This window comes from Photinus pyralis, unplaced genomic scaffold (assembly GCF_008802855.1).
Source record: "Photinus pyralis isolate 1611_PpyrPB1 unplaced genomic scaffold, Ppyr1.3 Ppyr1.4_LG3a, whole genome shotgun sequence".
Taxonomy (NCBI): Eukaryota; Metazoa; Arthropoda; class Insecta; order Coleoptera; family Lampyridae; genus Photinus; species Photinus pyralis.
Genome location: NW_022170509.1, coordinates 6,226,597 through 6,370,775, shown reverse-complemented (window position 1 = coordinate 6,370,775; position 144,179 = coordinate 6,226,597). Strand labels below are relative to the sequence as shown.

The 144,179-nt window shown below is 36.5% G+C and overlaps 3 protein-coding genes across 20 annotated transcripts; 2 read left to right on the top strand and 1 right to left on the bottom strand.

Annotated features, from left to right (window-relative positions):
* The first annotated feature begins 1,133 nt into the window (after nt 1–1,133).
* LOC116165463 (beta-arrestin-1) lies at nt 1,134–8,038 on the top strand. Its single transcript, XM_031479923.1, is given in 8 exon segments — nt 1,134–1,292; nt 1,343–1,373; nt 1,429–1,489; nt 4,497–4,690; nt 4,742–4,932; nt 5,061–5,342; nt 5,397–5,540; nt 5,635–8,038. Coding segments are annotated over 8 exon segments (1,308 nt in total). The 5' UTR covers nt 1,134–1,257; the 3' UTR covers nt 6,005–8,038.
* Nucleotides 5,917–11,282, top strand: LOC116165464 (zinc finger protein 706-like). Of its 3 annotated transcripts, none has more exons than XM_031479924.1 (3): nt 5,917–6,054; nt 10,626–10,783; nt 10,836–11,282. In XM_031479924.1, the coding sequence occupies exons 1-3, from the start codon at nt 5,997–5,999 to the stop codon at nt 10,923–10,925; spliced, it is 306 nt and encodes a 101-aa protein (XP_031335784.1). In that variant the 5' UTR covers nt 5,917–5,996; the 3' UTR covers nt 10,926–11,282. The 3 variants fall into 3 exon arrangements, with proteins under 3 accessions (XP_031335784.1, XP_031335786.1, XP_031335785.1); XM_031479926.1 differs by lacking the exon at nt 5,917–6,054 and adding an exon at nt 10,190–10,574; XM_031479925.1 differs by lacking the exon at nt 5,917–6,054 and adding an exon at nt 10,193–10,536 and having other exon boundaries at nt 10,836–11,047.
* Nucleotides 11,283–29,573: 18,291 nt separating this feature from the next.
* LOC116166288 (sodium channel protein para) lies at nt 29,574–91,538 on the bottom strand. 16 transcript variants are annotated; one of them, XM_031481199.1, is made up of 30 exons: nt 91,112–91,538; nt 53,586–53,759; nt 52,811–52,843; nt 51,188–51,343; nt 49,798–50,003; nt 49,618–49,746; nt 48,944–49,035; nt 48,679–48,891; nt 48,427–48,629; nt 48,210–48,374; nt 47,896–48,162; nt 47,220–47,478; nt 46,973–47,169; nt 43,932–44,025; nt 43,789–43,857; nt 42,974–43,251; nt 42,754–42,927; nt 42,543–42,705; nt 42,311–42,498; nt 41,640–41,874; nt 41,026–41,157; nt 40,729–40,977; nt 40,248–40,681; nt 39,954–40,199; nt 39,713–39,907; nt 39,526–39,666; nt 39,369–39,476; nt 39,049–39,319; nt 38,692–38,996; nt 29,574–33,386 (listed from the first exon to the last, which is right to left on the bottom strand). In XM_031481199.1, exons 2-30 carry the CDS (start codon nt 53,727–53,729, stop codon nt 32,592–32,594), a joined length of 6,141 nt encoding a protein of 2,046 aa, XP_031337059.1. In that variant the 5' UTR covers nt 53,730–53,759; nt 91,112–91,538; the 3' UTR covers nt 29,574–32,591. The 16 variants fall into 16 exon arrangements, with proteins under 16 accessions (XP_031337059.1, XP_031337063.1, XP_031337065.1 ...); XM_031481203.1 differs by having other exon boundaries at nt 47,220–47,460; nt 91,112–91,537; XM_031481205.1 differs by having other exon boundaries at nt 41,670–41,874; nt 47,220–47,460; nt 91,112–91,537.
* Nucleotides 91,539–144,179: the final 52,641 nt, after the last annotated feature.

Here is a 144,179-nt window from a genome sequence, read left to right as displayed (position 1 = left end):
TTTTGCGGTTTGTGGATTTTTTTTGACGCGCTCTCGATTCGATAACGGAATTTTCGTGTGCCGTCGTTAGATTGGGGTGTCTTTGAGTAGGAATTTCTTGTTCATTCAAAAAACCTAATCACTAAAAATGTGTTCCTAATTTCATTTCATATTTTCCTGCATCCCTCCCTCCACCTTTGACATTGTTCCTAGAAGCGGTAATTATTTAGCAAAAATAATTACAACGTCTTAGCAAAACTTGGAATTGAAAAGTGTCAGCATTTTCTACGAAATCGAAGTAAAGGCGAAAAACTTTAACAAAATAAACGTCGAGTGACGTCTAATCTAATTTAAATATTCCTGCCGCGTCAGTGCAGCGGTGTTCATTTCTGCGAGATTGAATTTTTTCCCTTATTACTCAACCTGCAACTTAATTACGCAAGTCTTACGCCAAACCCATCTTTGACGTATTTAATTTTTGCTTCGCAAAAAAAACCACATTTCCACGTAAACTCGATTTAAAATTACATTAAAGATGGGCGGGGAAATTGGTAAGATTGGCGATGAGTTTCCTCGGAGAGCAAAGTTTTCTAGTACTAATTCCCTATCCCTTCGTATACGTAATGTGCCCGTCTTCACTTGCAGGCGGTGCAGAAATGCTTTGGTTTTGATCGAGCACTACCACTTTCCGCCCCTACTTCTGCAAGTATTAACACATCATCCACGTATATGTCCCTCAATAGAAAAGCTATCATCTTCAGTAAACTCTCGCTCCCTTGCTAATTCTTTTATCCTTAACCTTCGTCCAAAATTGCAAATTCGTTCGAGGCGTTTATTTTCGCCAGGGTAAAATAATTGAAAGTATCCATAAACATCAAATTCTGCCCCAACAGCTTTATTGCTTCGCCTCTATTAAGAAACACGAGGAAATTGACGGTAAAATCGAGAGAGTATTGATTGTCGAGTAATAAAATTAGTTTTAACGGAAACGTTAACAGTGTTTGTGAACTAAGGCAAACCGTCTTAAATTGATTTTAACCTAATAAAGTGCCCTTTAAAATTGGCATCGAAGCAAGTTAACGTTAATTAGAGCATTTTCAAACCGTTCAAAGCCCTCTTGTGGTCTTTTCACACGAGCTGAAACTAGCAAAATTGAACGCCGTGTTTGATGGGGTGACTTTCTTTTCAGAATTTATAATTGCTTCGTGGGGCACTTAGTGCCTTCACATACGTAGTCAGAATACGACAGAATTCATCCTGGCACTTTCAAATTCAGATATGGACGATGCGAGCGGTAGGCGGCAGGCTACTAGGTTTGTTTGTCTAGCTCTCAAAAATAATTATTTAGCCGTTATGTTTTCAGGGTATTTAAAAAGAGTTCTCCAAATGGAAAGGTAATTTAGCTGCCTCCTTTTCATTCCATTTTAACTCATTCGAGTTTTTTTACAGATAACGGTTTATCTAGGAAAAAGAGACTTTGTAGATCATATATCACATGTGGACCCTATTGGTAAGTGCTTCTAATTTATAGCTTCTACAAATTCTCCGCTTGTAAACTAATCAATAGATAGTGTAACTTTAGATGCATGCCAGTACACTCAGCAAACATAGTTTCATAATACAAAGAAGCAAACTTGACGTTAAATTTAGCAACAATCTTCGGTTAGATCGAAACTCGCGCTCGCCGTTTTTTTTTTGTTCAGTGATTGGTGTTATTGCTCGTATTGTAGATTTCGCTCCCGTTTTAACGTTACAAAAGGTAGTGGATAAGTATCATTGTTCGCTGTCGCAGTATTTCCCTTACTGCATTCTGGAACAACGGCCTAAGCTACGAAGTTAAAGCAAAAAGCGCATTTCCACATTCACACTCTGAAAGCCAAATATATTTTATTTATTTTTATTTTATTTAATTTTCTTTTGAGTGGGCGGGGTTTCAGCCAAGGCTGCTCTACCAACCCAACCCACTATACATTTACAAATATCCATGCCCGAACCCGGATTCGAACCAGGGACCCTAGCACTACAGTCCAGCTTTAACTGAACTGCGCCACACGGCCCGGCCAAATTTGTTTTCAGCTACAAACGGTTATTTTTTCTTTCCCCTTCCCCCCAGTTTTAAAATTTTGGAAGAAACTGGAACTGTAATGTGTTAATAACCTCCATGCCACTCAGAAAAGCGTGCTGATCGGTAGACAAGTCAATTTCATGTATTGTACGAACGTTTTTTGGGCATTTATCTCCAATTTGATTTTATGAGTTGCACAAGCGGTTAAACTTTCAGCAAAAGGTCCCACAAGTAAGACACGAAGCTTTCGGCTGAAATTTAAGTCTGCGCATTCGTAATAATTTTCTTGCGCGGTTTAATCTGTGGATGCGAAGTCTATTTTTTGATGTGTTTAATTTATTTTTCTAGAAAGTACAGACCTTCCCTTAAAATTTTCAGAAAAATGCGTCAGTAAGTAAGAAAGTTGGGTCAGCGCATTGGTAATTAATTTTTTTAACACACGCACATAATATTGAAGGGCTGTCAACAGAGCCAGTTTGATTTTTCTTTGCATTTAACAATTTCGTTAATAATCAAGATGTTGGGCCTCGCTGACCCAAAATGATCGTTAAAACTGAGCAAACTTCATGTTTGAGGTACTTAATCGATGGGTTTAACTCATCAAGTATGTACACAATAAATTTCGTGAAATTCTCTCCATTTCAGTTGGCCGACTAAGAATTGCAGTGGAATTTTTTTTTCGTATTTTCAAAAAACTAGTAACTATATAGTCTCACATTCGTGATTTTTATGTTCAAAAACCCACAGAAACCAAATTTCGTCGGAATCAAAAATTTTTTTGCACTTCCAATTAGGGACGCGGCCTTCGTGGTAGGAATTTTAAACATTTTTTTGCAAAGTCGGAAAGGACATACCCCAAAATTTTCGTGGTTGAGGTGCCATAGCTATAAGCTATCGAATGCAAAAAGAACGAACTAAATATCTTGAAAACTGTAGGACTAGTTACGCTTCGGACGGACGGACGGATGGAGAAAGTGGCCATCGTATCGCCTTCTAACATGAGTTGGAAAATGCGCTAATAACTGAATTTGTTGCTCAAATTAATATCATTACGTAAAATTATTTTGTATATTAAATTGTACAACAATTTATAAACATCCGAATTTGTTGGTAATTATAAACACTGAAAAGATATTGAATCCATACTCATAAACTGCTTTTTGATTTCTTAATTTACGTAAACAATTTGTTGCTTAAATTATCATTACGTAAAATTGTTTTGTATATTAAAGTCGGCAACAATTTATATTATATAACTGAATTTGTTGCTAATTATAAACACTGAAAGATACTGAATCCACACTCTTAAATTGCAGTTTTGATTTCTTAATATACAGGGTGGCCAAATAAGAATGCGAGGTGCTGTATCTGGGAACCTGTCCATCGTAGAGCCTTGCGGTAAAAAAATTTATTACTAAAACGGCCACGAGAAAAACCTGAAAAATATTTTTAAGTTTCTGCAATGGCCGCTAGATCTGGATGCTGTTTTCGCGAGCTTGTTTAGGCATCATTTAGCTACTTTTTCATGAAAAAAAAATCGAACCAATGCATTTAATTTTTTGGAGAAAATTAACCATTTCTGTCGGAATGTCGAAATAAGCCCTCAAGCGGTGATATGTGAAACTAACAAAACTTCAAATAGTATAATATTTGTAGCTGAAGAATAGCTCTTTTGAACTAACCCGAGTTTGTTTAAATCGGCTCGGCCGTTTCGAAGATACAGGGTGTTCTTTACGGAAACCTTTGAATACCCCCCACCACTTCATTTTTAGAGATACAGGAAAAATTGTCAACCAAAAGAGGTTCAGATTATCGTCAACTTCAAAGCCGGACATTTTTTTGTTAGGTTAATTTAGCGGAATTCACAGAAACATCACTTTTTTAGATTTCAGATTGCAGTTACGCCCCCTAGCGGCCATTGCAGAAACTTAAAAATATTTTCCAGGTTTTTCTCGTGGCCGTTTTAGTAATCTTGTTTGGCCACCCTCTACATAAACAATTTGTCGCTTAAATTATCATTACGTAAAATTGTTTTGTATATTAAAGTCAACAACAACAATTTATGAATAGCTGAATTTGTTGCTAATTGTGAACAACGAAAAAAGACGGCGGAAGATCACACCTGTTTTAGTTTTTTTAAGTTTAAGTTGCTCAAATAATAAATTGGTAAAATTGTTTTAAAAAATTAATTTTTTATTAATTTTTCGAGTACGAAAAGTAAATCTAGTGCCCATGTAAAAATTCGATTTGCGCACGTGATTTAATCTTGGGATTGCACATGTGCAATCCAACTTGAATGAAAATTGACATGGATTTAAAGATATATGCCACTCGCACGAGTGGTACGGTTTTACTAGCAATTTGAAATGTAGATTTTTTAAACCCCTGAATGAACTATGTTTGCTGGAAATGCAGTTTATAAAAGTAGGTGAAAAATGTCTTTCTCCTTCAGATGGTGTCGTACTGATCGATCCCGAATATGTGAAGGACCGCAAGGTTTTTGGTCACGTATTGGCGGCATTTCGATACGGTAGAGAAGATTTAGATGTATTGGGTCTTACGTTTAGAAAAGATTTATATTTGGCTTTCGAGCAAATTTTCCCACAGGAGAATGTGGTTAATAAAAGGCTTTTAACTAGACTGCAGGTAACGTTCCGGACGATTATAAAAGTTGTACAATAAAACGTTAATAAGTAGGAACGGTTAATTAAGAAATTGGGACCAAACGCCTACCCGTTTTATTTTGAATTACCGCCACATTGTCCTGCATCGGTCACATTACAGCCTGCTCCAGGAGATACAGGTAAACCTTGCGGTGTCGATTATGAACTTAAAGCGTTTGTGGGCGAATCCCAAGATGACAAACCTCATAAAAGAAATTCAGTAAGGTGGGTATCAATTACATAGAAGGGGCCTACGTATAAGATTTGAATATACTTGACTGCAACATCCCTAAAATTTTATGCGTGGGCCACCGATTGAAATAATTAATCTTTCTGAGCATCTCAAATTTTAGATTAGCTATTCGTAAAATAATGTATGCACCAAGTAAGCAAGGCGAGCAGCCGTCCACCGAAGTTAGTAAAGATTTTATGATGAGCCCGAACAAATTGCATTTAGAAACATCGTTAGACAAAGAGCTTTACCATCACGGTGAGAATATCGCCGTGAATGTTCACATAGCGAATAATTCGAATCGAACAGTTAAAAAAATTAAAGTGTCCGTTCGGCAGTTTGCGGATATTTGTTTATTCTCGACTGCACAATATAAGTGTACTGTAGCTGAAGCGGAGAGCGAGTAAGTTGGCGCACCTGTTACGTTTTTGCGAAGCTTTAAATCGTATTTATTTAGAGATGGTTGTCCGATCGGTCCAGGGTTCACATTAAGTAAAGTTTTTACGCTTACACCTCTTTTGGCAAATAATAAAGATAAATGGGGCCTAGCACTAGATGGGCAACTTAAACATGAAGATACCAATTTAGCGTCGAGTACTTTGTAAGTATGTCCTTTGTGAGATTCAGTCCCAACAGCTACACCCCTTCATTATTCTGTTACGTTCGTAATTTAGTCTTGCATTGTGTGAATTTAGGGTAGCAGATCCGACACAGCGTGAGAATTTGGGTATTATAGTGCAGTATAAAGTCAAAGTAAAGCTCTGCTTGGGCGCGTTGGGTGGAGATTTGGTAGCAGAATTGCCATTTATTCTTATGCATCCGAAACCTGAAGAGGAGATTACTTCTTTGGGCATGGCGTCACCATCACATCGAGGTAATAAGGAGATGGGCGACGTTCCCGTCGATACAAATCTCATACAGTTAGACGCGTAAGTATTTAATGGTTTACGTTGTGATACTAACCTCAAATTTAGTGACATAGAGAGCGCTCAAGATCACGACGATGATATCATATTTGAAGATTTTGCAAGATTACGCTTAAAAGGTGGTGAGACGGATGCCTGAAATCGGGCTTGATTTACACAACAGCTTACAACCATTTACAATACCTACAGGTATGTTAACTAATAATAGATGTATTTCCCCCCAAATGTTGTGCCCTAGTCATCGGCTATTGCTGAGATGCAAATTAACTGTAGCTCTTTAAACTACTTTCATTCAAGGAATGTCGGTTGATGTTTTTTAATTGTTTTCTTAGATCGATGTAAAATTAATGTTTTATGTATGACTTCATGTTTTTTCTCGTTTATCGGTTGATAATTGTGACTATTGATTTGAACAATGGTTGTTTTATTTTGCGGGACGCTATGTTCACATTTTACTGTCTTGCTCCGATTCAGAAATCTATGAAATATTTAAATGTGGTGTTCAAAGAGGGCGCCATTCACTGTTTAACTTCTGAGCAGTTTCAAAGAAGATGTAAACTAATGGTAAAATGTGAACTTCAGAGCGCACCTCCTTCATATAAATGTCACTATAAAAATTCGAAATTAATTATGTAAATACATTTTTATACAATTACCGATCAGCTAAATTTATATTCAATAACTTTTGATATTATTTGCAGCTATACATTTTGATATTACTTATACCTTTCATGTTTATTCGCACATTGCGGTCAATAATAATATCGTCAAAAACATTTTAACAAATAATTGTGGAAGTATTCAGAGTCGCCTGGGTCATTGAAGCGTGCATACTCAGTTATTGTAATAAGCAAAAGGCGCGAACGGTTTAAATAATAATGCACACAAATATTGCACAATTCATTTTTCTTAGCGTTAGGAGGTAAAATTCGACTTGCATTAAAAAAAAACACTCCTTTGAACATTTGCGAAGACTGTCGAAAATTTCTGTGATTTTGTAACCGAGAGACAGCTATCGAATATATCCACATCTTATTTGTTTTTTTTTACTCGATCGTACAATTGCAAAACAATTGTAATCGATTAAATTAAGAAATCTACATATTCAATTATAAGGCAACATTTGTAAATAAAAACGAAATTGATAAAAGTTGGTTTTGTACAATTTCTGGCCTAAGTAACAATTTTGGGTAAGCAAATAAGTTAGGTACTAATTCTTTGTGTCTAATGAAACCTTCTTACAGTATTGAGTTGGTTGCCAGGTTTATTATCGTTAAGTCTAGGACACATACCAAATGTACTTCGCTTAGTTTCTTTACTTCTTGTTGTCCAAGCATAAATTAACGTACTATAATTTATACATGTAGCTATTTTTTGTAATTTTTCCTAATACTGTGTAGGGTGAAAATGACGAATCTAGTTTCTAGTTAATTTTTTACATTTGTACGTTTTTAAGTGATGCAGTCTATAGTTACCGAATCAATGTTCTAAGTATTGTTGTGAGAATACTTAAAATCTCTAGTCCTTTTACAATAAACTGGGAAGTAAGATAATCATTACGGCTGCTTGAATCAAATGTGGCGTTTTAACAAACTAATTTAATGCAAATATTCGATTTATATGATTTTTTTAATATACAGTAATATAAATATTTTGTACATACCTAATATTAGTTGGTACTATTTTATTATGTTTAATAATATGTGTCGTACTATACAGTAGTTTTAAGTTTTCATATTTAATATATTTTCTGATAAACGATACGAAGGATAGGGGGTATAAGTTATTTAAAAGGAACAGCTCTACCGTGTTTGTGTTTAATGTACAGTTATGTATTGAATATTAACACAACTTGTCGTACTAACTACAGTTAATTAATGCGAAATTAGTGAACTAAACGGTACTTTATGTCTTCAAATTTGTTTCATACTAAGGAAGCTAGCATGAAGTAAGTAAAAGTGTGATAAATTTATAGGTCTCCATGCTACGCTTCCCTAAGTGGCCGTCAACAATTCAAAGTGATCACTATTTCTGAAGTAATTCACTAATTAACAATTTGTGCTTTTATCGTTACGAGATAGAATCACTCTGAAATCCGTGTTTGGGAAATTGTGTAAAGCTGTACGGAGTTGTACACATTAAAAACAGTAATAAACGTTTTCTGTTTCTCTAATTACGTTTTCTTTACTGTTGTAATCCCATCAATGTGTGAGAGCAGCACTTGAGCAACAATAGTGAAAGAAACCTAGAACATGTTTTTAATCTTTCAACAAGATTACAATTCTACTCGGCTGTATGTGGAACGACTTCGACAGATACAGTGTGACCAGCGTTATGCTTCTTAATCGCCAGACTCCAGATACTCAATTTTAGAGGCTGAGTGGATCCTAGGACGTGAACGCGCCAAAGATGATCTGGCCCTGGCGAGATAAGAGTCGAACCTGACTTTGCTGTCTAGTTCTCTAACTCCTCTGTTCGTCTAATATACACTGTGTCCAATGTTTACTATGGGGATCTCCGAAACCACAGAAGATATTGGAGAAAAATTGCGCAATAAATAATTATTTTTTTAAATTGTGTTCTATGGCATCAACTGCATGGGTATTAGCATTGTATATTTATTAGGTATTAGCCGTTAGTGTTTATAGTTTTAAGACAATCTACTTTCTTTAATAAATCCAATCAATTTTCAAACACTATTTCCATCGTTTCCTTTAAATTCTTAAATTTTTATGTACTCTACATGCAAGTAACATATGAGAGACATTTATTGGCTAATTACATTCCATGTACAAGAGTGGAGGGGCTCCTAAAAATAAATGGCTTGATGTTATATTATTATGTCCTAGCCGTAATCTTGTGAGGGCAACTTGTTCACAAGGTATTTTCCTCGTATTTACGCCTACTTTGATTTTACTGAAAAAGGATTCATCTGCAAACCATTGTGGCAGCCTCCACTTTAACATCATCCACACACACCACTTGCCAGTCTATTTCTTTGGAGAAAGGTGCTTCTCTAACCGCGCTATTTGCCCACTCATTGCCTCTTTTTCCACAATGGCTAGGACACCATTTCTTCTCTAATCCTTATGCTCTTTCAGGCGTCGGATGTGGGTTTCTTATCTTGTATGCAATTCCTCCATTTTTTTGTAAAATGTACATGAGGGCAGGATACTGCATAAAACTAATTTCTCATGTTAAATCTCTATCTGCCTACTTACCGTGCACCACCCGGTATGTGTGTTGTTATTTGCTCCGAAGCAGAAGCCAGAGTCAAGCGTATGATTTCCATTAAAAGATTTTTTGGTTTGTTTTTCTTTGCTTTATTAAGGGTAGTTTTGTATTGTTCGTCCATCCATCCGTCCGTGGGCGCTATAACTTTCACTCAAGTTTTGAAATATTTTTTTCTGTTGGGATACCACCTAATAGTGGGACCGCATACAAATATAAAAAAAATTAATTTAAATGTTTTAGTAAATAAGACTGTTGGCAGTGCGCATGCGCAAAATCAAATGGTTAGTGTTACATTTGCTTTTATGCCTCTGCCTCTGAATCTAATTGCATTTAAATGCTTTTGTAAATAGGAAAGTTGGCACTGCGCATGTGCAAAGCAATCGTTTGAAAACTTTGTTTCACTTGTATTCGTAGTGTAATATAAATATAGTTTCATTTAAATATCTTCATAAATAAACAAGTTAGGATTGCACAAGCAAAACAAAAACGATACGCGCGTTGACTAAGGGGGTCGTTTCGAATTTGTGCAATTTCGTAAGTGGTGGCGTCATTGACTTAACGCCTCTCCAAAATAATGGCGTCCTGGCGTGTTTCATCTACGTCTTTCCGAAATGATGGCGCCCTTGCGTCGATAATAAGGCGTTTCCTTGAGTTCGTGGGCGTCTTCGCGCCGTTTAAGCAATGTTTTTGGCGTCTTCACCATTGAGGGGCCGGCCGATCCGAGTGCTGAGCGTCTTCGCTTCTATGGGCTTTAGAGCCTTTGCGCCGACTAAGCGCGTCGTTCCCAATTTGTACAATTTCGCAAGTTTTGGTGAGCTTGCTCGCGTGTTTGACTTAACGTCTCCGAAATAATGGCGCCCTGGCGGCGATAAGGCGTCTTGAGTCCGTGTCTTCTATGAGGCGTCGCTCCGAAATAATACGCGTCTTTCCATCCATTAAGCGCGTTTGTTTGGCAACTTTGGCTCCGCGCTTGCTGACGTCGCTCTAAAATGATGGCGTCCCGATTTCTCCGATATGGCACAAGAGATTTTATTCACTTACTCCGACCCTGTATAAAGTAATGTTAGTAATTTATATATTTCATCATTGGCAGTAGTGCGCACCGGTACAATGAACGCAGTGAAGATCGCTGATTTAGCTACTACTTCCCTCATCTTCTTCAAATTTTGACACGAAAAGTATTTCTCCTCTTTAATTTTATTAAATGACCCTTTTTTTAAATTTTGTTTTGTCCAGTATTAGTACATTGAGAGTAGTTTAGTTACCCAAAGTGATATAAATTAAAATTTGTGAGCGAACCTAAGGAAACGGGTCGGATAACGGAAGTGCCAAGTGAAGTGTTTTTTATTAACATCTGGTGTCTTAGAACGGTTAAAACCTTAGTGTTAGGAGCCGAAAATACTTAAATGAACTAATAAATAAATATTTAAATAAGTGGTAACATTATTTATGTCATAAATTGTGATATTTTTCTAGTAAACCTAACGTGCTTTTTATAGGTTATGAACTTGATGTTTTTTTTATAGAGGTACTTGAAACGATGGCAAGAGGTCAACAAAAACTGCAGTCTCAAGCTAAAGCGCAAGAAAAATTAGCCAAACAAAAAAAGCAGCAGGGTCATAATGCGAACACACAAAAAAAGGCGGCACAAGCAGCCCTTGTTTTTGTGTGCACCGTTTGCAAGGTGAGTATTTAACCTGTGGTACGAGGTGAAGCTAATGTTATACTATCCGTAGGCCCAAATGCCAGATCCCAAGACCTATAAGCAACATTTTCAAAACAAACATCCAAAGAGTGACCTTCCGAGCGAACTTCAAGATGTATAAGTCAAGTGCACTTTTTAAACAAAATGATCCACGGTTGTGTTCCATCCACTGTGTTGGACATACATTTGTTATTTCTAATCAAAGCCGATTTAATATTTCCTTTAAACGTCTTGGTTACAAATGGTAGTGTTATTTCTGTTCTTCATTAACTCGCTGCATCACAATGATATAAATAAATTAATTTTATTTCTATATCCTACATTGTAATGCACAAAGTTTACTTCTTGTTATTTCTTTCTAATGGCAGTTTATGCAAACTTAGTATTATGCATTTTTTCTACATTACAATTAACTTAATATTTGTTGCAATATTATTTAATTGTATTTGTTGATGAAATTAAACAATTGTTTTACATACATTTTTAGTATTTGTGTAATCAACACTTTTACTTGGGAGTGGAAAAGGAGGCAATGAGGGGCACTGTAGCATTGCACAGGAAACAAACCGGGAACACCTTACTATTCTCAAAGAAGAATGTTTGCCAAAAGTGGGCCATAAACCTCTGCTCTCTCAAACCTGGAAAAGAACAGCGTACTTTTTCAGGCAGTTAGCGTGGATTGAAGGCTTGACGAGTGCATTTGTAAAGACAGCACCCAGACATCGCAAGTCACTGTTACATAAAGGAAGTCATACAACCAACCATATTTAAATACTTAACACAAATGAATTGAAGTTCAAGTACAATTACTAGTTGCTCATTGAACAATTTCACTCATGCACACACACATTCTAAACGCACACCATATGATGTTTGAAGTATTTATATTGAAATTTTGAAGCTCATTAAATTTAAAATGATTGAAATAAGTAAATGGAGTTTTTATAACACGAAGGCTTTCATTTTTTCCGCGCGTTTTACGGGGGGCCCTGCAATTTTAAAAAATATATCGTTCTGACATCTAACGTTAGTTTTCTGAACTGAAGTCAAGTGCAGAAAATTACCGTTTGGTGCAGTTTTCTATCATGGGGTGGCGACACTGTGCGAATATCATGCAACCTTAGACTCTTTCCTTCTCTAAGCATGCAACATTATGATGGTGCGCTGTATTTATTGGTAACAAGTGGCGCAATGTTCAAGAAAATAACGTGAGATGTCACAACAATATATTTTATGAAGTGGCGTCTACCTGCCTGTACAAAAATTTACGAAACACATAAACTACAGCATGTATAATTGGTTGCTGTGCATTCTACGCACCAAAATTAATAAGAAAAAGTGTTTTCCCGAGAAATTTTGGTGTAGTCGATTTTTGGTAAAAAAGGAAGGTTATACACTGCCTTTTTTTGAGCCCCGAAAAAAAAATTGTCTCAGATCGACCCGGAAAAAATTTTTTCTTATAGAATGTGGCCTGTAGAATCCATAATTTCAAACAGTTCCAAGATTGGGCTACTAGTTCAAAAGTTACAGCCCTTTGAATTTTCTTTCGAAATTGGTTTCTAGTCTATAACTTTTGATTGAGAAGTCTGATCGAAAAAGTACGAATTGTTTTGGATTCTACGCACCAAAATTAATAAGAAAAAGTGTTTTCCCGAGAAATTTTGGTGTAGTCGATTTTTGGTAAAAAAGGAAGGTTATACACTGCCTTTTTTTGAGCCCCGAAAAAAAAAATTGTCTCAGATCGACCCGGAAAAAAAATTTCTTATAGAATGTGGCCTGTAGAATCCATAATTTCAAACAGTTCCAAGATTGGGCTACTAGTTCAAAAGTTACAGCCCTTTGAATTTTTCTTCGAAATTGGTTTCTAGTCTATAACTTTTGATTGAGAAGTCTGATCGAAAAAGTACGAATTGTTTTGGATTCTACGCACCAAAATTAATAAGAAAAAGTCTTTTCCCGAGAAATTTTGGTGTAGTCGATTTTTGGTAAAAAAGGAAGGTTTATACACTGCCTTTTTTTGAGGCCCGAAAAAAAAAATTGTCTCAGATCGACCCGGAAAAAAATTTTCTTATAGAATGTGGCCTGTAGAATCCATAATTTCAAACAGTTCCCAGATTGGGCTACTAGTTCAAAAGTTACAACCCTTTGAATTTTTTTTCGAAATTGGTTTCTAGTCTATAACTTTTGATTGAGAAGTCTGATCGAAAAAGTACGAATTGTTTTGGATTTTACGCACCAAAATTAATAAGAAAAAGTGTTATCACGCGAAATTTTGGTGCAGTCGATTTTTGGTAAAAAAGGAAGGTTATACACTTTTTTTTACACCTTTTTTTGAGGCCCGAAAAAAAAAATTGTCTCAGATCGACCCGGAAAAGAAATTTTCTTATAGAATGTGGCCTGTAGAATCCATAATTTCAAACAGTTCCAAGATTGGGCTACTAGTTCAAAAGTTACAGCCTTTTGAATTTTCTTCCGAAATTGGTTTCTAGTCCATAACTTTTCATTGAGAAGTCTAATCGAAAAAATACGAATCGTTTTGGATTCTACGCACCAAAATTAATAAGAAAAAGTGTTTTCCCGAGAAATTTTGGAGTAGTCGATTTTTGGTAAAAAATACCCAAAGTATTCAAATACTATGCGAAGTATTCGAATACTTTTCAAAGTATTCAAAAACCTTGCGAAGTATTCGAATACTTTACAAAGTATCCAAATACTTTGCGAAGTATTCGAATACTAAATATTTGTGAAAGTATTTGAGTTAGAAATACAAATACAGCTTCCATAAAAGTATTTAATTACAAAGTATTTGAATACTTTAAAGGATTTGAATACTAAAAAGTATTTACAAAATCGAATACTGCCCAGCTCTGTACCCTTAAGCACACGAGGAATTTTCTTTGGAAAGAATTTTCAAGCTTAGTCGTTTTCCTGGCTCCGTTAACTTAGCACCACCATTTCAAATTTTTACTAAAGACAGATTGCGCTAGAATGGCTCCGTTAACTTGCACCACCATTTCAAATTTTTGACTAAAGACAGATTGCGCTAGAATCTCTAGCTAGCGCCACTTTGAGTTCAGCTAGCGCTATTATAGATTTTGCAGAAAAGCCCTTGACTTTCGGGGGGTGCTATGTTAACGCCAGCACCACCATTGCGTCCGATCATTTCCAAAAGCAAGCGCTGTGTTCGTCAGACCTAGCGCCAGCTAGCGCCACAAATTTTAGAGCTGTCATCACCGTCCACTAGTGTGGGGGGAGGGGGCACCACCATTTTGTCTTTTCGGGTAAAAATTTGATGTTTTCTGTTCTGTAGACCTAGCGCTCAAGTTAACCTAGCGCAATTATAAATCCTAGCGAGTTTATAATTTTGCGGTGTCTGTCCGTCTGTCCGTTAGCACGATATCTTGATAACGATAACGAATTGACCGTTTACGATGAAATTCTGTAGATGGATTCTTTATCAAATTTGTAGATCGGAGTTCGTGAATTGGCAATGTAGACCAAAAAATAAAGTAGGCACTTTTGACATCTCTGTGAGTTATGAACCGAATTGTATGAAATTCAATATGCGTACAGCTTTAGCCATATAAAACGCAAGTCCAAAAGTTGAGCCTAATCGATCAACATTCACAGTGCTCTTTTCGCATCTCGACCATTTACAAACCGGATTGAAAACTTTCTTATTTATGGAAGCATTTAAAAGAAATTTGATACATAGCCACTTGGAATAAAAGTAAATTTAACGTCAGTTTCAAAATTTGGTTATGTGCATGATGTGTGGTGCCAATTTTCTTATTTATGGAAGCAATTAAATGAAATTTCATACATATATACACTTTAAATTAAAGCAAAACTAACACCAAGTTCAAAATTTGGTTTTGCACATGCTGTAGCCATACCCAGGAGCTCGTTTTCTATATTTATTTACACGTCGATGCGAAAAGGGCACTGTGAATGTTGATAGATTAGGCTCAATTTTTGGAATTGCGTGTTATATAGCTTAAGCTATACGAATATTGAATTTTATGCAATTCGGTTCAAAACTCACGCAGATGTCAAAAGGGCCTTACTTATCTTTTGGGATACATTACCAATTCATGAACTTCGATCTACAAATTTGATAAAGAATCCAACTACAACATTTCATCGTAATCGGTCCATTCGTTATCGAACTATTGTGATAACGGACAGACACCGCATCTGGGATGGTCAAGCTCTTTACCTTTTTTAAACCCGAATGTGCAAATCTGTTCCTCTTAGGGTCGGAAATAATAATCAAATTATTTCAATTTGAAATCCTTTACTTTTTGGATTGATCGTTCTGTTTAAAGTAAAAAGTTCCAATAAAAATACTAAAATTTGTATATAAAGTAGCAAGATTGTAACCCTTCATTTCGAAGTAAACTGACGGTGAGGTATGCAGGTACAAACTTACTTAAATCCTTTATGAATGCGCAAAAGTTGTAAATTATTTGTCACATTAAGGGTTTACAGGCGCGTCAATTGTGTGAATGTTGGTAAATATGTATTGTTAAAAAAACACCTTTAGATAGTAGTCGACGTGACGTACATAGGTATATAATTTATCGAGACAATTCAACTCATGTATAAAAAATCGCATAAGCCGCAGTGCAATTGTCACTTTGACAGCGCCAAAAGTTACCTGCAACTTTTCCAGCGACAAATGCATTAGTGGTTTTTTCACTATTCATTTTCGAACCAATTATCGCATTATCCTTTCCCATATGACTAGTTTGACGTCTGTCAATAATTAATTAGTTTGGTGAATTTCTTGTTCGTTAAATTGTCCTGCCGAATTACACTCGAGGTTTGTATTTAAACCGAGTTGTTGCAATTCAAATCTGTTTCCTTTTAGCAATTGAACTCGAAAAACTGTCAACCTAAAAATGCTCCACCTGCGGTGTCGCATTTTTATTAGTTGACAGTTTTTCTCGTCTAATTGCTAGGCAACAGATTTTCATTACCTTAACAACCCAAATTTACTCGGGAAAATACAAACCTCTTGTGCAATTATAAGTGAGTAAATACACAAGAGCTTGATTTTTAATTGCATAATTTTATTTTTACACGAAAGTTTTGTTGCAACGGAAAAAACTCGAAACCAAAAGTGTGATCGCGACAGTTTTAGCTGGAGCGATTTTATTAATATTATGCTTTTGATCGAGAGTTTTTTCCAGGAGGCAACAAAATTTGAGTGAATTAAAAATAAAATTATCCTGACCAAGGTCGAGTGTATTTTAGGGAGATTAATAAAAGACAGTAAATTTTACAACCACTACATATTTTACGTATTCCTACACGCATTTTTATCGCTGTAAAAAGCTACCTAGCATTTAATCAGATAAAAAAATCATCTGATTGGTTAGAATTTGAAACAATCACCTAGCTGATTGGTCGTATATTAATGGAGTGTATTAATCATATAAAATACATATGCCTTATTTGCACCATAAAAATTAGTTAGGTACGGAAATTACACATAAGTATATAAGAACTGCTTCTTTGTTTTTTAGCAGAATTAACAAATATGCTGAATTTTCAAATTTTGCACTGCGCTGTGTTCTAAACGATTTAGCTCGCAATACTGTGGTAGTGAAATTAATACTGTGACTTACAAAAAGAATTGTTTAGTGAGTAGAGCACAAAACAGAAAAATTTCACAAGAAACAGTACCTAATATGGAAATTTTAAAATTAAAAATTCATAATATAGTACGGTGCAATTTTTCGACAAAACGGCTTAACCTAAACATCAAAAGTAAAAGTTTCCCATTAACTGCAAATTGTTCTATACAGTCCACATATTGTTTGGTAAAAAGTTACACCAGTTGGTAAATTAGTAGTTTTTGGTGTTTTTCTTAAATATTTAGAAAACTATGGGGTTTGGCGAGAAAAGTACCATATCCAAAATAATTTACATTAAATTGTGAATAAAAATGGTGTTGTGTATAATCTTGCTCAAGTCAACGATTCCAGAGTTACGGAGGGTGTAAAAGTAGGAATTTTTCGTATTTTTTCGATTTTCTGGAAAAATGAAATCATGTTTGAAGTAAAGAACACTGAAGATCTGGCTTGTTTTCGTTACCAGTGTTACTTGCAAGCTATTTCAAAGCATCCTATACATTCACTGTTCAAGTTGGCTGCGCTTCTCCCCACTTCAGCAGCTACCAGGTAGAACATTCATTTAGAACTTACCATCAGGTGCAGCAGTGGCTGCATGAGAAGAAGAACCCGATGAAGTGGGAATGCAAGATTGTCGAACACCTGAGAGCAATAACAACACATCCTGCAACTCCCCAGGAATTACTGTTCCTCATAGTGGAAGTCTCTTGAAAAAATGACCCCCTTGAGAAGGTGGTAAGGTTATCGTTCCTTCAAGGACTTATCAGTAACATACCACCGGTCACTAAAGCGCAATTTGTTTTAACCGGTTTTAACAAAAAAAATAGTTTCCTTAGTGATAATCTCATATTTTTTCCAAAAGAATCTAAAAAAAAAGATGAAAAATTTCTACTGTTACACCCTCCGTAACTATGGAATGGTTCAATTTAACAAGATTATATATGAGGCCATTTTTGTTCGCAATTTACTGTAGATTATTTATTTTATTTCGCGCTAAATAGTATAGTTTTTTAAATATTTAAGAAAAACTTACTACTAATTTTCCAACATTTACTTTTATCAAAGTGGCTATGTGTCAAATTTCATTTAAATCCCTCCATAAATAAGAAAGTTGGCACTGCGCATGCGCAAAATCAAATTTTGAAACTAGCGTTATATTTGCTTTTATTCCAAGTGGTTATGTATCAAATTTCATTTAAATCCTTCATAAATAAAAAAGTTTGCAATTCGGTTTATAAATGGTCGAAATGCGAAAAGAGCATTGTGAATGTTGATCGATTAGGCTCAATTTTTGGAATTGCGTTTTATATGGCTAAAGCTATACGCATATTGAATTTCATGCAATTCGGTTCATAACTCACGGAGATGTCAAAAGGGCCTTCCTTATTTTTTGGGTTACATTGCCAGTTCACGAACTCCGATCTACAAATTTGATAAAGAATCTCGTAAAGAATTCACCTACAAAATTTTATCGTCATCGCTCCATTCGTTATCGAGATATCGTGCTAACGGACGGACAGACGGACAGACACCGCAAAATTATAAACTCGCTAGGAGCTCGTTAATAAATGATAATTTTCTTCCATGGGGATCGTGGTCCCCATTACACTGACTGGCCGCGTTACCTGCACGTTGTATGGCAATACTTAAATTTGTCGTAAGTAAGTGGTAGCTCTGGGTTCCCCAGTAATATTGGTAATGCGTTTTCCTAGGTATTCCACAAAATTTTCGAGCTTCTCTACACCAAGGTCCCAATGTCTCTACTGCGAAAGGTATAAAAATATGGTTTTGTTCTATAATAATTGAACTACAGATTCAGCTACCACACCACTCGTTTTACTAGAAAATTAATCCAAAATATTTCAGTGGTGGCAAGTCATAAAGCTAGGAAAAACTGTCCCAGACTACTTGGGTGTGGCGCCTACTCTTAAGATTTTGACTCTATCTGGGAGATGTCAGCAAAACACAAAATAGCAAAATTGTACACGAAAAAACAAACCGGTGGTATTATAAAAAAAGGACCCCCACAATGTTGGGGATTGGGCGCCAGCTCTGCGCTACGTTTAAAGAACACAGCGCAGCGCTTGCTTTTGGTAGTCATCGAACACAATGGTGGTGTTAGAGGCTAATAAACCACCCCCAAAAGTTAAAGGCTTTTTGCAAAATTTATAATTGCGCTAGGTTAACTTGAGCGCTAGGTCTACAGAACAGAAAACATCAAATTTTTACCCGAAAAGACAAAATGGTGGTGCCCCCTCCCCCCACACTATTGGAGGGTGATGACAGCTCTAAAATTTGTGGCGCTAGCTGGCGCTAGGTCAGCAAAACACAAAACGTCAAAATTTTACCCGAAAAAACAAAGTAGTGGTGCTAGGAAAAATTGCCCCCCGCACTATTGGGGGGTGGCGCTAGCTATAAAATTTGTGGCGCTAGCTGGCGCTTGGTCTGACGAACACAGCGCTTGCTTTTGGAAGTGATCGGACGCAATGGTGGTGCTAGCGTTAACATAGCACCCCCCGAAAGTCAAGGGCTTTTTTGCAAAATCTATAATGGCGCTAGCTGAACTCAAAGTGGCGCTAGCTGGCGCTAGCCATAGAGATTCTAGCACAATCTGTCTTTAGTCAAAAATTTGAAATGGTGGTGCTATGCTAAGTTAACGGAGCCCGTTTTCTTTGAGCTGTACGAAGACTCTAATAATATCAAAATCTTGCCATTGATATTAAATCTACACATATCTCACCCTTAAATAACGCTAATAAAATATATAGGTACCTATATGCACCGTTCGCTTCGCATTTTGTCATTGTTTTAGGCATTCGAAGTTGGAGATGGCCCAATTGAATTTAGGGGTGTTTCCACACAAATCTTGCCATTGATATCAAAGTTACACCCATCAACCCTTAAATAACTCCAATAAAATATATACCTAGGTACACAGCTTTCATTTTTTTTTTAAATAATTTTAATCGAGTCTACGACATGGGGACGGACAAGTCCAATTTAGGGGTGCTTGAACTCTAATTATATCAAACCTTACCATTATATGCTATGGTGTACTTATCAACCCTTAAATAACGCCAATAAAATATATACACACAGCCTGAACTTCACTATTTATTGTAGACGTACAAGACACTTTAAAAGAGAAAATTAATCAGCCTAAAATTCCGCGTAACTGAGACCTTGTATCTCTTGATCCCCATCGTGAAAATGAAAAAAAATCACCCTGTATAAAACCTTTTTTATTGTTACTTATGGCCAAAATTTCAGGATTTTAGGGAAAAACTCCATGAAGTGAAAAATATGTATTTCACTTGCTGTAGAGTTTTTTTCTAAAAATGCGATTGAGGAATTTAAAAACCGTAGGGATTCTAGAAGTATTTTTACATGACAACAAGTAACAGCGATAGATGTTTTTACTCAGAAAGATTTTAGTTTTCAATACCTATAAGCTGCCGGTGACTAAAGATAATAATGTTGCGCAAACGCCTTTTCAACTTGTACCTGTTATCGCTCTTGTACCTGTTATCGGTTCACTAACAGTCGACGCGCAATAGTTGGCAAACGTTTAGGCGTTGCGGTGTTTGTAGCGTCGTTTCAATGGTGAATCGTCGTGAATGGTGATGGTTCTTCTCTTGGTGACACTGAACTAAGGGTGAGTTTTTATTTTTGTTTAATTAGGATCCATTGCATGTATAAACTCGAAAGGGAAATTCGTTTACCATACGTTTCGGGTCCGAAATACCTCAATCGTAGCACCGGTAATTATTTCCAACATCCATAAAATCTGAATTTCGATTTCTGATGAGGGGACGTAAAAAACAAAAAAGGTAATTATTCATCATATGATTAAATTAAAACCGCATTGTAAATGTATTGCGATTCGCTATACTTTTTATTCCAAAATATTTTCAACATCTGTGCCCATTACATAGATATCGCATTAGTCATTAACAGATGTGCGGTTGAAGCAAATTATCTATCCAAAATGATGATAATTTTACCACTAAATAGATCAATTTATTTGCTTTGAATACAAATTTTCAAATTTAAAATTCCACATTTTTCACGGAAAAGAAGTAAGTTTTGAATACATCTTTTTGATATAGAAACGTTAATGGGCCATTTTTGTTAACTGAAAAGCCAGTACATATGAAATAGATCAGACATGAAATTACTTGTACCGTCGTCAGCTTCCACGGGTTCGGGTAATATTTGATTACCTGCTGAACTTTTGAGGAATTTTCATGCACGTAAGTACAGCTGCAATTTTTATAGTTTTTATAATTTATTATGATCCAAACAATCACAATTTCACTATGCATAAGAATTTGATTAAAAATCATTTCTCTTCGGCATTTGGAGAATCGCGCTATTCGAAAAAAATTGCCGTTCAAGTACAATTGAAAACCTGGATTGAAGGTCGTGTTGGGTAAGACCCCAGGGCGTTTATCTCTGCTTACCTCACCGTATCATCGGTTTTTGTAAATAAAAACATTATAATTGATTCAAAAATTATACTTAAAAAATACCTCGCGGCTGGAGTGGCTTTATCGAACTTATGTAGCCCTCTTGGTGTAAGATATAGCATGTATAATTATTGATTAGTGGCTAATTATACCAGAATGAGGAGAACAGTCATTCATGCTCTTGCCTGTCTCCGCCAGAATTTAACCCTTGGAGCAAGAAATAACCTACAAAAGCTTGATGTCCTCCCTTTAGGTACAATAATTACATACTTACGTTTGCCAAACATTCTACCACCAGGTACCAAAATAGTGTATTTCAATTAAAAGAGTCACCCATTTCGTATTGTCAAAAATCCGCAACCCCGTTTTTAGGGGGACTACAGCGCATCTTTTAGCAAGGATATTATACTGTGAGTGTGTATACAGTATCCTTTGCTTTTAGCACCCCCTTTTGCCATCAGGACTCTGTCTGTAGAATTATATCGCACCTAACAGCTCTCGCGTATATTTTTTGAACTAAACAATTCCGATTTTTAGAATTCATAAGAATTCGAAATGATGACCTTTTTCACTAGCAGTAATGGGTACTGATGCCATCGAATTAGTAACAGTAAGTTTTTGCTCTAGATGTCTATCCCTTTAATATTAAGTTGTATAGTTGTTTAAATTCTGCATCATTTTGCGTCTCATTTTTAATGTCATCTACCATAATTGGTAAACTTGAATTTTTTATGACAAAATTTAAAAAAGAGTAATTGGTATTATCCCTTTCCAATTTTGTCATTTGAACGAGACAAAAGATCTGCACAATAATTCAATTTCCCTTCTATATACTTTATCTCAAAGTCAACACTACTTAAATAAAGTGTCCATCTCTGCACTCGGCTCGCTGCAACTTGCGGAATACCACGCTTATCTCCAAACAAATATAACGGGCGATCAAAAATGAGTTGCTGTCGAGTCGCCTTTGGGAGTTCAAGTTAAGTACGATCTCCCATGTAAAAAAAAATTCCAAAGGTGACTCGACAGCAACTCATTTTTGATCGCACAGTATTAGGGGTTTGTGATCTGTACAAAGTATACATTTATGCCTTGTTAAATAATGTGCAAATTTTCTAATTGAGAATAATATTGCCAAACTCTCCTTGTCCAGCATCGAGTAATTTTTTTCTGCCGCATTTAAGGTCCTTGATGCAAAAAATATTGGCTTTTCAGTTTTATCAGGTAAAATGTGAGATAGAACACCACGTATACCATATGAACTTGCGTCACAAAATAATTAATTAATTTGCCATTTAGGATTGAAATGTACCAATATGCTATCGGTCGTTATCCATTTCTTAGCTTTAATAAAAGAATCTGTGAATTTTGTATCCCATGTGAAATCTACATCTTTCTTTAACAAATTATATAATGGTTGCATTAATTCAGCAACATGCTGGCTTGGTACCAAATGGTAAGCGGTTAACTTTAAAAATTCCTTTATGGGTGCTCCAGGATAACAAAGATTGTGTGCCTTCCTCCAACTCTAATTGATTATACGCATCTTTGGAAATTTTTCTCCATTTGCCAATTTCCCAAATAGTTCCTCGATGGAATTATCAATTAAACTAATAACTTGATCTTTTTTCTAATCGTTGTAATTCTCGTTCAACTACTTCCTTATAAGCAATTGCCTAGGCTTGAGAAACTTAGGGACTGCCTCTGGTAAAACGTCTTCCTTAATTTTACTGTACGTATATACCTAAACCTAATTCCATAATCTGAAAAATCTCTAATTACATCATCTACATTACTACCCACCCACTGAAGTGATATTATTTACGTGTATCATCTTACATTCATAAGCATTTATATGACCCTTCCCAGTAAAGGAGGACTCCCTTCTGTAACTATAAATAGTTTCCCTTGTTTCTCTAAATTGGTCACCTTCATTTTAACTATGATAAATCTTAATGGTTTAATGTCTTTACCGTCACTTAAACAGAACATTACAGTCTCCCTTCCCCCTTTTTGTTCCTGATCTCGTCTCACTTCCTTTCACACTCTCCCCTTTTCTTCTCCCCCGTCAGAAGTCACACATTTCACAATTCAGTTTTCCCGCTTTGTCCCTTGTTCCTTCTTTCTTCTTCTCCCCCTCCCCTTTACCATTTTGTGGCCCGATCCCACTGTTTCGGCCTATACTCCTACTGTGTTCGTGATGGTTATTTTCATTGATTTGATCCTTACTATGTGGTCGATCTGATTCAGAGTTTCCTCTCCTCCATGTTGTCAGCACAGTTGAGATGCACAAATACCCGTTTCTTTTACTGTGTTTTTCTACAATGACATATTTTTCTTTGAATTACTGTGTAATTAGTGGATAAAATTATCATTGCTGGCTAACATTTTACAATAGATTTTTGACATGTTATTAATTCTAATCAATTTCACTGGCCAAATGAATATTATATTAAGTATATATTAATACTATAGTGGACATAATTAGCAATTGTTTGCTAACAGTTGCCCATACATTTTTAATGACACAATTATTAAGCGGCAGAGCAAAGCGATGCAAGCTTTATAGAAGGCGTGGGCAACCTTTTTTTCCAAGGGGCCAAAATAAAATTTTTCTTATGCGCTACGGGCCACACTTGAAAATCCAAATAAAAAGTGAGTTTAAAGAAATTAATATTTATCTATTTCTTTTTGCTCTTGATCTATTTTTTACTTTCGTCAAAATTATTTAAAAAAATCAATAAGTACTCCTAAAAATTGACACGATTTTGCAAACAAAATTTATCAGACATGGATAATAAATCCCCATATTCAGCTTGTATCCAAATTTTCATTTATGCTCTTAAGATTTGTTGCAATACGAGTATATGGCTTAAAAATGTTGCTTAATCCCAAAACACGTGTCGTTGTATTGCCCCACCCGGTATATATCGCGAGGAAAATTCTGGAAAATACGAGGCGATATCTCTGAAACAAGAAATGCATCTATAATTACGCTTTGAAACGTCTTGGAAGCTTCGGATCGCGTCCACTAGATGTTGCATGTGTAACATAATCATATTAATTAAGTAATTCGAATTTTAAATGTAACTTGTGGGCCCTATGGAGTATTAACTATGAATTATATTAGCGGGCCGGACAAAACTTATCGGCGGGCCGGATCTGGCCCGCGGGCCGTGGGTTGCCCACGCCTGTTATAGGGTGGTCGATGGTGTCCGTCTGTTCGTTTGTCCGTGAACACGATAGCTGCCAACCGCTTGAACCGAACTTTGCACATTTGACCTACATGCTACATGTAACGAACCTATTGAAAATGGGCCAAATCCAATGACCCCGACTTCTTGAGCGATTTTGTTAGTGGTTTTGTAATTTTGGAAACCTTTTATAAATTTCCTGTAGTATCCTACAAGACCTGGGAAACGTTTAATCTCTTTTTGAGTATTTGGACTTGGGAATTTTTTGATAGGGTCAATTTTATCTGGTTTTACTCCATCTTTAGTAACTTTGTGTCCAAGATAGGCGATTTTTTGGTGGAGCATTTTGGGCATTCCTTTAAATTCATATTGTCCATTTTCTGTAGAAAAGGCTGTTTTTTGTATGTCTGTCTGTTCCATCTCGATTTGATGAAATCCATTTGCCAGGTTAAGTGTTCTAACATATAAACTTTTACAGAGTTTGTCTAAAATATCGATAATATCGGGAAGTGGGTATTTGTCGTTGATTGCCCTTTCAGTTAGTTTCCGATAATCTATTAGTAAACGCCAATTGCGCTTACCGGACGCGTCCAGTTGGTTTTTGGTAGTATCGAGATTGGGCTGGAATAAGGTATCTTGTATTATGCCTTGATCTAGCATTTTTTTGAATTTGAGATTTATCTTCGGGGCATCGGTAACTTTTGGTAAAAACAGAAGTTTCCTTAGTTAAATTTATTTTATGTCTGACTTGATTTGAAAAGGTCAAAGGTAATTTGTCACAGTAAAATATGTCTCTGTGTACTCGTAGGTGATGTAGACGACTTAGAAGAAATGTGGGAAGTATGTATGTGAAGTACAAAAATTGGAAGGCATTATTTACCATAAGCCAAAAGCTTACGCGTTTATTAGCTATAGGTACTCAATAAGCCCGTTTTGGCTAAACCATTTTCAAATGTATATGACTTTCAGTTGTATTTTGGAGATTTGACTCGCACTTGCGCTAATTTTTCTCATTTCCCCAATTTACACAAAATTGTGGTTAATTTTGATTTTTCAAATTTTTTAAAAATATCCGCCTTTATTAAATAAATTTCCTTTTATATATAAAGCACATAAGACATGCCATTTTTTTTCAGGATTTGCGTCAATAAGACATCACGTAATATGTAACATGTTCCAAAATTTATACCGTGTGCTCAGGAATTCACGGTAATTTTCGCAGATGTGGAATTGAGAAAACTTCAACACTGAACACTGAGGGTAGTGTACATAACTGAAAACCTTCATTTTTCTGTATAAAATCCATTGCTGCACAAGAAAAAAATGGCGTTTATAAAAAAATAAAGATATCGCATTTTTGAAAACTGCAAACAGATTTTACAGATAAGGTATAAAAGTAAAGGTTAGGTACTCTTTGGTATAAGGTCAATTCTTTATATTTAATCCCATTTAAAATTGCAAGGTGTGAGCCGGTATAACCGATTCCGGTACGTTTTTATAAATGAGAAAAGGGCACAATTATCCGATAATCACTTATTTTTTCAAGTATACAGACGTTGGTTTCATCATTGCAATTATTGCAAAGAATATCATTGATCGACCATTGATAGCAACTTTTTATAAAAGGTAATGTTGTTTTAGACAAACAAATAAAATATGAAAGTCTATGTAGGGGAGGTGTTAGAATTGGCCCTAAATACCAGAGTAGCATGCCATAAAATGATTCATTTTATTTCAGAATGAAGTCACGTTGTGAGGTGATTAAAATCTGCGAAGACTAGCTACTACCCAGTTGGGTCGAAAACCATGTGAGTACAGTACCATTCTCAACGCAGAAGACTGTTTGTGGATCTGGCCATTGGCGGCCAAACGATTGGTCGGCTCCATGAATGTGTGTTGAGAACACTGCGGCAGAGCAGCACGGGGTATAGGTAATTATTATGAGTTTATGATCGGAGGGAACGACATACGCAGTGTAAGTAGGTACATATCTGCAACGGGATTCTTTTTTGATTACAGAATGCAAAATTCCGCAGTATGCGTGTGGGACATCGTCTCTTACAAGACTTGAAAACGGATAAGATGTGTACCTACCCTGTGTCCATCTTACCCAACGGCAGCAGGAGTTTGATGGGCAGTACAGCGAAGTTTCTCAGGAGTGTGGCAAATAAAAATAGTAACTTAATGTAAATGATTGATATTTTCTTGTATTTATTTTATTTGTTCGTTGCAGATCAGATAAGACTCATCGACATTGCAGTGGTGGTGGGAGAAAAAGAAGAATACTTGGAAGAGTAAGTATGCACCGGAATCGTATTACCTAAACTTTTGGTTTAAATGCAATTTTTTTGTTACAGTTACAGAATTCATCTAAACTAAATAAAGTTGGATAAAGATTATTTTATTCTTCTAGTATACTTTATTTTACCTTGTTGCCTAAGAATAATTACTTACATCCCACAAATCAGATGTACGTATCTGTAATGTCGCGGGTTGACTGATTTTACATCTGTCAAACGTTTTACTCAACGTAATTTATACGCATCTAATACATTAGTAAATAAACATCACATTGGTTGCATTTCGAATACGTAACATATACGTAATAGTTACTGTAAAAAAATACGTGTGATTCTTTCTATAAAATACAGTTGCATGCATTATTGTTGTGCGTATCCAATGCTATTTATTTGCATTTAAAACGTAACAATGTCTACATATTTGTGACAGAATGGTACGTAAAATAAACGTTAGGTATGTGTTTGTCGGGTTTTTTTCAAAAACTATCAATAGGTTGTTTAGTTATTGAAACATTATCATTATACGCGAATCCAAACGCTTAGTCAAGAAATTAATTTAATTCCAATATATTTTATTTTTCAGTTCTGGCAATGGAGAGGAGACCGCAGTGTTTGGGCGATGGTTTTTCCTATAAGGCTAAAAGGTAATTTTTACGATTTAACTAGTGTACCTGTAGGTATATGGTGAATACCTTTCACTAGTAATGTCTTATCCCTTATCCCCTCCTTACCTTGTTGAAAGAAATTATACAAATTTTGCTAGATTGCTAAATATCCGATCTAGACAACTGCAAAATTTATGCTTGCTTAACTTTTAAAATACTTTGCCATTATTATGATTAATTGTAAATATAATTTGGCAGTGTTGCCTTTTTCACTATTTTTTTAACGTAAATCTTTGTTACAGATTCCAGAAGGGCACCATTATACAGGTAGGATTTATTCTTTTTTATGCATGGGTGTATTGAGTTTAATTGGTATATATTTATCAGTGAAAGGGCAAATAATGCATATTAAAAGCAATTGGAGGTTCAATGACAATTTTAGTTCACCTTCGTGTTTGTGGGAGGTACCACACAACAATATTTAATATTTTCAGTGTATCTAGACCTGGTAATGTAAGATCCATTTCAGTGATTCTTAGAATAGTTTTCGCATCATTGATCAGTTCTCTTCATATTGACATAGAGGAAATACAATTCATCTATGATATTGATGAGTATGACTATGAGTTCATGGCCATACTTGCTTTGTGAAGGAAACAGATTTTTTTATACGAATCAGACTGCTAAGAAACAATGGAATCGTTCCTTCCGTTCTTAAGGTGACTGACAATGACAGTATTCAGTATTGGACGTATTGTGGTCGCTACCATTAATTAATTTGGGAATTGAAACAGGATTTTGAATTTTAAAGATAATAAAAAAAGCGAGAAACAAAAATGATATCGCAGGGTATAAATTAAATAAATTAAACAAATATAGCAAACGAGCCCCTGGCTATAGCTTGACATTGCGTATTTATTTATTGTTACAAACTACACAGGGCACAGCCCTAATTACGTAGCAGGGATCTATTCTCCATAATTAAGCGTTGCTGAATAATAAGTATAACCTAACAATAACATTCAACTAAAAAATGATACAAACTTTCACCTACAAAAAAATAAAAAAATATGATACTGTTGGGGTGTAAGAAGCCTTACTAGTTTTTTTAAATTTTTTATTATATGGCTGAAGCTATGCTCATTTTGAATTTCATGCAATTCAATTTAGAACTAACGTAGATGAGCCTTCCGTATTTTGTGGCCTACCTGCAAAATTTAATCGTAATCGGTTCATTCGTTATCGAGAAATCGTGCTAACGGACAGACGGACAAACACCGGAAAATATGACTCCCTAGAAGCTCGTTAATAATACGCCGTTCGCACATCTATCGTACATGATGTGAACTGAGCGTCCACATTTTACCAAAAATTGCACTGCACTAATTTTGGTATCGACCCCTGTGAAAGAAAATTAACAGACTAGTAGTCTGTAGTAATTTAATTTTCTGCGCTTAGCGGCGATTTTTTTTACATGCGGAACTTTGAAAAATTTTAATACGTAACTCTATATATCCTATAATATAAGCGTCTTCAGAATTTTAAGTGGCATCTTAGATTCAATGAACTACCGTACGTAGTGTTAATGACTTGAGAATTTGAATTTTTAGTGTTACACACGTTTTTTTAAACTGTATCGTTTGGTATATGTTTTTTCAATTACAGGAGTGTGTGCGATTACTTTATTTTTAGCTTCTAGATATGATAATCCCTTTGTTACTCTGAGCCTTTGAATATCTACTTTATTTTTATATCCTGAACACTTTTTCGAATTAAACAGATGGTCGCCTGCGCAATTCATACATTTATTTTTTTGGAATTTTAGGTGAAATAAATGTGAGGATCTGGGAAAGGGCTGCAATATATCGCCCTTCTCTTTTAACGTCCATTCCACCTTGTTCCGGCATGGCTTCTCTAATTTCGCTCACGTTACAATGGTACAACGTACCACGTGGTTGCACCGCGACTTCGAATTCGTAGAATCTTTTTTTCATTGCTTGTCTATTGCTCGCCGCTTCTATCAGAAGGCCATCGTTTTTAATTGTCTTTATATCTCCGCTTAAGCCATAGATTGTACGAGAGATTTGGTTTACTTTGGAAAAATCGCCACCGCCCACTCTTTTGACAAGCAAGAACCGAATCACTATGGTCTCGGCGCTTGCAACTCTTTGGGGTGTCTTCTGGAATCTTCATATTATCTATATGAGGCATGTGTGCATAACCTGGAAAAAAGGACAAAAGAGTAGGGAAGATTTCAGATATCATTATTATTATTATTGTTCTTCCGTATGGTTTGAATGAAACATTTAGGTACAATTCACTTTTGAAGTGGAGTCATTTTTATAACGTTTTAGTATATTTACAGATACCATGATCAAAATTAACAATAATAAGAATATCAACAAATGTTTATTTTAACAAATTACATTTGATTTGATGATGTATGTATTTATTATTGTTTATGTCAAGCTAATTCACTCCGTATTTAAGTGACCGGAGTTCTACACGTAATCTTCCATGGTATAGTTGCGTAAAAAATGGAATATAGGAGAGGTTTGTCGATAAAAATGGCATATTTCAAATGGTTTTATTTTTAATTGAAATATAAAGCTCTTTTTGTAGAATAAAGTGGTTTTTACCTCTTTTTCAACACAGCATGTTTTGATTAAAAACAAGCTAATTTCAAAAGGAATTCAATATTTCGGTGGTTGTATATAATAATGTTGTGACTTAAAATCGAGATTCATCGCCTTAACTTTTCGCCAAGCTTACGAACTAAATCTTAACATACCATAGCTATCCTAAAACAACGATTGCTTAGAAAAATTATGTATGTATATATGTTGTAATACTATGATTATTATATTACATTAATGAGTTGTCCAAATGTATTTGTGGCATATTTATATGTATATTCAACAATACATACATATATGGCTGCGTACATTAACATTGCTTTCATATGCAAAAAAAGCATGTTTACAGTCATGTGCAAAATGCATGCCCTTTTTTGTGTGTTGTCTAATGAATTTAGTAATCACTTTAGAGGGATTGAAATTGTCATTTATTGTGCATACAGTTTTGACTGAAATATGCGTACTCAGTCTTGACCTATCTAAAATGTTTTATTCGAATACATAGGTATAAAAGACGTTTTGCAAAAAAATAATGTAGGCGAACGCTACCCTCGCACCACATTTTTGGACGCACTTTTTTTTAAATACATTGTAAGCGTTCATTTTAAATTTTCCACGAGGGCATAATAGTGCGTATATGCTTGGTAAAAAAATATTGGTTGGTTTAAATTATTTACGCTCTTACAAATTTTATTTGGAAAATTTAAAGAGACGCGTACATTAATTGGAGGGCAAGCTTCTATATCAAATGCGTTTAAGGTCCAATTACTTTCTGCCAATAAAACATCGGGCGAATTTGACTATAATAATAAATTCATTAGGACGAGCCACAAAAAAGTCAAAGATGATGGTAGATGTAACAAACGGCAGGATATTGAAACAATAATGGTGCCTGTTGTTCAATAATTTTGTGTATAGCTTATTTGGTATTAAAATGCGACACACTCGCACAACAGTTGCTTTTCCACCGAAGACGCAATCGTTTTTTGAACTGTTTTGCAACCATATCCAAGCGGTGATTTTTTAAAACAATAACTATTTGTAGCAATTGGCCGCATAAATATAATTATTTATCACTTTACATTCTAGTCCCAAAATCGTGTCTTTACCAGCACTGCTAGCAAACCGAACCTGAAACCAGCAGGTTTTTTCATAGTAAAAATGTCTGAAACTTCGGCCGATTGGGAATATCGGTCGATGTTTCAGAATGTTTGCTCTCAACAGAAACTAAGAGCGAGTACAGACACAACTCTGGACTTTTAATGTTTTTTTTATAAATGTGTAACAATAATATATTAGTAATAATCGCGTAACAGAATGATATTGTAACAGCACGTATTTAAACATATAATGACAATCAATCAACTACATCTATGCGCTGATCTTTTGTTAGAATCAAAATTTGCGTAGTGGTATGAGTGACATTTTTCATGCCGATGTGCGACGATAAATGGCAACGCATGTGGCCGTTTTGATAATCTAATTACGAAATCGTGTAAGCAAACTAATACATTTAGTCTCAACAGGAGTGTTCGTTTAGTTTCACGATTTTATCTTTATAAATGAGTGTAATTAAGCAAATTTGTCATAATAAGCTCATACAATTTTTTTATAAATATAAAACACATGTGCCGTAAGTATTTTAAAAGTAGTGCCGAAAAAATGTCACGCATACAAACTTACAATATATAGTGTCTTATGAGGCATACAAAATCCGTGTATTTTAGCAAATGCCCGTTCGCCCCTCCCCCAATTGCGGTCCATGTAGCATGTGAAGACAGCTTGAAGAATAGCAAATTGAAAAAGCACCATAATCTTTATAATTAACTCGACGATTTGATTTTTAAATTGTCTACTATCAAATTATTTGGTTCCATTTACAGTAATGTTGGGCCATATCTCGAAAAGTATAAAGTTTTGCGTTTGTGCATTTCTTTACTTACATATTGTATAGTAAAAATTATCCGAAATTGGCAAAATGAGTACACTTTTCACATACTATGGCTGGAAGTTATTGAACTAAGAATATGGAAGCAACTTGGGAACTGATGCTTCCATTTTATCAACATGAAGGCTTGCTGCACTTTAGTTGTCAAATGCAGCGTTATATCAGTGGATTTGTAAAAAATTAGCATTTAAAGTATATACAGAATGCAAATTGATTAAGGGTATTTTAGACGATATTGCAGAATGTATGGAAAACTGTTGGACACGTAGTAATGCAAAAGCGCGTAAGCGATATGGTGTGACAAAAGATGAATTGCTCTTTTGGGGTGGGGTCAATTTTTGAACCTTCCCATGGGGAGATGATATCGAAAAATGGTGATAATCTGCAATAAAGTAAAAACGAAGCAACGCATTGTATATAGTTTAAATGTTTGAAAAATCGATAGAAACTTGGAAGATATGAACGTAAAAATTGTTTGTTTTCTTTTATCAACTGACTTCAATTCGATAACTAGATTTTTTTAGACTTCCCATTTGCCTTTACGTAAAATGTCGACTTATGCTGGGACATAAGCGTTTATTTAAGTAGTGGCAGATATATTTTGGAATTTTATAAATACCTAGTTGGCGCGTGTACGGCACGTACGCACTGTTCATAAAACTATTAATTTTAGTTACTGCATAATAGTTTGTACACTTATCATTAATATGAATAGCAATATGAGCAGTTAAAGCAGTTGATAGTAAGTGAAAGGTATCTTCTCCATCAAACTACACAGCACAGGTCCATTCAACAGCCATACATTTTATCTCAGCTGTATTTCTACTAAGGTCACACACAAATAATCTCCGTTCGGATACCTAAGTTATTTTTTTTAGAATTCGATGTATGCATTTTCAAGAAATTTGCTGAACAGCTGAAATAAAATAACGCACGATACAACCAGCCTGTTGTAGCAATTTTTTAATGCTCGGCCGGGGAGGGACGGGGCCAGTCTCATACATCTGCAGATCGTGAACTAAGGCTCGGTGTACGACTGTGGAGCACTACTTTATGACCATTCTTAGTCATAAACCCATCACTTTGCACCAATACAGCTGTTTGTCTACCTTCCAATTCCCCATCTCCATCAGCGTCACCTTTGTCTGATTGTTCCGATGCACCACATCGTTGACGCTTATGCTTTCGCCAAGCGTTTTGTATTAATCTAGCGCAATACTCTTCTCGCTGTCGCCATAACGTCGAACTTACGGTTTCGTAACCAGGGATAACGGGTTTCGCTTGTACTTCGTTCAGTTCTGCCGATTCTTCTATAGCATTGCCCTTTCGCGCAAAGAAATCTTTTGTAAGCGCATCTAAAATATCTACACAATACATCATATCGCCTGTACAAATTGGAATATCCATAGATACAATTTTATATTTATTCGGTTTGTGAATCTGAAGTGGGGGCTCAAGCACATCGAGAAATTCGGACAGTTGATCGTAGCGAATATATTGCGTTCCCTCGGGATCAAACTGCTGCCATATTTCGTAATACATATCGTAGTCGTCGTCCGTTAAACCTTCCTGAACTTCTTCCGTCGCTTGAGAATAATTTTCCAAGATAACGGCGATGTACATGTTTATAACAATTAGAAACGATATCACTAGATAACTAAGCAAAAATGCTATTCCGATCGTCGAATTCCCGCAATTTCCCGTCTCGCCGATTTCCAAATTTGGTTCTTTACACTCCTCTTCATTTATTATACCGTCCAAAACACCGTCCCAGCCAGCAGAGGTTGACATCTGAAATAAAAACTTTATTTAGAACAGATTAGTAGTCGTAATTTGTCTTTTGGAAAACACCTTCTGGGGGATACTGGTAGTGATCCATACAATTTGCTCTTTCCGTAGTGCGTGCGTGCATCTTCAATTAACTACAGCAAGTGGAACCCTACAGGCGTCAACTATAGCGCGCGTGCAGTGAACAAATTGTATGGTTCCACTGTTCTGGCTCACTTTCTATAGAACAAGAAATCCATTCCACCGTTTTTGAACCTCAACCTCAAGTAAACCCCAGATGATTTTTGAGCAAATACTTAACTATTAAATATAGTGCTCAAACGTTAAGGATTATGTAGTTTCTTCAGTTGAAATCTAAATCATTTTTTGCACTGATAATTAGCAACAAATCTACGTTTCTCTATTTCAGTTATCTAGTTTTACCTACAATTATTGTATTGTATTAAATTGTAATCACGCTGTATGGACTCCCTATCTTTAATATAAGCACAAAGTGAATCCAATTTCTGGTCGATACCGTGTAATAGAGACGGCAACCTTACGAATTTCTACAAGTGGAGCATTATGGTCGTACGGTATTATGAAAATCATAATCGCGTTATACTCTAATTCAAAATGATGTTAAAATCAAAAAGCAAAGAAACAATCTATAGATGATAAACTCTTCGCTACTGCAACCGTTTATGAATAACCAATTTATAAGTACATAATTTGTAAGATGCATTTTGAATCAGAGGAGCGCGATCGTGAGTTTCGTAAGAAAGCACCATAAGACTCCACAAGTGATACACTGAGATGAAACCTGTCGTCTTTTTCTTGCATTGCATTGACCACAATACTGCTGCGCAATTTACCGATTGTGAGCAATTGAGCCTGTACAAACTGTTTGCACATTTGGGCAAACTTTCATTTTTGCTTGCACACATGAATTTGAGCTAATCAACCCCCTTCCCCTCTATCCCAAGATTAAGTACTAAGTTATTTGAACCCGTCTATAAAAGAAAATTAAAAAAAGCCAAGTTCACTTGACAACAACTGGTTATACTTAATTTCGTTTTGGTTCTCTTGGTGGCACTCAAATCGCGAATATGGATGGATGTACCGCGACTCATGTCGGTAAAATATTTTAAAAATATACTAACGCCATTAAGAATTTTACCAAAATATTAGTTGGTGACACTTTCGGTTACACCGGAAGTTAGTGCCAACTTGCTTATTTATATCGTATCATTTTCAGATACAGCAAAGCCCCGATTATCCGAGCCCCCATTATCCGATCTTCCGTCCTAACTTGGAAGCGTCCGCTCTATCCGAGCCGAACGAGTTGCCCATTTCTGACTTACATATGTATGTAGATATGCGACTAATGCTTCCGCTTTTCGGTTATCCGAGATACGTCTCCCCCATGTTGAGGTTCTACTGTACTATGTAAAATTAAATATACATCTTATGTATACTGCTCTGTTATTTAACCGTTTTTGACATACGTATTTAATTTTTTTTTAATTAAAAATGACGTGTAGCCCAAATAATAATTGCATTTTTTTGTACATGAGAGCTGTTATTATTTCATTGGGGCTGGTTTCCTTTTAGAAGGGGTTACGATTTGATGGACTGTGTTTTATTTTGATCATAAGTAAATACAAATTAAAAATTAAAAGAATACCCCTATTTTTATATCTGTGGTTTGTGAAGCACAAAAAATATGGGTAAACGGATTTAAATGATATTCGTGTGTATATAATTTAATCGACATGATTATTATTAATTATTCTCAAATGGAAAGAAAATATTCGTTTTTTTTCGTAGCTGAGTCATGCCCAATTAATAAACATTTGTAAAACAGTACTTTTAAAATTGTTACAATAGAAAATGTATTAAATAACCAATATTTCGAAAACGAAAGTTCTCTTTATTTTTTGTTGTTTAATAATACGCAATTATAAAAATGAGGAATTTCAATTTAACATTAGTTTGTTACAATTCATTTTTGGGGTTTGATTCCCCGGTATTTATTTATATCAAAATATGAAAACAATAATCTACGAAATCAGAACCTGTTCTAAATAGAAACCACCCCCAATCAAATGCATATACAGGCAATAATGTGTGTTTGTGCTATGTCTGGAATACTTTTAACGTGGATAACTTTTGTTTTCACATAAGATTAGATATGCACATTTCCTGCTTCCGGGCTCAACTGGTTAAATAATAATAGCATATATAAAAAAGGCAATCATGATTTGGGTTGCAAACGTCATATATAATATTAAAATTAGTCAAAAACGACATGTATACCTATATAGAATTTGACATAAAAACTAAAACAAAAAAAATATACAGTGTGTTCCATTTAAAACAAGCAAGTTGGTATCCATTTCCGGTATAACTGGAAGTGCCACCTCTTATCGACATTAGAACATTGCCAAATTCTTAAAATATTCGGAATTCTTTTGGAAATATAAATAGTAGGAATTCGTCGAGAGACACCCTGTATAATTAAGCACTTACTAATTTAGTACCCTACATTGGTACGTATCGGGCCAACACTCTAAGTAAAGGTAGCACAAGAGTAATCGGATTCAAAGCTAATTAAGTGCTAATTTAGTAGGTACCATATTTTGTTTTATTTTCATAATTATTAATGTTCTGCAATATACTTAGCAGACAAATACTTAAAGAGTGACCAACAAAAGTAGAATTACCCCATATCGTGTTCTGCTAGCTACATGTACTGATACTGAGCAGAACAACGTTTCTACGCCCGGTAGAACGAAACGTAATTAGTGTGCAATAATGTACATTTAGTGCCCGTACTCGATGTATTATTGAACCTCTTCACTTTTAATTTGTTTCGCACGAAATATAGAAGTACGAGCCCCTTTCCGACCAAGTATTTTAATTTTAGGATCAAGTAGTGTCATTTGACTTTTACCCTAAATCGTATTGTAATATAAAATTTTAATTTTCATACAGAACATTTGATTAATGTTACTACGTCAGTGATGACAGGAGTCATTATCGACGTTACCAATGTGACAAGAGCCGCCGGTAAAGTGACAGGCGGCAGTAAAAGTCGTATGGTAAAGTTTCACTTCCGCTGTCATGGCAATTAAAATTTCCTGACATAAAGTACGAATGAAAAGGAAGGTTTCATGACAATTTTGGGTAAATGATATTATACATGCGCTTTATTGTTCTATGTAGTGTAAGAATCCCACAATAAAATATCATTATTAAAAAAAAACAACAGATAGAAACGAAGTAAAAGTTACATGTTAATGGTAACTTGAATCATCACATCCTTAATCTGATTCTGCGTGTCTGTCGGTTTGTGGTATGGCTAAACGAGATTGATCGATGGGGCCGAATTTCGGGGAAGAGTGTACTTACAAATGGAATGTGATAGGTCTGGTAGAGATGTCGATATTTGTCAAAATATGCAAATAAACAATTTTTGCGATTCGTATTAAAATTTGATTGTAAAATGATTGAAACTAGAAGCCATAAGGCCGTAATGTCAAAAGTTAGAATAGCAAACAAGGAATGAATTACAGGGCGTACCTACCAATTAAGTATGTAAAAAATTGCACGATAGAAGGGACAAAAATAAGCAATTTTTTGCAATTTACCGAGGGTCCAACATGCTTGCGAACTAAGCCCCCAGAAGTCTCAAAGATATAGTTTCTTTAATTAATTTTTCAGTACCATAACACATGACGGGGTGGAATTACAGTGTAAACTAATAAGAGGTGCATGAAAATGCTGGGCAAATAAAAATAGATGATTTATAGGACATAAAGAGTGAATTTTTCACAAAAAACTGATCTTGAAAAAATGTTTGGTATCTGTGGGTTGAAAATAACAAATTAAAAATTTAAAAAAATTCTAAGTGGCAATTCTTCGGCCGACTATACACAAATATAATAAAATTTCGTGGATGCACTCTTTATGTATTTAGAGACCGACACGCGACGTTCAAAAAAGGTTTTATTCTTATGATATATGTTCTGCGGGTCGGAATAATGGAATTTAACAATCTTTTCGTTGCTGTGTCAAGTATTACAGTTTTTTTTCCAATTTCTTAAAAACAACCCCCGATTTTGTCACATATCAAAGTTAATTGAGATAAGATTTTTTCGCGGCGTTGTGGGATAGGAATTTTGGGGAACATTTTTACAAAATCAAAAAGGGAATATCCAAAAACCTAGTCGCGGCCGTTAATTTTATCCGGAAGCATATAGTAAGGCCAATTTTGAAACACCTCAAGCTAAACGTTTTGGAAAAATTTTTGTTGTTCCCTCTACCATCCTTACTTGTTACATACAGGCTGTTTTACGCAAACCGTTACCTAAAAGTATTCAGACCCCCAATAATTTAAATCTGAAAACTTAGTTTTTAATGATCTACTGAACGTATAAGTATTATCATGTTTCGCTTACCGGATGTGGATAGCAACTTTCTGATTTCAAATAGAACACCCTGTATTTTATCGCATTTTCGAAATCTACATGAAAATTGTACGTCGTTTCTCTATACTCAGAATCAAAGGTTTTCAAGTTATACAAGATTTTTCAAAATTTTTGACGTTTGACTGCTTTTTTTAGGGACATATGACTCCATTGACTTGCATTAAGAAAAAAAGTCTTTCAAAATTAACAATACTGGCTTGATGCTACATGAGAATGATATAAATTTTGATCGGCTTTCTACAGGGTGTTTTAAAACTAATGGTCAATTTTAATAACTTCAAACCTTAAAAAGTTGATTTTTTCAAACGAAACATCCACTGTGAATAAGGCACTAAATTAATCACTAATTACTCTTTAGTCTCGGTCTACATCTGTAGCTAGCAGATATTCTATATTATATGAAATAAAGGGGACAGGTGCTAAATTAGCCGTTAATGAGTAGGTACTTTTAATTAGCATTTTGTCGAAATCAGCTCTACCTATATTGCGCTGCTGGCTACATGGACATAATGAGTAAACAAGTTCAAAACTTGGTCACATAGTATTTCGTTATTCTAAAATAGCAATTATTTTGTGTAGGACATCAACCCAAAGTGCAAATGAAAATTCGAAGTGTGCCTAAATGTGCAAATAATTGAAGCACACAATCGGTTTATCTTGTACTTGGGACAATTTCTGACATTTTAGACATTTTGATCTAAAACATACCTCATCCGATTCGGATTCAGAAGGTAATGACTAGAATATGTGAAAGCCTGCCCCTCAAAAATTGACTTTCTGTTGAGGTTTTCAAGACCTGCTTAAGCAACACAAGAAATAGCATAAATGTACGTTACCTGAAAAAGTAAGATCATAGATTGTCCAAATGTTTTAAAATTGTAGACGTCATCCACGCCACTCTTTTCTTTAACGTGCATGAAGAACGACATCCCGAATATAGCAAAAATGAACATAACGAGAAAGAGTAACAAACATATGTTGAATAATGCAGGCAATGACATTGCTAAGGCAAATAATAACGTCCGAATGCCTTTAGCACCTTTAACTAGACGCAACACTCGGCCCACTTTTGCTACTCGTACTACACGAAGTAACGTTGGCGATAGGAAATACTTAGCAATAATATCGCTGAGCACAAGACCTGAAAGGCAACAGTATTAGTTACGCAAGAACGATTGTTTGTTGTAAAATACTCAGGATGGAGAATATAACAACGACAGAATCGAATAGATTCCAAGGCTCGGTAAAATAGTGATAACGTAATGCAAAAATTTTCATGAGGCACTCGGTGGAGAAAATACAAATAAATATTGTATTGAGCCAATCCAAAATATCAGTAAACGTTTGTGCTTGTTGATAATGATCCATCGTCATCGTCAACATGTTAAGCCCAATAAACAACATGATAATCATATCAAATTTCTTATTTGTTACAATTTCAAAAACTATAGCTTGTGGTCTCCACTGAAAAACAAGCCTTCAAAATGGGTCTCAAACTTACTACAAAGTATACCTTAGGTCTAGGAATAGCTTTCATGGGTTTCTTAGATCCCATCTTTTTCATTGCGTTGTAATACTTCTTCTGATCTTCCGTCATAAATATTTCCAAAGATCCACCAGCCTATTAAACACAAGCCATAACTTTAAGCACGCATTCGATTTGCACATACCCTTTTCTTTTGCTCGTTGAAATTGTCGATGATGACACCGATGAACAGATTAAGCGTAAAAAATGATCCAAAGATAATGAAAAATACAAAGTACAGATACATGTAAATGTTGGTTTCTCGTTTAGGTTGCTTATCTTGTTGCTGAAAACAATATTGAATTTAATCGGAGGAGGCTCCGGTAACATACCTCACGCGAATCGATTGCGTCGTTCATAATTTGTATCCAACCCTTAAACGTTGCAACTTGAAATAAGCACAGATATGCCTTTCCAACATGGTCAAAGTTCATCCGCGAATTTTCCCACGTGTAATTTTCGGTGTCACACGCGTTACGGTCAGGAATGATCTCATAACTCAACGTTGATTTGTTTTGATCAACACACTGTAATGGTCATTGCATTACATGTAGGCTGTAACAGTAAAATTACCTTGAAGTATTTCCCCGCAAATAACTGGACGCCCATAATTGCAAAAATTAACCAAAATATCAAACACACTAACAATACATTGAAGATAGACGGAATTGCTTGCACCAGGGCATTTACGACTACCCTCATCCCCTGCATCCGGGACATCGCTCTCAATGGACGAAGTGCTCTTAACGTTCTCATGGTTTTAAAAGCTTGTATTCCTCCAGCTCCACACAGAGATGCTATAAAATTTATCAACGATACCTGCAACACACAGTAAATTTCCCACTCTTCCATTCCGTTGCCACCTACCATTACAATAACAAAGTCTAACCAGCACCACGCGTTCGTGAAGTACTTTTGAAATCCAAGGGCCAGCCATTTAATTAACATTTCAAAAGTAAATATTACGGTAAATATTCTATCCATATAATAGAGGATGTCTTGTAAAATTGGGCGTTGAGGTAAATATACGTCTTCTAAGGCTAGGGCTAAACTACTTAACAGAATCATGGTAATAACTGCCGTTTCAAAATATTTATTTTCTATTAACTGATACGTTTTAAAACGAAGATTAGCCCAGCCCTGCCAGAAGGGCGAATCGTCATCACCGGCGAGTAATGGAAACTTTTTGTAACATGATTCAGGAAAGCAATCGGATGCGTAATCTTGCATAATAACATCGTCCGTTGCTGCATCTACCAGATCTTCATCTAATGGACGTTGGCAGTCGCACTCTTCTTCATCTAAACAAAACGGACGTTATAAGCTTAGTTTGGAAAATGGTAAGTACCATCTTCAATTCCCAGTTCTTCTTTGCTCGCGTCGCGCTTTTCTTCATGTTCGTCTGGGTCTAGTGTGTTCGCGCTTCCCTTATGGCTTTCGTCTTTAAACCTATTCTTATGGCTACCGTATGACTTGTTGCTAATTTGGTCATCGTCTAAGTGGCTTATGAAATCGCCATGTTCTAGAATGGAGTTACCGATAGTTTTGCTTTTGTTTAAACTATTTTTACCGCGTTTCAGGTTTGTTTTTGAATCGCCTAGAAATTTTCTAAAATTATAACTGCCCATTCAGAGAAATCTATTACCGTGTATCGTGAATTCCATACCATCTCCAATTGTAACCTCTAATCTATCCTTTGGGCTTTTCTTATCGCGAAAAATGATACCGTCGGCCAATATTTCATCGCGAGACAATTCTAAAACCCCGTCTCTTGTATCTACAAAGCACAACTTGTACTTTCAACGCTCAAAAAACCAAATCAATTTAGTTTTTACAATTGTTATTTATGAACAGTTGGAATAAACGACTACATATTGAAAATGCTTGCAACTAACCAAAAATAATATATAGTTAAAACAAACCCCAAGAATCAACACTACAACTTTGATAAGCGCAGCTTGTGTGCATACCTACAAAATACATGTAAATTCAGTAACCGATCATCAAAATTCGATAGCGCCCGGAGGCTTTGATGGAGCGACTATGAATTTCGATAATCTTTCAGAAAAACATATACGTACCTACAAAAAAAAAACATAAAAAAAACAATTGCCAATCTGATATTCAATAATAACGGCCAAATTAGTCAAGCAACATAGTACTGCTTTTATTTAAAATCGTGCAAACATAATATATCCCTAAAAAGCGTTACAACTGATCAGCAAGCAAATCCAGCAAGCGATCAGATTGGATAAAAACCTTGGTTCCAACTGTTGGACGGTCCCTCACCTGGCGGCTGGTCAGATATCTGATTGGTGAGTTTGAACCGGATCAGTTTTAAAATATGCAATATACTACTTTTCACCCATGCACTAAATCGTCCAATGCGAACAAACGCTTCCGCTATTTTATTTGTGTCGTTGTCTGCCGTGGTTGGAGATAGATTTGCCGAACCGAAGTTGCTCAAAAGCAAGGCCAAGAATAGATTCAAAACCTGTTACATAGAACACATTTAGGCTTTTACTAACTCCCAACATAATAGGATGTCTGGGCTAGTTTCTGTTCGCAATCGGAGCGCCACGCCATTGTTATAGTAGATGGTTTGAAGAAAAGAATTTTGAATTCTCAAATTGGTAGATAAAGGTGAACGCGAAATTTCGATAATGTTGGTCCTAAGGTCCTAAGTGAATAATTTCCTAAGGACCTAGTATTACCGTGAACCGAGGGACATTCCATTGTTTCCGGAAAATGTTTTAGTCAAATGGGAAAGAAAATATTATTTTCTTCAAACCATGTCAGGACTTACTCATGGTAAGGAATGTACATACAACAAGAGCGCATGCTCACAACCCTGGTAAGGTTTCTCTGAATTTGGCGTTTCGATTGCATACATGAGCGTCCTCAGACAGTAGTGTTCTCAATATACGTACCACAAGATTACCAATCACAACTGTTGCAAGGAAGAATGGAATACACGATACGTCACCGACTAACATACAGTCCCACATAGATTCTATCCACTCGCCGCATAGTACTCGAAACACAATCATAAATGAGTGCATAAAATCTATGAAATTCCATCTCGGTACCGCATGATCAGAAAATCGGTCAACGTTGTCTAAAATTCAAAATTACCTTAACATTTCCGAGGAGTACCATTACCTGTATAATTTTTTCCGAACAACTGCATACCCATTACGGCGAATATAAATATTATAATGCATAACACAAACGTTAGATTACCTAAAGCACCCATCGTTTTACCCATAATGGAAATGAGTAAATTTAACGTCGGCCACGATTTGGCCAATTTGAAAACCCTCAACTGAAAAGTATGTTGTTTATAATATGGTAAAAACTGCCGGGTAATTACCAAACGAAACGATCGTAAAACGGATAGTCCCTGAACGCCTTCCAAACCAAGCTCAAGAAGAGATAGAAACACGATAATAAAGTCGAAAATATTCCAGCCTTCCTGGAAGTAGTACTTTGGACTCATCGCTATTAGTTTTAAAGACGCTTCAATTCCGAACGTTGCCGTAAAAAACTAAGGCAAGCTTTACTAAAGTAGAACAAAGAGAATGTTAACTTACATAGTTTCCACTTTTAAGAGCCTTTTCGAGTTGCTTATCCATATTGTGATGGTCGAGCGCCATAAAAAGTGTATTAACAACAATGCATAGGGTTATAAACAATTCCACGAATGGGTCGAAAACTAAGAGCGATACATATTTTTGAAACGTCAGCCATGGCCAGCAACAGTCCCAAACGCATAATAAATCTATCATTTTCATTGTTGTAGCCAGCAAACGTTCTTTGACTGTTGGTTCGTCCTCTTCATCGTCGTTCGCTGAGAAATAATACACAGAAACTGTACGAAGTATTAGTAAAAGTGAAGTTGACACACTCTTTTTTGGGAAAAGAGGTTTTGTGCAAGTGGCAGCGGTGCAACAACAGCCGTTCTTAACCGTAGGTTAAGCTGGTTTAATTTCAACACTTCTGTTGCTGTGTTACGATTTTGCTGTGCAAGTAACCGTCTGTAAACGTTACATCAGCAATATCGCAAATTGGCTAACACCATCGTAATTGCTTGTTTCATTGAAATCGGTTAAGAACAAGGGTGGGATTAGGTAAAACTATGGGTAGACAGTGTGTCCATTAAGGTGACAACGAATACAGGTCAATTTTTACTTATTACAATTTTGCTTCAAGAAGCTGGCGTGAAGACTTCTTAAACTTACATTACAATATCTACACTACCGATACATATTACTTTTACTAAATTAACGTTATTATCAACCAGCAACCATATAACACTAAGGTGCAGTTGCTAGGTTTTAGCTCTAACTTAAGCAAATTGCGATGGCGTATGTGTAAAAGGGAAGGGTTAATTAAGAAAAATGTTTACCTCCATGATCACTCGTTTCACTTTGGCGTCCCGCTGCTTGCTCGATTATGTCGTTGAGAACCATCACATCTGTGAACATTTTGAAATGTGTAAAATAATTCCGTATCACCGTATACAAAAAAGAATGTTTAAGGGCAACGTACCTTTCATATCGACAAATGTTTGTCTTTGGCTACTGTCAATGAACGGATTATCCAAGTGCTTCAATTTTGTTTCACACAATCCCGTTGGACCATCCTAATGAAAAATACAGGGTCGTTGAGTTTTATTTTTACCTTAGGTCTTTGAGTAAACTAACTAAACATATCTGTGATAAATCTGTTTTGTTTAAAACGTTTTCTACTCGAGGCACTTTATTAATTAATTCCAAGTTTTTATAAATAAAAATTGTACTGACTTCATGAAATCAGAAGCAAAAGAATTCTAATTTAAAAACAAGCATAATGATAGGCGCCATATGTATTATCTAACTCGCAGATCTTCATGCCAAACTAAACTAACTTTTAATAATTGAGGAAACTCTGAAACAGCAACGACGTTGGGTGGTTGAAAGTGGGTAAGCAGTCAGTTAGATTTGCTAGGAAAACCATTTTTAATGGATTCGAGGCTTATGTTCTGTGTCTCATTAGTGGGGAATGTTACCGGGATTGATTTATTACCATAGCTCTCATTTAAGTTGTAGAGAGGAAACAAGAAAACGCAGTGATTAAAGATGGCCGTTTTCGTTAATAAGAAGCAATTTTGTAGGCGTTGATTAGTTACAAAGAGTAGTTAGGAATAACTAGAGAGAGATAGTTTTGAATTCATTCGGTTTTGGGCTAACAGCGCGATCATCCGTGCAGTTCGACGTGTTTTTATTTTTTCGAGATTCATTCAAAGTAAATTGGTGCTCTGCTACATTCGGTTCTGGGTCAGGGTAGTGCTAACCGTTGGACTCCCATAAGACAAAAAATAAAAAGAATTCGGTTCTAGATTACTCGCGCATCCTCTGTGTGGTTCAGGTTAATAGTTTTTACCAGGGTGAAAGTTGCAGTCTTTCGTGCATCAGAAAACGGGAATTTTTCTTGTAACGAAAATTTAAAAGCCGAGTTCGTGCGGTTACACTTATAAATGAATTAATTCTAACGTGCAGGGCCCTAGCCAGATTTATTCGCAAGAGCGGGCGGACGAAATAATAATTTGCCGTATTCCGCACAAGTACCACCCCCTGTACAGCTCCGATTTTCTTGGAGAATACAGTTATCTGAAATGAGTTTAGCAGAACAGTTTTTTGTAATAAGTTTACGGGGTCAGGTAAAAACGTTATCGCACGTCTAACCGCATTTTTTAAATGGATTCAATTAAAAAAAGAGGTTATTAAAGAAATATTTAAAAATCAAAAATGTTGTGTTTTTGTATTCTATATTTTTAGGATCATTTGGACTGTGTTTAATCTTTCAAAATATTTTTTCAAGCTGTTTGAATTTTGGTTGAATTTTTTTGAATTGCTTAAATCTTTTTTTTTAATCTCCATGGTGTGCTGTAGTTTAAAAAAAAGTATTTAATATGCTGTTTGTTTAGATTAAAATATACAGGGTGTTTTCTTTAAAAAAGGTGCTTAGGTCCGATAATTTTTTAAATGACCCCGTATACTTATTTTGAAAACGGTAGATTCTGCAACAATCATTTGTAATAAACACATTTCCAATAAAATAAACAAAAAAAATCATAGGATTTTATCTAAAAATCGAAAAATGCAACTTCTGCCAATAAGCCAAAAATAAAAGAGTGTATGTCAGTTTGGTTTTCAACATTGAGTTTATATCAAAAAAATACACCGAAACTGTGAGGCCATTTTTATTCTATTAGCTGCTTATAGTTAAAGAGTTGAATTGAATATTATTCAATGTCCATACCAACAACCAAATTTGGCCATCCTGTACAAAGAAAGTAATTCATACACAAACGTGAAATTGTTCAATTTTAATAGTTGACATAATTCCCAATTCCAAGCATATTTCTTCATATTTGATCATCATGCTAAACTGCGTCATATTAAGCAATTTTCAAAAGCGAGCAACGTGGGTTCCAAGAAGAGCGCTCTTGCCCCTCTCTGGCTTCGGCCCTGCTAACGTGCCAGTTTTACCGTCAATTAATTTTTTTTTTATAAAAAGGATTGTTGTCTACAGTTATCCCGACGTATATGCAACAATATCAAATTTTCGTAACAAAAATTAACCGGTCTTAAGCATGTGCATTGGAAAAAATATGAACAAAAGTGTACGAGGTTCTTTTAAGTTAATACAAAAAACAAATAGAACTTAAAAAAAGCTAGTCTTGCACTTCTGTGGTGGTTAAAAGTCTTGTTTGCCGCAATACATAAACATAGGGATTAGTTCAGAAGTTTTCCGAACCAAAAGTTCCAACGTACAGTTCGAATTGTTTAATTTTCTCGAATCATTACCGTTGTGCCAGTCTATATCATTGTCATCTGTAGAAGGACATTTTTCATATGAGATACTGTTATTTTATTTATGTAAAAATTAAGGGTTGTATATCTTTAAGAAAATCGTCGTAACTTATAACCGATTTTTGGTTTAAACTTATTTGATTTGGATTTGATATAAAAAATTTAGTTTTTTATTAAAACTTGTTTTGGGAATTTTCCAAATGAATGGGTTTAATCTGGTTAATTATAATGTGTGTCTTGCAGGAAAATTTTTCATATTGTGTTAGCATATTTACATAGACTGTGGCCACGAAAATTACTCTAGCTAGGTTGAATTACTAGCTAAAGCTGTAAATAGGAAAAGCTATAGAGAGAAGTGTAAATTGGAACTACTTCATTATTTAATTTCTACATCAATATATCCATAAGTGTACGGTTATTTTGTATGTAATTTCGTGCAATTTAATTTTCAGAAAAATAGAAAAGCAGACATTTTCAGTAAGTACGTTACTTTAGTCGTGGACCAGATCAAAAAATTTCGAGTTCATCTTTGAAAAGTTGAAATTTTATTTGAAAGAAGGGAAGATCAACCCCCTTGATATTAAAAAAAAAATAGGTAGACAATATAAATATTTTTTTTGAAATTTTTTAATAATCACCCTCACTCCACCCTAGCGTCGTCGCCGCAAACGAATCCTATTAAGATGAGTGCAAGAAATTGCGTGCATATGCGTATAGAATCTAACTGTTACTCACGTAGTCTCCCCGATGAGGTTTATGGTTAAATTCGGCATAGTTTGTGGTAGCCATTGGTGTATTTCTCATAGATCTAGATCGCAGTTGACTTTCCTTCGTCATAACTTTGCCATTTCCGCTCAATCCTCCCAGTAGGTCTCCGTGTGACGTGTAAGACATGCGCGACATATGTGATGTAAACGATGAATGACGTGAACCTGTTTGAAGGCGACGTAAAGTAAGAAGAAAGTTAGTGAAGCTACCTTACCTAAGTTAGCGTAATACATGGGAACAACCATAGCACCATTTTCTTCACTCATAGGGGTGACGGCATTGGAGTCGTCGGCATAAGGCAGGTGTTCCTGGGCATCAAGGTACGTGGACAATACCAAAGGTTTCCGATCACCAGGGGGTGCCACCATGCGCCGGTTTTGGCGCAGCGTGAACTGGTGGCTACCTCGTGAACCTCGCCGTAAATTGAAGGGCGACCCAGGAAGACTGAGACTTGCCTGAACACGTGACATGGTCTATACATGCGTGAGGTGTTGTTATCTAATATTTGGTTTAAGCGAAGAATGGTATTGTAGTAATCTAAAATACCATGCTTCCCCAAATGATATCCCTGGGAGAGCTTAATTGATCTAGTTTCACGTCCTAGGTGGCGTTGGAAACTGTTATGCGTCCAGGGACAATTGAAATAAAAATAAAGGGATTTTCTATACTACTTTCAAAAATAAATTGTGAGTATGCATTCCAGTACAGTGTGAATAAAAAGGGTAAGTGCGCGATATTTGCCTTATATTGAAAATGATATTCATTATTAGACAAACAAAGTCGAAACACTATAACTGTCATGATCTTTATTTTTACTCACTTTTGTAACTTTTTAATTCGTAAAACCTTTCTAAATCAAGAGGGGGTTCAATAAGTATCAGGACACTTACAGCGCTGACTTTCCGCATCTTGGAAGGATTAGTAGGAACTCTTCTCTGCTCACTCACGGAATCTAGTCCTTCTGATCGTATGCTCATCTTCTCCTTGTTATTATCGTCGTGGCCTTTTTCTTGCCCCACGAACAGTTCGTAGCTATGACACGAAAAATCAGAAGGAGATTTCACAATGTCTTGCGCGGCGTCGGTGACCGTTGTCGCAGGTGGAGGAGGAGGGTTATCTAACGCGTTCTGTTTAGCCCTGGCCGCTTCTTCTGCTTCCTACAGGAATCGGTTATACAATCAGTTTGATAGCTTCCGGCACCTACCCTAATAGCCTCTTCCTCTGCCGCCTCTTCCTCTTCGGCTTTCTTCTGCAACTCATCGTACGACATCGCTACTATGGCCAAGATTAAATTTACTAAATAAAACGAGCCTAAGAATATGATAACAATAAAAAACAACATATGCCAAGGTCCTGCCGATCTCAAAACCTAAAATATACACATTGGTGGAGATGTACTCTGTACTCATGGTAATAGTAACCTGTTGATATAAATTTTCCCAAAAATCCTGAGTCATTAAACGAAAAGCGGAAAGGAAAGCCCAACCAAAGGAATCGAAACTGGTATAACCATAATCGGGATTTTTACCGTAACCCTGCAGGCAAATATATCCTTCATCACACCCGCCCGCGCCCGACGAATTTCCACATAACGGATAGGCATTCTCCGAACCAAACCAGTTAGCTAAAACAGTAGTTTAGTACATTTTGTAATCTCGTGAAGAAAGGCTCACAATCGTTTTTTACAAATCGTTCCCAATTCTCATCCGTTAACGCGCCCCACGAACCATCCATAGGAAATTGCTTTATGCACTTTTGGGTCAACACACCCATGTAAATTTGTAAACCCATAAGTGCAAATACTGATAAGGAAAACATCGTTAAAATTATCACATCGCGAAGATTTTTCACAGATTCAATAACTGCTCCGACGATAGTCTTTAAACCTAAAATTATCACGTGTTCGTGCTTGTTTGTCATATTGTGTTTTTGGCGTACCTGGCACTATGGCAACGGTTTTTAGAGCACGTAACACTCTAAAAGTTCTCAAGGCAGCAAGGTTTCCAAGGTCTATACCCATTGTAACATAACTGCAAAATTCATACATAGATACTTTTCAATTGTTTTATAAATGTATAGATCTATTATTCTGTCGCTACCAAATTTGTTCTAAAAGCATTCATTTTATACATAGTTACAAACACTGCAATTCAATGAGCATGATGCATCTTTTTTATATTAAAAAATGAGGACTATTAACATCTACTAATATCCAATTAAAACAACTATCTCATTATTTCTATTACTAGTAAACTAATTTAAATTTTTAGGTTCTAGTTACATAGTACGAAAAATGGCTCAACAGTTCTGTTCTACATTTGAAACTACTACTGTATATAGTACAACAAATTAACTCACTTGTTAAATTGGATTTTAAGATCAAATAAAAAACCTATTTGACAATTAAACAAAAAGAGATCGATGGAAGTGCCCCTCCTCCCTCCCGCCCTCCCACAACCCAGACCAGGAAAACGTACCTACGGTCAATATAGTCGTGGAAATCTTGTTTTTAATACTTAATAGATTATAACTAAAAATTTAAACTTGGAAATTGTAAGAAAATGTTGTTAACTACTTCTATAGTTAAAAGTTCTAATTTCTAATCTACTCACGCTAAAGCTATGACTACGAAGTCGAGCCAGTTCCATGCATCTCTAAGGTAGGTGAATGGTTGAAGAATAAAACCTCTAGCCATCACCTTCACAGCAGACTCGAACGTGTAGATACCGGTAAATATCACTCTATAATTACACAGTCGATAATACATTTAGGCGAAAAACTCGTACACTTACTCAGTAGATTCTACGGTGGGTGTGGTGGGCATAATCATGAGTATACAATTAACAAGAATGGTTGTGATAATGAAGAGAGAAAAAAGTTGATGAACTAGGATATAAATGGCTACTCGACGGATAGGATTGAATGGATCGAGTATCCACATTGCATTTGTTGCACTAAATCTGAATATGTCCTTTCCTTTGCTGATCACTATAAAAGTCTAAAACAAGAAAATAGTATAGGAATTCGTGTTACGCTAGACAGCATTCGGATAAATCGTCATTAGGGCCTCTTAGGATAGTGCAAGAATTTCAGAATTTAATACCCTTTTGTTAAAGCGCAAATGACTACGAGGGCCATATCAACTAAACTACTAAAAATCTAATGGGACATTTTTCTATTGGTACTGTCCAAGCGTCTGTGAGTATTTTTGGGTTATCGAGTGAGTTGCTTTGATGCACGTGCAGCTATCTGCAGAACAATTGACTTTTCAAGTTTTTTAAGACGTGCTGCTGAATATCGTTTTATTGCATAATCGAATACAATTCAATCATGGCTTATTGAATAAGTTTTAAAATTGAAAATGTCTCAAGTTTCTTCAGAATAACCCTGAAGGTCAGGAATTCATTAGTTTAAATACAAAATATTCTTGTAGTAGAGATATTTTACTTAGTTCTTTGTTTTGCCGTTAGAGGTCGTCTAAGAGTTATATTTTTTATTACAATGGTTCTTTGTTTCGCAGGCGGAGGTCGTGCAGATGTTTTCCATGGTACTTCTAATTCTATCCCCTTTTATCTTGCTTGCGAGTGGTATTTCTCGCGCAGGGAAGATCCTTCCGTCATATTGGTTACATGCTCTGTTTGTACGCCATTACCTTTACTGATTTCGTGGCTCTCTCCCTAATGACAATGACGAGCGCTCAAATTTTGCGGTTAATAAAGCTCATAAATACCGATATATTTCCCATTTTTGAGTTTCTATTTGTCAAGCGTAAACTAAAAACATCATTAAGAAACCCCTAAAGCGGATCTAAAAAAATTGGGAGAGCACCTCGGTTTGACCCTAGGGGGTCATTTGATTTGACTCAATTGTTACGCAACTGTGAGTTGGTTGAATTCGATTGGTGTGAGGTAAATTGACAATAGAAAACTAAACCTCCCTCTCACTTCTGTATTTAATTGTTAACAATGTAAATCGGCACAATTGGCAGTTGGCAAGGTGTTTAAAAGGCGCTACTGCATATCGGTTGTCGTTCTTTTTAATGCGAAAGTTACTCTCCTAAGAGGCCACACCCACTCTAATTATCAATACAAGCACCAAGAAAATGTACTGTTACTGTGGATGTTACGGTACCCCAAGATAAAGATAATCTAGTTAGTGAAATTAACCAATCTAACGTCTTACCCTTTGATTACTGTAGAAAGGGTCGATGTCTTCAAGTGGTGTACTTGACAGTTCTGGGGGGAAACTGCCATGAAGTCGTACAGGTAAAGGTAGTCCCTGTTCCAGACTTTGATCAGGTTGGGGGCCTTCATCTTCGTCCTCGTCCTCATACCGAATCTGTTTAGAAAGGTTAAATCTTTAATCTCGATCGAATTATTTGGCGTTTTGATTTGTGTTCTATAAACCGCATGGTGTTTTTAAGTTGAATGGATATTCCAAAGGCTATAATTGTGACAAACACGTTTTTAACAACGAAATAAAATGAAGCGTTAACATAGTAAATAAAGGTGGGGATTCGCCGTATGTAGAGTCGCCAATGTTTTTGAGTTTTTTTGCATTTTTGCGCATACAAACTTTTCAGCTGAAGAGAAAGAAAGGAATAGAGAATAGGCAAGAACAGTACCAGTGAGCAAATACACGACGATCTTCACTTAGCTCCAGTGTTGAATTCAGGCGAGGATTTGGTAATGTCCCCATAAAATTTTTCCTCCCGGAAAATGTCTGAATTCAATACTGCTTGGTTCTGTCATGTACGTGCTCACATTCACTTGTTCTTGATTAAAGTAGACATTTTTAACTCGGCGTTTATCAGATGATAAAATAAAAAAGGAAGAAAGCAAGCTTGGAAAATTCAGAACAGACGCATGCATTTTTAATTAAATAGAAAACTGGTGTTTCATGTTGGTACTGTTTACATAAAATTGCTATGATTAGGTACAATCAATCAATACAGTGAAGTGCAAAACTCTTTGACTTGTGGAATAATTTGCTATAAATTAGCTTTCAATCGATCGAAACTTATAGCAAATATTCAGTGTGTTTTCTTCAAAAAGTGTATAAGTGGCTATCTACCCATAATATGGCAGTCATCACTATAAAGCACTGCTGCAGCTAGTGTTTCATTAACGTAAGCCTTCGCAAAAGTAATGCTTTTAATTAAATTCTACTTGTTTGCAATTAGTAATGGCGAGATTTAATTTATCTAATTGAGTTAATTACTTATTGCAACTACTAACCGCCTTCATTTATAGACGAATCTGAAAAATTTAGTTGAAAACAGTCGGATATTGATTGTGTGATTTACGTGACGCAAATGTACCTACCTACCCTGTATTGGAATTATAAATACGGTAGTGTATTGGCTACCTACATTAATCATTAAATATAATCTCGAAAATAAAACGTATTTTTCAAATGAGCGTTGAATAATTTAGATTGGCGGAAAATGTGAAATGCAAAGAGCCCAGTCTTCCAATTGGAATTTCTCAGATTCTTCCATAAGCTTCGATTTTTTAAGTTTGCGAAGGCGTTTTCATCTACCGCAATACTAAAGTGCCACTTGAATTCAGTTTTTCCTTTACTGGCTCACAAGGATAGCAAGATGATAACGTAATGCCAGCATAGAAAATACCAAATAAGCATCGTACAAACTTAAGTTGTTGCAAAAATGTAATGCAGCTGACGATTTTATAAAAATCGTCAAAAATCGAACGATTACATACGATTTTTCAAAGTAATCGTCAGAAGCATCATTGAGCTAAAAAGCGAGTGGCTTTCTGAGCTTTCTTTATTAGAAAATCTTACTTCTTTTTTCTTTTTCCTTCGTCCAAAACTGGTCTGCAATAAAGTTTAGTTTTAACATCGATAAGCAAACATCGCTGTCTATTCTACTGACACATTTCTAAAATAAAAAAGTTCGTATTCCTTCTTTTTTATATATTAAACGAAAGTGTAAAAGTAGGTACATTTTTTACGCTTTCCTTCTACAACGTGAACAATGTAAAAGTTTTCCACGGTTAATTACTTTTACAGTCATTCACGTATAATACAAAAAAACAACTGAAAACGTCAAGCGACACCATTTTAAATGCAGACTGCAAATTTGTAACCGACATCGATGTAAAAATGACCGCCAATTCCAGGGTAAATATAGCCTTATTGTTCATGAAATGGTGTTATCGGGATCATTTATATTTTGGATTAGTTTACATGTTAAATACATATACATGCAGAATTAAGCATGGCTTTATGTTACATATGTAACAGACCTGTAAAAAAGAAGAAATATTTACAAGAAAAATTAAAATTCTCAGAAAAAAGGCAATAGTGGCTACTGATTCCAAGATATATACTTACTGTTCATTCAGGTGAAAGACAGATTTACTGTGTTACTAAAAATGTTTTGGGAGTTTAGAGTGTTTTAAATGTCAACGGTTTCATATTGGAAATTTTATACACAGTTTCTTCTTGTATGGTAATCTGTCATAAATTTTACGCGTTTCTGACTCGAAAAATTTTGACATAGGGTTGAAAAGTGGACATTTGTAGTATATGATGATAAAACGGTCTCAGATGTTACCTCTCCTTCAACTCTTTTCTTTTCGAGCTCCTTCTGCTTCGCATATTCCTCGGCGATGCGAGCCTCAATGGTTGCAAGCGACTCGCGTGTGAATGGACGGAATAAGCTGCGCTCTTCTTCGGAAAGATCAGAGACGTCGAACATGTCTCCTCGCGCCTAGGCCCCCACGATACCCTGCAAAATTAATTCGTCAGTATTTGCTCAAACTTTTGACCTAAATGGTGAAGCGATTTATGAATGAATCGAGACTAGTACTAATGACGCCGCCTTTTAGAGAATGCGCAGGGTTTCGACGACGACGCCTGCATGGATTGTAAATGATTTTTAGAGAAAAACATATGGTTTCCCCGTTTATAAAAGTGTAGGGAGGCATCGGCACTTTATTATAATTATAACTACTCCTAGCTGAAGTAACCTGTAAGGCCGCGTCATTAGTTTTGCCTCTTCGATCGATAAGTATGTTTTGAGGAAAGACGCCTAGATAACTTTTATTACTCGCTCTGTCAACTACGAAACAAACTACAGATTCCTTCTACTACATTCTGATCGTAAATATATTTTGCGAATAAATACCTATTTCTTGCTTTGGATAGTATACACAAGCAAGGAAGTTAGTTACACTTCATCTCCGGTTAAGCTTTCAGGCGATAATCCAAAAAATACCTTTCAAATAATTGTGAAAGGAGATATACCGTGTGTAATCAAATGTTCAATAGAGTGCTATTGCAAAATATTTGATTTTTCGTTTCACGGAAAAGTCAAATATTGCTAACGAAACACATTGTATTCAAATTACATGGGCGTGCATTTTAACGTAGTTACGTGCTAATCCACCACCCAAACCTTTGTGTTGCTTTTATTTAACCACCTGAAGTGATTAATCAACTGCTATTTCGTTCTGAATCTCGCATTTACGTATGGACAATCGCCGCTGTTGTAAAGAGTTTGGATTTAAATTTTTTCCCTCAGAATTTATCTGGATAATTGAGCTCAACGATAATTCTAAGTAGTCCTTTTCAAGATAGCGGCGATTTCCGTCTTTTTTAACGGGGATATTGTATTAGATTAGTGAAAGCTGCTGATCGCGTTGGTTTTGGAATTAACAACCTTAAAATCATCTGTGATTGGTAGTAAGAAAGACACTAACCAATGAAAATTTAGACATCGCCATTTTAATTAATAATTCCTTACTTCGGGCGTTCAAAATTTTACTCAATAAAGGGGGAGTCGCTTTAGAAAAATTAGGAGAATTCGCATTTGGCCATTCGCGGTGAACAAGTACGATCCTCTATGAAAGAACAATTCGTGTTTTGTCATTAAAAGCGACCATTTGGTCCCGAGAATGGAAGCATTTGCGTTTTTGTCGTTGAGGTTCCTTTTCAAAGTTAAACCATTTCGAGAGGGAATCGTAATTTCCAAAAATTATGGCTCGTAGAGAAACTTAATGTGACATTTAGTGGCAATACGCAAAATTAATACCTTAGGATTGTGGTGGTACATATGGTAGCTGATACGCATCACAGCTTAAGTGTCACAACACCAACAATTGGATACAAGCATTTCCCATTATACATTTTGACATGCATGGAAAGAAGACACCCAAGCAACAATAGCAGAAATTGTGTACGGACCAAACGTCAAACTCCCAGGCGAGCTGCTCAGAGACAAACAACCACAAGAGCAAATGGAACCGACAACATACGAGAATACATCAGTAAGAGCCAATTCGTTCGAACCACAATACGGAACGACAAATTCATCAGAATTGACACACTTAAAAAACCATTGCAAACTCCGTAAAAAGGGTACTCTGTAATAAAGCGGAGCCTAACAACTTTTGCGATACGAAAAAGTGGCAAAGATATCGCAATATTGGCAGATAAGAGTCAAACGACCAGAAGCCGAAGAGAAATTAAAAAAACCTTAAGATTCCAGTGACTCCTTCACCAGCAAGGGGGTAATCAGTTGGTACAAATGGTAGCGGATACGCATCCACCCACGGCGTGATTTCAACAAAATTAATACAGCGTTTTGTCCACGCTGTGTGAAAAATCATCCCTACCCTGGGTTTAATTAAGATAAACCATTTTAAGGCAGAGTTAAACTTAAACTCATCATATTTTGCAAAGGAACATTTTTGCATTAATTGAAATAAGTATACACTGTTGAAAAGAGACTTTTTCTTTTTGTCTATCTGTGAAATTTGTGGCTGCGGTCCTAATTAAAAAGTTGCAAATTTCCTGGTCAGTAAGAACGATCACAACCTCCAACTTTTCGCTATTTTCGAAATTTCACCCGGACTCTACAATTTGAAAGAGAGTAGCATTTAGTCACCTCCTATCCAGCCATTTCTTACACAAATAACATCAAAAATAAAATATTTTCGTAAAGATCACGTTAGAATTTTTTTTTTTTTAAATTTAATTTGTGTGCCTCGACTACTAGTGGCCATTGGCACGTCTACAAGTACCTTTACTTACAATGCACGTATTCTAATAATATTTCGCTTATTAGACTATTATATAAAGTTGTACAAGTTTGTATCTCTTAGAAAGTTTAGTACGTTTATAATACTTTTCGGTAATGAGAGGTCTTTTTTAAGGTCCATTCCAATATGGTACTTGCTTCGGATTTCCAGTTGCAGTGGACACTGTGAGAGGAAGTGGTTCACGGACAAAGGCTCGTTGCATTCACAATATGGAGGGTCTTGATTTTCAAAAAGGTATCCATGGGTTTTCCTTGTGTGACCAATCCTCAACCTTCGAATTATGACTGTATTTTTCCTATTCATTGAGGGTAGATTAGTGGTCATTATTGTAGGCTGAATTTCGGATAACTTGGTGTTGGAAAAGCTCCAAGCATTTTGCCACTTACTGATGATTGACTCTCTTAGGCAGCTCTGCAGGTCAGTATGTAGCTGCATTTGCTCAGTAGTCAGGTCCATGTTTAGGGATTCTTTTGCAGCCCGATCAGCACTTTCGTTTCCACTTATGCCAACGTGGGAGGGTGACCAGACAATATTTACTAAAACGTTTCTGGCAGCAAGCTGATGATAGCGGTCGTGTACTTTTGTGCTAAGAAATTTTTAGTATATATGTTTTCTATGGAGCGAATTGCAGAAAGAGAATCAGTACATACAGTGACGATTTTACTGTCTCCCGTAATTGTTTCAAGCGCCATTAATATTCCATACAGTTCCCCAGTATGAACGCTGCACAAGCTTGGTAATAAGTATCTTGCTATTATTGAGTCTGTTGTGGTGACTGAGCAGCTAACCCCTTTGTTTGATATTATTTTAACCACGGATTTGCACTCAAACTAAATTCAAAGATTCAAGTAAAAAGGGAAAAGATCCGTTTCTCAATAAATGATTTTGCTTTCATTTCGGGAATCTATTTGAACATTTTATTGATAGAATCCAGGCATGGAATAGAAAACTCCATTTCATTGCGGATTTGCGTTACAAATTCGAGGAGTATGTAACTCTAAACCTATTACGTTGTATTTAAAATTTAGCAAAAACGAATAATGCCGCAGATCTACCAGAAGGGGACGTTTTCTAATAAATGTTGGCAAAGGACGAATTCCCGCAGATTGACGGGAAAAAGACGATTTCTAATACACTTGTCTGGTTACATACTTTTTTTATAACTAATTCATAAAGATCCCTATGCGTAAAATTTGATTGAGAAAGTAGAAAGTTGAACAAAAGTTGCGAATACGTCCTATAAAAAATCACCCAAGACTCAAAACAAAATTCATTCATTCAAATTCAAAATTAAATTATGATTTAATTAGTGAATCAAGGGTAAATTATTAATGTAAACAAAACCGCGGATTGAGTAAGTAAACTGTTGGGTAGATTTTTGTTTGGAAAGTGCTCGAAGTTCTTCAGATAGCGGTCCCTGAAGCAGTTCTCTTGTGTAGGTATTGATTATATTAACATCTCCATTATTGTATCGATCCTTAGATACAGCTTTTGTTACATTGTTTAGGTCATTAAAACGACGAAGGCCAATTCATTTTCCGTAAACAAATTCGAAATAAAGCTCGAGTTGAGCCCGTATTGATATTATTGTTTTTTTTTTAACTTATTCCCAAAGAATTTCTAAATAAATGAAAGTGAAAAACATCGAATTCTGAAAAATGTGACTTCTTCTGTCTTCAGGTGGTATGAAATTCACAGTCATTTACACTTTAGGTCAGATTATAAACTCTGAAAAGTTGTCTACTTCATTTTTCTTCGTGAATTTTTGCATTTTCCACGGATCCTTTTCACTGGGCGCGTAAGTAATTGATTTTTGTTAGTACAAGGCACCAGCACTTAGCATTTATAGTTAGCGTACACAAGGATTTTTGTAATTTTGTTAGCGGTTAAATGTTGAAAAATGAACCTTGAACCCAGGAGGGTACAGGTCTAAAAATGATCCATGGTGAGAATAATCCATGACAAAATCAAGTAACATTCGGGACGAAAGAATTTTACACGACGATTTGGGAATGAACAAAGTGTCCCCTGGACTGTTTCACAGGTTCCTCACACCAAAACAGAAACTTGTCAGGGAAATTTGGACCACTTTCCAACATAATTGACGCACAGGACGGATTCCTTGTATTTGTGGTGTTAACAAAACAACATATTTATTGTAGAAATCGCTGCGTTTGTTATTGGAATTTCCGAATTCCAAAGGTCCGTTTGCATTTTTTTCAAAACGTCAATTATGGAGTCTAGGGGCGAATTTCCCTGGCAGCGAGTCCTCCTGGTGGTGAATATTCGGGGCGCACACTTATAATTAGAAACTTGAAGAATACTCTACCGGAGTGAATTTTCAAGGGAGTAGAGATTTCGAGGACGAATTCTAGCGTGCAAATTTTCTGGGAGCGTGCTCAGCATAAGGTTTTTCAGGGAGATTATTAACCTGCCTTGAATTTTCCTGGGTTGTATGTTTACGGGTAAATATTTCGAGAGCCAGTTCTGGCGAGTGAATTTTGTAGAGACGAATTTCTAGGTGGCAACGTTCCGAGGGTCTGGGAGTTTTTCGACGTGAATTTAAATTACGTGGTAGTAATGTTATACCTTCAAAAATTAAATTTTCGCTGAACATGCATTGCATTTTCTTGGGGGCAAATTTACCTGGCACTAGTCATTTAAGTGTGAATATTTCGGAGAGAACGAATTTTCCTGAAATCGAGTTTTCTTCGTGGCGAATATTTCCGCGGAGAATTTACCGAAAACCAGTTTTTAAGGGTTAATATTTTGAAGATTACCTTAACGACAAATTTACCTGGAGCAAATATTTCTAGGGCGAGTTCTAATAAGCGGTTTTTCCGGCGACGAATTTACCTGAAATCGATCACTCTAGTCATCTCTCTGATTCCCTCATTTTGGGTCCTATTCTTTGCATTCCCATTTCGGCTACATTCAACTCACTCCAGTGTGCTATCAGCATTTTTCTTGCTGTTCTAAGCAACGAAAATTGCTGATCAAAGGCATGCATGGCTACAAACACCAATTGTAGGTCCCTTCTTCCCCTATTTTTCAAGTACCTACCTCAAGCCAAACAGTGCGGAGGCAGTTCCGGAATTAATCCAAATTGATTTTCCTGTATTGCCGCTTCCATCCCTACCCTTTTCTCCTGCTATACCTTCAGAGTAGGTCAAACTGACACTAACCGTTCCCGGTATATTTATTCACTTTTGCTTCATAACTGCCTTTTTCTCACACTCGAGTTTGAGATATTCCCATTTCTTTAACTTCACCGAGGAATACATTTCGCCTAGAACTTTCACATTTCGTTTGCGAGTAATACGTCACTCCATTTTCGAGATATTCAAATTTTAACCCTGGCAACAGATGCGCCGAATCCAGAACTATAACTTTTCGTTTGGTGAGTGCCCTTTTTGGATACTGCGCTCGAGATACTCTTATTTGAAGGTTTGACCCTATGAAAGATACCAATTGATTTTACTTGAGTTTTAAAGATTTTTGGTTGCATAACAATGTAACTAGTGTTGCAACACAAAGCAAAGAAAGATCTACTTCCCATTGTGCAAAGTACACAGATCACTTTCCATTTAGTCATTAGTTATTGTAAATGGATTTTTTTCTGTTTTTCTTATTCTTCAATATATACAAGGAGCATAGCGAGTTCGTAAATATTTTTTACCCCTCGAATTGTTGCCTAGGACATGCTGATGAACATGAGAGGAAGTATGTATTTTAGGGAATTTAATGGAGAGGTGTGGTGAGACCTTTACAACAATCTGATTCTATGGAAATTGAGAGAAGCTTGAGAGGGGCCTGAAGACTGTTTGAGGAGAAATTGAAGAGGATTTAATAGGAGCAAATTTTAAGACGATTATGGGGTGGGATAATGAATTCTACAGAAACCTAATGGGAAGGAGGTTGAGAAGAGATTGAGGAAAGACTACAACTTGAAAGCAATTGAGGGAAGCTTAGGGGGATTATCAGGAGAATTTGAGTAGTACTTGAGAAAAATTGTAGGGGCACTTGAGAAGAAAAAGTGAAGAAGGGAGGAACAATAAATTTCAAGGAAAGTTGATGGGGAAAATTCATACGAACTTGAGAAGAACATGAGGGGTATCGATTCCATCCGTACTAAATCCATCGATAATCGGTTAAATTGGTACTTCTTTGGTCAAAAATGTCAAAGAAGTATTTCCATAAATAATAAAGTTGGCATTGCGCAGGCATAGGCGCAGGCTGTGCATGCGCACATCTAATTTTGACTATATGCGATATGTTTGCCTTTACTAGAAGTATCTGTGGTTAAATTTAAGCAAAATATATTAATAAATAAGAAAGTGGATATTGCGCAGCCTGCACATGCGCATATTAATCGGCAAGATTTTTCTTTGGAAAATGCGCTAAACAGCTCATCGCCACGAAATTTTACTCGCGTTGCTGGTTTCACACCTAAAATGACCTATTTGAGACCGCTGGCTTTTCGGTCGAATGCATTCAAAATCGCAAAAAACACGACAACCCTTTTTCGCCACCCACTACCGCAGCATCTGGAATTTTCTTTTCTCATTTTGTTAGAAGTGCCGAACCGTAATCGCTGAGCTCTCACTTCAATGTCAGGACTTGTTTTCCTTAAACGTTAATCGGGAGTAGCCCCGCGACGATCGTACGTGCGTGCCTTACTCATCTCGCGACTGCGAACGTTAGAATTATGGCGCACTTCCGATTTTTAAGCGCCGTGACCGTCGAAAATTCATCCCTTCGGCATTCGAAACGAAACGGAGCAAGCACATTTATTTCCCCAAAAATGTTTTACATTACGGTAGAGGGCATTTCAAGATACATTCGGGGATTGGAAAACGCCCAAAAAGGATCTAAAATTTCGTCGACAAATTTATCATTCCAGTTTCGAGATCGTCTAATTTATCCGCGAGTTGCTCATAATTTATTCTTTGACCTCTAGTAATGTATGGCAAAATGACAGATTTTTATGGTTTCAATCTGTTCTTTGCCAGAAAGGAATATTAATGAAATTAACAAAATTAAAACGGAAACGTATTGAACGACGCGAAATAAGGGATTTTTCTTAGAATTTATAGAGAAATCTGAAGGAAAACGCAGCCAGGTATTTGTGTAATAAAAGGAAAAGGGAGGGTTAGCTGTTTCATAACCACCAGAATTCTCTCCTCATTCCAGGAAACCTTTTCTATCAATTTTTGCGCTGAAAACTGCGCTTTCGATTTTTCTGTGGTGGGGATCCACTGTATCGATTCTTGTTTTGTTGAGGGATTCTAATGATACAGCCAGGTTTTATCGCCAGTGATAATTTTTAAAAAAAAAATGTTTTAAAGCATTTCAATTTTAAATTTTCTCCCTGGCAAGTTTCTGTTCTGGGAAGCCATCTTCATTCCCCATTATTAAGATCTTGATCACTTTAAATAAATTCACCTTAGTGAATGATATCGACATTTTTCACGATCCCCTAATTGTAATAATAACTCAAACTAATGTATGTTCAGAGCCCCAGTGCCATTTAATTGGATTTTCTTTAATTAGGTCGAGTGGTGTAAAATAATTCTTCGTATTGTTTTATATTAAGGTAATTTACCAAGGGGTGCAATTTTAATGCTTGCCCTAGGCGCCAATTGAGCATGCTACTTCACTGGGGAAATCAATGATTTTTCACTTAAACTTTGGTTCCAAAATGTCTCCTAGCTACACTCCAAAACGCTCCAAAATTTTCTGTTCCGTTCTAATTTTTCCCAGCAACTATAACATAATAAGGCGAAACTAACGACATTCCCATAAATTTTCGACTTTTTTGAAATCCAAAAAATTCCAGTTAAAGTTCAACTTGAATAACGAAAAAATTTGGCATCTTTTTGAAAATCAGTACACATCTGTACTCAACTCTATTATTCAATAAACTCATACGTACGACTGCCAGTTTCTCCAGCTGCACCAAGTTTTGAAAATGTGTCTTTTGGGAGATCCATCAAAGTTTATGATTTCGGAATACCATTTTTTTATGTTCATATTCTAAGGGACACATTTTATAAGAGTAATTTTTACTCTGTCTATATCATATGCATCTATAAGATCTATGGTTAGGTGCAAGAACAACCTGAGGCGGAACCTCGACAAATAAAGACGTGTTAGTATTATTACTATAATTATATTTATTTTTTATTTTTATTTGTTTTTTTAATTATTTTTTAAATTTTTTTTATTTGTGGAATTTCAAAAGATATTTACGTTCTTGATCGTTATCCGTTACAATTTATCCATTCGCACTATTAGACTACCTTCCATAATGTTTGCTAAACAGCACCAGAAACAAATTATGTGTATTGTTAACAAAAAAATGAAGTTGTCGATTTGGTTTTCTAAATGAGTGCATTGGTTAATCTCGAGTAAGACCAAAGCTAATCTAAAATAGGAGAGGCAAGACGCAAAATCGCAGTGGGTAGCCAACGACTCCTTCTCAATATAAATATTTAAGACTGTTAATTAATTAATGACGTTCTGAAAGTGAAACTTTATAATAAATAAACCACGTAATAAAATTTACGTCAAACGGTGCTATTGTGTCAAAAACCAATATAACAATACATTTGACAGCATTGTCAAAATGCATCTGAGGGTACGGTTAAAGCACGTATATTTCCCGAGATATTAAAAAAAAGGTGGGCGGTTTTGACCCTCGTCCTGTGTGCAGATAATTCGCGCTCGGACAAATTCCATACCTATAATTCGCATTAGGAAACTCACTTACACGATATTTTGATATCCATGAAATTTCACACCCATACAATTCGCTCCCGGATAATTCGCCCGTGTGATGCAGTGGAGTAAAAGTTCACAAAAAAAAAATAAACCCAATAAATAAATAAAATAAAAATTTACATTCTGATAATTCGTGCCTGGGTAATTCGCAATTGGACAGTTCGCTTTCAAGCTATTTCGAAGGACTTTCCACACCCGGACATTTCCCGCTTGAACAATTCGCATCCTGATAATTTGCTCGCAAGGTATTTCGAAACCCTGGACATTTCCCACCTATATAATTGTCTAGGATTTCGCTAGGGTATCAAAGGAAAATCACACTTTTGTTTACTTCTTAAAGATGCGCTAAACATACATTTTCCAAGATAATAATTATTAAATAATTCAAGAAATCCGCCATTCGATTAGTTGTTAATCGAAAAAAATGTAATTATGGATCTATTCTTTCGAATAACTTCATTAGTGTATTTAACCTCGAAATAAAATCTTATGGTTTTTTGAAAAACATCTATAATTTAAAATACATGCTGTATCTCAAGGTAAGCATAAAGTGTTAGAGAAACGTGCTATTACAGGGCGGACCTTTAAATTTGGGAGTCTTTTTACATCTAACTATCAAGTATATATGCTGTTATTCGGTATAAAATCGAAACAAATCAAGGCTTTTTCTAAATAAATTTCATTTTAGATCTGCTCCTCTGAAATCTCAAAATGTCCTCTTTCCTTGATTTTTTTCTCAGTGGTCATAAAATATGCACGGGTCACGATCACGAAATATTTCCAAAGTATTTGATTGTATCAATTTCTGATTCAGACTCACATTTTTTTTTCACTGTAAAATCGGAGTCGGAGTCGAATCAAGTAATGTTTCCGTACAGAAAACCTTTCGAAGACCTTAAAAGACGCTGAACAGTAACCTCAAAAGAACATGAGAAGAACAATGAGATGTTTGATGGAAAATGCAAAATAACGGATTTGAAATGGCCCTACGAGGATGTGATGGGAATGTGAGGTAAATGGAAATAATAAATCTGAGGATAATTTGTAGAGGACCGCGAGCACAATTTAAAGAAGAATCGAATTTGTTTATTTAAATTCGGATTTATTTGTTCTTTATATCGTCACATATTTCTTATATAATTTCTATTATTCATTATTCAAGGGCTAAATGAATATCATCCGCTTTGGGAAATCGCGTGGCAAAATCTCTGGAAAACGCTTTAAGGGCATGTGCGTTCCAGATCCTTCAGAACAATAAAAACTTTTCGCCCTGAAATACCTTGTATTACACCGTAACGCACTTAGATGGCTTTTAAAGTAGGTACTCCGTGAAAGCCATCTAATGCATGGTAATGCAAAGAATTTATACCTTCTTTTTATATAGCCTTTAGAAGTATTTAGGTCATTCTCGTATACTTCTGGAAATGGCTTAGCTGGCTCTAAAAACTACCTTAAGTGACTGTGAAAATCTTTCACATGCTCTGTCTGTAAAAAAAACTGTAGAATGCGGTTTAGTCTTTTTAGTGATTTTAGGGCCTTCTAGCCGTTTCCAAATTCTGTTAAGCGCTCCCACAGCATTAAGATGGCTTGAACCACCTAAACAGTTCTGGCAGACACTTAGAAATGTGGAAAGGATTGGGACGGATCCGAATACGTTACTTTTTATTCTACGTCAGCATTAGAATGATTTCTTTAATTGTTGTTCAGGTCAATAATATTCAGGTAAAAGGTAAAAACGTAATAGAGAAAAGTTGCGCATTTAGAGCCGAATATTTGAAGAGATTTTTGAAAACGAATGACACTTCCTCATTGCAACTTTTCCACCTTACAAACTGACATGGTTTGATTTTAAGACCGAAGTTTCGGTTTTTTGTGGCCATCATCAACCATATTTATTTAAATACGCTATCTCGTCAATTTTGAAGAAAAGAAACATTGACTAAAGGCTACCACCTTACTCTAAGGTAACATTTGGATAAAAATATAGATCCTGGAGAAATCTGTATTCTGGTGTTCTGGTGTGTAATGTAAAAGTTTGTAAAAACAATCCCGAACTTTTTGTACGGGGGATTTCAAGTTTACGAGGTTTTTCAAATCAGGCGTTTGATGTAACTAAGGTCAGACGTGTACAGTTTCACGAACTTTCCGTCGTCATAGTGAACTCCTTGTATATGCAGGTGCAGCGTCTGCTAAGATCCTGTCGTTTTAATTTGCCATTAGTTATGAAAAATGGCTTTAATTATCAATGAATCTCAAAAATTGGCCATTAACAGGATGTCAATGAACAGCTCAATTAAATACGTAAACAGATTCTACTATGAAGGGGAAGTAGTACAACTTCGCTGAGATCTTAGTTAAAGGTCTATATCTCCTCACGAACAACCCTGTCCTCGGGTTCTTCAACATTCAAAAATGGAGATACATAAAGTCTTTAATAATTACTTATAAACATGCACAGATTCATGACATTACATGTTGTATAAGCAGATATGTCTCGCTGAGAACCATGCACGTTGCAGGTTCATCGATTAGATGACCTATATTTATCACCTAATTCATTCATACTTTTACATTTTAATACTCTGTCAAAATTGTATTGTATCGAGCTGAGCAGTGAGCATATTTGTGTTTAAGTTGAGAATAGAGGTAATCAAAATTGGTTATTTTGGGGCAAACGTTATTAGAATGGATACGTTCACAGGAATTGATTTTAAGGTAAGAAGAATTAGAACATTATTATCTCTTTTCATACTTCGTGAACATTATTTTAATACTTTTGCAAGTGCGAATAAATTATTCCGTGACAAAAGGTACTTCGTACACTGTTAACGATTCACTTGAGACATAGATTAACTTGTAATTTTAATCTATGTTTGAGAGAAAGGGTAGGATTTGTGAAAAATTGCACAGTTTCCAAAAAAAGAAGGACAACGTCCACGCAACGCACAGAATCAGTAATAACTCGGGAAGGAAGTGGCTAATCAAAAAAAAATCTTTTGTCCTTCTGGTTTCGGGGCTGTATTATACCGTATAAGAAAGAAGGCACAACAGAAAAGCTTACATTGGAGGACTGGTAGTAGTACAGACGGACAGACAGACGGACAAACGGAAAATGCACTAAAGGAACACTCTTTAAATGCACATGAAAGTATATACCATAAAAGAATGCATGACTGTCTTAATTTCTTCAGATTGGTTGGTGTAGGGAATTCTTTAATGGCTTTTATTTTGGTCTTATCTTCTTCGTCCCCTCCCGGCTTGATCTTATATCCCGCAGGATCCCCTTCTGAGAGGCCGAATACGCATTTCCCATGGTTTAGTACAATATTATGTTCAGCGCATCGCTCGAGGGCATCACATATTTTCATTTAAAGTGTTAGATGGTATTAAGATATCGTCCACTATCTTCCACATGTTTAGGAATCCTTGAAGGGCTAGGTCTCCCCTTAAACTATATGAGCCAAACCCATTGGCGATCTCATAAAGTGATATCGTTCACAAGGTCGTCCTAGGGGCATTTCAGACTGTTGTTTGATCAACTAGGCTCTCTTTTTTACTAATTGGTATCTACCTACTGAACACGACTATCGATGTTGGTACCTCGAAATCTGAACAGGAAGTTAAGAATTTAAAACTGGTCCTTTCACTCACGCGACTGATCTTTTCGATCTAAAAGCGGATGATGTGTTGGCCCGTGTGGCGCAGTTCAGTTGAAGCTGGACTACGGTACTAAGGGTCTCTGGTTCGAATCCGGGTTCGGCCATGGATGGTAGAGCAGCTTTGGCTGTAACCTCGGCCACCGAAAAATAATGGCAAAAATAAAATAAAGAATTATAATATTAGTCCCGACGTACGTCACTATAATAATACTTAACTATTGTTTAAATAATAATGTAATGGTTTTTCTAACGTGAAAATTACGAAATTCTCAGTACCCCTCGCCAAAAGGAGGATTATTTCTGGTAATCGTGACATGTATTACCGACATGCGTTTATATTGTATAATTCTTTTTATAAGGTTTTAATAACTACAATGCCCCTTCTTTCGAATATTACCTACATGAATTAATCTCACCAATAAAGAAATTTTGATTTTGAGATTTCACCGGATCTACACGTTTCAAGGTCCTAGGAGTCCAAAAAAGGGTTTTCTAAAAAAGTCTGTATGTACGTATGTGTGTATGTGCTTGCGGCATGATTATTGTAAACAAAGTTCAGCCGAAACTATCTACCCGAGCGGTTTGATTGAAATTTGAAAAAGATGTTCCCTTAAATTGTCTCGAGAGCTGAAAGGTTTTTGGAAGCGATGCGAAAATGGTAATTGTTTTTTTGGCAATAAAATCGATATTTATTGAATTACGTATAACTTTGTAAGGAGTAGACAGATTTGGCTAAAATTTGGTGCCAATGTTCTCTCTAATGGTCCTGGAAGCTGCAAACGATTGAAAAATAGGAAATGCCCTAAATAATTATATTTATTAAATAAGGAAGCAACAAAATTTTTATTGACAGGACGTGTACATTTATGGTAGCGTCTAACATTAATTAATTTGACAGCTCGCGTTAAGAACTTATCAGTGAGTGGATTTTGTGATTAAATGTTGATTTCGAGGGGCCTATAGGCGCAAAATATGTAGATCCGGCCCTGTGGATACTGCGTGTAGGGTTATCCTGTTATCCGCTTCCTCGTAAGAAGCTTTTAGGGAGGAAAACTGTGTCGTCTGGTAGTTACAGAAGCGGAGAATGACCAGTACGTCGTCAAGTGAGGCCTCTTCAAGATGATCAGACAAGAACTCAATCAAATTTGTTGTGTTTTTCTCTAAAGAAAGGAAATTCTTCCAAATCTGAGGTAATGGAAGATCCGCGCGGTTATCTATTACACGAGGCACAGGAACCAAAATGCTTGTCAAAACAGAAATAATTGTTAACAAATACACGATGTGAAGTCATTTAAAGAGTAGCCATAACACTATGGAAAACTTCATTAAAAAAGGTTTCCATTTTACGCAATTTTTTGTTCACTGTTATTATACAGTGAAAATATCGGCATTTCTGGAAATTGGTCGCCATGTTCGATTCTCAGCTTCCAATCCAGATTTGAAGGTGCCAACAAGATGTTCAGCAGATTTTTTTTGGGTTGGATCAATCGTTCCTCGAAATGGGGGTTGAAATATATTGTGTGATCAAAACTCTCTAAACCTTCCCCATATAGTTTTTATTCGTTGAAGTTTTTTAAAAATAAAAGCGACTATAGTTTCGGCGTACTGCCATCATCAGGCGACTAGAAGTTGTGATAACTTCTAGTCGCCTGATGATGGCAGTACGCCGAAACTATAGTCGCTTTTATTTTTAAAAAAGTTCAACGAATAAAAACTATATGGGGAAGGTTTAGAGAGTTTTGATCACACAATATGTTCAGCAGACTCAAATTAGTAAAAAACGCCTATTTGGCCAAATGTAGTCTGAAATGCCCCTAAAACTTTTTAAATCGCAGTTTTTTTTTATAAAAGTGAACCAGTTACATGGTGAATTGGTAAGTTATATATGTAAATCCAACGTTTGTTTGTACAATACAAATATAATATATTTAGAACTTAATTGTTAATAACATTCAGTCAAATATAAATGACAACTTTTGAGTGACGTTATGGTTAGATCCCTACTAGTTTATATGGTCTTTTTATTTGGACCAACAAACGTCCTAAGATGGTTTTTGAGGTAAACGTCTTACAATTCCTATGCTACATAAAAAAATCAAAAATTAAAGTTATTGTTCATTTGTGAGTTACAAGCTTACTCGTAGCAGCCACAACAATTTATCCTTGTTGAGAAACAATTGTCATTATTTTGGACTGTCTCTTCTGTATTGCATGTGTAAGTTACCTTGTTACGCATATAACCGATTACTAATTATGTCCAAAAAGAAAAGAGGCACCTCTAAAAACTTTGTGCGGATCACTCTGTAATTGGGCCCAGAACAAGAGAGGCAGAATAAATGAATAAATGAATAAATGAATAAATGAATAAATGAATAAATGAATAAATGAATAAATGAATAAATGAATAAATGAATAAATGAATAAATGAATAAATGAATAAATGACTAAAATGAATAAATGAATAAATGAATAAATGAATAAATGAATAAATGAATAAATGAATAAATGAATAAATGAATAAATGAATAAATGAATAAATGAATAAATGGATAAATGAATAATTGGATAAATGAATATGGGGATAGACCTTTACATTTAATGAATCTGTCGTTTCTGAAAACTCATTATGAGGACCAGGTGTAAAACCTGACCCTCTCATACGACGAAAAGTTCTTTGGCTGTTTGATACTGATGATCGTAAGAGCCTTCCAACAGAACATAGTTTTGGACATTAGAAGAATCTCACCTGGTGTCTGCTTAGCAGGATTTTGTTTTGTTTTGATCCTTAAAAAAACAAATTACTTTCACACAACAGAGACCGAAATATAAATTGTACTCTCGTTTTCACTTAAGTAAATTTATTTCCAATATGAAAGCAGACTTTATTGTTGGTCGAAGTTTACTAAGTAAATTTAAGCATTACATTTCAATTCCAGTAGTTATAGAAAAAGTATGTTAAATCGATAATAAAATTAACCTTTAACTGAAGGTTTTATTTAGTTCGAACTTGCAAGTTACGATTAAGCAAGTTTCACACCTTAAATTTTCCAACACCGGCGAGCTAAGTGTAAAGTTCACTTTGAGCCCCCACTATAAGTGATTATATACTAATGAAGTTAAGGGGTGCTGCTTCGGAATTACGTAAGTGACTTGAAAGTTGATATTAATGAGTCGATGAGTTAAATTCACCAATTAATGTAGCGTTTGCAATAAAAATCCCCATTCATGAGGAGCTTGCTGAAATTTCAAGGGTGGTTGGAGCGTTTACGCAAGTCGGATTCGTTAAAAGTAGGGCGGATCATAACCCGAGGGTGCAAAGATTGACATAAAAAATAAAAAGTACAATTTACACTGAAACAGTCTGGAGTAGCAATTAAGGTCAAGAATTGTTTTACAGGAATAAATTGAGTACACTTGTACTAAGTACGTTTACATTTAAGGGCTTTTTCATGATCCATTTCAACGCGGATCGAACCTCTAACAATCCCTTTAGTGTTTATCTAAAAGTTTTCATATGTAGCACACGACCTTCAAAATTTAATCCAGATTCTTTGACCTTTAACAAATTTTGCCGAAAATATTGCATTAGAGGTCACCTTTGTTTAGGTTTTTTCTTCGCGTTTTTCCGTAGTGTAAATGAGCGGAACCATTTATGGGATAGTGAAAGCTTGTGACAAAAGTCTTTTGAGAAACCATTGCCTAAAAGGACAGAAAATCAATATTAAATTCCAATAATACTTGTAGAGGGCGGTAATGTGAAAAATTTGGATCGTACTTATACAGCAACAAAAGGAAAGAGCGCGTTTTTCTAAAATGAATGGTAAAGATCGGAATGTCTTCCTGTTTTTCGATGCTCCTGTTGTTGACGTATTAAATTTTTTCTAAAGGTTTAATCACACACACCTCGGCGAGTGCTTGAATTTCCCGAAAAGAAAAACTCGAGAACCCTCTAATGCAGTGGCTGGAAAGAATGTGGATTTATTTGAATATAGAAGGGGGAATTTCACAGTCTTGTAAGTAAATAGGTTCAACAAAAATGCCCAAGTCGGAAATAAAATATTTTTAACTCTGTACTGTCTCTGAGAGGGCCTTGTTCTACTTCCATTTCTCGACTACAATTTACCGTGTGTTTTAAATTGAAAAAGGTAATAAAAAGTACGAGTGGATTTATATTTACGCAATTGTGTGAGAAACGTTGCAAGCCCCGTCACTGAAAACTTAACCCTTGTTATTCACAGGATTTGCGGAAGCTCAGAAAACGACTTTGTGTCTCAATCGGTGTAGAGATCCAAGATTAAACGCTTACAAAGCCAAGATCACCGCCCTACCCAAGCGACCACTGAAATCGTAAGCTCTACGTTCACACAATATACCTTGGAAATAGTTTCTTGTGATGAGAGCCCTCGACAAGCGTTTAAACCACCGTGAATATAAGAAAAAAAGTTTCACAGTTTGCAAAATTAAGAGAAAAATGCATACATGTATATGAAGTTAGTAACTTCAACAGCGTATAGCGTAATTTACACGTAATTAGTTACGAAACAAGAAAATGCGTCGCTTCATTTTTTTAAAACTTTATACAGTGGGAACAATTCGAATTATTACGTTTCAGAGAAATTTTCAGTGTTTTATTGAGAAAGAAAATTTATCGGTCCACATTTGAACAAAAAAGGACGTCTCGCCCATTCGGGCCATTTGCGATTTGATTTTGTCTCTATTTAGTTGTGAGGAAACAATTTTTGTCGTTTTACTACTTTGTTTTGGAAATATTTGCTTCGTTATAAACTTTATGTAAGGTTATTAGCGTTAGGTTATTTTTCCAATTCCCAAAGGAACGGAATGGAAATTTGCCGCACCGCTTTTTAGCGCATTTCCCAACGAAGTTTGGTGCGCTATTGCAGCCACTTATTTTAACCATATATGCCGCTAGTACAGAAAAACATAGCGCACCTAGCTATGGCCTTTTGGGAAGTACTGATCAATACATGGAAAATGCGCTAAAGTTACTCGCCTTAGGGCGAAAACCTTTTTACTTGTTTTTTGTAAACCGATGCTTTTACAATCTACAAATTCGGACCTTTGATTTTTACAGAAATTTGCCTTTTTTGCCATTAATTAGCCGCGTGTTTGTCGGACCACAATTTTTTTAAAGCGATGACAAAATACGGGTATAAATGCACTGAGCAAAGAAATCTAACAAACAACTTTCGATCGGTGAATTATATCTGAAAACATACAGTGTTATATAAAACTTGTACTTAGTATGTAATTAGGTCAAGAATTAACCTTATTGTGAGCATTTTTGGTTTTCATCGATTTTCCTTCTTTTTTAAATGCAAAAATAACTGAAATTTTTACCGAAAAAAAATATATTACAAGAAGATTGTTTAAAACTCTGGTAATATTTCCCTAACATCCCTAACTGATTCAATCATTGTTATCTATTGTTAGATCTTCCTACTAGGCGCAGGTCCACTAATTTAGAGGATCCAATCATGCGGTATTCCCTGATTTAGCTTACAGCTGGACCTTCATCAGTTTTAGAGGGAAACCTTCAGAGAAGGACAACGCAAAGGTTTATGCTTGACCACACCCGAGAAATTTTGGTGCAGTCGATTTTTGGTAAAAAAGGAAGGTTATACACTGCCTTTTTGTTGAGGGCCGAAAAAAAATTGTCTCAGATCGACCGGGAAAAAAAGATTTTCTTATAGAATATGGCCTGTAGAATCCATAATTTCAAACAGTTCCAAGATTGGGCTACTAGTTCAAAAGTTACAGCCCTTTGAATTTTCTTTCGAAATTGGTCTCTAGTCCATAACTTTTGATTGAGAAGTCCGATCGAAAAAGTACGAATTGTTTTGGATTCTACGCACCAAAATTAATAAGAAAAAGTGTTTTCCCCGAGAAATTTTGGTGTAGTCGATTTTTGGTAAAAAAGGAAGGTTATACACTGCCTTTTTTTGAGCCCCGAAAAAAAAATTGTCTCAGATCGACCCGGAAAAAAATTTTCTTATAGAATGTGGTCTGTAGAATCCATAATTTCAAACAGTTCCAAGATTGGACTACTAGTTCAAAAGTTACAGCCCTTTGAATTTTTTTTCGAAATTGGTTTCTAGTCTATAACTTTTGATTGAGAAGTCAAATCGAAAAAGTACGAATTGTTTTGGATTCTACGCACCAAAATTAATAAGAAAAAGTGTTTTCCCGAGAAATTTTGGTGCAGTCGATTTTTGGTAAAAAAGGAAGGTTAACACTGCCTTTTTTTGAGCCCCGAAAAGAAAATTGTCTCAGATCGACCCGGAAAAAAAATTTTCTTATAGAAGGTGGCCTGTAGAATCCATAATTTCAAACAGTTCCAAGATTGGGCTACTAGTTCAAAAGTTACAGCCCTTTGAATTTTCTTTCGAAATGGTTTCTAGTCTATAACTTTTGATTGGGAAGACTGATCGAAAAAGTACGAATTGTTTTGGATTCTACGCACCAAAATTAATAAGAAAAAGTGTTTTCCCGAGAAATTTTGGTGCAGTCGATTTTTGGTAAAAAAAGGCCTTTTTTTGAGCCCCGAAAAAAAAATTGTCTCAGGTCGACCCGGAAAAAAAATTTTCTTATAGAATGTGGCCTGTAGAATCCATAATTTCAAACAGTTCCAAGATTGGGCTACTAGTTCAAAAGTTACAGCCCTTGAATTTTCTTTCGAAATTGGTTTCTAGTCGTAACTTTTGATTGAGAAGTCTGATCGAAAAAGTACGAATTGATTTGGATTCTACGCACCCAAATTAATAACAAAAAGTGTTTTCCCAAGAAATTTTGGTGTAGTCGATTTTTGGTAAAAAAGGAAGGTTATACACTGTCTTTTTTTGAGCCCCGAAAAGAACATTGTCTCAGATCGACCCGGAAAAAAAATTTTCTTATAGAATGTGGCCTGTAGAATCCATAATTTCAAGCAGTTCCAAGATTGGGCTACTAGTTCAAAAGTTACAGCCCTTTGAATTTTTTTTCGAAATTGTTTTCTAGTCATAACTTTTGATTGAGAAGTCAGATCGAAAAAGTACGAATTGTTTTGGATTCTACGCACTCAAATTAATAAGAAAAAGTGTTTTCCCTAGAAATTTTGGTGTAGTTGATTTTTGGTAAAAAAGGAAGGTTATAAACTGCCTTTTTTTTGAACCCCGAAAAAAAAATTGTCTCAGATCGACCCGGAAAAAAAATTTTCTTATAGAATGTGGCTTGTAGAATCCATAATTTCAAACAGTTCCAAGATTAAGGTACTAGTTCAAAAGTTACAGCCCTTCGAATTTTTTTTCGAAATTGGTGTCTAGTCTATAACTTTTGATTGAGAAGTCTGATCGAAAAAGTACGAATTGATTTGGATTCTACGCACCCAAATTAATAAGAATAAGTGTTTTCCCGAGAAATTTTGGTGCAGTCGATTTTTTGTAAATTAGGAAGGTTATACACTGCCTTTTTTTGAGCCCCGAAAAAAAATTGTCTCAGATCGACCGGGAAAAAAGATTTTTTTATAGAATGTGGCCTGTAGGCTACTAGTTCAAAAGTTACAGCCCTTTGAATTTTCTTTCGAAATTGGTTTCTAGTCCATAACTTTTGATTGAGAAATTTTGGTGCAGTCGATTTTTGGTAAAAAAGGAAGGTTATACACTGCCTTTTTTGAGGCCCGAAAAAAAATTGTCTCAGATCGACCGGGAAAAAAGATTTTCTTATAGAATGTGGCCTGTAGAATCCATAATTTCAAACAGTTCCAAGAGTTGGGCTACTAGTTCAAAAGTTACAGCCCTTTGAATTTTCTTTCGAAATTGGTTTCTAGTCCATAACTTTTGATTGAGAAATTTTGGTGCAGTCGATTTTTGGTAAAAAGGAAGGTTATACACTGCCTTTTTTTGAGCCCCGAAATAAAAATTGTCTCAGATCGACCGGGGAAAAAGAATTTCTTATAGAATGTGGCCTGTAGAATCCATAATTTCAAACAGCTCCAAGATTGGGCTACTAGTTAAAAAGTTACAGCCCTTTGAATTTTCTTTCGAAATTGGTTTCTAGTCCATAACATTTTTGATTGAGAGGTCTAATCGAAAAAATACGAATCAATTTGGATTCTACGCCCCAAAATTAATAAGAAAAAGTGTTTTCCCGATAAATTTTGGTGCAGTCGATTTTTGGTAAAAAAGGAAGGTGCTTTTTTTGAGGCCCTCAAAAAAAATTGTCTCAGATTGACCCGGAAAAAAAATGTTCTTATAGAATGTGGCCTGTAGAATCCATAATTTCAAACAGCTCCAAGATTGGGCTACTAGTTACAAAGTTACAGCCCTTTGAATTTTCTTTCGAAATTGGTTTCTAGTCCATAGCTTTTTTGATTGAGAGGTCTAATCGAAAAAGTACGAATCGTTTTGGATTCTACGCCCCAAAATTAATAAGAAAAAGTGTTTTCCCGTGAAATTTTGGTGCAGTCGATTTTTGGTAAAAAAAGGAAGGTTTGGTGTGACAAGTTACTAGAGACATGTGGTTCATGAATGGCTGAGGTATTATAATGTAAATTTAATTACGTCGTTTATTTATTTACAATATTAACAAATACATTTATAACAGTCTTAAAATGAATTGATTTATAACAGCTCAAATATTATCTACCACTCACATATAACCGCGTAAACTATTTATTACTTCGGCGTTGAAATTAGAACTGAACTAAAACGCAATAATTGCTTATATAGTAAACGCTCCCTCTTTCTCGAGAGATCTCGAACGACATTTATAGGAAAGCTTACGTCACCACTGCCTTTGTTCTTTATCGCCGATGACTAATGGTGGCGGAGACACAGTCCCAGGCAACTCTGGTTCTGTAGCGCGCGCGCTTAAAGGCGATACTTGCACGACGACCCATTCGTACATCTTCCATCTTTGAAGGAAACGCAATCTACCGTCTAACCAATGGGTTGGATTCCTCTGGGGTTAAAGCAATAGACCAATATTTCCACCCCGATGCCCTGGAATATCACCTCCAGCATATTTCCAACTATTCCACAGTTTTGACTTGGTTTTTGTTACCAGACCCACAATTTAAGTGGGAATTTTTTTTGAATTCGACTTTGATGTCGAAGAGCCCAAGGTACTAAATTTTACGGAGATCGAATTTTTGAATTATCGTTTATTGAAGATTTCAAAGTGATCTCAGCTTTCCTCCAGGTCAAAAGCTTTGGTCGTCGCGTTTCGACTCATCGATAATCACTTTGTCCAGTAAATTTCCTAATTGTTTAGTCCCATCGGTGGTGAACGTAAAATTTTCTGGATTGTTGAGTATTATTTGCATTATAAAATACGTAATTGTTGATACTTTGCTGTTATTTGGATTTAAGAAGCCGCAAGCCTCTCTTCGATTGATTATTATTATTGCTAGTCACGCGAGAATCTCTATCGGAGTTTTCCAAAAACAAAATAACACCCAAGCGCCCCTTACAACTCAGTTCCATAGTTGGAGAGTAGTCCCCCGCACGTTCGGTCCCAGTCGCTTTCTATGTGACCATCGGTGACATATAAGTCAAAAACCACACTTTACATTCCAACTTCTAGCGAGTTGAGAAATCGAAAAAAAACTGGGACCATATTGGAATGTACCGTTATCGTTATTATTCTTATTAACTTAATTGCTACATCCCTTATAACGTTCTTCTCTATGAAGCAGCGATTTCGACAATCAACGCCCGTCAGCGATCAGTCAAGGATATAATTCTCGCTACGAAAGTAGTATAGTCCGGAAGTCATACAAAAAACTAGGCTGATCCTTTTGTTTTATGGTTGTGGAGAAAATGTAAGAAAAATACGTAATTTTTGGGACATTTTGGTAACGTATTTCCAAAGAAACCATGTTGAACTCCTTGCTTATTCAAAAAGAAACGTTTACTCTGGTCCCTTATACCATCCAATTTTTTCTTACTTTTATGTTAAACCTGGTATATACTTGAGGGTCAAAAAGCAGCAAAGTTTAATTTTAAAAATAAATTACCCTTGTCGATATTTAATCTCTGATATGTTGATGCTGCAGAACAACAAGCTGCTATTTGTTCGAGTGCATTAATTCCTATGATCTAATTGCCTTGCCATAATTAGATTTAACAGGTCCATTAGAGAGTCTCATGGGTATTCATTGTTCAATCCGCCCCTGAACGTTACAGTAACCAGGTTAAGTAGAAAATGTAATTGGCCGATTAATGCAAGAATTCAATTAAATGCAGGTATACAGCTTCATAATGCAAGAAGAAGCATAAATAAAGGAAACTAGACAATTAATTGCATTAAATGCTTAATGTATTATCGTATCCGCTAATTACATTCACGTACCTATTATATTTAGTCAATGTGTACCAATTAGAGTGATTATTATTCGCTTTGGATAAAGCAATGATGAATTAACTTTTAAAATATTGTCAGGGAAAATTTATATTATTTAAACACACAAGTGCAATTACTAGAAGCAATACTCATTACTCCAGTAATTTATTGCCGCATCATCGATCTCGCTTTGTTTATTTTCTTTCTTTAATTTAACAGGGTGATTATTAATCAGCTTATTCCATCTACTAGTGTATTATTACAATAACTTTTAAAGAGGATGAGTTGATACTCGATTAAGGTAAATGGCTATAGAAGAATGTGAAAGTTTTATGTTACGGCTCAAGTGTTTACTTGGCCAGTTTATAGACTAGCTGGATAGTATGTAAACTACCCAAATGTAGGTATGGTTATTTTAATGGGAAATTATTATCGTTTCACTCAAATAGCTACGAATATTGGTTAGTCTATAAAGTATGCAAGATTTATCGCCAAAGTACAAACCACGAGAGTATTTGGCTAGTTCACACAAACTATCCACGGTATAGTTGGATAAAGTGTGAACTCAATATTCCTAGTAATACATATAATAACCAATTCGTTGGTTAGAAACTAACCAATCCTTTTTGGTTAATTTAGTTCAGGATAGTAAAATAATTCTTAATTAAAAATAGATTTCTGTCACTTTTATTTACTTATTTTTAAGTAGTAATAGATGTGTTACTTTGTACCTATAAAAAAAACCTATTTTTAATCAAGAATTATTTTCCTATCCTGAACTAAATTAACCAAAGACGATTGGTTAGTTTACATCAGGCGTTCCCAAACTTTTTTGATCGTGACCCTGATTTAAAGTTGTAAAAGCCTTCACGACCCTAAAACATTTTTCGCACAATGTATAGACAAAATAACCTCTTTGTATTATACAGGGTGGCCCACTGAAACAGTCAATTGCCAATTTTGGCCGCTCAACGACAGTTTTCCCAGAAACGCTTGAAAAAGTCAATTTTAGTTGTGAGGGGGTGAGTTTCACCCCAAAAATCATTGATTGGAAGGGCTGGTAAACGTTAGATAATTCGAGTATTCGGGTGTTTCTGGCAAAACTGTCGTGAATCGGCCAAAATTGGCAAGGCCTGTTTTCAGTAGGCCACCCTGTATAAAAATATTGGCAACAGTTCAAATTTGAGTCATTTATTCAAGAATTCTAATACTCAAGGTACAGTAAAAGTAATACAAAAAACGGGACACTAAAAAAGATTAAGTAATAAAAAAAAAAAGATAGCAGCTAGTCTAGACCGCCGCTTTCTGTTTGCTACCATGGTGTTGTGCCGTCCGATTCACAAATTTAACAATTCTCGCGCGAAAGTTTTTAGTCAAGGCACATCGCAAATCATGCTGGGGATTTAATCAATGCCTTGGTTTTGACCACAACTAGGATTGCGAAACCTTGTTCACATAGATATGATCTTTCACTAAAATGGAATGATCCATGAAATTGCACTTGTCGGTATTATTGCTTATCCGTTCCTATTTATTTAGTTTTTTTTTCTATACTTCAATTATAAATTCTATAATCATGAAAACGTGACCCTAAGAAAGTGGGGTCACGACCCCGACTTTGGGAACCCCTGGTTTACATACTAACTAACGAATTATTTATTATGTACTACTAGGGATTTGAGTTCACACCACTGTGGATAGTTTGTGAACCAGCTAAAAATTATGGTTAATTTATATAATTTTCCATCAATATAACCACACGTGTACATACTATCCAGCTAGTCTATAAACTAACCAAGTAAACACTATCCGTAACACTCACTAGACGAGGTAGATAGCTCGGTATTAACTTGACATTTAAGACCGCAGGGTACACAACCCTAGGCACTGACGATAAAAAGAACCGTGTTCCGTTGTAACACCCATATTTTCCTAGGTTACCAAATTATCTTAGGCATAAAAAACGGGTCCCCCTTCGTCACCGACTTTTGATTGTCTTACAATTTTAAGAATGAAATGAACTAACCCATCGATAGGGCTCTTGACTTGCAAACATTCAACACAGGTTCTATTCCTGGCTACGAAAATTGTTTTTTAAATGATACCTTCTGGACATATGGAGTTAAAAACGTAAAAGGGAATGAAGGGGGAGTCTCAAATGGTCCACCCAAAAAAATACTGGTTCATGTGAATACATCAAGAATAAAAACCAAACCATAGGTAGGTGCAATAACAGTTTTCACGGTCTACCGCCGATCGTCCTAATACCTAGTGGCTAGTTGAAAGTACCTCGTAAGAAAATTATTAAAGAACATGGTTCTAAAACTTTTTAATCTGATGCTGTGTTATTCAGCAATTGTAGATTTAGAGTGAATGAGATTAAGATCTGCACTACAGACTCTTTTATCCACCTTTGAGAGTACCCTGTTTCCACACTCCATTTTCAAGAGATTCAGATTATTGACCATACCGATCGATACTTCTCGTCTAGACCTTCCATTTCCACCTATGAGGGTGGCTTCTTTAAACACTCCGTTTTCGAGATATCCGGACTTGAAAGTGTTGAGTCCCGCTGACAGATACATCTCGTCCCGGCCTCCCATTTTGGAGTACTCTGTTCTGACACTTCGTTTTCGAGATATCCGAAGTACGGAGTAACTAAAATCTTGATCTTGATGCGAATGATGCGATGATGGTCATCATTTGAAACTCTCCACCTACAGGCCTGACCTATGACCCCCTATTTCCCGTAATCGCGGACACGGACGAGACGGACCAAACTGACATGACAAATTTGTAACGCACATAACCTAAAAAATCGAGTAGGTAATCGTTTCGAATTTGATACAATTTGACGCTTTTGGACGCTGAACCTGCGTCTGCTTTCCGTGGAACATTATAACGTCATTTATTTAATTACAATTAATTATTACTGATCACCGGTGACTCATGATTTATCAACTTGATGGCGCGCCGAATTCTGGGATATTCGCTACAATATTCTACATTAAATGTAAATTAAATTGTAAAATATTGTAGCGAATATCACAGAAATCGGCTTTGATGGCAATTTTGGGCTCCGTATTGCGCAAGTTTTGGAAAACACTAACCGCACTCTTCATATTTTGGTCCTGATGATCATTTTCTTCTAAAGGGGTAAACGCAACGTCAACGAAATTCAAAAATTTGTAACCGCAATTTTGAAAACAAGGCAGTGGTGAGCTATCTGTTAAACGCGGACTAGGAAGTAATCATAATCAGATTGGCAAGTACGGATAAAGTTGCTAATTAAAGGCGAAATTGAAAATAAAACGTTTCTCAGAACGAAATTGAAGATCAGCGGTCATTTTTTGAAAAAAAAAAACTTCTACGGGAATAGTGGGAGTTAAATAAAATCAATTCTTGTCGGGGGTGCGCGTTTTCAAGGGAACAATCGTTTCCATAACGGCAAAGGGTCACCGTGTCGTTCCGAATTCAATCCTCTGGCCCCTTAAAAATTGAAAATCCCTTATAGATTTCTAGTTTTGAATTCGCAAGACTTGGAAATCTGACAGTAGAGTTACATCCGATGTGGGGATTTGTTTTATAAAACAAAGGTAACTAAAATGAGGCCCCCCCCCCACCCTTCTTCTCCACAAGCTCGAGGTATCACTCTCGAAATGTTCCGTACGCGACCGTAGATCAAAATTAGAGATCTGCGGTGGCGGGGTATTTTCGGTGCCTTAAACAAAATGGGTAAAATATCCGGCGCCACCAGAACGGCTTTTTCGCGCATTTCCCGTTGTGGTTCTTAAGATTTTTAATTTATTCGGTAGCAATTTGAAGAGCTTAAGGTCTGCATTTGCTCAAATCGCGGAAGTTCGCTTTTGGTGGATCAATGGGGAGCGAAGTGAAATTTCGAATTCATCGTCGTGTTCTTTGTTAATTTTGGACCGCCTGTTGGGAAACGTAACAGACAAATATCCCCGTCGCCCTATGCAAAAATGCACAGTTTTAGCCGTACGGGCATAATATGTTTATTTTTCAAATTTAGCATACCTTTGGAAAGCCAAGAATTGTTGAATTCACGTAGCATCTTCTTGACTACTCAAAAGCGTTTGACTTACTGGGCCATGAGGTGTTTAAGGCCATACTGAGGTTTGTGGGACTGGGCGATGGTGCTGTGGCGCTTATACGTTGGTAGATGCGAGAGAGTAATTTTAAATCGAGTGCATTCTGATCTTGTGGTTTTTACAAGGGGTGTTCCTCAGGGATCTATTCTTGGACCTCAGTTATACACTCTTTACACCTTTAATTTGTTATCTGGTTTAATACGTGGTGAGTATCATCTCAATGTTGATGGTGTACAGCCAATTTTAGCCAATTGAATTCCTCTGTGGCAAGTATCAACGAAGATCTTGCAGAGGTAGTCAAGGCATCGGATAATCAATCTTTGAAAATAAATGCAACTAAATCATGCTTCATCGTATTAGGTATGCATAAACTTAAAAGGCACATTCAAGGTTGTTCTTTTTGATGCCCTGGTTCTATCACGGTTCAATTATTGTGACCTGGTATATGGACCGTGCTTATTACTCAAAGACTGTGATAGAAGCGAGTGTGTCCAAAATTCATGAAGATATTTGGAATTAGGAAGTTTAAACGGATCTCACATACCTTACCAATGCTGGCTCAATATGATGGAAAGAACGTTTCTTCACTCTTCTCTATTTTTTCATAAAATATTAAATAGTAATCTTTCCTCGTATTTTGACCGCAAAATTACCCTTCGTACAGACGTGCACCACTTAAATTTCTTTCTGTTCCAATGTTTAAATATCATTGCTCATTCCCATTCCACTTCTCTAAATTTGGCAACAACCCCAAAGGTACAAAATTACTGGCGCTGCCTGCTGCAGTCTTCTAAAGAAAGATCAAACATCGAGTAGTTAGAGAGCGAATGTGAATGCAAATGAAACCACTTGGTTGTTTTTGGCTTTAATTTCAACTTGACCAGTTTTGAATTTAGCTTCCATGGTTTGTTGGTGGGCTTTCATTTCTTGCATTCATTGCAGAAGTTGTTCCATTTTTCGGGGCGTAGATCTTGGTCGCAACCTTTTGCTAATACTTAAACATAACCCCACACCAGTGTAACTCAAAATTAATTTAATTGAAATTAACTTAACAATAAATTTATAATAGTCTTAAAATGTATTAATTTATAACAGTAATTATTATTTATCACTCAAAATTTATAACATAGCACAAGCGCATCTAAGTTGCAAATTGGATTTGTTTATATAGTAAACCCGAGTGTTCTCGAGGGTTCGCGAGACGTCACATTTCCGCGAAACAGTAGATCGCACGACACCCGCCTTTGTTCTTTGTCGCCGATGACTAATCTTTCATGGCGCCTCGATGTTTATCGAGATTTCTGGAAAGTTCGCTACAGTATAATAACAATGAAATGCGTGGGAGTGTGAGGAACTCACCACCCAATACCTTATAGTGGTGTATTCAGTCATGCAGGGTAGCATGTGGCGCGTTCCCACAGAAATATATTACATTTTACAAAAGGGGGCTCTGAGTGTTGTCCACGGAATCATTTGTGCCCAGATAAAAAAATAAAAATAAGAAAAATGGTTCATAATTTAGTAATGTCTCGAAACATTTTATTTCTAATGGGAACAAATGAAGAAAATTATTCGATAAATTAATGTGACTTTTGAAAAAAAATGTGCATAAATGTTTAATAATTACTGAAATACTGTGGAAAAGGGGAAAATGTTAAAGAAGACAGCAACCTGAAATCCGGGATATTCCTTTAGCCCAATCAAAATCGAAAAAATGCAGTTCTATTACGGATTCCGACGACAAAAGCCCATATGTTCGATATTTTGGTCATCTTTGACAAGCTAACTTTTTTTTTAAATATCCCCGCATGGTGTAATGCCCCACAACCATTTCTCTGACGCATTTGCCGTCAAATGAGTGTAATTCTAAAAGAAGGCGAAGATTTGTTTTTTGGAGAGAGACGCTACATCGAAAACTGCTAGAATTTTCAAGACTTGTCACACCCCTTCTGCACAACACGTTGCTTAGGGGTGCTAGTCATCACTTTAATCGGCCATTATCTTCAATCTGATCGATTTGGTTCTTTCCTTTAGCTCTACTAATTTCCTTTCGTGTTTTCCGATCACTGTATAAAGTGGAACCCGAATGAACAAAATTTAAATACCAGAAGCGAAGGAAAATCTAACCATACAAACGCGTTGGGGTCTGTTAGTGGCAATAGAAAAATTACAGTGGACAACAAGGGTTTCATTATCGTAAACAAAAGTAAAATGGAGCTGCCCTAAGCAGTCGTATTTGTCTTTCAGGGGTGGTTTAAAATTACCCAGTTTTGTACAGAAGTTTTGTTTTGAATTGGCTAATCATAATCAAATGTAAGAGCGTATAAAAAATAATGAATGGACGTCTCTTTCTAAATTTAATTAAAAATGAAAAAGCTAACTTTTAATTTTAAACTCATATCTGGTCACTACGGCTTTAATATTAAAATTTCATGCCAGATTGGCATGAAATGCATTGCAGTGTGCACATTTTCTAGATTATAGTGAAGAGATGATTTATTCGGTAATGTTAAATACGTTTCATTACTAATACTCGAGCTCGTAAAGCCGAAATTAATTGACCTATTCGGAGTACCCATCAGTTCAGAAACGAATAATGGGTGTATGATCACATAAAAAGAAAGTATAGCTCACGAAACTACCAGAAAAGTAATAGATTACGGTATTTTTGTACGCAATGAGCCTTTTCACTTGACATTAAATTCCCGCCCAAGCACATAATTTATCTACGTTATTGTGAAGGTCGACAAATACATTTAGTCCACTTTGGCCATTTCATTTCATAAATTTAATTCTTTACTACAAAGGTGTTTTTTTTAATCTATACGTCACGGAAACAAATGACTTAGATACTGTAACAAGTACTTGCGACCAGTGCTCGGAATGGAAATTTTCGCGAGCCGGAACGCAAGAATCAGCCCATCAGGAGGACGGGGGGGGGGGGGGGGTGTTAACATAGAAAACATGTAGTACGTACATAAAAACAACGAAAAAACGTAACAAAAATTAAATGTTTTCATTTTTATTGTTTCTTTTGGTGTGGAGACCAGTGGGTACTAATGGGTTCCGTGTGCTGGTATGACCTAAAGGACGTATTATCGTTTCCAATGTGATTTTTATCGCATGAATGATAAATAATCCAGCAATATGTAGGGTTCTGTAAAATTTCTTTGTGTGCGGGCGGAGAGGATCTGGCGTTGCGGTTCCTTTACGAAAAGGAACAGTGTACAAATATTTTCGATGAAACGGAACGATATTGTAATATTTTTACCAACCGGAACAGTGTTCCGGCTCGTTCCGGTCCATTCCGAGCCCTGCTTGCGACGTAATTCTGTACGGCTCCATAGCTTGGTTGGTTTTGGCAGTATTTTTTGTATCGAAAAATGAGTGCACTTAAGAGAGAACATCGCGCGGTCAAAAGGTTCCTCACTAAACAGGGAAATAGTGCAACAGTTATTCACTAAAGCAGTGTTTTTCAACCTTTTTGAATACGCAAGTTGAAGGCGATCCCCTGGCGCCGTAATTAAATTATGCCAATTACTACTATATAATTTTCATTAGGTACTTTGTGACCTATATCGATCGAAAATTAAGTAGGTACCTATAGTTCATTTTAACCGGGGAGCACAATGTTACCTTCTGATTTAAAAGCCTAAGGTGATCAAAATTTCGGAAGCTTTTACATCCTACATTAGTTTGTACTTCCAATGTTCAAATTCCAAAAATCGTAAGTTGCTATCGGCACGTACAGCAACACGATGTAGTTAGTTATTTTACCATGAAAGTGTTCTAACAGCTAAGGATGAAAAACTGGAAAACCGAGTATATGCGGTCAACTTCTTTGAATAAATATACATATATAAGAGCCTTTTCCTTGTGTTCAGAAGATTGTTGAACAAACTGCAATGGATCAATCGTTGGGAGGAAGCTCTCACATGCATTGCATGATTCAGAGCTATCAAGTTATTTTCCAGGACTGTTCAGTTCTGAAGGTAACAATGGGCAATAAATCTTTTCTTGGATATGTCAATACAATTGGCTGACCTGACTACGAGCATGAAAGAAATCTTATTAGTCCAGTATACGGAGCAATCAGAAGGGCCGATTCCTGCAAACGGTGGTGTAAACGATTTTATCGTTTTAAATGGTCCATTTGGGTCCAAATAACAGGTAGAGTGCACACCAATTTTTTCCCGGTACAACTTTTGGCAACCAAAAAACCTCAAAATGTTCGGACTTTTTTCAGTTTTTCGCTTAAACGGTCCATATTTTACGAATAACACTTCTTTAGTAAATTAAAGAAACAAAATTCTGCGTCGATAAAATAAAACAAACAAAATCGGTCCAATAGAAACATTTTTACAAGCGATCAAAAAACGCCCATTTTTTTCAACTTTTCTATAAAAAACTTAGTTAACCTTTTTTTAATGCGTTTTGGCTCCTAAACGAACGATAAAATCCACTCCTCCCTAAATATTGTAGAGCATCAATCAGAGAGTTCAAAAAGCACCAACAATTTAAAATTGGACCAATTTTTGAAATTCGTTGGAAATAATAGGCGTGTTTTGATGGCTTGTAAAAATTTTTCTATTGGCCCGATTTTGTTTTTGATCGACGCAGAATTTTGTTTTCTTTAATTTACTAAAGAGGTGTTATTAATAAAATATGGACCGTTATCGAGTTTTAAGCGAAAAACTGAAAAAATGACAAACATTTTGGGGGTTTTTTGGCTGCCAAAAGTTGTGCCGGGAAAAAATTTGTGTGCAAAAGTAAACCGACAGTCTTTTAGATAAGTCTGTACCTTGGCGGGCGGTAAATCAACAATTTGAGTGCACAGTGTCGGCGAGAACTAACTTAGGAGCAAGACAGCAGTTGACAAAGCAAGAATATCGTCTTATCTCTCGCAACTATAATCATCTATACACTGTTATGTAAAAAAGTTACGCTTAGAAGAAGACTCTTAACGACATATTAATGAAAATGGACGGGATGACAAATATTTGGTTGCTGTTGAAGGCAGTAGTGACTAGTGAGAAATTAAAAGCTAATTCAGCAAAAAGTGGTTCTTATTAATGTTTAAATTAAAATGAAATTGATTTTTATAACATCTGGTTAAGGAAAATACATCATTACTGAAAAACATCCACATTCTTCCATTTGTGATAATTGCTCCTTATCATTACAACTGCTCCAAATTTGCTTAGATCAATTTTTTTTCAATTTTACGTATTCCCAAATTACCGGCCTCCCATTTTCCCAAACCAGTTAATCAATTGTAATATGTACTATAAAATCCCATTTCATTTTTTATAAACGTTAGGGGGGTGATATATTTCGTAGCCTTCGAGGCAACAGAACTGATTGATTTTTTTTAATACTCTTAATACCCGTCACCTCAATCTTTCTTAAATTCACAATTCACTATTTTCCAATTGGCGAGATCACTTCGTAATTGTCAGTTTTAACATGCTGCACTCTATAAAAAATGTAATCCACAGTTAAAATTTATGCAAATACTCGGATGCCTCAATCAAAAATCGCTCAAAAGTTCTTGACCGCCTGATGATGACTTACGGGCAGACATGTAGCAACCAACTCGCTCTATTTAAATAATAAACGAGTATGGAGGAGTTTTTCAACTTAATTCAACCCCATTTGATGGACCACACCAGCGATAACTGAAAATAAGCTTTTTCATCTCATTTTTCTACGGACAATTACTCAAACAGAATAACTTTCACAATCGGTTTGAGAACTTGCCTTAGAGAATCTGCTCTCTTAACGAATACCGTAAAAAATGCCATAAGAGGTAATTGCTTGAATTTGCTTTCTTGATACGTTTCTTAAAATATCTTGCAGAACTGGTTGAAGTTTTAAACAATCTCTGGATGAGTTTGTTAGAGATACAGACTTACTGAAACAATATTCCGAAAAATTAAAGAGTGTAAAAAAACGTCACTGAGGGATATTTTAGGAAATTGGAAAGAATCCTCTAAAGAATGTTGCGGTAAATTTCTAGAAGAATTGATCAAGTAATTTTTATGCCTTAAGAATCTTTTGCAAAATGGGTTTGAAAGCTCCTTGAACATTCCCTTGCTTGGTAAATTCGCTTCGAAATTTTCGTTCCTAAGTAAATTCACCTGCGACCAACAAGAGTTGGCCATTATCGGAACACACTCCCACTAACAATTTACACTCAAGGAAATTGGGCCCCGGTAAATTTGCTCTCTCGTATACTTGGAATTTTAACCCCAAACAAATATTCTCCCCCGTTTAAGAAAATTCAAAACCAAAAAAATTCGCTCCCCAGTAGATTTTTCCTTAGAACGCCGCCTTTACGCTCTTGCTGTTGCAGGACAGTATTATAAAATAGAGTCATGTTTGGAGAAGTTTCAAAGAATCTGCTTCTCTGAATTCAAACTTCTTTAAAATATTAACACCTAGGCACTTATTTATGGCATGTACCTTATGGTGCCTTATAAGTAATAGTTTGGTTTCCTTCTTCAAATGGGAAAATTGTTGTGATATTTGAGTCGTTTCCGGTCCGCTCCGTTTGAGTTATAAAATTATATACAAATTAATATTGGGAGTTTATTTTAAAACTCATCAAAACCAATCAATTGAACGACCACAATGCGAATTGCGTAAAGTTGCTCTCCCATATTATCATCAGAACAGAACCTACCCCCTACTTTCGAAAATTTTACACTGACCAGCAGAATTGTACTTTTTCGAAATCTCATTTAAGGGAGGATTGATTGTAAAGCATTGATATGAGACAAAATAAGTAAGTACTAAAAAAAAAGACACAAATTTTTCAACCCAAAAAATTTTGGCGTTTTGGGTGAAATACTGCAAGGAAAATAATTTGTAAATGTATTATGTTAGCGCGAAAAGGTCTGGAAATTTTCGTGATAGATGGGGAGATTTGGAGTTCTGAGAATGAACGAGTGCAGTTCCTGAATGAGTGTTTCTTCTTAGTCAATAACTCGGCGCTGTGGGCGGGTGGATAACGTATTCATTAAAGCAATCGCCCCTTTAATTTGTTGTGGGAGCTCTGGCAGAAGAAAAATTTCTTTCGGATCAGGGTCGATGACGATTACGGGTCTTGAAGTAAAATTAATGATAATCTAACTTTCGAAGTATTGTTTTCCCTTAATTGAAATTGTCTCGTAATGAAAGGGTGTACTGAAAACTGAGTTTAAGTTTGGGGAACGTATGCGAAGTTCTGGTGTTGTAATTTATTTTCACAAATACATCATATCGATCCGGAGGATGCCGCTCGGAGAATGAAACACTGAATGACGGGAACGTATAAATTTACATTTATTTCACGCATTGTTGGAGGCTTCCAACTTATACGTTTTATGGTACTAAAATGCATTAATGAATGACAAGATGTATTGACTCATCAGACTGTCTCGCTTCAAACCTACGCAAACAAAATTCCCCATAAGGCTCTTGGAGAGAGTTACGCTTATTATTTAGTTCGCGCAAAATTCTGTACTTACATAGTGCAATAGTCACGCACCATGTATTGTTGCGGATTTTATGAAATCAATACGCTAATTTACAAAGTAAAAAGTTAGCTCGTGAATGAAGCAGTCTATATATCCCGAAAAGCGGAAGAGATATTGATTTTCAGTAGCGGCATAAAATAGGTTCAATGTATTTTAGACACGTTCTAAGCCAGAAATAGACCACTGACACCTGCCTAATAATTGATAAATTAGCGTAAACGACGGATCAGGGTTGAATAATTTTATTTGGGCAGTCAAAGTTGGAGAGTACTAGAGGCGGCTAAGTACAAATAGGGCACGGTAATAAAGAGAGCGCTTCACTACAGTTCATGTTCAAGTATAAATTCTATGGCATGAATCGATTTGAATGCGGATAGAGCAACAGGACACAAGAGCTCTTAAATTGAGGTATTTACTGTTGTAAACTCCCTTTTGATTAAATATGTAAATGACTAAAGCGCGGTATTGCAATAGTCGACTTATTCCATAACACTTGACAGCGGTGAAGATAAATGCCCTACTTAGACATCCGCAATGATCTAATGTTTACCTCGTTCTCCAAGAAAATAATGCAACAAAGCATCCATACCTAGGCTTCGAAGCTCCCCTCCCCCAATTTCGCACTATTGCAAATATAGAGGTTGTACCTCTTTCGAATCTCCCTCGGAGGTTATCTTAATTTTGAAAGTGGCCAGTGGAAAAATATCGGAAACGGGAAGCAATTTCTCCTACCTCGCGTTTTTGGAAAGCTTTGTAAAAATACGTGTCGGATGTACCCAATTATGGAGTGGTAACGTCACAGTGTGTCCATCGCTAATGTTTTTAATTAACGATGCAAAGACTTAATTCGATTCAGTGCCCATCGAAGCGGTTTTGTTAATTCCTTGGTACTATTTTATATACAAAATTCTTCATATTCCACGGATTTTTATTTTTTACTTTGCCATTGAAGATCTGTGAGATTCCAATACTGTGCACGGTACGTAAGCCACCCTAAAGCCACCACTTTTCAAATTGACCATCAGACTTATTTAAAAATGTGGATTCCAAAACAAGTAGGGGGGTGAATTATGCATATCGTGTTTACTACTTCATAAAACAGAAGGATCTCATAAATATTTCTATATAATTGCAGAAACACCGAAATTTCATCAACGATTAGAAACAAGATATTTATTTTTGCGCTTTACGATGAAACATGCGCATACTTGCTCGAAGAAGTCGTGGAGAATAGTGTTGCAGGTATCAACCTACCTCACTACCGAGGAAAGTGTTACAATGAAACTCGAGCTTTAGCAAAGTTAAGAATCTGTATGAGCTAACGCGTGCAAAGGTGTTCCTAAGCCGAATCAATAACAAAACATTGTTGAGGCTCCAATTAAACCTCTAAAAATAGACTACTCACACAACTAATGTTTAAAAATGGAAATGTACAAGGTGCACCTGACGATAATTACTTCATTTCACCCTGAATATGGAATTGATGATAGTCCTTTGCAGTTGCATAACCGCCAACCGTTTGTTACAAAGTGGAAAAGGAAATTTGGGATTAGTGAAACGTTCTTTTATTATGCGATTCCAATAATAATTATTCTAGGCGAAAATCTTTAATTGCTTAGCGAAACCTGCCTAGTATGCTGTATCAAGTTTCACTGTGACAAGTTTTCCAGTACGCTTATGATGGAGAGCACTAAAAGTTATTGGTATATTTATGTTCGACGACTGTCAAGTTTATATGCGCACCGAAAAAGTATAAAACCGTTCAAAGTGTTCATCCTTCAGATGAAAATTTTTTATGGGAGGCTCTTACTTAATTTGTTCTTCGATACTACAACAAATGTTTAGAATCTCCTTCTCGTTTGACAACAACGTTCGATATTTCCTGACGTCCTTTTGTAGCATTACAATCAATGCTACTATTCAAATGTCACAAGTTTAGATAACCGATTGTTGTGTTTTCAAAGAAAAGCAGAAAAGTGTTTACCGAAACATATTTACTATAAGCGCACAAAAACGTGGCTTTCAGGTTATGGGCACTTTAAAGTCATATGTTAAACATCTACATGCACTTCTATTTCCTTATTATATATAAAGGGATTGTATTTAATTGCAAGTTCTTAATTTCCCAAACTGACCTTGCAATGAAATTTCTGTTGTTAACTTTGGAAAGTCGCAAAAGCGAGTGCAACTCTGGTTTTCCATTGAGTTAATTTTCCTCTACGTACACTTACAATTGCGGTGATTAATGAGAGGCAAGAATGAATGAAGTACTTAGAACTAAATAGTTTGATAAGAAACCCACCTGCATTGAGGTTTGTAGGAATAATCACATGGCACCTTTTCTAACATTGAAGACAGGCGGTTTCATGGACAATGTACGATGCACAACAGCGAAAGCACTGCAGATACGGCAAAATACTAAAGCAGTTTATATGTGCGGGTGGTTAGATTGCCTTGCTAGTAAAAGTGATAAGCTCGGGAGGGATTGTGAACGGACCTTACAGTCACCCCTATGCGACAGAACAAATCGATATCAAGGAATGACCCACAAAAGTTAGCAGCAAAAGCGAGGCGTTAGTTCCACTAGGATCTATCACCTTGTGGGGTATAAAGCCACTCTACTTACATCAACTTTCTTTGTTATGAGTATATGTCCCTGAAAAATCATGTGGGATATTAGTCTTCATTTATTGCTAGTTGTAGGACACAACGTTGCGTATATTCTTGCAGCTTTGGGACGAAAACAAAGTACACGCCGGTTTACACTCACGTTCGCGATTGCTGCTGGGGGACATTTCTCGAATCACACGTGGGCCCGCGCCCCCAGCTGCATCCCAATCTCTTGTGCGATCGCCATTTTCTTTACAGTGCAACATCCATCTTGTCGCACGGATCGCTGGGAAGACTATGGAGGGGATACTTTGCGTCTCCGTTACGACGTTTCCTGCAGACTTTTTAATTATGCAAAAGCATGGGCTACAAAATTAACGTACACACGAAATGATTAAAGAACAAACCACCGTATTACTAAATATAAAAGAAAAAGTCTAGGTTAAATGTTTCAGGGGGAACGATCAGCAATAGAACTGAAACCACCGTATTTGGCGCGCTCTGCAGAGTTTTCGCATTCAAAATTCTCATGCGCACGCGTCGGAGCTTTTTCTCGTTACGCATGCGCATAGCTGTCACACCTGTCCCTAACCCTTTCCAGCGCGACATGATGGCGCGTTCGTGACGTCATAAGGTCAGTAATGTTGCGGAAAGCGTAGTCATAGAGACGCTGCCGTTGTATATGCTTCTACGGACTCTTTCATGTCGGCGCAGATCAATAATTTAGTTTGCCAATGCCCACGACAATAACTACCCACTTTCAGTAAGACACAATTCTGTTAGAGTACGCCACTGTACAATATTTTCCAAATAGCGCGCTTCGAAAAATTGAACGTATCGCACAAACGCAGATCCCCTTCCTTGCATTATTTGCATGAAGTGATCATCGAATCTACACAGAACGCAACCTTTGCGAAAGTCGCGAGCTTTTCCGATTTAAAAGGTGCAATTCATGTGTTCTGTGGTTTCATATCTCCCTAGTAGCGCCACCGTAGAACTCTTACCAACTTTCAAACAAAATTTTTAAATAATTATGTTAAATTCAGACACTGCGGAAACATGAAATTAAAAAGATGGAAATATATGGGGAATAATTAGTCAGTATCCGTATTGCGGAATCGGGGCACTTTTCTGCGAGGGGTTCTTGAGACATAAAAACTTACTAGTGCCAACACTAGCTTTTGTTATGTTATGTATCAAAATTTCAAAGTTTTCAGTCTGATTGAATTCGATACCGAACGTCTTGCGTGGGCTGGGCAAATGAGATGAAATGTAGACAATTCTGGTAGAACAAATGAAACAGTGCCGTTGCGCATTATTCTGGCTGTTTTATAATTTCCAAAGAGATCTCGGCTAGTCCTCTGCCGTCGATTATTGCTAATCCCGCAAAAGACGGTTTCAGGCTAAAAAGCACTTGAATCAGTTTTGAATACAGAAATCGTTCTTGACGATTGTTTAATACCAATTAAACCGAAGGACAGTTGACCAGATTACTTTAATGGATGGTGCAAGTCCAGTCACTTAAAAGATCAATGATGCCGACGTAGTCGTTCAGCGATTTTTGTGCCCTATCTTGAAGGTAGCTATAAAATCACATTTCACTCAAAAAACGTTAGCTGATATAGCTGGACACGATTTCCTTGATTAATTGGTTGCGGAACCAAACATCCAGTTCTCCATCACAACGTAGGTGGTTATTGACTCCTGTAGAATGTTCAATTTCCTATTGGATGTGAGTAGGGGAATTATCTACGTGCTGACCCAGAAAAACTAGTCTCTCACTTATGTTTAAGGTGAACTCTGTTGGTAAACAGACGATATTCTTTAGGGTCCATTTTCTGTTGGATCAGTTAGGTGTAGTAAATCGCTCTTGTCGTATACCAAAATCTCGCGGAACAGGAAAAACGGTATCCGTATTTTGATCAAAATTCATGTAGTCGCCAAAAGTAGATCAAATTCATGTTTTGGTCATTAAGATAATGCTCTTGGTCTTTTTCCCAACGATCTTGGTGCATAAATAGCGATTTTGACATATTTTGATCAAAACCCATGTGACCTCAGAAAAAGAATTTAACATCTTTGAATCACACACATGCGGTGATCAAATGTGCACGTGGTGTACTCTTTCGGCATCAAGATAATGCGTTTGAAAGCTTTTAAAACTCCAAATTCATGTGTAAAGAATAATTTTGGGTACATTTTTCTCTAAAACTTTTGATCTATACTACAGAGAAGAGTTATATGTTACACATCTAACAGTCATAGGGTATAAAAGTACCCGTACACCAAATTTCAATACAATCGGCCACTTTTAAAAAGAGTTAGAGCGCACACGGACGGACGGACGACAACACAAAACTATAAAGGATCTGAGAATCCTTAATAATGAGTGTTGACTTGTAATTTTTGACAATAGGCAAATATTAAAATCTCAACTGAATCTTGCTTTTAACTTTGAATTAAAGAAGCCTCGATATTGTACCAATTCTTCTGTCGCATTTTGTTTGGAATCTGGTGATTACAACAGGTTATGGGCTTGTAACGTCGGTAAAATTTTGTCGAGTGCTGAGTTCACGTAGAAATTCAGTCAATATGAAAAAGATAGTTGAGCTTTAGAGCGAGTGGAAGATGTCAATTGAGGATATTCGCCGATGTGGCTGATGCTATTGAGGAGTCTGTCATAAAACCGAGTCTGGAAGCGCAATCGGATGCAGCAGCGATTGCAGAGGATACCAAGAAGCTTGCCAAGTACCAGAAGAAGGCTGCAATGGCTAGACACTGCCTGTGATCGATTCTGCTGATTGCTGATTAAGCTGGTGACGCTGAAGAAGTCAGATGAAGAGGACGTAACCACTCACGCAGCAATGGTGCAGTCAACCTGGATGGAACTACAGATTGCAAGTAAACAGGAGAAGATGGTTGTTCTACCAGACTTTCTATTGAACGGGTGAACAGTCTGCCTCAGCAGCGGTACATAGATTTCTTGGATCTGTGGGACACCCAACCAGAGCGTTCAGCGAACCAAAGTCGGTGACGGTGGGCGATGAAATCAGTCATGCAGTGGGTATGGGAACAGTAGAAATGGTTGTGACCTGTGATGGACAGACACACAACTGGATAATGCTCATGCGGTTCGCTCCAGAGTTCCGTGTCAACCTCATCTCAGTACGGATGATCCTGAATAAGTTTGTTGAGATGTACCAGCTGGGAGATAGTAAGCGGTGGGACTTTTACAAGAAGAACAGGCAAGGATTTCCGATGGGAGAGAGGTACTTGGCGGGGAAAATGGTGAACTCGATGTGTGAGATGAGCGACTTCGGGGTCAAGATGCCAGCTGTAATGATCAACCATGAACAAACTTTGCTGAGGGAGAGCTTGAGGATGTGGTACATCTTAACAAGAAGGACTTGCTCCAGTTGATGAGGGACGAAGGAGTGAATATCCGAGACATAGATGATGATTGCAGTGACTGCGAAGGTTGCTGAAAGGGAAATTCCATCGAGTCAGTTTCGGAAGGAGGATGAAGGATGTTACTGCTCCAGGAGACCGAGTTCATGCGGATGTCTGTGGACCAATCGAGCCAGTTGCCAGAGGAGGATCGAGATTCTTTGCAGTTTTCAAGGATGAGTTCTCCACTTACAGACTGGTATACTTGATGAAGTCAAAGGACCAGTTGGTGGAACACCTGACCACGTTCATCGCCCGGGCAAAGGCACTTCAGCATGCCATCAAGGAGCTTCAGACGGATGGCTTGATAACCAGAAGGTGCGACAACTGGTGAGTGCCGAGGAAATCGAGCACAGGATTGTGATACCGTACACTCCTCAACAGAATGGGTTGGTTGAGGGTGAGAATCGGACGGCGCAAGAAGCTGCACGGGTCGGGTCTGCCAGAGTTTCTGTGAGATGAGGCAGTGGTCACGGCAGCATACACTCTAAATCGGGCAGCAGCATCTCAAATCAAGGGCGCAAACAACCGTTAGAGCTGTGGACCGATCAGAGACATACGGTGCAACATATGCGACCATTTGGAACATCATGCTTTGTACTTGATGATCGGACGCAACGCAGGAAGATGCAGGCAAACGGGATCGAGGGCAGACTGGTTGGGTACGAAGGTGATGATGGTTATCGAGTCTGGCTCCCAAGCAAGCACACGATGTGGACGTCCGTCGTCCAAGCATTTGAAATTCTTGACTCTAGAGATCCACACTGAGGTGGAAGATGAGACTGTCAAGCAAGGGTAAGCAGAGAAAGTTCTGGTTGAACCAGATTCAGCCGAATTGAACGACGAGGTGGAGCTTAAGGAGGAAGATCTGGCAGATCCAGTGCCAGGGCGGAGGCGTAGGCGTAGGTAGTGCTGGCGACGACGAGCGTCGTGCATGTGCCGGTGGTGTCAGTGAAGTCGTGTGGGTGCTGTAGGTGGTAGGGATGTTTCGCTTAGTTGTCTTACCAGTAGCTCCATTGATGCCAACGCTCGCAGGAATCTGTGGGTCATTTTCAGAAAACTTAACTTGCCTTATGGCAGGTGGTTCATGTGACTTGGCTCGTTCATTCTTTTGGTTCGGTTACGCGGTGTGTAACAGGGACCCCTTCGCTAGCCTCGCTCTAACTTGTTTCGGTTGGAACTGCTACTGTTGCTTTAAGTGGCTCTGGGATGGTGAAGTTCACTCGATCGTTCTGTGAAAAATAACGCGCAATCAGCAGTATATTACGGGTAAGGGGAGGGGATGCACATAATCACGCCCAGTACAATCCTTCAAATTGCCTATTTTTTAGCGCATTTTTCCAAATTTATTTCTAAAAAGGTAGCTCGTAATCTGTCGTTGCCCCACTGGCCGGTTGGCTGTCTGGCTGGCCGCAAATGCGGGTCCATATAAGAACGCTTGTAGGAAGACGAGGACTGCACATATATATACCAGGACCCGTGTAATTAACAACTTTAGGAACGGGGCTACACGATGTGCACTAACGTGGAGATTTTTAAGTGTTTCCCTATCTTCTGCTACAGTTTTGGTACGACTGTTTTCAAATTGGTGTCGTCGGAAACATCTTGCAAACACGCACACCTCCTGCGCGACGGAATTTTGTTTTTTTTTCGAAGGATCGAAATTAACCACCTTTTGTAAGGCGCGCGTTTTCGGGAGGTAGTCAACGTTGGGCGCCCAAAAGTTTCTTAAACCTTGAATCGCAGTCTCTCTCTCTCTCGTGTAGCCAATAGAAACTCGAGCTATGAGAAGTGCCCAAAAAATTGAGTGGTATTTTATGGTGGGTTTTTAGCTAAATCCACCAAAGTGTGAATTGCGGGTGAACAGGACGTCGGAAGCGGGTACATACAAAGGGATATGGTATCGACCGACAAGATCTTACTGATGGTGAAGTCAAAACTTCAAACGAGAATTGCGTGTGAACGGGACGTAGGAAGTGGGGTTATTGATGGTGGAATCAAAACTGGCTAATAGAATACTAATCTTCCACACAAAAAAATTCCCTCCGCTCTCACACCAGGACTTTGATAATTTTTATAGTTTTAGGTCTAGTTTTGTTTTGCATTTACCCGTGTAGGGGCGGGAAAGAACAACCCTACTGCAGAGACACTGCATGTCGTAAGAGGCGACTAATCAACTATTTTGGAGATTTGTAACGTCCAGCTGTGCGTTAGGCAACCAACATGACATCTTACTATTTCGACCGAATGCATTTCCTAAGAAGTGCCTGCGGCAAGGTATGAGAATTGTGTATTTGATTTTTGTAATCGTAGCGTTGCAAGTGGAGGTGCGACCGCTCGCGGAGGTCAGGTTTTGAGTCATGTATTACCTTCTGTTTGTTTTTGTAGATGCACACAATTTGGAAATAGCAAATTTAATTATTATTGCAGTACGAGTAGGGAGGTGCGCCTACTTACTTTACTTATTAAATCCTCATTAAGATGGGTCATTACTGGGGTTGCAAACAGTAAGAGATACCAAATTATTAAATTCAGAAAAAAGCTAAAGAGACTTGTTTTCCGCTAATACAAAAAATTAGATAATCAATGCTAACCCCTTGCCACAGGCACTTCTTTGCAAATACATTTAGATAGGTTCGGTAAAGTGACAACAACTGGACATTACAATGGACCAGAATGCATAAATGGTACATAAAATCAATCAATGAGTTACAAGTTGGGATATTATTATTAACCGAGTGTGATTAAGCCTAAAAATGCAACTAGACCCCCTCCTCCCCTTGAAACTTATAAGCAATTTTTTAGTTTTTAGTTTAAGTCACAAGAAGACTACAATTTATATTTGTAATGAATTCACTGAGGCAAGAAAACAAACCCTTTAATTAGAATTATGACAAAATAACGGCCCAATAACAATGGTGTATAAACTTGTAAGCATTGAAAATACAGTCTTTGAATGAAATCCATTTTGTTCAATTACTCAACGGGGGTGCGAGGAACAGTCTACAATTGGTATAAGTGATGGTGTACCCCTCACATCCGTGGTTAGTTTAAATGTACAAACTGATATATCATAACCATTATGAATTTTTTACTTAGTTAGGAATTTCAGTATCAATTTTGGCGATTGAGGTATTTTGGCGACAAATAAAGACCAGGGGGCGAATCTCGAGATTTTCATTACCTGAAATCGTGTTGACAGGGAGTTTTCAGACAAGTGAATGCTGCTGAATAGTTTTACCAACTGAATGAAGGCTTTCGCACCGCAGAAGATTGTGTGGGAGGTTTTACTTATGTCCGAATTTGATAGAAAAAATAAATTGTAGGTCCCCTGCGTAAGTCTTACAGTTCATGCTGATTCGTGACAATTTGGGCTAACATTCGGGGGTTGCTACCCCCCGGTTTCAAGTTTCTGGCAAATTACAAGGCGGTAGATCCGCTTTAGGGGTTTATTTTTTGTGCAAATTAAGTTTACAAAAAAAGGTTTCCAGCGTCTCCTGCACCCCCCGGGGGTTACTCACTACCGCTCGGTTCGTTTTACAACCACCGTTCAAAATTACTCATATTTACTTCGCTACACCCCTGCTCATACACTTTAATTTCATAGCCACCTTAGATTTTACCTTGTTCCCAATTTCAGGGGGGTAGCGTGTAGTACCCATGCAAGCGTTATATGTATTTTCTCAATAATGAAATGCTTCCACACATGAAACAAAAAATGCAGGACCGTATTTGAAAAAATAAAGTTGACGAAGGTTCCAAAAGGACTTTATAATAATACCAGTTTGTAGGGGAGAAAAACTTGCAATGAAAAGGTATCATTTGTTTTAAAAAATCTAATCAAATATAGTCACAAAAACAAATGAGCGAATTTCGGTTTTTTCCTCGGAAGTATTTTCAGTTCCTTCATCATATAATCACCATTAAATACGGTCCTAAAATGCGCAACCGACGTTGTATCGCTTACGGTTTCCGAGATTCCAATGGTCATAGTCGAATCCCTGTATATTTCAAGATGGTTGACGTGTATCGAGAAAAAAAATGCAAATACGCGCCAAGTGCAATAGAGAGTTGAGGAAGTTCCTCTAGAAAATTAAACATTTACTTTGGGCGTGAAAGGCGCGGTATCCCATAGACTAAGGCGAAGTTGATTTCTTCTTGTGTTTATTACTTGTTCATTATACTCGTGGATACACTTGTTAATTAAGGGGATTTTAATGGTTTCGTTTATTAAAATTCAATTGTTTAAGGGTTGAGGATAATTTAAAGAGTTTGAGGTGTTTTTTAACTGTCACATTGGAGAGTTTTTTTTTAAAGAACAATTGAGCTATTATGGCTGGTAATCAAAGTAGGTGGGTCCGGAGGGACGCATAAACTGAATTGTCATAAAATTAGGTGGCATTGTGTATCCGTGATTCTCTGAGGACGAATTGGACCTTTTTGTGGCGTAAGCAATAATGTGCCAATTATAATCGATCACATCACTTACATATTTGATCGGTCACTTTTTGTGGAGAAATCCTAACCTACCAATTTAAAATTTAAAAACAATTAAAAGTTTTCCAACTCGGTTCCCAATGGCATTGGGTCTTTATCGATTGAGCATAAAACCCTTTCGTTCTGTCTTGACATTTTTAGAATTTTGGAATCGAGTCATTTTCGATATTTTACTGGCCGAAGGAAATTTGAAAGTGTTCGCCTACGGAGCACGTGTTGATGACATAATCGATTAGCGGAGCGTGCGCATTGACTGTTGCAGTTTTAGTTTCATCGTGGGCGGCGGCCGTAAAACAGTGAATGCATGGCGCGAGCGAAGGGCAACGTGGGCCTCTCCTGAGGATGGCTGGCCGCCGCAGCAGCTCTATAGGTTGCCGTTCTCTTATCGGTAGACGCGCGTCTATTTATGTCAATAACACCTACGATCCTTTGAAGGTAAAGCATGTACTTCAGTAGCTGTAGGTACGCGCTATTTCACAAGCTTTTCGCTGGTGAAACATGTTTCCCTTTTTGAGATTTGATGATAAAGGTTTCATATCATGTATTTCCATTAAGTTAGGGGCCAGGATTTCTTTTCTTTAATTGGGGTCAAAACGCAACCTTTGGTGAAGAGTGGAAGCGTGCATATTGTGAATAATTTAGTGTTCCCATACAGCATTCAGGTTAACAGGTAATGACTCTATTAAAGTTGCATTACTTAATTGTAACGTGAGACTATAAAAATATTGTTGTTCCTTCTCTATTCTTCTTGCAGAATCAAGATCAGTAAACTGTTGGAAAGGCTTAAGTATGCTGTGCTAGTTAATGGGCTTTTGTGTAATGATTGTACTTTATCCAACTCATTTGTACCGCGAGCAAATAAAGAAAACCAAGTCGCTACACTAACCGATCTTTCATATGGCAAATTTGGCCAAGAGATCTAACACTATCCCAATGAACGTCCATTCGGAAATGGCAATCTAGCAGTGATTGGGCTTAGTTTGCCCTTTGCATGGTTACACTTAGTGCCAAATTCTGTCTCCAAGATATTTGTATTACAGTTGAATTCGCACGCATTCAGTTTTTTAGTGACGACATACTCGGAGATACGTCACTATATGCACTAAATCTGCTGGAGAACCTTTAACGGAAAATCAAGTTGTGTTTGAATGATCATAAACACAAATTACCCCAGTAACATTGATTAAATGTGTATATTTTCTGCATGTGCAATGGCAACTTGCGCATTGGCGCGCTTGAATACTCGTCAGTTTGTGCGTGTCAATGGTAGTAATCACATCGGCCATGGTAATACCCAAAAATACGCTAAAATACGAGAGATGTTTGGAGGTACCATGTCCGCCCACCACGAAAGCGATTCATTATCAGCGGTGCGTTCACCACTTTGCATGTTGTTGTTATCGCTCTATTTTACCTTTTTTTTTTTGTAATTATAAAACAACTCTGATTTTTTTCTGCACGCACTTTCCGTTTGTTTAAATTGCCTTGGAATTTATTTGTATACATCGCTTTTGACATGGGGAAATAAAACCTTCTTCAAACATCGTGCTTCGTTTTTCCAAGAGCTATTTTCTAAAGCACACTGGAGGATGCGTCTTGTAGTTCGTGATAGCGTCATTAATTGCAGTTTCGCGATCTTTATGGCAAAACAGTTTAAAACTTATCCCCTAGCGCGCCTTAAAGTATAATCGCGACGCTGGAACTTAGCATATTATTATGTAAAATGCAATCAGATCCTAAAGTACACAATTATCGTAGTTTACGAGCATAATTAGGAAATTTACACGTACGTAAATCCTAAATAGAGTGAAAAGATGAAGCTTCCTCTTGTAATTATGGCATTTTCCACTCTTTTCGTGCTGACTGGGTGCCGTAAAACTTAACGGAATGTGATTATCTTGTTTAAAATTTAAAGAACCTTCGTGACCAATTTCGACCTAAGGATTTGCATATACGGGATGGCCTAGGATCTCCAATGGATATATTTTATGCCATTCCCTCCGTAAATGTTCGGCGTAACTGCTTATGGGTTTTTCTTTATAAGGTATAGGAATAGTTTTTGCCGCGCAGCCGGAGAGAAATTTGAGTTGAAAAAGAGCGATCGGAAACAGGAAGCAACCGCTCTCGGTTCATTAGAAAACGCCATGTATTCTGAAGTATACTTTATGTTACAGGAAATCTAAATGTGGAGAGGAAAGATCTAGCCGACGGTTGTCATATTATTTAGTAACAATGGGGTACATTTCCAAAAGTGCAAACAAACCGAGAGTCTCTTCTGACTAAATACAGTAAAGCACAGATAATTGCACGTTGACCTTAACTAAATTACATCCGGATTCAATTTGGTAAAGGCTCAATTTACATTATGTGTTCACGATGGCTTCCGAATTATGTATTAAGTGTAACTGTGTAAACAGCCCTTAATTGCTCAACATTAAATTTGGTGTGTGCTTAAAGCTCCAATTTAAACAGAAAGTGAAGATATCTTTGCTCCCGCCACTAATTGAACATGTTTTTGTTCAATTCAAATTCCCTATACGAGAAAATTATTTATTAAAAATAGATGAACTCTTCCACTCACACTTTCCCAATTTAGCACTTTTAGAAACGGTTTATTCCTAAAAATACAACCATATTTACATACCAATCGATTTTCATCACTGTTAAAAAGTGCAATCTTTTTGCTACATACTTACTGTTACATTACCGCAACGTCTTTGACCCAAAATCGGAGCCAGTTGATCGAAACCTTTAACCTACAGAAATATGGGGGAAACTTCAGGTAAGGGCAAAACCTGCAGTCAGTGTAAGTAGAATGTTTTCCCAACGTTGTTGTGCTGCATATGATTCCAGTGAATAAGAATCAAAAGACCTCCAACTGCCTTTTCTCATAAAGTGTGCTTTGTCTCTGTCTCTGAATAAATGAATTTAATGTTAAATATAAACACCGGCATGTCGTGCCTATACGAAATATGTTCATGGAATGTTTGTAATGTACTGCAAGTGTTTTACGTTAAATAAACTGAAATATAACCGTACTTATGTAGGCATTTTTCTTTATTTTAGATAATTGTGGACATCAACGGCCAGGTTGCGCTCTTTCGCGATCTGCTTATTCACATTGGACAAGCTAGAGACTGTCCCGAATTAAGAGAGAAGATCAGAAAACTGCGACGTACTTGTGTGGAAGCATGTAAACATACCAGCCAACTAATTTTACCCCAATTACGTAGGTGAGAGATTTTAAAATAAATCGGGCTTCATTTTTCACTTACACAAAAGACGTTAGCTAATGTTATCTATAACATAACGTTCTTTGCTGTTTTAAAAGCTGTAGAAACCGGATTCATTGTTCGGGAACACAGAGATTTCCGGACCACTCTAGAATTGTAGTCAATGCAAGGTAGAATTTACGATGCATGCATACATAGTAAAGTACGCTTTTTCATAGAGAAAGTAGAGAAAGTGTAAAATGAAAACTTACCCGATTTGCATGGTCCCTAGAAAAGATTTTTATAAAGTTCGCTACAATTTGGTTTCAAGGACCGAGATCTTTAATACCTACAAAATCCTCATCGTTCCAAAAAATACGCTATTATATTCGTTATGGCTGGCTGGCTGGCTGTCCGGCTGAGATCTCAGCATTTACAATAGCTAGAGACTTCAAGTTTTCACTAAAAGCTTTCTGATGTAGTGTAGATGTGCAGGCTCTAGTCTATTTTGAGTTAGATTACTTGTGAGATTGATAATTTAAGAAAATAATTTTGATATGGTTTTCGGAGGTGCTAAAATTTTACCGTTAGGTGGCGCTACCAGTATAACAACTTAATTATTAGCGCTTTAGTGAAAAAAAAATACGCTATTATATTCGTTATGGCTGACTGTCTAGCTGTCCGGCTGAGATTTCGGCAATTACAATTGATAGAGACTTTAAATTTACACTAAAAGCTTTCTGTTATAGTGTAGATATGCAGGCTCTAGTTTATTTTGTTAGATTAATCGTGAGATCGATAATTTCAAACTTTGCTAATGAAATACTAATCTGCATTACGAAAAATGCATATGCTGATTTACAACTTGTTTTAAATTTTTACGTGCTTTGGTTGAAATAACCTTCTCTAAATCCTGAATTTTGTACAGCAGAAACTCTCTTTATGAACGAAATACTCAACGATCCCTTGAAGTCCTCAGAAATACCATGAAATCTCCTGAAATACCAAAACTCCTGCAATCACCTAATTATAAGTTCGCACGCAGGCCATATTTTTGCTTTAACATCTAATTAGTGCAAAATCATTTACACGGGTGAAAGTGCACTTAAATTCCCTCATTAATTCTGCTGCGAATTAACAAAATTCTCTTCTGCATAATTATTGTGTTTATGTGTTACAGTATCCGCCCAAAATAAACAGTACTGAAAGTGATTTACATAATTTAAACGTTCAACATGCGGCACAAATGGGCTTAATAACGAGCTAGTAAATTATCAAAAATATTTATAAAGAGTGACTGCTATAGTTGCAGACAATAGGTTATTATCCTTTCGGTACTGTTTATTTTAGATATTGTAGTAAAGGCTAACAAAGAAAATTTTAACTAATTAAAAAAAATGTTTTATGCCTTAATTCTAGCATTATCTATTGACGTACGTGTATTTCTATCTCAAAATCTTGGTTCAATATGGTAATATGCAGAACATTTCTTTTGGCGCCCCCCATTAAATAATAGAAAGTGTTTGTACTCCATTACGTACTTCTCTTACAGTTTCAGTGAGCACTTTATTTTGGCTACTTGGGCCACCACCAATTGCTTTGGTTAAAGTAAAACGACTGCGACGTCGTTTTGCTCCCGACCTATTTTTCTTTGCGTTGGGTTGCTACTTTGTGACGTTTATTTATTATTAAGAACATACAATGTAACGAGTGCGGCAAATCCGCCCCATTAAATTAACCCCGGGGAGATACGCGCATGGGATATTTGACTCCAAGAAAACCGCTCCCGGAATTTTCAGCCCTAAAAAAACTCGCCTCCGTAATATTAGCTCCCAGATAATTCACAATATTGTAATGTCCACTACTTTTACCTCTGGTAATGTTGCGCATTTGTGAACGTAGCGGGCGTTACATATGGCGCCCGAGCAGGGACGTGTTAGGGTAAGGGAAAAGAAAATACAGCAACGTTGAATAGGTTATGGGTTGCGGAAACACTTACAGCGACGGTGATAAAGTCTACCATACACCGTGTGATTTGGCACTGGAAAGGGTTGCGGAAAGACTAACGGAAAAGGTTTTAGAGTACAGATGCGGTTATAGTGCATCTCGGATGATGGACTCTAGTTGAAGGATCTCAGGATCTGGTTTCCCATTTGATTGCGCTCGTGTTTGTATACCTTGTCCATTTAGTGGGGTAAGAATAGTGGTAGGGATATCTGCGCAGTCAAATGTTTATACGAACTGCTCCTGCCCTCTCTTGGAGAAATTCTAACTATTATTAAAGATTTATTTGAAAAATCTAAATTTCTTTTCTTTACAATGTTACACTTCCGGAAAGTAACGGCAGCTTACTTAAGAAGTGTACTGGAGCATTGTATAATTAGCCCACATTACCTTGTCAAAAATAGGGGTGATATTGAATTTTTACGCTTACAAAATAATGTACCGCTCACTCGCTTAGAAAATTTATATTACAACACAAAAATAATACATAATTTACACAAAAGCTTATAATAGCACAAAATTCGTCTCTAATGGCAAAAATAGCACCCATTTTAGAGACGATAAGCTGATCGTTCGTTCTGGGCATATAATCTTCTTTACTTCGTTACCACTTACCAATGGGAATGAGCCACACTCAATTTCTATCTTAACTCGCCCCGTATGAAATTGGGAAGATACGAGGGTAGTACTAACAGTACAAATAAATTTAGGTACCAAAAGAAATACTGGTTTATTCCAAATATCAAATCAAAGTTTCTCCAACATTGAATCACAATCACATTAATTACCCAAAATATTCTCATATACGAACTTCCCCAAACGTGCATGTTCAACTTCCCAGAAAAGTCCCAATTAACTTCCCCCAAAAAAATAAATCTCAAGTAATGATCGATTAAATAAATTGATATTCCGAGCGAAAATTCGTACGTGTAGGGCCAAGTACAAGTAAAATATATAAGGCACTTAGCTTAGGTTACAAAACTTGTACGTCGAACAAGAAAAAGTAACGTAAAACGTTTATGAAACTTAGGTCCTAAAGGAAATCAAAGGTAACATAAAACTTACCTACCTCCTATATAGGAGGGCTAATTGTAGATGAAGCAGCAACTGTCAATGGGAATTACAGTACCTACTACAAATTGCAGCCGAAACTTAAAGAAGGTGCGTGCACTTTGATACGGCTTACGAAGGAAAAGAAAGATGAAAGTGGACACCCAAAGGTCAAGGCGTTGGTAATCTGGCAAAATTGTGTGGGAAATAGATGGAGCCATCTATGAAATCGCTTAGAGGGTTTTTTCAACAAGCAATAAACCATAAGCAATAATAATTAAATTAAAATTAAAGCAATCTGCGGGCGTAAGCCTGTTGAGGACAATAAATAAATAGATAATGTTTCGTAATAAAGAAAATAAATCGTTACAGCTTATACAGGGCAAAATTGGTCTCGTATGGCAAAAACAGCACGAATTTTCTAAACAGTCGAATAACATAAGCACTTACAAAATTTATATTGCAATACAAAAATAGTACATAATTTGCACCACATGTAGGTGAGTGAAAAAAATAGAAGTTTAGGGAAGTTTCGAAGATAGTGCCAATAGAACGTCAAGAAAGTTTTTTGGAAATACCAATAACAGTTTTTTGAAACATTACTAAAAATTCATCTAAACTCTTGAAACATCCTCGAGGAGAGAATTATACCTATTAATTGTGTACTTGAAAGCTTCGTAATAATGTTTTTAAAAAGCCATAAGCCTTTGAAACTACTTCTAGATTTGTTTGAAACGTTTTAAATTGAATGTCACAGGGGCAATTTTGCTTGGTTGATACTCTGTCATAGCTTTCTTCTCCCTCTGCTCTTCTATAAACTTCACCTACACAGGATAAATAATATGCATGAAAAAGGGCAACTTCATCACGTTTTACTATGCGACATTTAATCTTTAAGAGTCTTGGTCTTTAACTGCTTAAAAACCAAGTCTTCAAGTCAAGTTCCTTTAGGACTTTTAAAGGGGTTTTTGTGGGTCTCTAAGGGCTTTAGTACTTTTAGTTTAAAACCTTTGCGAAGATTTTCAGGTTAAAGAGCTTTAAGAGCTCTGCGACTCTGCGTTTAGGACGTTTCGTGTAAGTCTCAAAGTTTCTTGTGAGTGCAGTCTCCAAGTATTAGTATTTAACAACTCAGTTCTATGATTGTAGGTCTTCAAAGAGGTTTTTAATAAACTTAATTTTTATTGGAGATATTCTTGAAACTCACATTAAAAGAAGGTCACCGGTTCAATTCCGAGTTAGAGTGTGAAAAGGGTGACGTGTTGGGTTGGTAGAACAACCCCGGTTAAAATTATTCGCTTTTAAAAACGAAGTCAATAGAACTAAACAAATTCCTAAATTAGACACTTTTTTTCGTATTGAAGGGGGAAAGCAAAGCGAATCGTTTGAGATATTCTACTTATATCGTGTTTTGAAAACAATTTGTAAAAGGTTGGAAATCACGAATCAAGAATCACGAAAACTGTGAAAGTAGTACTTTATCCCCAGTTATAAGCTAAACCTAGCATCCTCGAGTAAAACCGTTTATGAAGGCACATTTTCATTTACAGAGACAAATTGTTTCGGAGTATAATTACAAATTCTTTTGTCAAACGACAAATTTGAGAAACAAATACGTTTTAGACGACAATACTCTTTAAATGTACATTCATTTTCGGAAGCTATTTTTAAATCGTGCAATCATTTTCACTCTCAAACGCAATCACATTGTTTGGTTCAATTTATGACGTAGGTATTAGGTTGCATGTTCTCAACAATAAACAAAATCTCTTTTCCAGCTCTCGAAGTATAAAGTGTAACGCAGACTATTCGCCCAAAAAGTTTTCCAGAGGTAAACTTTTAATTATAAAGTTACCTACTCATCTTTCGTTCTACAATTTCTCCATTTTCGTATTGCACCCTTTTAGACCATTCTCTGACTCTCTGCGTCTTTCCTTTCCTATTCAGTTTTTCAATTTCAAAGCCTTCTTTTGCTTCTCACGTTTCGGTTTCTTACAATGAACACGTCATCGTCCTTATCCATGCTTTCTTTTATTACCTTAATCGTACGTGTCTTTACCTACCCCCTTTATAAAATTACTGTATTGATTCCATACACCAATATTTCGTTTAGGTTCTTTTTTCCTAGACGTTGCTTCAGAATGCAGCACTTTAACTTTGCATTGGGAACAAAATGGCATTGTATCACCCTTTAATAATTTACAGTGTTGCATAACAGATGAGAACGCTCGTAACTTTCAGGGTTTTAATTGAGACAAACATTATTTTGCAGCGTTTCAAGTGCCTAGTGTGTTTCTTCTTATAATACATCGTGTGTTTGTACAAAATTAACTACCCTTTGTCTCAAATGGGAGTAGAGTAATAAATCATAGCTTACCGAAATGCGGTAATAGCATTTTTGTAGCCTCATATCCACAGAAATTATAAAGCAAATACACGCTCCTGACTAAATACTGACATGAACTTGCCTTAAGAGTTAAAGGCGTCCCAAACCTTGGATTACTGTAGCAAAGGGGAATTATAGACGCACGCGTGGGTTCTACAGGACTACGGAAATTATATAATTGTGTGAATGTGATTTCATCATTCATTTTATATTTACAATCCAATCGCTGTCAAATTTATTAATTAAAGTTATTTGTTTTGTCATTGCACAAATTACGGATCGTTTCAGTATAAATTTCATTGTCAAAAGGAATTATATAATCGTAATGCAATATATTTAGTCTCTACTTTAGCTACAATATTGAAATTAAAAATTTTTATGTTTGCGGATGATATAATATTACAATTCAGAATAACTATCACTGCCATTGGTTACATTTTTGAGGTTAACCGCTCATATTGTCTATAAAAATCACTGCGTTGTCTGGAAGATGAATAAAGTATTCTTCGAACATCTTCCAATATACAGGATGAACATTTTGTCTGGAATACTGAATATATCTGCAAAACAACATTTTTTTGAAAGAAGCTACCAATCTACGTACTTTAAATGTGTGGTCCGTGGCGTACTTCTGCATGGTCAAAGGGGGCATATTTTTCTTGGAGAGTACACTTTTTTTGATATAGCAGCATAAAAAAACTTATTATATTATATGCTCAAATTTAAGAGAAAAACTCAAACTAAAAAAAATAGTTTGGCAATTGATTTCGTAATTTTATGGCTGTCATTTTTCAATTTAAGTGTCTTTTAATAAAGATTAAAATTTTACTATAGCTTGATCATGTTTTATGTTGTCATATTAAAAAAAGGCCCTTTCTTTAATAATACCTCACGAAAAATGATCCTCTCCATTAAAGAAGTGCCCTTTTAGTTCTGCACATCCGTAGGTAGACGTACGCCCCTATAAATAATTTTGAAGCATGTACATTTACGTAAATTTTTTTAATGGTTTAAATTGCTTTCAAATCACTAACAAAAGAATAACGTTCTTTTCAACGCAAACTAGTGAACCATTTTCCTAATTTGCGTGTTTCTTTTAAATTTGTTTATGTGATACAATAAGTTTTTTTATGTTGCTATATCTAAAAAAAGGGCACTCTCTAAGGAGTATGCCTTGACCATGAAAATTTAAAGTACCTAGATTGGTAGCAAAGTTTGTGAATTGTGAATACCATATAAAAAACTTCTTTAAAAAACACACTGTATAATAATCTTCCGTCACGGTGTTTGTGGTCGCAGTTGACTGATCCTTACGAATTTTTTTGTATATTTGGTAGGCATTAGAATAGGCAGTAATTTATACTTGGTACCGCTAGGCGGCGTAGCCAAGTGTATGCCCCATTGAAGACAACGGTATGCGGTATGAAGTTCGCCGGGTGAACGAGGTGAGGCGGCGCATCCGCCGAACCCGAGCATATCCAAGAAAACGAAATTTCCCAAAGACGGTACGAAGTTCGCGGGGTCTGCTAGTATTCTTATAACAATCGCCATTAGGTTTTGATTGGAAAACCAGAGATTCTCGATCAACAAAACCATTTACACTTCTAATGTGAGTAATTGTTCAACGACGACAAGGTTTCATTAATACTCGTTAATACTTGCATGTATAGGAACTATCTTGAAATCTCCAGAAGTAAAAGGGTCACCAGGTAATGTCGGTAGAATTTTTCAAGCCGGTAATGTAGAAACTCGCGCCAATACCAATCCTAATAGTAGTAGGTATGCACCTACTGCTTGTTTATTTTATTTAATACACCAAAATGTATAATTTAAAATGTGTTTTTGTTTTCAAACATCCAAAAAATCCAAATTAGGTTTATGAAATATTAAAAAAAACTATATGTTTGTAAATTACGTAAAAAACATAAATTACTGGTAATTTTACTGTAAAATTACGGTTTAAAAAAAAAATGGCAAGTTACAACTTACATAAAATACCATAAAAACATAAACAATTGGTAATTTTACACGTAATATTACGCGCATTAAAAAAACATGTAATTTCACATCACTATCTATAATAGATGAATTATGCGAGGGATTATGATTCATTAAAATTATTTTCTTGTTCTTTCACCTAATCTAAATAAACATGCGACAAATGACCTAACTATAGTGATTAATATTGGGTGGTTTATGAGATTGTTGGTACCCCACCCAACGTTTCACAAGCAAAGATACCTAAATAACATTGATCATGAGAAAACGTTTTTATCCGATTTGATTTACCACTATTTTCTTATATTGACACAGGGTTTGATTAAAAGGGGACATCTTTTACTTAAAAATTTACATCCCTGCCGTCATCCCCCTAAGCAGAAGTTGCACCGCTTCAATAATTTTAAATCGAACGTTGGGTCGAGTGGCGAAAGGGCTCTTAATTTCCCACACGCCTATGGTTTAGTTTTTAAACTTGAGGGATATTTCGATACACATACTCTAATCTAATAACATTAAGTAAGGTTTAAATAAAACAAAATATCCGCTCTATATAAATGTTTATAAAGTTACTGTAATCAACGAATACCTTCTATTCATTTGAAGCTATTCCTCTAGAATACGGTGTTGTTTGTAACGGGAAAGTATCATTTCTATTTACTCTGCATTCACGAGTATCTTTCAGACTTATTCGATTTTTCCGTGATTGATTTTGATACATTCTCAAGCTCGTTTTTGCCTTGTAAGAATCAATCATCTCGACTTCTTGTAGTTTGTTACTCAGAATTAAATAAACTGTTCCTTTTCAAATTTTACCAACAAAATCCTTATGTCACGCTGAATTTTTGGAGTTGATTGCACTGTTGGCATGGCTTTAAGGGATACTCTAATCCCTCGATTCATTACGAAATAATCTACTCTTTCTCCCTGTAAGTATTTCGAGGTCTTTTGTTTGGAAAGGAAGTATTCCATTTAAAACCGGCATTTCTACTAATAAATCGCATTGTATAAATACTTCACAGACTCTGCTAGAATGAAATCGATTTTCAAAGTGAATACTTATGATGAACGGCGACTCGGCTGGTCCATCAATACGTCTCGTGGTCATCATGTGTGTTGTGATGGACACTGGCCTGGGGTTATGTCGTTGACAATTATCACAATTCGCAACGTTTGACAAATACTTCCACCATCTGAACGTAACTTTGACCAAGAATAATGTTCCTTTATGTTGATCGTAGCATGGCTTCCCATGGGTAAAATATGAACCTCCTCTTCTCTCTTTTAAAATTTTTACTCATAGTATCATCTGCATATGTTCAGAGTATACACACACACTCTACGAGTTCTGTTATCTTTCAAGTGCAGTGCAATAAACAGATAGTGAGTAGGAGGTCAAGTTCGTTGACTGACTGAACCCACATTTTGAACTAAAAATCGTACGTATAAGGAACTGGTTACCTGTTATATGTACATACGCCAAAATACCATAAATTATGTTCCCGTCTGGGAGCGCCCATGACCCAGGACCACATAACATAACAAATGTAAACAATCAATTCCCCCCTGAAAATTACGGATTTACATTTAGTATCCCAGGTGTCCCGAGACACCCTACCTTCCAACCGCAAAATCACTATAATCCTCAACCCCATTATGCATGCAACAACCAAATAATGATTACGTCTGCCCCACCTAACCAGGCAATGCAAATCGACGGTAGTAACCAGCAATCACTTGATGAAACATTCAGTGAAATCTCATCAGAACCAGACAATGAGAAAACGATCGAGGACGCCGACATGACTGCTGACAACGACGGAGAAAGTCAACATAGCTCCAAACATGAGTGGCAAACACTTAAAAAAAAAAGGAAAAGGGCTACAACGGCACGGAACCCCAAAGCAACCACTCCTAACCAACTAAATACGTCTAACAGATATGAAATACTTGCACAAACACAAACCACTGATTACAATGACAATCAACAACCAAAAATTATAAAACCCCCCCCAATATACATCCATGGAGTAACTGACTATGGGAAAATGGTCACGAACCTCACTAAAGTCCTTGAGGCGGAGCAGTATCACACGTCAGCAGCATCAAATAACACAATCCGAATTAATACCCATACTGCCGACTCCTACAGAAAGTTAGCCAAACACTTAAAAGACGAGAACATCATATACCACACCTACCAATTAAAAGAAGATCGAGCATATAGAGTAGCGGTTCGAAACCTCCACCATTCCATTCCGATTGGCACCATAAAGGATGAGTTAGCCAAACAAGGTCACGCAGTACGAAACATCATAAATATACGCCATAGGATAACCAAGCAACCTCTCTCCCTTTTCATGGTCGACTTGGAACCAAGCGAGAACAATAAAAAAATCTTTGAGATCAAATATATAGGGAATATGGTAGTCGCGATTGAACCCCCTAGAAAGAAAAACACTATCCCGCAATGCCTAAGATGTCAAGACTATGGGCATATCAAATCGTATTGCAATAAACCTTACGTTTGTGTAAAATGTGGCGGAGGACACAACACTACAATATGCAAAAAAGATCGAAATGCCCCAGCCAAGTGCGGCCTATGCGGCGGAGATCACCCGGCCAACTATAAGGGCTGCACAGTATACCAGGACCTCCAAAGAGCCCGAAACAAGCCATTCACAGGAATAGCTAACCAATCCCGTCTGCAACAAGCTCCTCCTAACTTCACCTTAACTGAATTCCCTCCTCTACGTAATCAAACTGAATTCCCCCCTAACCAAACTAATAACCATCACAGCAGTGAAACGCAACGCGTAACCTACACTCCCCAAGCATGGACAAAAAGGAACGATAGTCCCTCAACTCAAACCCAACAAGTAATCAACCTCCCTGAAATGCTCACATCCTTTCTCAACGAATTTAAAAACATGTTTGCTCAACTCATAAGCCAGAACAGCATGATATTAAACATGCTCTCCACGGTGATAAACAAAATAGCGTAAAATGGCTACCTCACTACGCATTGCGCTGTGGAACGCCAACGGTATTACTAACCATATTCCGGAAGTAATAACCTTTCTACAACTACAACAAATTGACATACTTCTCGTATCCGAAACTCATGCAACTAACAGGACTACTGTAAAAATACCGCATTATACCACATATTATGCCAATCACCCAGACGGGACGGCGCACGGCGGATCAGCTGTAATAATCAAGAACACGCTCGTCCATCATGAACTCCAACCATACCTTACTGAAAAAATTCAAAGTGCAACAATAAAAGTCCAAACCTTCCCCTATTCGCTGGTAATCTCAGCTATCTATAGCCCACCGAGGCACCCTATCTCATCTGACGAGTATGAAGAATTCCTCAGATCGCTAGGCCCTAAATTTCTAGTAGGAGGGGACTGGAACGCAAAAAATACAGCTTGGGGCTCTAGACTTATCAATCCAAAAGGACGCAACCTACTAAGAACAATCCAGAGAAACAATTTTAACGTTCTATCAACCGGAGAACCAACTTATTGGCCTAGTGACCCCCAAAAACTCCCGGACCTATTGGACTACGCAGTTGTCAATGGAATAGCCAGCATTTATACCAAAATAGAATCTAATTACGACCTCTCTTCTGACCACACTCCAGTCATCATTACCGCCAGCGCAACAATAATCACAAAAGAAATGCCGGTAAAGCTCTGCAATAAACATACGGACTGGGATCAATTCAGAAACCTATTAGAAGAAAACATTAACCTAAGTATCAGAATTAAAGATAACCAAGACCTTGATGAAGCAGTCCATCACCTTACGACAACAATACAAGCCGCTGCTTGGCAAGCCATGCCTACGACTAAAAATCACACTCCTGTAATCAACAACATTCCTCGTCATATACGTAACCTACTCGCGGAGAAACGAAGAGCCCGGAAAAAATGGCAAATAACAAAGAACAGGCACGACAAGACAATCTACAACAGACTTACACATCAACTGCATACCACACTTACGGAAGCCCGCAATGAAACTTTCAAAAAATATATCACCAATCTCTCTCCTACTGATCATTCAATCTGGAAAGCCACAAAAAAATGCAAGAGACCCACAATAGCAATACCACCAATCAGAAAGCCTGACGATACATGGGCCAGAACTGACAACGAAAAAGCAGACACCTTCGCAGAACACCTTGCCACCGTATTCGCTACCCCGAACCCACACCAAAACTACAATGACACCGAAGTTCAGGATTTCTTAACCGCTCCGTGCCAACTCTCGCCGCCAATTCAACCATTTTCTCCGTCAGAAGTACGCCAGCAAATCAACCGCACGAACAAAAAAAAGCCCCTGGCTATGACTTGATCGTAGGTGAAGTATTGCAACATCTGCCAAGAAAAGCAGTTGTCCTCCTCACCACAATATACAACAGTATCCTGAGATTATCGTACTTCCCACTACAATGGAAGTATGCTAGGATCACTATGATCGCAAAGCCTGGCAAACCACCCAACCTCCCATCTTCCTTCAGGCCGATAAGCCTATTGCCTCTACTATCCAAACTCTTTGAAAAACTCCTCCTGAAGAGAATTAAAGAAACTGTTAATCTCGACCAGATAATTCCGACCTTCCAATTCGGTTTTCGTGAAGCCCACACGACGATACACCAATGCCACCGGATTGTCAATCAAATAATAGAAAGTCTTGAAACAAAAAAATTAACTGCAGCTGCTTTCTTAGATATACAGCAAGCCTTTGATAAGGTTTGGCATGATGGCCTCCTGTTCAAGATCAAACTACAATTCCCAGCTCAGATCTATTTAATTCTAAAATCCTATCTCACCGAAAGATTCTTTCAAGTTATAGTACATAACTCAGCCTCGGAATACCATCAAATTAAAGCAGGAGTACCGCAAGGAAGTGTGTTAGGCCCTCTACTCTACCTGATCTACTCATGTGACTCACCAACCACGAATAACACAACTATTGCCATGTTTGCCGACGACGTAGCCATCCTCTCAACCAGTGAAACACCTGAAGCAGCGGCAAATCATTTACAGAACCACCTCAACCTCCTTCAAGACTGGACCAGCAAATGGAGGGTCACAGTAAACAGCGACAAGTCAGCACAAATAACCTTCACCAATAGAAGACTTGCGTGCCCTCCCACTAGTTTTAACAACATCCAAATCCCAACTAAGTCCGAAATAAAATATTTAGGTATGCACCTTGACGAAAAACTCAACTGGGGTGCGCATATCAAGAAAAAAAGACAACAAATAGACTTGAAACTAAAACAGATGCAATGGCTTATAGGAAGGCGCTCGCAGCTATCGTTATCCAACAAGGTCCTGCTCTATAAAACAATCATAAAGCCCATTTGGACATATGGTGTCCAACTCTGGGGCTGTGCAAAAGCATCCCATACAAAAATCATACAAAGAATACAATCTAAAATACTCACTCACTCAATAATCACTGACGCACCATGGTATATAAGCAACGATTCTATCCACACCGACCTGAAAATCCCCCATGTAACAACTGAAATCCAAAGATTCGCACAGGCATACAACATTAAATTACCAGGACATGCAAATGACCTTGTGGGGCACCTCGCGCGCCAACCAACAGCCCCAAGAAGACTCCAACGCACCTGGCCACTAGATTTACTCCCCTAACTGTTTCATGTTAGTGTATAACCCTGGGAAGACGGTAATGGCCTGAACCCAATTATGACATGTACATATCCAAGATAACATTTACTCATTACTCAATTGTATTACTGAGTAGATTGTAAATATGCAGATATATTAATAAAAAAATAAAAAAAAAAAAAAAAAAAATCTTTTGGGAAATTTCTTTTATTATTTTTATTATTATTCTACATTCGATATTGTACTTAGTTTCGTTGAGTCCGACAACTCTAGTCCAGGATGATCTAACCTTACATTTTCTAATCCAAAACTTCCCTAATCCATTTCTTCCTTATTTGCCCTACTCGGCTGTCTGGTAATATAATATATTGTTATTCATTTCGTCTGTATTCCCGAGAGAGCGTTCACACACACACTTCTCTATGAGTAACCTAAATTTTGGAACTACCTACTGGAACTACATAACATGAAAATTATTTAATTCTTTTTCTCGTTAATCGTTGCATATCGTTTTTCTGGTATGTTTAGTGACTTGTCCGCATACGCTATCGTTACTTTTAAAGGTGATCCGATTTTCACAAAATATTTTGGTTTCGTTTGCATCCTTTGGTATTGGAAAATTTTGTACAACTTTTTTTCTGGATCCGGTACAATGCAAATAAACTAAGCGCCTTAGATAATTATTTAATACAGTTTTCATAATTAGGACCTAAACATGCAATAGTCATCACATTTGAAAAAGCTTTAGAACTTATTTTAAGACCTAATGCCAAACACTCACTGTTACTCTTACAGTTGTAAATGCTGTATATGGTCTTTATCGAGCTTTATCTGATAATAACCCTGCGATTAATATAAATGCCAAATAATGAGTAGAACCGCGAAAGAATCTAATATCTCCGTAATGCACGGTAATGGAAATTTTTGATCTTGGAATTGAGAATTTGGCAATCTACAGGGTTACTGGTAGTTGGATACATTCCTTTGCAGAGATGATAGAATAAGAGATAAGGATGCATTATAGAACACTCAATAGGTTTTGAGATATTTTGATTTTTAGTTTTAGTAAAAAATTATGCAATTATGGTCATTTTATTGCCCTTTTTTCTGAACCGTTAAATGTTTGTTGTAAGATTCGGACCTTGCTAGATAGTTATTACAATAAGGAAGTTTTTAAAATCATGTGTACGTAAAATAAATTAACCTTAAAGAATTTTCACAAAAAATTAGTTTTTTGGAAATTTTTCTTTGAAATTTTCACACGATCGAAATGATTTTGGACCTATTTTATTCCAAACGAAAGACATATGGTTGGATAAGTATTCCAGCAAAAAAGTTGCAAGAAATAAAACTACATTTCTTGAAAATTAAAAAAAAAACGAAAAATTGAAATATTAGTTTTTGTATTGTACATGTTAGGGTTAAATTCTCCTTATACCCTGTTCTATCAGACCCCCAAAGGAATGTATCCAATTACCAGTAACGCTGTATAGTCTACCACTACTTAAAAGCACGGAAAAAAAGGTAAACGAACTTTCGATTTATTTTGTTTTTATTTCTGTACATAAAACTAGATTGGTTCGTCTAGCTTAGATATTTGTTGAACTTTAATCCGCCATTCAGTTGCATGAATCGGTTATCACAAATTTTACTGGCATTATTCTCTTCGAAAAAGTCAATAGTTTTTTGTACAAGAATTTTAGTAACTTTTGAACTAGTAACCCAATCTTGGAACTGTTTGAAATTATGGATTCTGCAGGCCACATTCTATAAGAAAAATTTTTTTCCGGGTCGATATGAGACAATTTTTTTGAGGGCCTCAAAACCTTCCTTTTTTACCAAAAATCGACTGCACCAAAATTTCTCGGGAAAACACTTTTTCTTACTAATTTTGGTGCGTAGAATCCAAAACAATTCGTACTTTTTCGATCAGACTTCTCAATAAAAAGTTATAGACTAGAAACTAGAGAATGCAATACCGGGCGGGATCCCGCAACATTTTTGCGAGATTAATCCCGCACATAAATGGAGCGGGATCCCGCGGGATTTGCGAGACTGAGGGATTTGTCGACCAAGGGGACGACTCTGTTTACTTTGTTAATGAAACTGATAACGGCGAATTATTTTTTAAATAATTGTTAAACTTTTTTCGTTAAAAATGTACTATGATTTTTGAGGCACTTTAGAAGACTTTTTGTGCTTTACAGGTAAGGTTTTTTTGAGTTTTAAGTTAGGCCGAAGGTACTTTTTTGTTAAATATTGTGATAATTAGCGATTTATTTTAATACAGAAGTTAACCGCACAGAATTGCTTATTTGCCAATTTATTTAAAGTTTTGCGAGATCCCGCAAATACCGGGATCCCGCGGGATTAACATCTAATAACAATCCCGCAAATACCGGGATTGAGATTTTGCGATTTTTCTGCGGGATTGCATTCCTTATAGATGAGTTTAAAAAAGTTTCAAACAATGACAGAAGAGATTAGATAAGTGTATTGCCGCTAACGGAGAGTACTTTGAAGGAATTTTGTACAAAAGCATAAATACACCCGTCAAAAACAGCTTTTCTGGAAACTTTTGGGTACCCCACATAGAATAAACTTTTAAAATATTTATTTTTTTCACGGATTCGATTCCTCATAAATTTAAACCTTTTATAGTCCATTTTATCTCATTATTACAAGAAAAGGTATGTAATTTTATCCCTGAAAAATTTGTTCAATAAGTAGATTGGTGGACTGGTCCTGAATTTTTAAAATGATGAATCTAAAATCGTTATAGCCACATTTAGCAATTTCAGTTTAATTAATTCACTCTTGAAAAATGTTCCTAATTAGATAAAACTCTACGCATTATTGGTTCCATAAAAAATTGAAAACAAAACCTACAAAATCTGGTCCGCCTATTTCCGAACAAGAAGAGACTGTGATAGGCTTGTTCAAATTATTCCAATATAATGTACTGAATAAGGGTGACAAATAATGACCTGAAAGGGCGATCATCTATATACTTTAATTAAAATTTTCAGTGTCAAATTAGATAGCCCCAGGGGTTTCAATTGCGTAGTTACGATTGATCCATATCATATTGAATCCGTTACCAAACACAAAACGGAAAGATTAATTTTGCATTTCAAACATGGGAAAGACGCAACTGTTCAATATTCTAATTGCACATCATTGCAACAGGTCTGTTGGTTACAGTCGGTTACCTTCATATTTAATTTAGGTAGTACGATTTCAATTATTCCCCTTTGTTCAATTAGGCAATACCTCAAAGCAATAGAGCGAAGTAAAGTTTAGATAATTAAATTTTCTTCTTAATTGAAGTGTTTATCTCGTTGCGTACTTGACCTGTGAATAATATTTTAGCCGGCCGATCATAAGCTGAGATATGAAGTATTGTATATAATTAACTAGACACTCTGTTTCTAAATTCAGAACCCGCGTAATTAGCTTTTTAAGGTTGTCACGAGTAGAGATTTCGGTGATGGCAGAATTGTGAAAATAGAGTTCCATAGATACACGTTCATGACACGTTTCAAGCTGTGGGGAGTAAAAAGTATATAGTTTGGCAACTTTCTGTCATAAACAATTTATCTCAATTTGTGTTGCTATAATACCCAAAGTATCAACTTGAAATTGGAACAAGGGGTTGAGCTCCCTACCTTATTTAGCATAAACACGAAGCGTTTTATTACGTTGTATAGGTAAAGAACATTAACATGCAGTCTTTGACTAAGTTTATTCGACCCATATTAATAAGTTCACATTTAACCCTGTTTTACGAACTCATTTATTTTCGAGAACAAAGAAGAAAGGTGACAAACTGCGAATTCAATTAACGATTTCATTGTGTGTAACTAGGGACATGTAACAGGGGATCACATAACTGTCAATAAGTCTAATTGAAGTTCTATTTGAGGACCCGATACTTCAAAACTTTCTGTCATTTTGCAGATCTCACAATACGCCAATTCATTTCAGAAAGATTGTTCGATTTCAAATTTTAGATATCGAATTTGATGTTTGTTAAGTAGACCGGACGTAATTTCTAAAGCTGAAAAACCAGATTAATTTCCTACTTACAGTTAGCTTCGGAAAATTACCGTTTGTTCTGAAACCTAATTTTGTTTTCCAGATTGGTTTGTGTTTGAACGCATTTCAGCTGTTTTACTCGTCTCTAGATGTGTGGGAATTTGCATAAATTTACATTTCCTGGATGCACAAGCATCAGTTATTGTACATTAATTCTTCATCGATTTTACTGGAGAAACGTTTTTATGTGGGAAACTTCTACCTACGTATCACATTGAATAGTTTTTCAGTGTTTACCTAGACATGCACGATATGGTGACATTTCCTTTTCATTATGTCTAGAATTATTTATTTGTCATTTTACACTTATTTTTCTTTACTAAAACTGTTGTATTGATTGATACATCATATATAGGTATATATCGGCAACTACCGTGAATACGTAACTTTGTATTCACATACAAGGGACATTTTTATGTCATCTATAAGAGAAAACTAATTTTATTTTCCACATTTTCTACAAGAAATAGATATCTCAGAGAGATTGTTTGATAGCTCTTCAAAATAGTCAATAACTTGCTCAATCCAGACTCTGAAATTTTCGTGTATAGTATCCGGCAGCTTTAATTAAGGTGTTTCATAGCCTCTTTATAAACATTGCCGCTAATTGTTGGGTCATTTTTCATGTATCTACTCATAATTCTCTCACAATCCCAGACAGCTGTTGCCACAAATTTTTCGGATGCTGCGTTTTCGATTTTTTTTGTGGTAGGGATTTTTCATGCATCCAGATCCCAGTGATCCACCCAGGATTCATCGTCAGTGATAATTTATGAAAAATATCCTTATCTTATTTTAATGCATCAAAACATTCCTGGCAAACCTCTTTTTTTTTAATAAATCGTGTATTGCCAGATCAACATACCATACCATGACATTTACGACAGTAAATGACAAGGGTAATGACAAGACTTATTTTAATGTCTCTGAGAGATCATCCAATTTATAAAAATTTAATGTATCTTCAGAAGCTATCAGATCTTGCGGTTTTTTTTTGACAGCCGCACTTGCATTTTTAACGACGTAGGGTGCCTTCGGGTTTATTGACGAATAAAAGCTGTCTTAGGGGAATTTTTGGGTGTAGGTTTGACATCGCTGTCTCTTTTCGTTCTCGAGTTAGACTAGAAACTGACGGACGGACGGACAAAACTTCAATTCTTCTTTCTTTTCTTTCGAAAAATTTCCCTAAAAATTAGATACACTTTGCATTTTTGACTGGGCCCCGACCCATCTAATAAAAATGTCCAATCTTGAGACCCACCTCTTAGCTTTCTTCCGTAACTTTCGATTATTTTAATTTTTAGGAATCATACTAAATTTCAGAATGAAATATCTAATTTATCACTTATTTTTAGCGCATTTTTGCAAATTTGAAAAGGTAGCTTTTAATCTCATTTTGGTCGGCTGGCTGGCAGCAAATGAGGGGCGTAAAAAAACTTCAGTGTTACTATATCACTTCTTGTCCGGTGTCGCGTTCGGAAAAAAAGTCCCTTAAATGGAGCCAGAATGGACAACCAAATTTCACATTCCTTAAATTGAAGACAAAACACACTGATTTACTCCACGGAATACAAATGTTAACATTTAAGCAGCACCTTTAGTCACAGAATTTCGCAAGAACACAAAGAAAAGTGTAAACTCTTACACCGAAGTATAGCATTTTAGCCCCAATATGGTGACCGGAGCCAACGACCAATCAAAAACGAGATGCCCGGGTGTCGCCATTGTTCTAAATTAAGCCACTGTACGTGTATCTACCGGTGTCGTGTAATTAACAACCTTAGGGACGAGGCTTGGGTGCCATTCCCGGGCGTGGTTTTACTAACGTGGCGATTTTTCCCCATCTTCTTGTACGGTTTTGGTCTGTTTTCAAATTGGTGTCGTCGGGAAGATTTTGTACTCTTGCGTGACGGAATTTTATTTTTTCCTGGGGGAAAAATTAATCACCTTTTGCAAGGCGCCCGTTTTCGAGACGTAGCGGACTTCTGGCGCCCAAACGTTTCCTAGAGCTCAAATCGCGATCTCTCTTTTTCAAGTAGCCAATAGAAGCTCGAGCTATGAGAAGAGTCCCAAACATTGAGTGATTTGTGGTGGGTTTTTAGCTAAATCCACTAAAGTGCGAATTGCGGATAAACGGGATGTCGGAAGCGGCGGGTACCGACAAAGGGAGTGTGGTATCACCTACAAGATATTACTGATGGTGGAGTCAAAATGCCAAACGCGGGTTGGCAACTCACTTCCGATGTCCCGTTCATCCGCACAAAGGGAATGTGGTTACCCAAGACAAGATCTTACTAATGGTGAAGTCAAACCTTCAAACGCGAATTGCGGGTGGACGGGACGTTGGAAGTGGGTGCCGACAAAGGGAATGTGGTAGCCTTCGACAGGATCTTATTGATGGCGAAATCAAAACTGCCTAATAGAGTAATGATTTGCAACACCAAAATGCGCTGAAGTTTTATACTTTTAGGTTTAGGTTTGTTTTGCATTTACCCGTGTAGGGGCGGGAAAGAATATCCCTACTGCAGTGACACTGCATGTCGTAAGAGGCGACTAATCAACAGCGGGTCGGCCAGCAACGATGTATGTTTCGCAAGTGTCACGGATTAAACAGGTGCCATTTGGGTGATTTACAATGTCCAGCTGTTCATTGGGCAACAAACATGATACCTTACTGATGCGACCGAACGTATTTCCAAGGCAACGTGTGAGAATTGCGTATTTGTGTGATCGCTTGCGGAGGTCAGGTTGTGAGTCATATATATTACCTGCTTTTGTAGATGCACAAGATATAGTGGAATCAAAACTGGCTAATAGAATGCTGATCTGTTACACAAAAATGCCCTGAAGTCCCTTCGATCTCACATAAGGGTTTTGATAGTTTTTTTAATTTATGTCTTATACAATGGCGAATCGCCCATTAGAGCCCATTCAATATTCGCTTGCGACCCATAGTTTGGGAAATACTGTGTTAAATAGTATAGCTTAGGTTGAAAGGCGCTTTTATGGCCACTTTCTCCGCCCGTCCGTCCGTCCCAGGTCTTAACGATTCCTAGAGTTGTCAGGATATTTAGTTCGTTCTTTTTGCATTCGGTAGCTTATAGCTGTGGCACCTCAACCAACAAAAATCTTGACCGTTAGTGTGCACATGCGCAAACTGTGCAATGACAACTTTTTTATTTATAGAGATCTTTGTTTATTTTAACCATAGATGCTTCTAATAAAGACAAGCATATCACATATTGTAAAAATTCTATGTGCGCAATGCTAAATTTCTTATTTATGGAGATATTGTTTTGAAATTTAAACTAAGATTCTTCTAGTGGCAAACACATCGCATATTCTAAACATCAGGTGTGCGCACGCGCAGACTGCACAATGCTAAGTTGCTTAATTATAAGAATACTTATGCCATAACTTAATTTCCTTTCTACCCAAAAATAGTCCGTTACATGACCGTACGAAGTATTGATTGATTCATGGAAAATGCGCAAAAGTTACACGCTTTACATTTTTTTTACTTTCACAACCTCATATTCCTTTTCACGAAAAAATATTTACACTAGAGATCCCGTGAACTGTCCCTTCGAAACTTTTACAAATGTTTGTACAAATTTCATTTCAAAATCGCAACTCGAAAATATATTTTTTCGCTCCCGATTTGGAAATTTTGGCTATCAAGGCTTCGTCTTAAAAGTGCCTCTTTTCATTTTCCCTGCTTGAAAGAATGTCTTGTAAAGTTTTCTTCCTTGAAATTTTACATATTACGGGTTGCAAGTCTGAATTTTTACTTACTGAGTTTGTAAACTTTGTTTCAGAATATCGCCTGAAATGTTTTGAGCAGCTTTCAATTCCTGAAAGTATTCAACGTGAAAGCTTAAGATTATTACCTGGAGTGTCTTCTTGACCAAATTTTAAAATTTTGCTCCCCAGAGTAAGTAAAATTTTATTTCAGAATGGAAAATATATTTTTTGTTCCTCTTCCAAATTTCCAATTTTGACGTTTTGGGATTCTGTAATAAAAAATTCTTTGGAGAAAATATTGAACATTGACTTAGATGAGAAGACTTGAATCTTAGCATCTTTACCAATTAAATCCGGTGGTCTCAGAATCTGTTCTGGGGTTGATATTGGATTTCCCGCATTCCTCTCCTCTGCTAATTCATAAGTTGGTCTGCGCTATGTTAACGTTTTCCAACTCGGGTTTCACTTGGATCTCGTATTATCATTTTGGATTGGGTTTGTGGAATGATATTAACCATTCATGTTGAAATATTCTTGTGCATCTTTCATTCTGTATTGAAACTTGAAGCTGATAAACTTTTTTATCGAAATACTTTTAAATTTTTTATTGAAATTTAAAATTACGAATGTTCTTATAACTTCGCTTAGAATCCGCAAACTTTGATATTTGACTTTGAAGATGCGATCTTCATATTCAGTTTTCATAATTCATATCTCAAATTGTGAATTGCAATAAAATACTATGAAGCGACCAAGGGATTTCTAACGTCATTTGAAATGTTACTATATTATAATAGCGCTCTAAAGGTTTTTTGTGCATCCTTCAACTTCCAAATTTTGAAAATATAAAGTCAAATATTGAAAAAAGAGTTGTAATATAGTCTTCTTATGATTACTTTTAAAAAGTATGAGAACAACACTGATTTCCTATAAATATTAGATTTCCTCTGAGTTCCTTCGAGTTCTTCAGAGTTCATTTGATTTCTTCGGAGTTTCCCTGATTTCCTCCGAGTTCCTCCGACTTCCACGAAATACCTCTGATTTCCTTGGAGTTCCCTCGATTTTCTTTTGGAGTTCCTGTGAGTTCCTCTGATTTTTTAAAGTTTTTTAATTATTTCATTGTTATTCCGTTGATTTAACAATTTCCTGGTAAGTAAAACCCGAGGTAAAACCATAAAAAAATATAAAAGTGTCAAGTGTCAAGTTAAAAAGTAATCGTAAACGATTTACATAAAGCGCATTTCCACTTGCATTCATTTCCCATTTGTAAGATGCAACTTCTGTTAAAATCGTAAAAATCCGGCCACAAATATGAAAGATAGCGTTGCACATGGGCAATCCATTGTTGACGTGCTACTTCAATTTCAGTTTATGAGAAGAATTTCATTTCAATGTTTTCTAAATAAGAAAGTTGGAACTGCGCATGCGCAAACCTACATTTTAAAACTAATGTTAGATTTTCCTTTGTTCCAAGCGCCTAAGTATCAAATTTCACTTAAATAGTTCCATAGATAAAAAAGTTGGCACTGCGCATGCGCAAAATAAAATTTTGAAACTAGCGCTAGATTTTCCTTTATTCCAAGTGCCTATGTATCACATTTCATTTAAATTCTTCCATAAATAAAAAAGTTGGCACTGCGCATGCGCAAAGCCAAATTTTGAAACTGGCGTTTGATTTTCCTTTATCCCAAGTGCCTATGTATCAAATTTCGTTTAAATTCTTCCATAAATAAAAAAGTTGGCACTGCGCATGCGCAAAACCAAATTTTGAAATTGGCGTTTGATTTTCCTTTATCCCAAGTGCCTATGTATCAAATTTCGTTTAAATTCTTCCATAAATAAAAAAGTTGGCACTGCGCATGCGCAAAACCAAATTTTGAAATTGGCGTTTGATTTTCCTTTATAGTGCCTATGTATCAAATTTCATTCAAATACTTTTATAAGTAAAAAAGTTTGCAATTCGGTTTATGGTCGAGATGCGAAAAGGGCACTGTGAATTTTGAATCGATTCGATTCAACTTTTGGCATTGCGTATTATATGGCTAAATCTATGCCCATATTGAATTTCATGCAATTCAGTTCATAACTAACGGAGATGTAAAAGCGATCGAACATTTCTAAACAAAGTTATCGTTCACACGGACAGATAGATGGACAGACAGACAAAGGAACAGACGGAGAGACCAATCGGCAGGCGACAGATAGCAATGCAAAATTATAAACGATCTCTAGGATCGTTAATAAACGGCAAAAGGGTAAAATTATGGAACATGTAAAAAACCAAATAGCGAAAAAAGTAGAACAATAGCTCTTAAGATAAAGAACTAGTAGCGTCGCAAAGTTAGCGGACGGACGGACGGATAAAGACACGACCTTAGACGAAACACTATTTTATATTTTAATAGACCTATTTGCAATGAGAAAAACTCATTATTAAATGAGAAAAATACCATAAACAAATAAAAAAATTAGTTAAGACCAAGTTAAATAATAAAATGCAGCACGAGTTCCTTTGATTTCTTTAGAGTTCCCTTGATTTCCTCGGAGTTCCTGTGATTTCCTTAGAATTCCTCCTGAATACACATGGAATTCCTTGGAATTCTTAGCTTTCCTAGGAGTTCCTCCGGAATTCCTATGATTTCCCATAGATTTCCTCAAACGTGTACACTGATTTCCCATCGCGGTTGACCCCTCGGAACAACCTATATCTCATTTCATCCCTTTTGTACACGCTATTAGGAATTTGTACAAAATGCCGGAACTTCAAAGGAAATTCGTGCAGAACGGTGGAATTTCAAAAAATAATTGGCACAAAGAAGAATTTCAAAAATATTCCTGGTATTTTGAGTATTTCGAAATGAGAAGTATTTTAAGCATACATAAACTTGTCAGTAATTTGACTTTGGTTGACCACTTAAAAAAACAAGACAAAATGACAAGTTTGTCTATTTATACCTAGTGAAAAAAAACGACGAACCCGATTCAGTAAATTACCAGGGTGTTTACTGACTTAAACGGTGAAGAGCGCTTTTGGGTCTGAGCTAGCTAGGAAGTTTCAAGAATTTGGCACCTTTTTTTAAACAGAACCTGCGATTTTTTTTACTAATTCTACCAACACATAAGTGAAAGAATTTAGTCTTTAAAAATCTACAGAATATTTTTACCCCCTAAGCACCGTAGGTCGGTAGCTCACAGAACAATAAACTGAATTGATAAGGATAAAACTTAATGGGATCAATTACGGGAAAGAAGCGATAGACAATGAGTTACAGTGATTTCCTAAATCAAGACTTAAACCAATAAATAAATCTGGGCAGTTCTGTGCCGGAATAAGTGGTTGTTGTAACACGCAACGACCAACACGTAATTACCTCTGTTTTCAATCAATACACGATTAGTTCCTTTACTTAAACAAATACAAACTTCAATTTACCCTTAGCAAACTATTGCATACAAAAAAGTACACACGTTATAGCTTTCATTACGGAAAATTCAATACACATACAGGTGTACTTAGGCATAGATAAGTGCTTCGGAAATATATTGAGTACAAAGTTAAATAAACATAAAGTATTTACAGAATCGATGATTAATTTTTTGTTGTAATGGGCACTACAAAAAAGATACGTATCAGGTTTCGTGACACTCAAGTTAAGATTTGGGGGTAGAGATTGTTTTTTTGCACTTTTAGTTACGAAAACTTTTGTAGGATGTGGATTAATAAAATACACTAAAGCGTAGCATTCGTGTTAATAAATCATTGACTGGAAAATGTACGTATAGGCGCCTTTAGTTTTAATTCGGGCATTACCGACGTAAAACTGGTGTCTCTGATTAATGACTTGCTTAATCTTCAAACATTAGAGTTTTGCGTGACCTATTTGCCGCGAAATTTTTTTTCTTTTCCCATAGTATCCACAATTATTCACACTTAGGTATTAAATAGTGCTACTTCACAAACAGTTAAACCTGAACTTGATGGATGTTATAATAGACGATTGAAGGTAATTATTATGGTTTCATGTTGATGTATGTGGTTATTGGGACATTGATTTATTTGCAGCCCTCATAACTAAATCAACATTCTGAAATGGACAATTAAAAAGAAATTAGAAGTGAGTATGATACATGGCGATTGGTTTTTCACAGTTTTTAGTATTCAAATCCTATGCAAATTGGATTGCATTTTTGTAAACCGGAACAGTAAGACTCGAATGTATTGTTCTATTATGGAATGGTAGTTGCTAGGGAATGCAATACCGGGATTGCGGGATCCCGAAATACCGGGATCCCGCAGCATTTTTGCGAGATTAATCCCGCATATAAATGGAGCGGGATCCCGCGGGATTTGCGGGACCGAGGAATTTGTCGACTCTGTTTACTTTGTTAATGAAACTGATAACGGCGAATTATTTTTTAAATAATTGTTAAACTTTTTTTGTTAAAAATGTACTATGATTTTTGAGGCACTTTAGAATACTTTTTGTGCATTACAGGTAAGGTTTTTTTGAGTTCTAAGTTAGGCCGAAGGTACTTTTTTGTTAAATATTGTGATAATTAGCGATTTATTTTAATACAGAGAAGTTAACCGCACAGAATTGCTTATTTGCCAATATATTTAAAGTTTTGCGAGATCCCGCAAATTCCGGGATCCCGCGGGATTAACATCTAACATCTAACAATATCGAGATTGAGATTTTGCTGCGGGATTGCATTCCCTACTTAGAAACCAATTTCGAAAGAAAATTCAAAGGGCTGTAACTTTTGAACTAGTAGCCCAATCTTGGAACTGTTTGAAATTATGGATTTTACAGGCCACATTCTATAAGAAAGTTTTTTTCCGGGTCGATCTGAGACAATTTTTTTTGAGGGCCTCAAAAAAAGGCAGTGTACAAAGCTTCCTTTTTTACCAAAAATCGACTGCACCAAAATTTCTCGGGAAAACACATTTTCTTATTAATTTTGGTACGTAGAATCCAAAACAATTCGTACTTTTTCGATCAGACTTCTCAATCAAAAGTTATAGACTAGAAAAGAAACCAATTTCGAAAGAAAATTCAAAGGGCTGTAACTTTTGAACTGGTAGCCCAATCTTGGAACTGTTTGAAATTATGGATTTTACAGGCCACATTCTATAAGAAAATTTTTTTTCCGGGTCGATCCGAGACAATTTTTTTAGGGCCTCAAAAAAAGGCAGTGTATAACCTTCCTTTTTTACCAAAAATCGACTGCACCAAAATTTCTCGGAGAAAGACTTTTTCTTATTAATTTTGGTGCGTAGAATCCAAAACAATTCGTACTTTTTCGATCAGACTTCTCAATCAAAGGTTATAGACTAGAAACCAATTTCGAAAGAAAATTCAAAGGGCTGTAACTTTTGAACTGGTAGCCCAATCTTGGAACTGTTTGAAATTATGGATTCTACAGGCCACATTCTATAAGAAAATTTTTTTTCCGGGTCGATCTGAGACAATTTTTTTTGAGGGCCTCAAAAAAGGCAGTGTATAACCTTCCTTTTTTACCAAAAATCGACTGCACCAAAATTTCTCGGGAAAACACTTTTCTTATTAATTTTGGTGCGTAGAATCCAAAACAATTCGTACTTTTTCGATCAGACTTCTCAATCAAAAGTTATAGGCTAGAAAAGAAACCAATTTTGAAAGAAAATTCAAAGGGCTGTAACTTTTGAACTAGTAGCCCGATGTTGGAACTGTTTGAAATTATGGATTCTACAGGCCACAATCTATAGGAAAAAATAAAAACACTTTTTCTTATTAATTTTGGTGCTTAGAATCCAAAACAATAAGTACATTTTCGATCAGACTTCTCAATGGTAAAACTGGATGTAATTATCCGGCATTTATCCGTAATTCAGATGGGGTAATGACCAACAATTTGCAGGAAATATCAAACATTCTTGCGCACCATTTTTTTCAAGTTAGCAGCTCCTTAAATTATTCAGAAACTTTTCTTGCAACCAAAGCTAATCAGGAAGCAAATCTTGTGGATTTTGAAACACAAGAAAGTTTAGATTACAACCTACCGTTTACGTATGAAGAGCTGGAGTCAGCAATCAAGAGCACCAAATCTTGCTCTCCGGGATACGATGGAATTCATAATCAAATGATCCGCCATTGTAGTCGGGAAATGAAAGAACAAATTTTAATATTATTTAACAAATGCTGGGAAAATTGTACTTACCCTCCAGAATGGAAAAAGGCTGTTGTAATTCCCATACTCAAACCAGGAAAGGATTCATTATCGGCAAACCACTATCGCCCAATCAGTTTAACGTCATGTTTGGGTAAGCTATTAGAGAAACTGGTGAACCGGCGGCTGCAATCATTTTTGGAAACTAACGACATCTTGGTACCATATCAAACGGGCTTTCAGCATGGCAGGTCAACAATTGATCACTTGGTCAAACTGAGTGACAGAATCCTAAGGGCCTTCGATGATAGAGAGCACCTGGTAGCGGTGTTCTTTGATATTAAAGGGGCGGCATGGAATTCTAAGGAATATGTCAAAATATAATCTACGCGGTAATTTACCCAAGTTTGCACGTTCCTTTTTAGAAGATAGGCGGTTTGCCGTCAGATTTGGAGACACCTATTCCCAGGAATACATTTTAGAGAATGGAGTGCCACAAGGATCAACTTTAAGCTGTTCCCTTTTTGCAATCGCAATAAACGAAATAGCCTCAGGAGTTGCTGAACAAGTCGACAGATGTTTATATGTCGATGACCTGATGATATGCCTTGCTGGAAAAACTATAGGCAGTGTAGTGCGTAACTTGCAAGGTTCCATCAACCAAATTGCTACAAATGCAGATGCAGTAGGGTATATGCTTTCTGAGGAAAAAACCAAAGCGATGCATTTTTGTAGGCTTCGTAAACCTCATTATGACCCTGTAATGTTTTTAAATGGTCAGGTAATAAGTGTACCCAACGAAATTAAATTTTTAGGACTCACATTTCATAGGGAATTAAGATGGACCAAGCACTTGGAGAACCTACTAACATCAAGTAGGAAATCGTTAAACGTTTTAAGAGTACTATCACACCTCAAATGGGGGGCTCATCCTAAATCCCTTCTCGATATATATAAGGCATTGATCCTGTCACGCATTGATTATGGGTGCTATAGTTATTCTACATGTAATTCCACGTTGCTGAGTGAACTGGACAAAATTCAAAACCTAGCAATTAGGTATTCCCTTGGGGCCTTTCCCACGAGTCCCGTCAGTGCTCTCAACGTCGAAGCGAATACTCTACCGCTTGCTCTTCGTCGAAAGCAGTTAATAGTCAACTCTATCTGAAAGTACGTCTGAACGATAAACATCCAAATTATAATTTAATGACTAATAGAACAAGACGTACACGTTTATATAAAACTCAAGGAGAAAGAGCAAGACAATGTATAGAGGAGTTACATTTGCAGGACGGTAACATTGTAGACCTCACGAAGGTGGCTGTGGTATGAGCGCTGGCAGGAGCAGTGGACGCGGACCGATACATCATTGAAAAGAGTTAAACCAAATATTGGGCCACTATTTTTACTAGACGTGGAACGGTTGCACTCGACCAAAGCTGTATCGGCTTCCGGTTGGGACACACTGCTCTAACGCACAGTATTTGCTGAAGGGTGAAGTACCACCCTTGTTGTAATAGATGTGGGCTGCCAACTTAACACCTGAGCACATACTCTGTACCTGTGCCAGCGTTAACCTAAAACGAGCGCGATCTCTTTAAAAAATTAATGTGATATGGGAAAACCAATTTTTCTAGTCCAGGGATTGCTGTCAAAGAATATTAAAGATTCATACGAGTTAATCGAATTTTGAATGAACTGTGATATAATCTGTTTGGATATTAGTATGTACGTATAATGTTGCCCTATCTTGTGTTTCGTCTGTACTCTGTATCTTTGTTCTATAGGGGCCGATAGAGCAAATGGCCTCAAGCAGCGCTGAAGGCCTTAGGTGGTGGTTTTTTAGTGGGTTAATCCAGCAAACGGGAGAAGCCCCCACACCTACTCTGGAATTTCCTTGCAGAGTGTGCATAAGGTGCATTTTCCCACCTATACAAAAAAAAAAAGTTATAGACTAGAACTAGGGAATGCAATACCGGGGATTGCAGCATTTTTGGCGAGATTAATCCGCAGCATAAATACCGGATCCCGCGGTATTAAACATCTAACAATCCCGCAAATACCGGGATGAGATTTTGCTGCGGGATTGCATTCCCTAGTAGTTGCGTTTTTTTATTTGAGCCTCGCGCTTTGGGTGACAGAAATGCAACGGTATGTTGATTTTTCTAATCGTGATTGGAATAGTGTTTTTTTCTGTGGTGGGTTACCACGCGCCATATAACAACAACAAAACGGAGATTTTCCTTGGCAATTTTCTTAAAATAGCATGCTGAAATAAATCAACACGTAATAAAATAGGGATCAGGGCTGATTGAAAACTCAAATAGAAATGAAAATAAGATTAGCGGCCACTAATTTAAAAATGAATGGAATATATGAAATATACTTATTATGTTAAAATGTTCCAATGATTTTTTTGCATTCTTTCTCCAACTCATCGTTAGACACGATGTGTAGTTATTCATAGTGCCTAAAGATAGAAGAATAGAATAGTGAAACAACCTTACGAAGGAAAAGGGAAACTGATTTGGACATCGAGAATTTTTAGTTCTGGACGCGACAATCGGAAGGGAGGGCGTTGCTGTCACGGATTTTAAAAGCGACTCATGCTACAAACCTTCCACATTACATTGCCACCTTACACTACACGAGTTAAGGTGACGCTTTTTTCAACGATCTATTTATTATAATTTTTCATTTCACTTCGTTACATATGAAAGAGAAAGATGCAGTTAAAAAGATCGCGAAATAATGCTCCTTTGTTCTTTTATTTTAACTGCCTTCAGTTTAAATCACATTCTGCAAATAAAGATTAAAAGTAAGGTGAAGGTTACGTTACGCATTACTACTGTTCCTGTTTATCTGGCCTTATTTGACATTTTGCTTCGAGAAAAGCGCTAAAAGTAAAAGATGTAGAGCACGTGTTGTTCGAGGTATTTTCACTACAATACACCTATGCAACTATCATAAGTTAATATAAAAATTGGGATTTTTTTAATTCAGTGCTGCTGTATGCTATAATCCCTAGGTGCAGGAATAGGATAGTATCAAATTTTAGTATTCATTTGGGGTTGTGTTGGTTGATATGGTGAAACATGTGCAAAGGCACAAAGTGAAAAATTCGTTAAGCCGCTAAGCAAGAGGCGAAGAGTGCACTTTCAAATTTGTTTTTTTCGATTTTAATAGCCCTTATGGACATTCATGCCAACGAGTAAACAAACATGAAATAATTTTTAATTTCTGATCGAATTGCACCAATACCAAGTATGTATAAAGTGGTGTAGTTCCGGAGCCTTTGTGACTCAGACAGACATAAGGAGCGCAAAAGTTCACTTTTTATTTTTTTAAGGTGAAATTACGATCATTTCAGTCGATTCAGGCGTAGTGCAAAAAATCCACTTTTACACTATTAGGATTCTCGTAATAAACGTAATAGCAAAAACGTACAAGTGCCGTAGCGAGGGAGACAAAGCATGCGTTTGCACGTAATTTTATTATAGTCCAAGAGCCCAGTAGGAAAGTATACCTTGAACGCCCGGACGATTCTAATAATTTTCATAGGATTCGCCTATTCGCCATAAAAAGTTGCATTAGAATCGACAACGGTGCCGGCGAAAATCCTGCCGAAAGCAGTTAAAAAAAAATTAAATTCGCCCCTTATTTTTGGAAAATGTACTCTATTCTCCCGGACGTTCAGGAAGAGTACTAAAGGGTGCATATGGATGAGTTTTATCGGAAAACGTCACGGTGCCGGGGCGCAACTTGCCGCAACCCTTGGCACCGCGACTACAAATGGGGTGGTAATTCGTACTAAACTACCTTTTTCTCCCGGACCAAAATATAAAAATAAATAAAATAAAGTACATGTTCCAAAAATAAGGGGCGAATTTAATTTTTTTTAACTGCTTTCGGCAGGATTTTCGCCGGCGCCGTTGTCGATTCTAATGCAACTTTTTATGGCGAATAGGCGAATCCTACGAAAATTATTAGAATCGTCCGGGCGTTCAAGGTATACTTTCCTACTGGGCTCTTGGACTATTAAGGGCGTAAAATTTTCAGAATACCTAAATGGAATTGTATAACCATTTACAAAAAAATTTAGAATTTACTGTTGCAAAAATCGGATTTTTTTATTGGCATTATTGTTTCGAAATAGTGCATAACTGTCGGCCGTACCAAACAATACTTAATTAGGTACTCTTTGCCCGTAGATAGTCGGTACGTTTTGAGAACTGGTGGGCGCTTTTACTAAAGCTAACCCGCTTAATAGTAACAATATTTAGGTGCCTTCATACACTTTTTCATTATTGTATCCATTTCTCAGAAGTGAGGACTGTTTGTGGCACTATACTTTTTAAAACGCCTTTCTGCGTGTACAATTTGCGTTTCCTAACGTAAAAGGATCCGTCCAGCGAGAAGATTCTATGCAAAATATACGTCTTTCTTGCATTCAAAAAACAAACTGATATTTAAATATCTATTTCTTTCTGGGACTAGTCGATATTGAATTCAATATAAAAAACTGGGAGTGCATATATAACTGCATTTGATCAAAGGTTGTATAAATGCGTTTAGAAAATTTACGTAACGTAACGTTAAATATTTATAGAAAATTTGGTCATTGTTCAAGCATCGCTATAAGTGCTATAATTTAACAATTGACACCAATAGACAAATCAATAAAAAACTTCGGAAATTATGCGTGGGTTATGGTTATGGGTATATGAACAACGGGGTTAAAATAGTATTTACATTTGCAAAACTGTTTCTAGTCCGCGTCCTGTGACTCACAATTACATTGTATTTTAGGTATCGGATGTTTTACGATTTTAAGCTTACACCCTCATTAGAAGATAGGGAGGGTAAAATAGACAAAAGAATCATAAATTATAAAATTCTTGCGGTACTTTTACCCATATTATATACAGCCTCCGTTTCAATAGTCTGATGGAATAGTGTAAACTGTAAATAATAGAATCTGGTACCTACCTACATAAAGCAGTTTTACTTTTGTTTTTAAATAGTGGACATTTTAATTTTACTTTCTCTGTGAAATGGCAGAGAATAAATGTCAATATTTATATTGTGAAAATAATCGAAGAAAAAATCCAAATATAGCAATGTTCAAATTTCCGAAGGATCGAAGTTTAGCTTTAGAATGGATATTACAGCGGTAAGTTTTTTGCGATAAATAAGTGTACCGAAGTAAATAAATCAATTTGTACTTACCTTTATTACGCCGAGTAAAGTTCACACTCGACTCATATTCTTATAGTCTGCACATATTTTAGAAAATTTACCATTTTAAGCATAGAATGCCAATATCATATTTGACAAGATGCTCAGTTCTGAAATTCTGGGATTGGGAAATACTTTATTTGGCCTAAAGGGTTAATGAGACATCCTTACATTGAATCGTAGGCAGGTACGTAATAATATCTCATTTAGTCATCATAGGTCTCTCAGAAATAATTACATTGTGATTCAAAATAAATAAATTGGGCGCATGCCTGTTGAAGGCCCAAAACAAGAGAGGGATAATAAAATAAAATAAAATACCAGTATTTGCAAATTTCCAGTATTAAGATTTTCAGATGAAGTCTCGGATAAAGTAAATCACAAACGTAATTCGAGATTATGGAATTCAGAACGTATGAGTTGTTCCGTATAGAGCTTTAAATTTTTTTTATAAGAAGGTTTATTATCTGACATTAAAACACAATGATTATGAATTTTTGAGTTTTCGTACCATTTTTATACGAATAATATTTCAACACAGTTTTGAAGCAAATTTTGGAATTCTGATTCGAGTTTCGGGTCGATATGCAGAAGTTTTGCTCTAAAATGTATATGTATTAAGTAAACTATAAATCATAATAAATATTGAAAGCGACTATCAACACGGAAGGAGATTAAAAGTCTGCCAACAAAAATAATCAAGTGTGTATACAGAATTTATTGTAATCTTATACAGCATGACATCATCGCATACCCGCGCTCATGAACAATAGCTTCATTGTGCTGTGTACCTTGCTATAAAAGAGCGGTATTTAATTGTATCATTCATATTGCAGATTTCTGTACAGTACTAGCGTTGAGTAGCGTAATCATTTCGAGTAAAAGCATCTGTATTTTTTTACCGACAATCTTTAGTGGATGGTAATATTGACACGCACGCGACATCTATAACTCTTAAATATGCGGTTTCCAAAACGCACATGGAGGTTGTCTCACTATTCTATTCTTTACACTAAGTAGTAGTATGCAGTGGGATCTCATACATTTCCAAAGGTTGTTTCTTTATTAGAATAAAATAAATGTTTGCTGGGATATTTGTACAAGTTTCTATAAAATGAATTCGTCGTTTTCCAAATAACTGTCTTGCCGGTCGGCCTAAGAATAGTAGTTTCTGGTATAATGTAGCGTAATAGACATTCTAATTAATTTCATAGATATTTATATAGAAGCGTATCTTCTTGGTTCACTGTAGGTATAACGGCCTCTGTAGTAGCTAATTAGGATAAATGCATAAGTAATCCTCATCTAAAGCACATTAATAATGATGAAGGTACAACGAGTAAAGATAGGGAATATGGAAATTTCGGTTCGGTGACGTAGTGCGGTAAAGTGATATTGGTTTTTCATTCAAATTAGTTTTATTAAAAATACTGTAATGGCAATTTGAACACGATCTTTCATAAAAAGCATCTCCACTTTGAGTTCCCAATTAGTAAAATGTTAAAAGATTATACGGGTTTGAATTCGGCGTTGAATTTCTGACAGCCCGTTCACTAATGGATTAAAAAGGTTAATATTCAATTAAATCAACTATGCCGAAGCTGCTTTATTATTTATCGTCATTACCTGTATATGAGCGTTTCGGTTAGCTTTATCATAATTCATTGTTTCTGAGACCTATTCAAAGGATTCACTTAGTTTTATTTGTTGAAAATGGATAAAGCTATTTATATTGCCTGACTGAACAAACGATTAGTAACAAAGTCGCAATAGCGTTATTGGCTACTTCTTCGTGGTCTTTAAAGTTCTTAAGATCTTTTAAGAGTTATGTTTCTTCAGAAGTTACTCTTAAACTTCTCATGATTTGGGAGTTTCTGCCCGTCCGTCCGTCTGTATACATGATAATATCGTTGTTCGGTATCGTATATTTTCATTATTTTACAAGAAAATTAAATGATTGCAAACACATAACGAACTAATTAAAAACGTGTAATTGTTGAATAAATGTTACTATATGCGCGGATTCGTTGAAATCTTTAGGAATGGCCAAGAGCACACTTCTGAGGAGATGAATAAATATTGACGAGGCTGGTGATCGTTGACGTCGTTATGAGTTCGTATCGTCGTCGAAATTTGCCTCACTATGGGAAGCTCGGCGACAGCTTGGCTATGTTGTTGTAATGCCTCACTATGGGACATCTCTGCTTGATCCTACTGTTTAGATAGAACAACTCGCAACCGAATGAATTCTAGCGAAGCGCGCTGCCTTATAAAGCCCTGTTTGACCGCTCCCGGAAAGTTTACCGAAAACAGTTTACCGAAAAACAATTCACCGAAATGGCAATATACCGAAAGAACAATACGTCGAATTTCAATTGACCGAAAAGCAGTTTTACCGAATCGCACTTTACCGAATATTAACATAACCATCAAGGTGGAAATGTGCTCGCCCAAAAAGATGTTTTTTTTTTGTAAAATTCGCCATCCTCAACCGAACGATCTTACGCCCAATTTGCAAACTGTTGACAGTTCAGGTGGCCCTAGCCAGTTCATAATTTTGCAATGTCTGTTCATCCGCCTGCCTGTCCGATAGCACGATATCTCGAAAACGACCGGTCCGATTACAATACAATTTTGCAGGTGGATTCTTTATCAAATTTGTAGATCGGAGTTCGTGAATTGGCAATGTAGGTCAAAAAAATGAAGGCCACGATCTTACTGATGGTTGGGTCAAAACTTCAAACGCGAATTGCGACTGAACGGGACGTCGGAATTTGGAATATTGTTAATGTACAATTATGTTAAACAGGAAAGGTCCAAGATGACATTGCTGATACAATTATTACATTAATACTATCAATAGTTAATCCTATTATGTTTCTAACAACGGTAAATTAATGTAAGTTTCAACAAGATTATGCACCGTTTACGAGATAATTAGAAGGGGCGAATCTCCTTCGTTTAATATTTCATTTTTTTTCAAAACGGGAGAAATTTTCGGTAATCTCTCTTTTCGGTGAAGTGTGATTCGGTAAAACTGCTTTTCGGTAAATTGAAATTCGACGTATTGTTCCTTCGGTATATTGCCATTTCGGTGAATTGTTTTTCGGTAAACTGTTTTCGGTTAACTGTTTTCGGTAAACTTTCCTAGACCCCTGTTTGACGGCGGGGAGTTCTCGATCGTATTTTCTTTCGGGGGCGGATAATTTCTGCGTGTGACTTGTGAGGCGTATCAGCTACCATACGAACCACCACAATAACTTGCGAACGGTTTCGAATTTTTAAATTCTGTTTTCAGTGATACGTAGACAATGATCAAGGGAGTAACTGACTAAATTTTGATCATTTGGATTTTCTGTCCGTGCGTCTGTTTCAAATTTATTCTCAGAGGTGGTATCCTACTTGGTCTCTTTACTGCGATCTTATGACCTATTGTACGCTACGGTTTTAGTCAGCAAATGCAGAGGAGTTCTTTCTTACTGCTGGCGTCCAACTCGTGGCCCATGTAGCGATTTGATAATAACTCGTCAGAAGATTCATTAAAAGATATATAATACAAGGTAAATGGAAACTATAGTACTAGTGTCATGCGGATACGAGAATAATGGTGTTATAGTATTAAGTTGGACCCCCAACGGACAATTTTGATTTTGTCTTAAACGAGAAGCGCATACAATTTGCGGATTGGCGCACAAATTAGTACAATATTTTTGCGATGTAACAAATTGCGGTGCCGATTCAGGGATGCTTACTTAATCCAGCCACAAAAGACATCTGTGGACCTCTGATTAGTCGGTCCGAACCCTAATTGGTAGAATGCCTGGGTGACCATTTAGCTGCACGTTACGATTTTCTGAAGGCCGGTTCAGGTTTTGAATGCAATCCGGCACTAAACCAGAATTCACTTCTTTCTTGCCTAGAGGTTCTAATGCCGCACGGTTATCTGTTACCATAAAGATTTTCTTGTTCCCACAACATCTGGGCGCAGGCGTTAATCGCAATAATTTCTGCCTGGAATATTGTAGCGTTACGGAACCATTCGTATTCCCACCAGCTTTCAGGTTCCCCTCCCCTTTGCCCCCTCATCCTTTGTTGGAATGTTCTTCTTCTTTTTATTTTCAACCTCTACGCTTCCTTCAATGCCTTCGCTCTTACTAGAAAGTGTACACGCGATCGATTGAAAGACGAGGGGGGGGGTTTTATGGCCACATATCTCTGTACAGTTCCATAATGCCCCGATAGTCTTCGATACACTGCATTTTCCCTTATAAAACTGAGTGGTTTAGAATGATTTTCCTCTGAAGAATAGACTGTGGAACCCATTTAAATTAGGTAGGTATCTGGCAGAATTTCTGAATCCTTAAGTAACATAATATATTATTGACAACGTGCGTAAATAATATCATTTGTTATTTGTAAATGCACGCTCCAATGTAACGATCTGCAATTTAAGATTATTTAAGAAGCAGTCTGATTCTACTGCAGCCACATAGTGAAAGGCCGTTAAAAATAACGAGCTGCATGTTTTAGTGGCGATTGTGGCTCATAATTGATAGAAGAAAATGAAACGAAACGTCGTGATAATTGGTAGTAAAAAACACGTCAACTACTACTGGGATTAGCTTAAAATACGTACAAATGATTCTGATTTTAACTATTAGTAACTCGGGTTGTTGGAAAACAACACGGCGTCAGTCACAATTAAAAGTTTACTTAACATTTTTACGGAAAAACGAAAAAGTAAACTCATTTTAACCACAGGTACTTCTAAACTATACGGATGTCTCGCGATTAATATTCAAATTTGTAAAATAATTTGCCGCATGGAGTTCCACTTAAATGCCAAGTAACTGTAGTGCTCAACTTGTTTAACTTTGGCTGCGCTGGAAAGCTTTTCACCGTCATTACAGTGCCACGGAAATAGATACATAAAACGACTCACACAATTATAATTGGGTAAAATGGGTGCAATATTAATGCAAATTTGAAAGGAGTAGAATTCTCCTCTGTATAATATTAATTCCGCAACTAATTTTACCAAATGTGAACGCTAGTCATAAGAGTTCGGGGTTGGAAACTTTTGTCTATTGTTGTCTATCTATTATTCTTATGCGAATTGAGAGTGGTGTAACTCTTTGCTTCTTGATGGATCGATTATGTTGATATGGTAACCTTTGCAGTGCACATAGAAATCTCATACCCGAGCCGTATATATTCTTCTTATTCTCGTTGAGAGGGGTGTAACTCTGGTAGTACTTGGAATATCTTTGCTTGCTGAGTTGATTGTGTTTACATGATCTATAGGAAACCTTCTCAGTGCGTTACAACCAATTTTACACCTCAAAATTGTAACGGAACATTTCAGATTTCAGGGGTGGGCATTCTCGAACGGTTATTGCAATTTTGATTGTTTACGTAAAACTGTCCATAAACGAATTCCCGACTAGTTCGCTAGTTCATGAAAATTGGGATGTTCAACAGACATAATTTTCATTACTGGGTAACGGAAAACCTTTTAGGTAGTGAGACAAAAATTTCCAAGATGTACTTTGGAAGACGACCGACTGCGTTACTTCTTTGAATGCCCAAGATCATTCGCTGCTTGAGGTGGTACTTTGACTTAGATTCACCTTGTTGCTCACAGAATTCCCTGACAGGGCCTTCGAATTCCAAGGACCCAGCGTTTCTACTGCGAACGGAGAAAAAGGTAGTTTTGGTCTTCCTTGCCTGGATTTCCGCGGCTGATGTGCCTGCGGTCAAAGATGTCGACTTAATCTAAGACGGGCACAGTGTGTCCACGAAAGTAGCGTCCCTTTCTGTCAAGGAATCAAGGTGCTGCCATCCACCCGTTTGCCGTCATCTCGAATCAAACCGATTGGCTCAAGAACGGGCGGGATCTTTGCAAACTGCAGGGATCTATGAATTAATTTCTCCGTGTCGCAAATGGCGACAGGATAAGCCGTGTAGATCGGTAAAGCTACAGTTCATGATGCGTTCTAGTGCAGCTTTAAAATCTTGATTTATGGTTAAGATAAAATTTATGGGGTTTCATAGGGTTGTTCTCAGTAGATAATTCAATCTTGGGATAAGTAAGCAATGTTTTAAGAGGTTGTTCACATCTTTCCGTTTGATGATGAGAAGTTGGGTAGCAGAGGAATAGCAGCGACGGCCGGATGATACGGTGGGGCTTCCAAGTAACTCCGTGACCACCATAATGCCCGGGCAGAGTGACTCGAATCGATCTAGGACTTCTTGTGGAAAAGGGTTAAAAAAGCACAGCGTGTTGAAGGATTGATTTTTTGAAACCTTTCCGTGAGTGCCATCAACTCTGCCCGCATAATCTCTGGTGGATCTGTTATGGTTTTTTTAAGTTTAAATACATATTTTCAATTTTCTCCTTTATTTCCTTTGCCGTTGTAAATTAGCTACACTAACTATACGTCACGTGTTGGCCTTTTTACTTCTTTTTCACGCCTATTAATTAACAATTCACGTTATTATAATGAATTTTTTGAATACCATACTTTCTAAAAGACTAGAACAGTTATGGACCGAAAAAATGTGCAGAACCGAACCGTTATTTTTTTAGAGCCGAAACCGGACCGGAACCGTTATAAATATTAAAAACAGAATCGGAACCGATATTCCATTTGGGCCCGAGTCCCTGCTAGCTATGTCCACATCTCAATAGCTTTTGCTGTTAATTACCAGATTTCTAAATCTCTCTTTTACTAAAATGTAGTCTATTTGACATCTACCTTCATCTCCCCGCATTGTCCACGTATATCTTCTAGGGCTGTTGTTAGTTATTAGCGCAAAATTCTATTAACCGGTCTCCCATCCCATTTCTGTTCCTAAACCGTACGGTCCTACGATGTTGTCTTCCCTGCCTTCTCCTACTACCGCGTTCCAGTCTCCAGGCTAATTAAAGTTGGCATATAAACCTGAACCGCTATCGTGGCGTAGGTTTTTTTAGATTCCTAGCATGACCTAGGGTAGCTATTGCGACCACCGTTTTTTGGACATGTCAAAATTTCATCAAATGTTGACGTTTTAAGCAACTTTTTTATCTGTGTTTATCTGTGTTTATATGTGCGTATTGTGGCAATTTTTTGAGGTAACGGCTCGACGGATTCGGCTCAAATTTTGGATATGTATATTAGGTATACGGAAATGGAAAATAACGGGCCGGATTTTTGAAAAAAATACGTAAAAAGACGGTTTTGTTTTTACAATGACAGGTTTTCAAAAATTTCACTGCCTTCTTTTTCTAAATTATCAATTTTATACAAAAAATTACAACAAAAACTGTGCTAGGTGTTATTACAAAAATCTGAAAAAAAATGTGAAAGTCAAAAAATTTATTTTCGCCAAAACTAAATTAATTCTAATTAAGAATTACAATTATTAATTATATGATGCGTGGTGACATCAAAATAAAAAAAAAATAAACAAAATCAATAGACAAACGTGAGCAAAAATTAAAAAAAAAGAGAGGTGATCTGACGAAAACCGGCGTTTTCAAAGAGACATTGCCGTTGTTGCGAAGTTATTGTTCTAGGGGAAACAATTACAGAACATCTTCTAAAAAAGAGCACAAAAAAAGGATGCAAAAGCGACGCGAATTTTACGATTTGGGGCTTTGAGCCTTCTTAAAAGATCGTTAAACAATTTTCGCATGCTTGATGGAAAGTGCGTTTAGTCTTGATGCACAAAACAATAGAAGGAATCAAAAACAAAGCAATTTTTAATTATGTACCAATAAAAATTGACCGGAATCCAATCGTTTACATTCTGTAAGAGGTCAACAAAAATTTTCTTGTGGGAATTTGAACAATTTAGTGCGTAGTATTAAAACGGCAGATACAGCAAATTAATATGACTGTTCGCAGTGTATATTAGGCATAAAGGATTTAAAACTGTCAAAAAAGTTTTTGTCAAGAATTTGGCAACTGGTTTTTCTATTTTAACTACAATGATCCTATCACTTACTATCCTGCAGCTTTTAATTCTGCTTCTTTGTTTTTTAGCACAAACCCTACCCCTGTGTGACCATTCTCTGTACCTGAGTGTACCACCTCTCCTGACCAAAAGTCACTCTGTTCTTTCCATTTAACTTCACTTACCCATACAATATCTAAATCCAACCTTACCATCTCCCTCCCTTAACTCTCCAAGCTCCTCACATTCCATGCTCCTACTCGCAGAAGGCGCTTTAGGGCCTTTTTGCCCTCCACAGAGGGACACCACCTCTACTTAATATATCCACCTCCCAAGAAGTGACATACCATTTTAATGCCATTACACTCTCGCGGATGGTCTGGTTATGAACTAATTTTAAAAGACCAAGAGAAATAGATTTTTAGCTTCTCTATAAACTTCCCCCTAGCTGTTTTTCCAATTTTTTAATAAAAATTACAAATTGCAATCGGTTCAATGCGTTTTTGGGCGTTAATGCAGAACGAGAAACAGAATTAAATTTATCGTGGCGATGAACATCGGCTCTACAAAAAGTCTGGCATTCGTTTTGTTTTGGTTGTTTGTTCAGTTAATATTTTACAGCAACAAGTATAATCCATCGATTTTCCCATACTCTAATAACTGCTTGATTAAATGAAACGGACATTCCGTCCTTTACTTTTATTTAAGCGTATCAATCACATTACACTTACATTTGATACAATTGCTCTGATAAACATAGATCAGGTTTGCGTTTTACGTATATCGGCGTCCTGTTTTCTATTTTTTAAGTTCCTTCCTGTTGATTTACTGCCAACTATTGTAGTAAAAGTTTCAATACGGTTCAGCAAATTTCTTTTGAACTACAGTAACCTGCAAATCATCACTTTGCAAAAACGAAGAGAATATAAATAGGCTATATACACATAATGGTGGATTGAGTTAAGCGAAATAGAGCAATTTACAAAGGTAAATAATACAGAGATCATTCTAAAAAGTTGGAATGTACTTTACAATGCGACATTATGATAGCTTTTCTTTTCAATTAAAAAGTTTCCATTGCGAAATTGTTTTTTCTTCTCAATCCATTTGTCTCTCTTTCGGTTTTATGAATAATAAACGCGCCTGTTTTAACATACGACTTTCATTTGCAAGATATTTTCCTTCAATTTTAGGATTATTTTTGTTAAATTGCTACCTCTACCCTAATATTGCAATTTTACTTTTTTAAAATGCGGAACGCCGAGCACTTTCATACGGCAAATTTAAGACCTTTGAGGGTTTATTTGAGGTAAATAATTTTAGTGATATGCTCAGTTTTTTCTTAATAGAAATACTTCCGCACTTTTCTTTTCATCTCACTTACATAAACGCTATGAATGAGGGAATTAGCGGCATTCTTACGTTCTTCTGCGAATTTGGGGTCATCTACTGCATTGTTCAGAATTTTTATGAAAGAAATACGCTATCCGAAAAACGACAACTTTCAGGGTATCGCGTTCACTTCTGCATTGAAGTGTTGTTTAAAACTCGAACGACGCCACCGAGTGCTGTTAATTACGCCGCTTAGCGCCCAATTGTGAATTAAATAAGAAAAAGAACTTCGATTTTTTCCACAATTAATTTGTGTTACTCTCATTATCT

Bases quoted from the DNA above. Each gene is read 5' to 3' on its own strand.
- LOC116165464 (XM_031479924.1), top strand. From the start codon at position 5,997: ATGCCTGAAATCGGGCTTGATTTACACAACAGCTTACAACCATTTACA. The intron at 6,055-10,625 runs GTATGTTAACTA...TTTTTTTTATAG, and splicing joins ACCATTTACAATACCTACAG to AGGTACTTGAAACGATGGCA. The intron at 10,784-10,835 runs GTGAGTATTTAA...TACTATCCGTAG, and splicing joins TTGTGTGCACCGTTTGCAAG to GCCCAAATGCCAGATCCCAA.
- LOC116166288 (XM_031481196.1), bottom strand. From the start codon at position 53,729: ATGTTCGACGTCTCTGATCTTTCCGAAGAAGAGCGCAGCTTATTCCGT. The intron at 43,858-43,931 runs GTACGTTGCCCT...AAATGTTCACAG, and splicing joins AACATTTGTCGATATGAAAG to ATGTGATGGTTCTCAACGAC. The intron at 39,477-39,525 runs GTATGTGCAAAT...TGTGTTTAATAG, and splicing joins TCAACGAGCAAAAGAAAAGG to GCTGGTGGATCTTTGGAAAT.